We start from the raw sequence: 140,705 nt of genomic DNA, 5'->3' as shown, positions 1-140,705 counted from the left end.
ACACACACACACACACACACACACACACACACACACACTGAAACAAGAGGAGGTGTAAGTGAAATGAAGTGAAATGGAACTGAAATTAAAAAAAAAACCCAAAATACGTCTCATACCTCATTTACCTTCCTGTTTGCTGCTCGACAGATTAAAAGTTGCTGTTTAAGGCACATTGTTGAAGTACTAGTAATAAAGATCCCAGTGTCTCGCTCCATCTTTAAAATCGACACGCTCATCATGGCTGGAAGTGCTCTGAATAGTAATCAATATTTTAAGTATGTCTGTGTGTGCCTTTAAAATGTCTCCTTGTGCTTTTCCACTGCGAGTGTGTGTGCCTCTGTATTATACTCAAATGCACCTGTGTGAGTTTGAGTAAGGCTGTGTGGCCATCTGTAGTGCGGGCATTGTGTGTGTATGTGTGTGTGTGTGTGTGTGTGTGCCTGTCTGTGTGTGTGAATGCTCAGAGGAGGAGGCTGTGCCCTGCACTCCTTGGGAGAGGCGTGGGAACCCCATTCATCTTAGGAGCTAGGGTTCATTGTGGGGTACATAGCATCAAACGTGTCTGGGTTGTTTGCCTGTGTGAGTGTTTGTGATCGTGTGTGCATGCGGTCTGCGTGTCTGGTTCGAGACGTGGTCTGATGCACTTTGTGTTAGCGTTCACATTTCCTTCGGTTTTGCTGTTTTATAACATGCTGTAACACATCATGGGTGTTTTTGGTTTTATAAGCCAGGCTTGTAGATTCAGTGTGGAGGAAAAATGAACACTTCCTACTTCACTTTATTCACTTAAAAAACAACGCAGGACGCCTCCGAGGTCTATCGTTTATAATGTAAAATCTGTGTACTGTAAAAAAAAATCCCACAACAAATTGAAACTTACTGTTTGCCAGGTTTGTGTGAAGAATATGTCATTTTTATGAATTCCGATATCTAACCAGGTTTGTTTTTTCTTGTCTTCTAGTGATGAAATTTTCCTTCTATGATTGCTGATATTTTAAGGAAATTTACTGTACGGCTTCGTTATTTACGATATAAATAGAGCACAGATTTTATATTTTACACTTTGAAACACGTCCATTTCAGAGGGAAAATGCTAAAAAACATTTGATGTTTTTCAAAAGTTAATAAAACAATCGACGGGTTCTTGGTAATGAAACGTGTGTTAATCGCGCTGATCCCGCGAAATGCGTTTGATTTAGAGCAGCACGACTCAAATATTACCTTTTATGTCTTCGATGGGATCAAGTAGAAGTAGAAGGAACGAGAAAAGAAGAGCAGAGAAAAAAATCGAAAAACAATCGCAGCCCTCATTTGACTGCTGCAGGTTTTACTGCTGCACCTTGAGAGCCGATTGGTGTTCAGCGATGACGTGTTCCTTCCCCAAATGCTGACGTATGAACTCTGAGCTGAGGGTCTCAGAGGAGGGGTTCGGACACACCTAATGCGGGAGGCAAAGTTAGGGTTTCCTGCCGGGGTGACAGTGATGGCGGAGCTCGCACCAGCCCGTGTGTAACGTAGGATGTAGGTGGGATGACTAGAGCTATCTGTGATGATTCACACTGCCTCCACTCCTACCTATTGGTCACTGCAGACTCTGATGGGCTGAGGTGTTCAACATGGAGCCATATATGGAAAAAATTTAAGATTTTTCAATTAGCGCTCGTTAAAAAAAAATTATTTATGGGCGAAAATTAAAAGCTGCCATACGAGAAGGAATCGATGGGGGGTGTGGCATATTGAGTTTTTTAATTATGTGGAAAATATGACATTATACAGACAAAATTAGAGTTGATATTCTTCCTCAGGGATGAAGGAGGTGTGTTAATGACAATACAACTTTTATTAATTCTTTATAAAAACATATCGCTGTATTCTGGCTCAAATATATAACCAAATACTGTGTGTTCAGGCTGCAGTGCTTTGAATTTAATTCCTGAAAGCGTATAATCAAACTTAAGAGAGAAATGTCTGCGGCTTAATACCCTGAAGCATTTTTCCCGTTAACGTGTGTAAAGAAAATGTTTTATAAAATGATAACCAAAGCTTTATATTTGAGCAACATTGGTTATAAAGCACAATGAACGATATGTCCAAAAGGCCTATTCGAACTATATCAACGCTACGTGTGGCCACGTGTCAGCAATGACCCATTTTCCAATGTTTAACCTTCTATTACAAACCGAAAACGTTGCAAATATTCACTTTGATGAGGTTTTAATGAGGCTGACTCAAAATGCGAATCGCAGTTAGTAGTTTTCTGATAGATGACCGGGAGAGAAAAGGGGAGAGACACAGAAAGACTGAGACAGACAGAGAGAGAGAGAGAGGGGGAGAGAGAGAGAGAGAGAGAGAGAGAGAGAGGGAGAGGGAGAGGGAGCGTTGTGGTGGGGCTCGGCCTTGTGTAGCAGGCCTTGTCTGGCCCTCGGCCCAACATTACAGCACTAGTCCCTCTCTGCTCCCTCCAAAACCGTCTCTCTTCCACACACACAAAAGGCGACCTGGAGTGCAAAACTACAGGTAGGAACGCACCAGAGGAGAGATTAGCTCGGTTTCGTCTGAAATTCAAAGCCCATGCCACGTTTCCCTCCCGGTTTGCCTATATTCAGTTAAGCCTCCTCTCTCTGGATAGTCATGTCGCCCTGAAGGAAACAACACCCAGACTGAACGTTTAAACACACGAACATGGAGATCGGGCCTAACGAAGCCGCACTGAGGCGTTTGTTTCATATCTGTGTATCGTTTCTTCAAAAGGAAACCACTGCATGTGCTCATGCTTCACACACACATACACAGGCATACATGCACACACACACACACACACACACTTACCTCCACACCCACACCCTCTATGACTTACCCACTGAGACTTTGAGGCAACTGGCACACACACCACAGTCATCAGCTATCCGGGGTAAAGCGCCGAAATCCCTGCCGCTCATTGTGCTGGATCCCTCCGTAGCTGTGCACAGTATGTCCACATATCCTCTCTGTAGAGAAGGGCAGAGAAGGAGCTCGGATTCAGTCACACAGCTCTGCACTCCCTGCAAGGAGTAGGCGGGCACGCCAACGAGAGACCCATTCAGAGTCCCAGAAAGTGCCAGCCTCCCTGTCTGCCTCAACGCCTTGTCTAAATGTCTGTCTGCCCATCTGTCTGCCCCTCTGTCTGGGTTTTATCCTGTCAATCTGGCCACCTTACCCCAAACCCGTCTCTAAGCCTCGGGTAACCTGCCTAACCTCAGCTAACTGCTTTCTAATATTTACAAACCGGCTCCCCTCGCTCTCCCCTGTCTGCCACCTCCTAGTCTGAGACTGTCAGGGCCCGCCACAATAAGGAGGCCATGTGGGTTTCCCATGGAGTCGCGTGTTCCTCCCGTCTGGCAGTTAACAAGGCTTTGAATGAGGAATGTTAGCAAACAGAGCCGCTGAATGTCGGGTGAATGCTAAGCCAGGCAGCCAGTCAGATTGCAGCACTGGCCCGGGCATATGAATAATGCAGAAGACTCGACAGGGAGGAGAGGAGGCGAGGCTCCGCCTACCACTGCCCCTTCCCAACTCCACCCGCCCCTCCTTCTTTTCCCCGCTCGAAACTCAAATGCCTTCACGGGAGCAAGAGAGCAGAGAGGGGGGAAGAGATCTCCGCTGCTACTCACTCATGCAATACAAAAAAAAAAGTCCTGCAAGAGGAGAATAGTTACACATGCACACACGTTATTACTACAAATCAGTTCTTGAAACATGCCACTTTTTTCCTGTCGTTGGGAACTATCTCACTCTTTTTTGGCTTTTTGTGTCTTTTGTTTAGAATTGGCACCTGTCCCAGAAAAAGCCCCGTTGCTGCTCCGCCCTCGTGCTCCCCTTTCACTGGAGACTGCCCACGAGAGAGAGAGAGAGCAAAAGAGCGAGAGAGAGAGAGAGAGAGAGAGAGAAAGAAGGAGAGAGAGAGAGAGGGGGAGAGAGCGTGAGGAAGAGAGGGTGGGGCAGAAAACCCAAAAGAGGGAGAGGTTTAGAGATGGAAAGGGTTTAGGAAGGAGGAGGGCAAAGGAGATAAGAGCACAGGAAAATGCATGAGAAATCATCTGTTGAAACCAAGACACATGCAAAAGGTAAAGGGACATCGAGCAGTTGGTCAAACAAAACGCTAAAAACAAACTGTTGTCTTTGTCCTCAGCTTCAGGGAGGACTCACGAGAAAAGGAAGCATGGCGAGCAACCAAGGAGCACGTGCTCGAAAAGCCTTCGCATCACAGTGAGGCACGAACCAAAACCACTGATTCTACCCAGTCCAGTTTAACTCTACTGACAACAACCCAGAAGCAGCAAAAACTGACCAAATGCATGTGAGCAGAGCCCACCAAGTGAAGAAAAGGGGGGGGTCCCAAAAAACGTCTTCGCAAATGGCGCAGCGATGTCGAAGTAGGAGTGAAGCAAAGCCACTTGTTGCATGATATTGAGGAGCAGATCTTGCAGAGAGAAGCGAGAGCAGGCAGAGGGTTAAAATCCTGGGACTGGGAGTAGTAAAAAATCCCTCCCTCTTTTGGCACAGACTAGCTAAAGGGGAGGGCCCGCCTGTAGAAATAGCAGCAGAGCGTTTTTCCCCTCTTTTTTTTTTTCAGAGCTGCAGCGTCCTAGTCTACCCTCTCGCATGTGGCTGGGACCCAGGGAGAGAGGAGGAGGAGAGCGATGGATAGAAAAAGAAGCAAGAGCCGAGAGGGGAGGGGGAGAGAGAGGGAGGGGAGAAGAGCTGTGAGTGGAGGAGAAAGAGCTCAGCTGATGATGAAACAGGGACGTGTGGGAGTGCGTGCACACTACGCGTTTTCATCACCGGCCCGGCGCAACGTGCGCATGCACAAGGTGGGGTGGGGTGGGGTGGGGTGGGGGTTGTTGGGGGTGGGGGGGCACAGTGCACTTCTCCTGAGGAGGAGAGTCACAGCAGTGAACACACATTCACAAATGATTAAAGGATTTGGGGACAAATTGAAACACGTAACTTCATGGTAAAGATTAACGATTTATCTTTTTATTTCAGAGCTGGTGCTGCTTTGAGTTTAATAACTGATGTTTGGCTTTGACCTACATGTCTTTTATCACCAAACTTCCACGGGGCAACAGAGGCAACGGCGTTCCCCCAGATAAAGGCCGAAAAAGAGCGCCTGGCGTGATCACTGGTGAATCTTGTCGTGGTTGCTTCCTTTTCTCCACCACAGACACATTAATGAGTTGAAAAGCTACACTGACGGCTTTGGCACGCAATCAAAGCCAGATAAGCACCTGGGTACGACTGCCCTACCAGGATTGCAACAGTGAACCATGCTGTAAAATCCTGAAATATTTACCGCAGTGCGCCCGCCATGTGCCATTACTAGGCCACCCTCGCCTTGCTGCGATCTGCAGCAGCAGCAGCGGTCCTGCGTGCGAATAAGGAGAGGAGAAATGTCGGGCAGTAACCGAACGATAAAATGGACTCTGCTGATGACTCCACTCGTGTCCTGCACCCTCCTTCCCCCTCCGCCTTCCCTTCAATGTCCAGCCTATTCTGTCTCCCACCCTTTCTTGTCCTTTCAGTAGCACTGTTATAGCCTACAGTATTAAACAGCCCAGCTCTGAACAGCTAATGTTAATTTAAGCCCGCATGAGGAGGACCTTTTTTAGGTTTTTTTTGTGCCAGATACCACCCCTGCTGTCTTTTTCTCCCTCCCTGTCTCATGCACACCTACCAACCTCTGCCTGTTGAAGGTTATTCACACCCGTCCGGTTTCCACCCGACTTCCCTCCCTTCTCTCTGTGGCCAAAGTGCTGTAATGCCCCTTAGCTGTTTGCAACAGATTCCCCCATGGCAAAAAAAAACAACTTCCTCCCTTTCGGACGCCATTCCCCTCCCCTCCAGTCTTCTCTTTCCCAAAAGAAACCCAGAACTCAACACAGGCAAATTTTTTCCCCTCCTCTCTCCCCAAAGTAGCAGCCGCACAAAAGAGAGGGGAAAAAGGGAAAACTGTCCAAAGAAACGACAGATCTCACATCATGGAGCACAGCTAGCTGGTCTTGATTTCAATCTGTCTTTATTGCTCACATACAGTCTAAAGGGGAACTGGAACACTGAAACACATCGAGGTGGGAAAACCTTCCTACAAACACGCAACCGTTTTCTCATGTGTGTTTTTTACTGTGCAGAAACGGACGAAGACCAGAGCGACTATGAGCGATTGAACAGCGAACTAATATGGCCGCTTGGTTAGTTGCAGTCTCTCCTACCTCCTCACTCTCAGTCCTGGAGGCTGAAAGAAAAGGCGTTACACTGCTGTGTGTGTGTGTTTGTACCTCAGAGGACGGACCCAGAGAGAGAGAGAGAGGCAGAGACAGAGAGTGAGTGCACTTGTCTTGCCTAACTCTCCTCAGCTTTCCACAGACTCAAATGAAACTCAGATTCCCTGTGTTCTGCTGCACCATCCGCATATCAAAAACACACAATGTACAAACACGAAAACTTCCAGTTGTGAAAAATGAGCACGAGTGAGACAGAAACCGAGTTCCTACAGGGGTTCAGCATCAGGAATTCAACGATTTGAGTGCTTTTCGTCAAGATATGAATTCACTGGTGTCTTTAGATAAGACAAACGGATCGAGCACAGAACAGTCATCAGACTGAATCCTGTGACGTCACATCTCGCCACGTCTTTGAACCAATTGCAATCGCTCCGAGCATAAAAACGCCACTACAACTGCATGCTGAATATAAATCAAACAATAGTGTAAACAAATGCATGTTTCATCAGCAATCTGAAGAGTCCCTTAGCCCTCCTCATCTGAGACGCTGTTTCTGCTAGTCAGTTGTTTACCATCTAACATGTGGCAGGAATTCAAAAAACTTGGCAGAGCCTGTTGCACCGTACGTCGTGGAGAGTTCACTTGAGGATACGACTCTGGTTTTGGCTCAGCTGCCAACTTCTGACACTGTAGCCCTCTGCGCGGCCTCGCCCCTGCAGGAGCGGCCTGCGTAATGCTGCCATTGATGAAACTCCAATATTAACAACCTCATTTATGACACCTCCAAGAGTCCACAACCACAATTTTTTTTTTTCATCAAGCCCCTTCGTCTCCAGGTTAAACTCAAGCCGTGCTCTGCCTTAGCACACATTTATTGACAGTGTGTGAAAGCATATTTCATTGTTCGTATTTGATAAATACAGCTGTAGGTAAAGAAAGAAGAGATTAGGTTTTACCAAACCATCGCTCACGTCTTCAAAAAGCAAAAAAGATGCAAAGGGGATGCAAATTAAACGCACAACACTTTCAAATAAATGCAATACACGTGTCAGTGATGCACAACTCATGTCGCATAGTGGCAACACGGCAGTGAACGTCTCAAAGTCGAAATGAGTTACAGCTCCTGGGCTGAAACACTGGAGTTGTTGATTCAGTGGTCTTATCAGACCCTCAGCACCGTCACATCCTTATGAATCATCCTGCGAACACACTGCGACAAACACGACCAATCAACAAACACAGACTACATATATAGCGCACACACACACACACACACACACACACACACACACACAGCTTGGTGCTGTGCTGCCCTGGGACAAGCAACACAAGCAGTACTTGAGAATAATGTGAGCCACAATATTTTCAGTGCTCAAGAAACACAGTATAAATATAGACAAATCACAACATGAATTGTACTGAATAATGAATTATTGTTTTTTAATAGAAAGTAAAAAAGATAAGATAAAAGAAATAATAAGATAAGATAACCAACAGCTTTCTCTAAGAGGAAATTCATCATTAGGCACAGCAAAGCAATCCAAAAAATTATAATTTATCATCCATTTCTGCACCAAAAAGGCTTTTTCTTCAGTGAATTGCTTGTAGTTTTGAGTGAGCTGTGAATAAGATGCAGTTAAATCGGTAGAACCACCTGAGAACGTCAGGAAAGAGAAAAGTGACCTTCTCTGAAGTAAACATGACTTCTTGCATTTAAATGCCAAAGTTCAGGACTTATTACAAACTTAAAGCTTGTCCTGAATTGTAATAATTCACACATAAAACTCCTGTTGTATTTTGAATCTTTAACTCACAGCCATCCATACATTCACACTCCGGCGAACGCACACACACACACACTTCCTCCTCTCTTCGGTGACCAGTGCGGCGCGTCGGCTCCCTCTACGAGGTGGTCTGTCGAGGGGCCCCTCAGCAGCACGCGCCTCGACAACTTCTCTATTACAGCCGTGACCCCTGAGGTCAGTCTCTGAAGGGTTCTGAACAAAGGCCACGACCCTGGGGTCAGAAGTGTAACGCCGGGGGCAGGCCGGGGCCCCACGGCAAAGGGAGCGTGCTGTTTGCTTTGAAAGGTAAGGATCACTAACACACAGGCCTAATAAGGATTAAGGGGCCATCCCCTTTGGGATGTCACTCTGGGGCCTCATACATCAGTCTCTATTAACCTCCATGACCCCCGGCGGCCATTATGGAGCTACGGGTCACAGTCGCTCACACTACAGAGCTGTAAAACCTCACATGGAACCTCTGACACGGGTGTTGCTGATCACACAAGCTAATCGTTTTAAGGCAAAAAAGACAGTCCTCCTTTTGAGGACCTGTTCTCACAGCTTTCATCTTCTTGCAGCAGTTGGTAGATTTCAGCTTTTTAGGAGGGTACTTTAAGGGAAAAGCAGAGTCATCAGCTATCGGGTTAGCTGTCTCAATATTAAAACAAAAACCTTTGGATGTTGTAGAGAAAAATTAAATGTAATGCTGTAAAGTCGTTACAATATTTTTTTTCCCACTTTGATGAAGAGCCAGAGAGACTTTGGGAAAACTTCGATAAAAGCAGGTGAGCAAGAGCTGAGACAGAATCACAAAATGGAGGACAGGAGGAGACAACATGGCGGCCCGAGTGACGCAATCACTCAAACACTGCTTATAACTTCCCAAACCGCTATGCGTTGTTCACCGTATGTAAAGCAGAGTTTTCTCTTTAACAAATGACCAGAAGAGAAACCTAGAATGGTCTGACAGTAGGAGACACAGACATGAATTCCTTCAGTCACTTTGGGACCAAACAGAAACAGAGTTTAACCCCCTGCAGTCTGTCAACGACGAGGAACGAAGCCTGCGGACAGACTGTACGCTTTTTCGCTCACTTTCATTTGTTCATATCATATTTCATGATTTCGTCCTACTGCTCAAGAGATGCTTCGGACAAATAAGGTATTTCAGTGTTTTCGAAGTTTAAAATGAGTCTGAAATATAATTATTTCATGCCAGAATGAGAAAAGAAAGAGTCTCGACATATTAGATCATTTCTTTCTTTCTTCACATAATTGACATACACTGAATACAATTATTTGAAGAACAGGAAAAGAGAAACCATATGTGTGTGAGAGAGAGAGTATGTGTGTGTGTGTGTGTGTGTGTGTGTGTGTGTGTGTGACAGAGAGAGAGAGAGAGAGAGAGAGAGAGAGAGAGACAGTGTGTGTGTGTATAAAATTAACAAAAAGTTTTTAAAAAGCCATTTAATGAATAATTGGTAATATAGTGTGAGTATTCTGTTCAGTAAAAAAGAAGGAAAATTCAAATTCATTCAGGGATTAAAAAAAGATTCTTTTTTCCCCAGTTTTTTAAAAAACCCTGAATGAATTCATGAATTCGTTGACAGAATATAGGAGTTTATTTTAAAGACAAAGTTGGAAAATGCAATTAAAAATTTTCATGCAATCTAATATGATCAAAGAAAATGCAGGTTTGATTTTTCCCCCCCAAAAAGGGACCCTTGCAAAACAACAAACTTTTATTCTGAAATAAATCAGCATATTTCAACAACAAAATGAAAATTATTTTGTTTTTCCTGCATTCTGCCAGACAAACTTTCCATGTAAATTTAGCTTTGACTTCTTTTCATTAGCTGAACTCTGGAAAGTAATGTAGCAAAGTGGAAAAACGCAGTGCACTTCTTCTCAATCAAAGCTTTCTCAGGACTAAATGACATTAATAAATATAGAGCCAGAATTATTGTTGAAAAATACAGAGGTGGCATTTTTATAAACTAGACAGGCAGCAGTTTAAGTTGAAATAAGAATAAACAGGAATCTGAATTTTCTCTGTCAGCTTGTGCAATTAAAAGTGTATTGAGAGGGCTGTTATGTGGGGTGTCACAACACATTCTTGTGAAACTTTAGATCTCTTCAGAAAGGCAAGACACTAAAAATACATAGTAATTGTCAGGAAAATAAGCAGCCATCTGTGTGTACAAAATCATTTGAGTTTTAGAACTTTTGAACATTTTGAATGTGTAATTTAAAAAAAATCCTCCTCTTCAAATCTTCAAATGTAGCTATTATTGCAGCGGATTGCTTAGATCCTATGTTTTTATTTATTATTTCACATTTGAACTTGAAGCATTAAATACATGTATGCAGTTTTTTTACTGCATAAAAATGTTTTTTTCCAAACCTGTATATTACAAATGCACAAGAGGACAAAGCACCTGACTGAACTAAATAAACAAAGCAGTATAAGCCTGTGAGGTCATAATAACGCTTCTCGAGTGTTTTCCGAACACAGTTCCCACTTAACATGGGTACTAACTGAGCACTTTGATTGAAATGTATTTCTTTGATAATCATTAAGCCACTCACCTCTGGAAACTGAGCCTCCCTGTGTGGACGGAGCCTATTCGGCAGCAGAGCAGAGCAGAGCAAAGGTTGGAAAAGAGGAGAGACGCAATGAACCTGCGCTCGCTAGAGACAAGTGTCCTAAACAGCTTTTAAAACAGCCAAACAGATAATAAATCCCAAAGAAGCAGCACTTTGACGGCTTCACAGTTCGTCCTTTTTCACAGCTCTTCTCTCATTAAAGTAAGGGCAGTGCTTTGGGAGAATCGTCGTCCTACTTTCAGTTAACCATGAGACTCCCCTCTCTAGGTCATTTTGCAACTGCCAGGTTTATTAGAAAAGTTTGGTTTCTAATTTAGCTAACAGAATACACTGCCCATCTCGAGGACATTAAAAAAAATGTAATTACAGGGAATTATTGTCCAGGGAACAAAGAAACGCCACTCTGATCCTTGGCAAAGAGGGCTTTTTTCTATAATTTGTAATAACTGTCCGGAGCATGGCAAAATTTAATTTACAACAAAAACTGATGCTGCAGTCCTTTCTACCTTGGTCTTATTCAAGCTTGCATTTAATCAATTTTCATTGTGAGGCATCGACGTTTTCTGCAGTGCTAGATGACGTGGGAGAAACGCTCTGAATATGAAGTTAAGGGCTCTCAAAGCTGCGACATTTCGGCTCAAACATTTGTCATTTTTGTACACACTGTTACTCTGGAATTACTCGTTATTAATGATACAAAAAAAAGCAAATTGCAAACAGGCTAAAAAGATAAATATATTTTCAGATGCATTTTTTTTTTTTTTTGTTACATGTGAAACTTACCCCTCTTCTCCCCTCCTCCCAACACAAACACACACGTGTCTCCTGATTCTCAGCTGCATGCTGCCCACATTTCGGGGTCCTCCTACATTAATAAATGATTATTTTTGCAGCTCTTATCAAACACCAGCTTACATGCAGGTCTCTGGCGTTCTCAGGGAGTGGTACCACCTCTTAAAGGGTTCGGACCTGCTGTTGGTTCTAGTTTTATGCCACGTCACAGAGCCACTGCAGCCTGGATGGGCCTGTGTGACCTAACTCGGCCCAGATAGGAGCCCTTCGCACCCCAGCCCCCATCAGGACCCACACTTCATACAAGGACGGTGCTGGTGGAGGGGGGGGGTTAGTGGTGATGTGAAGCCTTGTTTTAGTTTAACTGCAACCTCTCAGGAAGGAAGGATCCTGTCATTTCAACTTTGTTCTCTTCTTGTTTCCTGAATCTAGGCACTGATTTGACTGAGTGACACGTTCATTTCAGTCGCCTATATCGGATTCAGCTGAGTAAGGGTTCAGGAACGCTCCGGAGAGAGTGTTTGTTTGATTTCATATCGAGCACAAGTCTGCACACACATACTTCAGACTTCACACACGCGCGCACACACGTCTGGAGCTGTCTGGGTGTCACAGGGTAACATGAGGCACGCAAGTACGTCTACATGAAGCCAACAGTATCTATTTCTGTGAGCAGGAAATTCATAAGAAAGAGTTCTGAATTTGAATGATAATTTGTATAATTTTTTTATTTCTGGTTTACCTTGGTGTAATAAGAAAAATATACCCAGACAGTGTGTGTGTGTGTGTGTGTGTGTGTGTGTGTGTGTGTGAGACTTAATGATCCACTCAAGGACGTCCACGTAGTACGCTAAAATTGAAAAATGAAGAGTGCTAATAGGTCAGAGCATCTCCTAACTGCCGCAGCCATTGAGTCTTGATACTAGTGATTTATCTTTAATTGGATTTTACAGGGGGGGTCTCCCAGCGGGAGTTGGCGGTCTCATTTCTGAACTGTCTCCACAAGTTTATGCAAAATGTACAGACAAATAAGCAAAGTTAGCCTGACACTAAAGAGAAAATGCAATTAAAGCTGAAATGTGAAAATAAAATGCTACATCTGACCTGCATAATTATTGTTTTGTAAATCTATACAGCAGCACAGAAAATATTCATCTGCATATTTTTACATATATTTCATGTGAAAACTCTGAACACTTTTTTTTTGTTTTGTTTTGTTCTGTTCTCTTTCACTATTCATGGCTGACCCCGATATTAACCCCAAATCATTGTTAAAAATGAAGCCCTGATCCAATTCTTCAAACAATGTATAGCATTCATTTTGCTTTAACAAAGTTTTGCCTGAACATTAACAGATATGTAAGAGCATTTAAAGTAGAAGTCTACACACATTACACTAAAACTATACTCTCATATTTATTATATTTCACTTTTCTTTTTAGATACGTATTTTGGGAGTTGGAGTTTTTACAGAGCAAAATGTGGACAGAAATACCAAACACATAAATCACTAATAAGCCACTGGCTCTTACTTTAAATCAAGAGTTGTTTTTTCCTTCAAGTATTAACTCACTGTGGTCTCTACTGCAGTGTGCAGTCTAGTGAGAGGGGAAAAGAGACGCTGGCTCTCAGGGGTTAAGATGCTAGCAGTCATGTGCCTGTCGGCTGCAACAAAAGCCTGCCTATGTAGGGTGCATACAGATGGAGCAAGCTCCTTTGTGTGCAGCGTTTCACACGTCGCAGCCTCGGAGCTGCCAGGTCTGGCTCTCTGGGCCTGGCTACAGGCCTAGCTAGCAGCTTGTAGCACCTGACGGTGGGCTCTCACTTTGCTTTTCTTTGCTTGAGACCCAAGTGCTGCAAGTTTTGAGAGATAATGGAACAGGAGTCCAAATAGTGGGTCACACAGCTCAACACAAACAATCGCAACAAAATGCAGCACAGCAGAGCACGGCGCTGTAGCCAGGCGGGCTCAGATCAGCATGACAGGAGCAATTGTAAGCATGCCTCCCACTCAGGTCTGCCACAAAATATTTGATTTTTCCCTCCTCTGCTGTCTGTCCAATACTCCTGTAAAATACTCTTTAGGACTACTTGTAATGTGCTGGTATAAATACAACCAGCGCATGTTCTAATCCTGTGTACAGTTGTGCATGATGTGTACATAGTTTTGTATCCTACTATATACACTGTGTCTACGTGTGTCTGTATATTCTGCTATATTTATGCTACGTGCGCCAAGTCTCTAAGGCTCGTTCCTTATAGTGCACGTGTTAGTGTACACAGTGATTAAACTTGCTAACGTCTAGAACAAGCTTTAACATGGGAGTGCAGACATTCGCAAGGAAGAACGTCCTGGGTTTGAAAAAGTGTTTTCTCTACAAAAATCACTTGTCTGTCTGCCTCAATGCTGAAAGGAAAAATCTATGATATCTAAAATATATTTGGCAGGCAGAGGATTCACATAGCATGCACTCCCTACCTGCTTCAGACACATACTTTCGCCAAACACATTCTTATACACAGTGAAAACTTTCTTCCCACACCTACCTGCTCAACTTAACACTTTCAATCACAAATAATGCAAGTGGCATCGTGGAGGATAACACAAATGGGGATTCTGTTACTGATGCAAACAAATCCAGAAGAATGAAGCTCAAATGATGTGTTGAAAAAGGCTACGCCTACGTATTTAAACCGTACAGTTACAACCATAAAGTTCCTTTCTGCACTATACAGTACAGTACATACAAAAACATCCTTCAGGACATTGTCACTGTGGTAAATACCAAATGTGTGTCGCGCTGCTTGCTGAAATGTAGAACATTTTGATGTGACTGCACTGTAGATAGAAAAAGTGATTAAAGAGGCTGAGCGTGATCCTCACAACTATAAAAACAGACATATTCAACAGGCAGCTGTCAGCGATGCGTTGAGTTCGTTTTAACAGTATATTCGCTCATGAGGTACTCAGGTGCTCACTCTTACCCAGAGTGAGTGAGCAGGTGGGGGGTTCGCTGTCCTGCCTGAGGACCCTTCAGCAGCCCACCTGGCTGCTGTGAGGATGCAGCCTTTGACATTTTAAATGCAGGACAATCTCTTTGAGCACGAGGACACCCTGCTGCCTTGAATGGACTTAAAACCCACATAAAGAGGATGGAAATTCAGTGGTGGACCAGTATTATTCTATTATTTGAAGTGCACAGCCCAATATTTGCACTGACTTCAAAATCATTATTAATACTGTATATAAGCATTTAGTAGATCCAAAAATTCTTGTTCACTATGCTGTTGGTTTTGGATTGTGAAAGCCCCAAGACAGCCACATGAGCGACAGAGGCTACACTCAGAGGAAAATAGAACCATAAAAAGTGAAGTCTGCTACTTCCAAAAATCACAATAAATCTTTAATGAGACAATACTCGGTTATTGCTAGATATTCTCCTCAAACAGGCCTGGTGGCACAAAAAACAACTGTTTTACAATGTTAGGGTGTGTGATGGTCTCACTAAAAGCACTTCCGCACAAATTAGTAAGCTACTATATACGAAACTATTTTAACACGACCCATTAGAAGCTTTTATGTGGCTAATAATATATATTAGAAACAGAATCAAAGATTTGTCTGCGTTGGCAGAAGGTGCATTGTATAACTGCATGTTAGCACTCCTTTTAAAAGATGTGAGCACGATTAACCCTAAGCTAGGTGGATATCTTTAAGTCAACAGTCTCTTTTCAAAATGAATGCTAACAATGCTACAAAGTTTTTTCTTTGCTTCTATATGAAACAGGAGACTTTGTGTAAAGTTTCCAGAGAAGAAAAGTAACAAATGAAAATCCCCTCGAGCAAAGTGTTACTTTATCTCTTTATAAATGGCACAATGGTCATTTATCCTGCCATCACACTTGTGGTGAGGCTGGGGAGGTGCAATTAGCTCCCACATATCGTCACGTATTGTTCCACACCGTGTTACAAATTTTATTAAGAGTGTAAATACTCCAGGATCAGGAAATGAAACTCTGTAGGCCTGCAGCCACAAATGTGCTGGTGTTTATGTGTAAAAGAAAGTCTCTGCTCTCTCTTTCTCTCTCACACACACACACATGCGCACACACACACACTAACAATCCCTCTCTGTCACTCAAACAAGTTGCTCCTATAAGTTGTATGTTAATTAAACCTTTGTCAGTACAGGCTGGAGAGTAATAGTTCTTATTTTCAGACCCTGCACCCTGCTGTCACCAATCATGTCCTAAAACACATACCCACACGTATGCACACATACACACACCACATGTTTGAGTTACATACTACCAGGACAAACCGGCTGGGTGCCTGACAACCACAGCGATGGAGCAGACGTGAGGGAGGGAGAAAAAAAAAAAAAAAAGGTACCCTAGCGTGTTAGTTTTCTGCCAGGGAGTCCCTATTGACCTGTTAAACCTTTGTGACTGGAACAAATGCAAATGGCGCTGACTTGTTCACACAAAATACTAAAGACCCATTCAAATGAGGCCCCGGGCCACAATGCAGCAGTGGCCGAGCGCTCTGTGGAGGCAGGGCAGCCCCCAGTCTGAGAGAGAGAGGGACAGAGATTCTTTGAGCCATTGCACAGTTCATTCTGGTTGTCTGGAGGAGAGCAACCATTCACTCTCATTACTTCTCCTTCATGAACACAGACACACACACAAACACACACACAAGATAAAGTTACCTTACACCTCTGTAGTAATTCTGCTCTTACTAAACCGCAAACACTGTTTCACTGCCATGAACTTTACCCCACAATTAACTTGTATGTAATACTTTGTAACTGGACGCCGGCGGACCTGAACTGTTCATGTTATCAAGCATGACACCAGGGATGCCATCAAGCATGCTGCTTAATCCACCTTGGCTTTTTCCCTGTGGCCAATATCATTTCCAACGTTTTACTTCTGTCCAGGGGTATAACATATGAAACGAAGGGAGAGACAAAGTACAAAACAGAGAGAAGAGGAGGAGGAAATAGCAGTGAAATACATAGATAGGATCTCAAATGGAGGAATTAATAACAAATGATTAACGATATGAAAGAGCAGCTTCCTTCTTGGAAAAATCATTCAAATAAGTCTAGTCAAGAGGAAACAAATATTCCCAAGAATAACGTTAAGTGTAGTAGTATGATTTTAGTACATGTCAAATGACTAAAATGTGTTTAAGGTGTTTACAAGCCACAGAAATGGAAGAAAGCCAGACAACCTAACAGAGGTTTTCCATAATCAGAGCATGAGTTGTTCATACTGAGATATGAGATGCGTATGAGTCAAGCCACAACTGGGTTAACTGGGTTACAAAAACAAAATTCTTCGGCATGTAAATGTAGTGACTGATGCTAAAAATGAATGCAGTCAAGGCACCGAGGGACGTTTTGAAAATATCACCTTTAAATGGAATGTGACATTATACGTGTCGGACAGAGACTCTAAACGTGACACGAGGATGCAGCTTTCGTAAAAGACTTAATCTGATACTAAACGAACAAGCTTTTTTTCAGCAGTTTACAGCACCTTAGGCCCCTGGAAGTCATGGAAGGCTTTCTTGTTCCACCTCTTCCCTCCAAATAAGAGATTAGTAGGAGCCTGAGGATGGCTGTCACCAGCACATCTGGACAACACCTGATCTGAGGCATGCTGCCCACTGGACCTCCACTAAACTGCTTCTATCAAATGAAGGGTTTTATTCCAAAAGTAGGGATGAGGTGGGAGGTAAAGAAACCGCTTTATCCATCTTCTCAATCCATTACACTGTAAGAGCGTAGAAACTACGTTCATGGCATTCATTTGATGTACAAAATATGACATTATATGACATCATATAACTGATAATGAGCTGCAGCCCCCTTGCATAATTAACACCTCAGCTGTTTCATGCTTTATCAATATTCTTCTCACTCTAAATTGTTTCCTTTGTATTAGGCATAATTCAATAATTTTAATAATTTTGTCTGGATTCATCTAAATAGTAAATTTGATGAAAAAGAAAGCAACTTTCATGTTCTGGGCAATTAATTTGATATTGTAGATATACTGTATGAAACTGTCAAAAGCACTAACCTTCATGTGTCACAATGTCAGCCAATTCCTAGTCTCACATTTTCCTTGCCTGCTTTTTTCCCCTGCCATGTGCCGACTCTCCTGTCGTTCCAAATCCTACCATTCCCACCAGCCCTGCAGTAACCCGTGTTCCCACCATACCCCATAACCTCACCTCACCTCACCTCACCTCACCTCCCCCGCCCACCTGCACACCTGTTCCCACGTCGATTCATTCCCAGCCAGACAGTCTATCATGCGTCTGTGTTAGCGTTGCAGCCATTTTCTCTGCCTGTCTGGGTTTGCCTGTTATGACCCCCTGCCTGCTGGACTCCTGCTCTCTATCCTGATCCTCTATTTCCGTACAATCGTCATCTCTGCTAACTGTCTGTTTCTGACTTTGGCCTGTTTTTGAGCGCAAGTAAACTTGAACTTTTTATTCTACTAGCCGAGTTATGCTTTGGATTCACACCTTTTTTTTTTTTTTACTGAGCTTTTACAGTATGATCTGGCTCATTTGAACCCAGCCAACTCTGATTCTGTGCATGAAGAACTGGCAGCACAGGCCAGTGCCATTCATGGCCATGATATATGATGTGTGGAGGCCTCCTGGAGATCTCTGTCTGCCTTGAGCATATACTAGAATCCATCTGTGAAGAGAGCCAGCAGTTTTCCTGACTAAGCCCAGCCTCCTTCTCCGGTAAACCTCGTCCAACGTCCCTACTCACCCCGGCTTTTCCTCACTCAGTGCTCCCTAATTGTCTAAAATTACCCCTCCTCCTTTCCTTCTGAGCAATCCTGTGTGCCTCACATCATTTCCCATCTCACAAGCAGAGCCAGAGACTGGGCTCCCGGAAAGTGGGAGAATCAGTGGGCGAAATGCTCGTATGAAAATGGTCACCACCAGGCTCGAGAAGGTTCTGACCACCGGGGAGAAAGGCAGCTCAGGGCCTGTTAAATGTAAGCTAAGGAGGAAGGTGGGTGGCTAGTAAGTAAAGTGAGTGGATTGTTCGCTTTCTCTGAAAGATGCTTATTATAACGGACTTTCTGATCTCATTTAAGACGATCTTGCCACCAGGGACCTTCCTCTAGACTCACATCAGCTCTCGTCTCAGGGAGTGGGGGGAGGGATTGAGTCCTAGCCACCGGCCCTCGAGACTAACTACTACTACCCCTGAGCCGATGTCACCTGGCTCTCCAGGGAGGAGGGACAGTGCCACTAGTACCTAGTACCTTACTACTAGTACCCTTGATGAACAGCTCCTCTGCTCAATAACTCATAGAACTGTTCCTGTCTGCATGGGCATGTCAGGTAATCATCATGAAACACTCTTCATGTCCTTCACCTCATCCTTCACTCTGGGGTTTCCACGGTTCATCAGACATAATCCACAAGACTACTGGACAACCAGCTGTTTCTGAAGGCAGACAAGTGTGAGCTCCAGGTCTCCAAGGTGTTGTTCCTGGGGTTCAGTATCACTGCAGGCACCATCCACATGGACCCCACCAAGATCAAGGCAGTCACAGACTTCCTCTTTGCAAGCAGCTGCAGTTCTTACAGAGGTTCACAAATTTCTACCAGCGCTTCCTCCGGAGCTACAGTTCTGTGGCAGCCCCCCTAAATGCCTTCACCTCCCACAATATGTCTTTAGGGTGGTCCCAGCCTGCTGAGAGGTCCTCAGGGACCACAGGTCCTGTCCTCACCATTACAGACTCCTCATAGTAGTTTGTCGTGAACCTTGGACACTTGGATGCCGTTTGTGGTCTGGACCAACCATCAGAACCTAGAATTCGTCTGCACAGCATCTGAATTCCCACCAGGGCAGGTGGGCTCTGTCTTTTAGTCGATTCAACTTTGAACTTTCCTGACATCCAGGATCCATGAATGGGAAAACTACATTTCTGTCAGTCCCTGATGGACCAGAAGACCTGGGATTTTAATGCTGCCTGAACGACACAAGACTCTCTGCCTCCATCTGATAGCAACACAGTCATTCTTAAGACTTGTAGATCATTTTCCCAAAACTGCTAATTTCCTTTCTCGGCTGGTCATGCATCGCTGCATGGATTTTGCCTATTATGACCCAGTGCCTGCCTCTAGCCTGAGGCAGCCAGGATTTGATTTCTGCTTGTTTTCAACCAAGTCTTTTTTTTTTTTTCACTGACTTGGTCTTAGAGTGGTGCTTTCATGTTTTTTTTTTATACCATGCTGGCTAAAGTTACCTGGCATAAATTATCCTATAAACACTATGATGTTACAGAACCGTAGTAAAACTATATCAAGAGCTGTTTTTCTTGTTTTGTCGAGTAAAAACTTTTAAATCAAAATATCTGGCAGCTTATTCTGACATGTAAATATTAAGCTGTGATAAATTAGTAGAGCATTTTATTTTTAATTTCAGTGGTACACATTGTAAAAGAAATAAAATGATCCCACATCCTGCAGTGGGTCTGTCATTTTGCATGTGGTGTGACACCTGCAGAGGTCACAAATGAGCTAAAACTCTGCAGGGAGAGAGAAAGTGCAGATCGAAGAGAAAGACCAGACAGGTCAAAGAGTTTTTTATGGACTGTTAAAGTTTGTTTAGCAGGCGTGAGCAGCTTCCTATATAGAACAATACAATAAGTGCAGCAGGTTTAGATGAGTACAAGAAGAATTCTTAATTTTTTTACTTATACACTGAAATAACTTTTTTAATTTCTTCTTTATTTGCCAATAAGCAGTAGCTAGAGACATGCACAAACTGGAAGAACATTTAGTTTTTCTGTACTTTTACTGAATTTATTTACATTTTGTAAGACTTCATACTAAAATACTTGTTTTGTGCTTTTCACCACTCTACATTTATCTGTCTGCCAAAGGTACTTGTTCATTTGGCACTTGAGGGCAAATCATATTGCTTATATAATGCAGGTGGATAAATTATTAAAGCTTCAACTATCAAAACCCTTAAGTCATTCGATCAGAGGTTATTAGAGCACCACCTCAATTACCTACAATATTATAACTTTGCCTTAATCAATAATTTACATATGCATTATTGACTGAAGGGAACTATTATTACTTGTATTCAATACAATGCTAATTCACTTTTACTCAGAAACATTTTGCATGCAGGATTTGAACAGATACATTTTCTAATTTTGGTGGTACTCTCTGCAAAGGTTCTGAATACCTTTTAACACCTTTCCCGCTGACATAAAAGAGGTGCAATGACGGACCACAGTCAAATCTCAACCCCCGATCATCACAGGAAAATGACACATGTTTAAGCTGGCTGAGCCACAACAACAACAATAAAGACCCAAAAAAAAACCTTCTGGTCCACTCCATCAGTCAAAAGTTTATCCTGCTGGCAAACACAGTTGAAACCCACAGAACTTTCCAAATATACTAAATATGTCATGCTGAATTATGGGGAACCGGTATGAATCAATGTGAGAGACATGTAAGTCCTTTCAACTTTATGTAATGGCGGCGTAATAAAAACGTAGCATCTTGAGGCTGAATATTTCACTCAATATAAATGTTAAATACTGTGAAGTCTTCCATACAGAATGCAGTATGTATTCAGGAATCGTGCATTTGAAGCACAAATAGTATTCGAAAGTCAGTGTGAATTATTCGAAGCCTAAGAAACAAAAAAAAACGGAGATTGTGTCTTTTACAGAGACCTGGCTTCACGACAACGCCGTGGATCAAGCCACTGCTCCTAACGGGCGTATATTCTTTTAAATAAGATGACAATGGTTTTTTTTTCTTTTCTTTTTTTTATAATTTAATGACTATTTGAATATTCAAAAATCATGATCCATCCCTAATACATACTGTATTCTGTACACATATGTGAGACACTTAAGAAGAACATTAAGTTTCGAGCAGTTTAAGCTAAATGAGCCTTGTAGTCACTAAAGGGTTTAAACTGCATCAGTAAACTCCTCCCATTTGGGATTCAATGCAAAAAAACAAAGTGGGACAGGTATACAAGTCATTTTGTCAACACTCATTCAGTCAGACTGTGTACAACACTTAAACATTGTCACTAATTTCAGTCTAAGCAACAAGTCATAAATCGTTCCTGTAATTTTCCTATCGGCATTTTCGACCCTGAACCGAAACTGTCCTTATTGAGTAAAAAGTTTCTCATTCACTGAACAACTCACTTAAAACCACATTTTCAAACGGGATCAATTGCATGACTACAGCATAATGTTCTGATTTATGAGGAGTGAAACATGTCATCTTGTTAGGATTAACTTCTTGGAAGAAAATAAAAGTCATAAATTGCCACACAACTATTTTATCTCTCCAAGTATTCTCCTTCCATAAGCTCTCCTACATAATTATGCCACTCCAAAACTAAAGACAGGCATCTTTCTCCAATATGGACTATCTTATTATGGACTATCAAAAATATACTCTGCTATAGTGAAACATTAGACACAGCCTGTCAGTTAATCATCTTATTTTCTGTCTTGTTCTCATTCTCAGTTTCACCAGAGCTGAGGAAGGTGTGCATTAGATTTTGAGAGCTTTCTGCTTCAAAACTCAAGAGATATCACAGATATCAAAAATTCTGGCTATAAAACCTTTTTATAGCCACGTTACTCCATTTTATAAGAGATAAGAGAGGAGCATGAACCCAAATGGGTTTAACCGATGACATAGGATTTCCATTAAACAAAAAAATAAATTATATGTGCAACTTTGCAACATTTTGGCAGCTTAAGCATGAATAATGAAGTAGCTCTGACCCTTTTGCCTTTCAGGCATGAATCCCAAAATTCACGTTATTCTTCCCAGTAAGAGTGTAACCATAATAACTTCAAAGTTCAAACTGTAAGCAACATAGCATTTTTGCATTTGCCTGCCGGTTTGTTGTGGCGCGCAGGCCGACTGGACGTTTGTGTGTGTTTGCATGACCACGTGCTCACCTGCACTGCAGTGGCTGGAGCCTCATGGTTCCACGTCCGCTTGTGTCCTCATGTGCCCTGCACCAGAAACACAGAACGCAGAGAAAAAAAAGACTCAAATCACAAATAAAAAGTGTGGAACGTCGCGGCAGAGTTGTTTCGACCTGCAATGTGAAAAATGATCGAGATTGGTGATTGATTAAGACGTGTGGTGTGCTGTTTTGTTGCGTGCTGTTCTCCCACAGTGTGCCAGTACAAGCAGAGCACAGGACATTCTTACTGGAACATTTCTGCCGTTACACGTCAGTGCTCTTTTGGCAGAGCACCAGATGTTTTTCAAGTTATGTCTGTAATTACATAATTATTTCATTAATCCCATTTAAATCATATTTGCATAGTCATTTATCATCTTTCTTCCATGCAAACTATCAAATACACTCATTATTATTGGACACTGACAAGCTAAATCAAGGTAAAAGCTAATAATATTCTATGCTTTCCTCCATTGAATAGGAAACAACCACAATAGAGGAGATGAATGTAAAAGGAAGCAGGCGTTTTTTTTTTTTTTTTGCTTTGAGAAAACTGAAAACCGAATTGTGCCACGAGGAGCAGCCATTCAGCATTAAAAATGAGTCCGTTCAGCCTGGAAAATCATAAGACACTTAATTGATGAATTTTCTGCTGTTTCTGTGGCTCCAAGCACAAAGTCAGTGTGGATGTCTGCGTCAAGGCTCAAGGGCACCATGGCGAGGAGGAGGCGGACATGTTCTCCGAGCAAATTATGCTACACCGATACAAAACTCTATACACACACAATGAGTAAACGCAAAGAAAAGGCCACTGCATTATTCCATGAACAGTACAGTACACTAAAAGCCAGTGTGTATCTCCGATGTTCTTTTCCGAATGTGCATACATGAATATTTCTGTGGTGCTGCAGCAGCAGTGTGTCCAACACTTTCTGCTTCGATCTTGCAGACATACAAATCAAACAGTTAAAGATTTTGCAAACGCATGAACGAGGCTGAGTAGGTGGTTTCACTTGGAATATCTGGTCTTCTTTAATTCCTAAAAATCCGCTTTTGCTGCAATATTTACACGAAACCTGAAAATGAGATTATGCACAATTAGGGTTTAAGTCACGCTGTTTCCACACTTCTAACATTTCCCTCGGCCTGCATTTGATTCTTGGAACAAGTGTCATCCGACGTGAACAAATTCAAACTCAGTGACCTTCAAGCTGTATAATCTCGAGTGTACGACAAAAAAAAAAAAAAAAAAAGTGATTACAGTTTGGGATGTCAGTAAGATGATATATCTACGACCAGCTCTCAATCATCCCTGTTCCTCGGTATTGTGGCTGCGACAGAAAACCTACTTAAATATTTTAGCCATTTATCTCCCATCCAGAAGTTTATATCAGTTATTTTCATCTTTTGTTCTTTCCATACAATCATAGCTTTAAGGAATACAAAGGGGCTCAAAGTCCCTCATGGCGCCTCAACACTGGGCTCAGTAAAGCCAGTGGTACAGTTTGTGTAGGTGTTTTATGGGGTTTTTTGCCTCCAAAGTACATATCGCGGGCAGCCTCTTTTTACTGTGGGTATGTTAAAACTGAACCGGAAGAACCTGCACTGCTCCCCACAGAGCTCTGCTTCATTTGCTTTTCGTCTCTCCTTTCCTCCCCCCCCCTCCTTCCCATCTTCTCACAGGACTCATGAACTCTCCATAAACCCGCGATTCCCTCCAGAACGCTGCTGTCTATCCGACATCGGTACGACTACAAATAAAACAAAAGAGTGAGAAAAAAAAAAAAAAAAAAGCTGAAATAGACAATAAGGTATGGAGAATGAAGAGAGGGAGAGTGAGGGAACAGGAGAGAGCGAGAGAAGCAGGCCAGATTGCAGAGGGTTGAATCAATGCAGCGGCCTGGTCTCTTTTTTTTCTCCCCTCTCTTTTTTTCATTTTTTTTCTCTCTCTCTCTCTCTCTCTCTCTCAAATGATTCACAGTGGAAAGAAAAGGCCTTTTCCTTGTCCTCAGTTGAACTCCACATCAGCTTCCTGTTAGAAAGGCAAGGAGGAAACACCCAGAGCAACACGCGCGTGCGCACATGCACACACTCTCAAATACACACAGAGGAAGGCCTTCACTAGTGGATTCTTCGCTGCCAGAGAAATTAGGTCAAGCACTTAAATGCCCTGCACTGAGATGCGCAGAGATTTAAAACATGAAGTGTTTGGTGGGGACAGCAAAGGAATACCAGAGCAACAAACATGCACGCACACAAACGCTTGTTGCACTTTGAAATACACACTAGCTACACACTATACTGTCAGCTCATGGCTCGCCACATTAATAATACCAAAAAAACTGAAATAATCGGTGACAGACGCCCACAGCTCCTACTGTTAAAACACCATCCATCTGTGCAGATTGGAACATGACAAGGTGGCTCAGACACACACAATAAAATAAATCATGCTAAGAAAACACCTTTTCAATCCCATCACAGGCAGGAAGTGAAGCAATACGTGTGCGCATTCTCAAAATGCCAGATGACCTGATTAGGGAGTGACAGGAGTCTCTGTGTGTCTCTACAACACAGCTCAGGACAGGATGGGACAGCACAACACGCCACACTGCAGTATCAGCCGTGCACACCGAAAAATCCCCCCCCGCCCGCCCGCTGCACCAACCCCACCGCCTCCCGCCCTCTGACCTGAAATGGCCTTAAAGAAACAACACACCACATCACCATCACATCCAATCAACTATTCATAGAAAGGCTGGATTGCGCACGGCCTGATCTTGCCGTTTAGGGTTTCAATCAATTGCGTGAGATATGAGAGAGAGAGAGAGAGGGAGGGAGAGTGGGAGGGAGGATGAAGCTGTTCTGAAAGCAAATGAGAGAAAATTTGGGTGAATCCAAGCCTCTTCTCCTCTCCATATTGGCCACTGCCAGTATGGCCCACAACAGGGCTCTGAGCTACGGGGTGGCAGGGTAAACCAGATGATAATCACGCCAATTTTCACTCTGCAGCCATGTGCTTTCTCCTGTCCCACTGACTCACAGCGGAGAAATGAGCCCCTGTCCATTGTCTGAGGGCCACCTGTGTTTCTGCTGCTTTTTCTCGAAGGCACAATGGCATTTTCCTGTTTATAGCAGCGACTGCGCTTTATAAACATGCAATATCGGGGTATTAATACATCTCACGAGAGAGAGAGCGTTTGGGACTGAGGGCTGCGGCCAAAAGGTCAGTCTGATCCTGTTCATATTTTGGCTTCGGACAGCTTTGCTCCTCTTTCCAGTGAAAGAGCGAGGAAAAGGAGACATGGAGGGGGAGAGGCTGTGGACGAGCACAACACCATGTCTCTGTCAGCCAACACAGATCTTTTCGTGGGAAACGCTGCTACGTTGCAATTTCAACTGACACTCCACTAAGAGCAGAACCTTCCACGGCCGGTCGGCTGGCCTGCAGACGAAGCTTTAAGAGCGGGCGCACACACACACACACACACACATAAAGCTAAATACATGGGCAGATATGCACGATGCCAGAGATGATCTGAAAGGACAAACAAACCCTTAAGATAAACTGATAACGTGTGGCGAGCATATGCCACCTTAAGGTGTCGATGTGTGCTGCAGTGCTGTGGGTAAAAGTTATCTTCGGTATGAAGGATATCTCTGGCATGATCTGAGATGACTAAACTGAAAAGAGACCATGTCTGAATCTCTCATACAACACGGTGACATGTTGAAATGTGCTGTAAAGAGGGTCACTCCCTATTCAAATCCCGCATTTTTACGTCATGTAAAAAAATATATACCTGATTCTATTGCAAAGCAGTAATGTGCCTATGATTTCACTGCACTGATGCATTTGTGCTTTAGTTGCACAAACAACAACGACGGTGCAAACTGATGAAAAAGTGCAATTTTATCAATGAATAATGCAAGGCCATAAGAGGGAAAGATTTAGGATATAAAATGAACTCCATATGAACCTAAAAGCTTCTTATTTGATCTGTTCTCTGATGCCGAAACCTGCGCCTCCAACCTGATGAATGTGCCCCTCCTGTTCTGACTGTCCAAACACACTCACACACACAACAAAGAACAAGTTATGACCGCATACATCTCCACTTTAATGCCAAGGAATTTAAGTTGAGTTGGACATATTTTAGCCTTTTAAAAAAGAAGCTCACTGTACACCTGAGGAGCAGACAGGAAGCCCACGCAGGCCTTTTAACCATTAAAAATACATTCAGCTACTGCTGAGTTAGCTCCTCTCGGATTTCAATGAATTAATTTCATCAAAAACTTCTCTGAGGGAAACCACAGTGACACATCAGGGGAAACCGCACAGCTCCACCATATGTTCTCATGTCTAACATACACTGATTATCTCAGGGCGAGCAGCTCTGGAGACGCCGCTTTTGTAATTAATTGCACATTTTGCCGAAATCCTATAAATTGCTCACTTGGAGAGCGCTGATGTTTTCCGCTGGATTGACGTGATCTACCGGCTGCCTATCTTTGTCTGCGTCGCTGACAACAAAGGGAAAGATTATGGCTCTCTGCGAGGGGAAACTAGGGCACGAAAAGGCGACCTCTTTTCTTGTATTGCGAGGGAGAATTTACAGTCTGGCGACCATTTGATCTTCGCGTAAAGACTGGAGGATGAGGGGGGACTTGTTCTTAAATTTACAGACGATTGTGTGAAGCTGTGGAGGTGTTATTCCGAAAGCGCTTGTTTTCTGCACCCTGGACACTTCCCCCCCCACCACCACCCCAAGGACTGTGGATCGGTTCAGTCATAACAGTGTCAATATCCACTGACCCAGTCTGGGGGAAATATATCGCTACATGCTTGCGCTTTTTTAAAAACAAGGACGCTTAAAAATGACAAGGAAGGCCGCGTCGTTGTCATTTTTACGCATTTTACGCAAACCTGTAAAATAATCAACTCACAAATAGGAAAGATTAAAGTCTACGCACCGACAGGTCTCAAGTTGAAGTTGGATGGTCTCTTCCTCCGAGGTGTCCAACTCCCAAGTCCGCGGGCTTTAGATTTTCTAGACGGTGGCTCCTCTATTATGCGTCTGGACCCAAAAGGAGCCGAAAATAACCCGCACAAGGTGACAGTGTTTGGAGAAAAAGTCGTCATGTCGGCTGTGTAGGAAGACGGGCTCCGTGTGCGGCTGCCGGGGCCGCGAAAGCGTCGTGTCCCCCCCCCTCCGCCCCCCACCAGTCTCCGCGTCTCTGTCCGCGACCATCCAGCTCGGTTCAGTGGGGACATGCAGGCTGCAGACTGCGCCGCGCGTCCTGCGCCGCCGATGAACCAGATGCGTCAAGTTCAGCTGAGGTGAAGCCCCGTTATACAACCAGCCTGGGTGTGCGGCAGCCCGCACTATCGCGCAGCTCATTTAATGTGTCCTAAAGGAGAGAAAAAAAGAGAAAAGGCACATCACATTGAAATATCTACAAAACTAGGCTGCGTTGAGATGATTATTAAGGGCTGCCTCACTCCCCCTCTCCTGCCCCCTCCGCGGGTCTAAACAGCACTATTTGCTTTTGTGAACTTACCTGATGTCAGCCTTAAGGAAGAAGGCACCTTCCTTCTGTCACTCGCTTCACTTTGAGGAGCAAATATCCAAAATTACCGCCGCGAAATTATAACCCGAAGTTCATAATCGCGCACGACTATTAAAGGAATAATCCACCGCTGTTTTCAGAGATGTAGAAACACAGGAGAGGAAGACACGGTTGCTTTGAAGTCACAGTTTTAGCGCGTACGCAGACTTCAGCTCCATTTTGAATAACTTTAATATTAATAAAATGACTTTTTTTCGTTGCACTTGCGTGTTTAACAGCAAACTGTCCACATGGTTTACCCATAAAGTCTTATTCATATTAAAATATGGGTTTAAAACATGCAGGAAGTGTCGTGTTAAAGGAAATTCACACTAAAAAAGTCGAATTTAATAGCCTAAATGTGGCTGTATCCGTGCATAACCAATAATGCGAAAAGACACACATTAAAAAAAAAAGCCCTCCAGCTGATTATTTTCCTTTTATGCTTGCTAATAAAACTCAGGTGTGATTTAAAGCTGCGTTTCTCACACCTGCCTGCCCGTGTTAATGAGCCTGACTCAGTGTTGTCTCCTCTGTCAGGTGATGAAGGTCTAGTTATCCGGTTAAGACGCCACAGGTGACTTGAGGACGAGCCCAGACATGTTGACTTACCTCACAGGCACTTTATTGATTAATCAGCTGTGGAGAGGAGGCAGTTAAAGGAGCAATCTGTCATCCAAAAAGTTAATAGAGAAAAAAAAAAGAAGAAAGAAATGATCCCTCACTTCAAACCCAGGCAGCATGGGATCATTTAGAGCTACATGTAGTCTGGATTTAACAATACACCATGTTTAATGCAACAATTTGGACTTGAAGTTGACTGTATTTTATTTGCTCGGGAACAGTGGAGAAAAACCGGCTAATTTTGACTTTGTAAAGGATTGAGAATATTAGTGGAACAGATTGGAGCAGATTATTCTCCATCTGCATGTTCTTGCCATTCTAAGTTTTGTGTGTGTTGTCTCTCTAAAAATGCCTTTGCTTAAAAAAAAAAAAAAAAAAAACCCACATTGCAGACAGACAGATATTATCCACCTTGTAAAATCAGTTTTACAGCAGGAAAAAAAAAGACATCAAACAATAAATGAGAATATGTGGAGAGGAAATGTGATGTTATACTCCATGTGAAGGGTGGACCCCTGCAGAGTCACTGTGTGACTATGTTAAATAAAGTGCTTCAGTTTTCAGATTTAGCCTCATAGTGGAGATAATACTTTTAAAAGTAGGGATAAAAAATTATCTACTAATATGGACTCTCTGTCATATGTGTAAAAATGTCTACAGCCTTTCACTAATGCAATGTGAATTAGTAAGTAAGTAAGTAAAAGTCAATTATTAAATTAAAAAAATCTCCATATGGTGGATTTTAGTTGAAACTATTAAAAACTTAATTGTCACTTAAAATAAAACTAGTTTGCATAAAAAGTTTTACATCAAATAAAAACATTATCTGATTGTGATTAGTGATCAGAATCTGTGAAAGACACTTTACTCAAAATTAATAATGTAATAAAAAACAAAACTTTGCTTCTCAGTTGAACACGGGCTTGTTTATGCCGTTGTTCATGCTCAAGTGACTGTTTGTGTGTCGATTGGCTTTTTTTGGCTCTGTGCACACAAGGCGAAGCACCAGTCCCCACTGTGGAGCTGCACAGCAGAGGAGAGTGTACTGAATGGTGCTAAATCTGTATTGACAGGTGATATTACAGTTGCATTCAGTGACCGTGCTCTGTGTACAGCACGCCTATAGCCATCAGCACTGAAAGGTACTATAGGATTAAGTGTGTGTGTGTGTGTGTGTGTGTGTGTGTGTGTGTGTGTGAGTGTGAGTGTGTGTGAGTGTGTGAGCATGTAGGCTATAGCTTACAGGGATTAAAAGGTGGCACAAGTTCATTTTGATGATTAAATTCACCTGATGTGACTCCGGAGACACAAAGACACACATGTTATTTTTCCAAATATTCTCACAGTGTTCCAAAGTAAAATAAAGCTCTTACAGTAAAAAAGTTCAAAGTAAAATAAAGCCGAGTGTTAAGGAGTATTAAGAACCGGTCGGTCCACTGGTTAGAACGGCTGCTTTATGAATTAAATGAAAGCTGTGAGTACACTTTTATTATCACTCACTTCTTATTAATTTCAGCTGATTTACACAGATGCTTCCAATTAAGTGGCTAGTATTATTAGTTTGTTATTAATTATGGTACTGTTTGTCAAAACTTTTTCATGAGAAATAAAAAGGTATTTAAAACACCACCCAGATTTTTTTCCTAACATCGATTTCTATCAGTAAATAGTTATATTATGCAAGTATTATTTTATGCAGCCTTGTAGACACACACAAGCCCACAATGAGAGGCTGCTAATGATCCACATGTTATTATCATATTTATATATATATATGATTTGTTACACATTATGGAACATACAATTGTATGCTTAAAATATATATATTTGATGTATAAATATATAACATAATACACATTTGTTATTAACAAAGCTTTGTTGATAAAGCTATTTCTTATACAGGCTTAACCGATTTTCTTCAACTGCCACTGTTTCTTCTGCTTTGAAGATATTTATTGTTTTTTAATGTGTAAATTAATATGCTGAAGCCATAACAGAACTATAATAGGAAAAGTGATACTAAAATTTTGTTTGCTCTTTGTTACTTTATTTGGGGAAGAAATAATGTTGCATGGTTCTGGTTACTTAAGTGGGAGAAACATTCCTGAGCAGCAACTTTAACAGAAACACAGTGGAAAATCAACATATTGCAATTAAGTGAAATATTGATTCAAGTATGATATTAAGAGATGTTAATCCCACTAATGGATATACTGTAGATATGATATTAAGCACTTATCATCCAGAATTGTAGACCTAAATGGACTTAAGCACTCAATACTCATCAATCTTTCATTTTATACAATTTGTACACTCAATCAACGACTCAGATCAATTAAGAAAAAAGTGTTGACAAAGTATTGGCTCAACTATTAAACTTCTTCGACTAGATTTTTTCCACAATTTGAGTCCGTCATGTCAATCTGCACCGTGTCTGAGGAGGGGAGAGGAGAAGAGGTGGCAAATCTTGAGGAGGTGGCCAGAGCGCTGCGTTTGGCACTGCTAATTTGCAGTCAGACACTCTCTTTAAGCTCATTCCCTCCTGTGTCTCCAGACAGTGTGGATGGCAGTTGAGACAAAGCTGGCATTCTCGGGCGCCCAAGGCCCCTCTTAGTTTTATTTCAGGCCACTGCTCGCAGACACAGACCATTCTGCATGGAGCTCCCAAAGACTAGAGAGAGGACAGGAGGAAGGAGCAAGTTCGGAGGAGGAAGACAGGCGAGGGGAGGTGTGGAAAAAGTGGGAGGTGGCTCTGCTGAGGGCCAAACTGCTGTGTCTCTCCCCCCGCCGCCCTCACCGCCTACCCTCCCCTCGCTGCTCTTTCCTCTCCTTGGATGGTACCCCAGCCTGTTCCCCTTCAACGTGCTGCAGTGCAGTGCCACGCCCCACCTAACACCACAAAACAGACACGAGACTTGATCGATCGCGCTGCTTACACCAGGAGGGCCGATCGTGACCTTTTTCACCTTCACCATCTTCAGTTACTTAGTAACTCAGAGCAAAACCTCACTCTGGATAAGTATTCCAAGTGTGTGAAGTTCAATAAACTCTTGAGCAGTTCAATTAGGCTACTGCACCAGATACAGAATATATATTTAGGAGGGCCTGCGTCGTTTTGGGCCGCACGCTGGATCAGTATCACACTCGATCGTGACTTTATCAATTTCAACAGTTTTAATGCGGCAGAAATCTGATCCTCATAACTGCACATAGAAGTAAGAGCACTGGTGTCAGATTGGTGCACAGCAGATGCCTTAAGTTGGAGTGTCAAAACAAGTTACATGCACTCAATATTTTTCATTAAAGTTCTGTTTATACAGTGTAGGTTGGCTGAGCATGCATGTTTATACAGCAACGCCCTGTTTGGGGATATAATGAAAATGACTAAAGGATAATAGCTTTTCCTGGGGCTTATGGAGAAGAGCACATGTCACTAATGGATCAGTGAAACTTATATGTAATTCAATCTTTCAGAAAGTGTGAGCACACATGCACGCACAACTGTCTGCGTCCGTGCACCTGTGTTATCACTTTATTATCAGCAGCCCAGTGGTTGTACAGTATGTTGTGGCTTGGTTGCCACAGGTAACAGGTCAATGATTACCCAGAGAGCCTAGGGTGTCCTCAGGCTCAGGTCAGAACCACTTCCCCATGAGAGAGAGGGACAACAGTGGGCTGCAGCTGCCATCTGTAACTCTAGGCCTGTGCAGTTATCAGTGTCTTATCTGCTTGAAAAGCTGCATTGTGTTCACATTGTGAGTGCAGGCTGTGTTATGGGCAGGGCCACACTTCAGGAGTTTATGCTGTGTTTTATGAAGTGATGACATGATCCTTGTTTTTTTGCTAGCTGTCATTTGAAACAAGGAGGTGCTACATTTTTCACGTTTACCTCCTTTCGGGCTGCTTTAAATGCAGAGCTGCCACGTGTTGGGCCATGATTGAATCAATGAATCAATGGCTGGACCGCTGGCCTTCATTACACATCAATAACGTTTAAAAGCAGGCCCAAAAAAGTAAAGCTAACAGAAAAACAGAGGGGGAAAAAACTGCCTCAGTCCTCTTTTGGTTTGGGCTGATTCCCACAGGTTGTCTCACTTATTAGCTGCTTTCCTGCGCTGGACCGAAGAGCACAATCCCTCTCAGTCTCACTCAAACACATAACAATGCCAGGAATGGCTGCATTTGTGCAGTACCACCATTAGGCAACATCCGACTGCCTAATTCATTCAATTTCTCCCTCTGCCATGCCAGCACAATTGGCCTGAAAGGGCGCAGGTGGGGGGCAGAGTCGGCTGGAAAGCTTGTTGCTGAAATGCAAGCAAGCTAAAGTTGGTCACACAGTTGTAACTGCGAGAGGGGTGGATGGGTTAAAGCACAGGACACGGGGCAGACTGTTGGGAAAATGGTGTCCTCGAGGCGATCCGACAGGGCTTGGCGGTCACCCTGACCCCCCACTCTGCGCTTGACCCTGACTATATCTTTAGCAGTGAACGGTACAAATTACTGGATCGTATGGCTCTACTTTCTCCCCTCTTCAGTCCCTTTCTCTTTCTCACTTTCTTTTTCTCTGGATGACCACAAACAGCCATTGTCACTGCAGACCACGAGAACAATTGGGTTCTTATGCTGTGGCCGGTCAGGGGATGGGAGGGTAAACTTCAGCAATGACTGCACTAAGTAAATTATAGCTGCAATGGCCTGTGCGGTTTGGAGAGACTGCACATTGTGAGAGGTCCTGCAACTAAAACCACCAGTTCAGCACATTTGTTGCCTCTGCAGAGCAAAATGACGGCAAACGCAGACGTTTTTTTTCCTCAGTAGGTACGGTTCACACTCACGCAAACACTTTCAGCTCACTGCGAGGGCCATTAAAAAGCACAAGTAGCTCTTTTTGGAGAGCTCTAACACTTCCTAAACTATACTGAGTCACATCTTATGAAAACTGAATAATTGCGTGACTGCAGGGCAATGAAGGATTGCCACAGTCCTGCTCCCTCTCTCCCTCCCGTCCTCTCTCCCCCTTCCCTCTCTCAGATCGAGGCTCCGCCTGTGCACTGTCCTCCCGCGCTCCGATCGCTCCACCCTCCCGCCCTATCCCCTTTCTACATGACATCATCTGCACATCTGTCGTCCCAACAGGGTGCTGGTGACACAGACAGGCCACAAAATTAGTAGAGCTCTCTCCCTCTGCCTTTGTCACCATCTCTTTCTTTCCTTCTGGCTCTCAGTTTCTTGCTGCTGATCTTTCTCCTCCTATTCCTCTGTCCTCCTTCTTCTTTCTTCTTCTTCTTCTATAGGTGCCTTTCTTTCTTTCTCTCTCTTTCTTTCTTTCTTTCTCTTCACACCTTTTTTCTACCCCTTTCCCCTCACTGCATGATGTCCTGTAATAGTATGGCTGCATCTCGCCGTTTCCTACAATGTGGCACGTACATTTGAGCAGGCAGGAAACAGCCATTAAACTAAATGATCCATGGGCCTGACCCCAGCCTTGACCCGTGTGATTGTGAGCAAACTCAATCAGCAAGGTCAGCAGTAACGTGATGTGACTCTTACAAAACTTTTTTTTTTTTTTTTTCTACTTGAGTTTGTCTGATTTGAGCTATTAGAGCCTGCTAAAACCGGTTAAGAGCTTGTGGTTATATCAATTTGTGTGTTTGTGTGAGTGAGTGTGAGAGGAGGAGAGAGGGAGCGTTTTTTAGTGTGTTTCGACAGTAAGGCCCAACCCATTAGGGGCCAAGTATTCTCAGGGGAACAGAAACTTACAGAAGTGTAACACATGTTTGATTCCCAAAGCCACAGAGCAATAATTCTTCACATATGAATTACTAACAGATCAAATCTAGTCGTACTGGATCAAACCAGCTCTAGTGGAATAACAGTCTTTGGTGATGTCAATGAGCAAATACAATTAATTCTAATAATAAAGTTACCTTACATTTTTTTTCTTATACATCTTCTCTTTGAAAGAATGGTTAAAAAGGGGTGAGGTAGCTCGAACACATTTTACTTCTTCTTTTTTTCCTCCTTGAAATAATTCATGATGGCAATTTTTTTTTTTTTTTAAAGTATGATTACAAGAACCACAGCTAAGAAAATTAAAAATCATCTGCTGCCAGTTGACCTAAATCAGGAGGACGTGGAGGGGCTTCATTTTTGTTTTGGGGTCCTGATCCGAGCCAGATAGCAGCACAGAGTGCAGCAGATGGGATGTGAAGCCAGGATTACACAGGGGGATCATCGGCCTGATGAACACTACACACTCCTCAACCAAAACACTAAATTATCTAAAATCAGAATTTAGTTTTGCTTGCATACCTTTAGATTATTACTTGAGTAAATCTTACTAATAGATGTTCTTGTTGAAAATGACACTAATGTAACAAAAAGCGTATTATGTTCATTTGATGTGATATTATAGCTGCTGTGGACACTTGAACAGATCTGATGGCTTTTCAAATACTACTGTGTGGCTCAGACACTGTAGATGAAAACTCTGTCCGTGGGGAAGTATGCACTTTGCCCTTCTCACAGGTGATGCCGTGCTTTTACTCAGAGAGCGCAAACAATTTCCTGGCAGCTTAAGTTGATGGTGGAATAAAGCGTAGAAGTTTCCTTTTAATTTCTGTGGTTTGAAGCCTTTGTGCTGTCTAAAAATCCCAGGATCTCAGTTTCATGGAGAGAAACAATGAACACAATTATATTTTGATTTTAGGTTCACTAAAAGCGTATGGATTCTCACCGAAGAAATGTCGTGTGTCCCGTGTTTACATGAACAAACGTGACGGTAAATCTTGAAATTTCGACGGTAGGAACCAAGATGGTGGAACTACTGAGGGGTGGTGGGAACTACGGGCTGCTGTACAGCTTTGCCTCCTGTACTTTGAAACATGGGAGTGAAGAGCCCCCTTGAGGATCAAAAAATTACTCACTTTACTCACTTGTGCTTCTGAAATGCTTGGGCGCAATAATGTCAAACTGTAAATATCTCAGACACTAAATATTTGTCCATAATCTGAAATAAGTGGGACTGAGACGAAGAAAAAACCCTCATGTCTCACTGAATCTGCATTATTCATTCAACACTAAATAATAATAATACAAGGTGATGATGAAACCTGTATTAGCGTTGATGCAATACTAGTGTCTGTGGTGATATAGGGCACAATAGCTGCTGTTCTCAAGCCATGAAAGACAAAATGCTGGTGGGAAAGGGACTCGCTTGTTCAAACCAGAGGAGTCGGAGCAAAACTCAGAGCTTCTCTGGTGCTTTGTCTCCCTCTGCAGTTACAGCTGAGTAACGACTGAAGCTGCAGGCGCTCGGCTCAGACAACAAATACTGACAGAGAGAGCCGCAAAAGGCTGAACGTCCACCAACAAGTGGAAAGATAAATTCCTGCTGGTGATCATTTCATTTGTTAGGAGCTTGTTCTGCAAAATGATTGTACATGTTTGGAAAAAGCGAGTCCAGGACAAGTTATAACTCCATTTAGGTAAAAGATTTGGAACTTAAACTCATAAATACATGACACACTGATGAGCAGCAGTTTCAACCAGCTTGTCTGGAGGTGCTGTGAACGCCCCGTGTTTCCTCGTTGGTAGCACTCATGGTGCCGAATTCAAAACTGTCTCTACTGATGCCGTGTCTCCATTTTCTCAACATCTGCAACATGTTTACAGCTCCAAATCTGTATTACTACACCAAAAGCATAAATCCTTTTTACATGAAAGGAATAATTTCTGAAGACATTTATGTGCCTCGTGGCATTGTTGAAAATATGGCCCTCTCTTCATCTGCTCTCAAAAAGGTTCAAGATGCTTCAAAGACAATAATTGCTCAAAAGTGGAATTGTTGTTCCTCAGCATGGAAACGATTTCCCCCTGTCAGCTTTGTCGGGTTTCATGGATGTTCTAAACTGTGTAAATTAGATTTGATTACAAAGTAGTTTCTTTTAGTTGTGTCATAAATACTCTCTTGCATGTTCACCCGCGGGGTCGTTTTGTTTTTTATCTGTAACACTCCCTAATTCCTTCACAGTGTGGGGGGCAATAGTCATTTTCCTCAACCACACTCCGATTTCTTTTGCATTCCAGCGTGCGTTTTAGCCCATTACACATACAAGCACCATGTGTTTGTCTTGCCATATTACAGTCCAAACAATGCCTCTGACATTGTGGTAAAGCTTGAAAGCCACTTGGGTTGCATGAAGCTGTGTGCCAAAATTGCCCATATGCACTTGTCTGACCTAAACAAATTAAAGCCATCAGGGTGTCTTAGTGGATCAGAGACACACACGATATACAGGACCAAGGCCTTTGATGCACGTCTCTCCCCATCTAATTAAAAATCTCATGTCAAGGCTGCTGTTACTGTATTTTTCTTACAGTCAACAAATCCTGTGAAAAGACCAAAACAACAATTTGTTAGTGCCTCACTATTATGTGTAGCCCGTCACTTTCAGAGTGCATCTTTGAAAATGGGCCATTCTTAATAAATACTGCTTCTGTTGGGCTCTACTTTCTGCTGTGGATTAACATGTGCTGGTGAGTGTTAACAGCACCAGGGTGGTGTACATGGGACTGCAAACGGTACCCACATTCACCATAATGAGAGGTCATAATGATAATGAAGTCCATGTCGCCCACAAGCTCACTTATGTGATTTCTGATCTTTTTTTGGACGACAATGGAGCCCCATAGAGCTTAAAAATAGGTTAAGGTTGCACACACAGTAGGAACACGAATTACCAGAGGCCTAAAACAAAAGTTCATCACAGTATTTTAGATACTTTGTACAACTTCATCACTTAAATGTTCATTGACTTTGATATGTTAAAACACAAGCAACGGACTGTTTTACTTAAGGAAACTAAGATTTTTTTTATTGTTGACTCTGTTCAGTGTTTAAAACTCCTCTTTTATAGTCAGTTGTAACATTCACCACGCTCTCTTGGTTTGCTATTGCCAACTATTGCCTTTTTAATGTGGTGTGATTTTGCATGTCACATGTAGTGGCTGTCAACAGCGGCAGGCCCCGGGGTGTTTTTCTCAGACTTTGTCATAGTCAGAGTGATGACGACTATTTAGTTCTTTGTCTTTCTTTTATTTATATTCTTTGTGCTATCCATTCTTGACTACTGTCTGAAGACCAGGAGCTTGTGACGTGCTGAGTAGTATTACAATATATCATTTGATTTATTGCATTTTTGAAGTACTGATTGTGTCCCTAAGATATTTTCTTAAAAGGAGTTCTAGCTTCTCCCTAGTTAAGAGGAAAATTTCAAATAAAACAGCATCACCACCTTCAAAAAGGACATTCGTGTTTCATATTGACTAACTGTGTGTGGACAAGTGAACCGCCACAGTTTAGCCAGACGCACTCACAGTGGAGCATTCATTTATTAATCAGTTAGATTTGGCGGGTAAGGCTCTGCCCTTAACAACCACACACATGACTATTAAATCTTAGTTCAATTCAATAGTACCAACATCTTAAGGAGGAGGTAAGCATGAGCTAATCAGCAGAGTAATAGTGGGAAGTGTCAGGTGATTATGGCCGTGCTGTATAAGTGGATGTTATTAGTCAAAGCAGCTGTGAATGAGCAGAATGAATAATGCAGTTGATGCCAATCGGCTCATATAAGCCTGACCTCAGCGCTGCGCCTGGACTGACGCTCCAACAGCGAGCTGTTGATGGATCTGCATGTAGTAACTTCCCTTTTCACGTTCACCTATGAGCCTTGCTATTCTTTAGAAAAAATGTCACTTGTGATTAATTATCAGATGTTTACTATTATGATCAACAACACCGTTTCCTCGGCAACCACTCGGGGACCCAGCCTGGGATTCTGGGCTCAAGGACAAGACAGGCCCAAAAGCACAAGGAGCCACAAGACACCACTATTAATCTGGACTTTTTAGGCCTGCTTCCAGCCGGAGGCCCCACTGTGTCACTGCTCCAGTTTCTCCCTGCCCTGTCACTCATGATCCACATGGAGAAGATGCTCTTAAGCCTCCTCTGTCAAAACTCTAACAGCCGTCCCGACAGATGAAAACAAAACAAAAAAAAAGAAGAAAAAAAAAGCTCTGCCGCTGTCGACACTGATCCGACATCCTGTTCAGCAGTAAAGAGAATTCCAACGTAGCCCCAAACGTCCCAAGTCCACGTTCGCCACGTCTTCTCACAAAAATATGAAAAGAAACAGATATCACTGTGCGAGCGCCAGGACAGTGAGTGCACGCTGCTTAAGTGCTATCTTGGCTTTGGAAATTGTGGTTTAGGAGGATTATTTGGACAGAAAGACAGCGGGAGAGGGAGCAGGAAAGAGACCGAGAGTAGGAGGCATGCAGAACACACACACACATGTGTATATACGAAGGGTTCTGCCTCTGCTGACCACGAGCCAGAAACATTATCTGTGAGTCGTCCTCTGAAATAGCTGCAGATTGAGTTCCTGTGACGAGGTTTCAGCAGCCTGATTCCTCTCAGTACTGAGCACACATGACTGCAGCTATAGCTACACGCAGCCTGAGTGGGCATGATGATCAGGCCAATCAGCCAAAGAATGAAAGGTATTTTACTCTTTTATTCTCCAAATCGCTGCTATCTCTCAAACTGCTTTATTGGCAGCTAGAGGGAATTTAAATGAAAAGGTTCATTTCCACAAAACTACCCTCTTAGAGAGGGACTCACTTTTGTTCAGATGACTGATATCTTATTTTGGAACAAGTCTTATTATTATTATCTGCTTGTGGTTATTTGTTCAGCACAAGCAAAGCGCAGAATGTCTCAATTTTTGGTCTCCAAAATGTCAACAAGAAGGGTAGAAAATATGTACTTTGTCCTCCGTCCACTCTGTGAAGTAGACCTATAAAACCCCTCCTGTGGAATTGAACAGGATGGTTCCCTCCCATTGTACTTGTTTCACCACCTTTAAAGTTCCACGACAAACAGGGCGCTGTTTGCAGGGAACATCTTTAAGAGGAGGAAACAGTGTAAAATCCTTTTGTGTCGCTCTTGTTGGCTTTTCCATGTCATTACACCTCGGCATTTCAAAGGCTTTTAACGGAGTTTAACAAGAATATAAACCATGCAGAAAAGTCTTACATCTATTGTAACATAGTCATTGATCAAAAAAATGTTTCCTGCTTTTCTAAGAGGGAAAGAAATTTAAAGACAAACATCAGAAAGCAGAACCTGATAAATTGTTGCTTGCACATCCGGCATCACCTGCTGTGCTCTCTAGCATCAATGTATAGCCGGATGTTTTGGGTTGATGATACTAACTTCATGCTACCACATGAGGGCGTATTGTTGGTGATGCATTTGAGACCAATGAGTCTCCTCAACTGGCTCTCAGTGCATTTCAGTGAGCATCTGCCCTGCTGAAGAGCCAATCGCAGAAAAACACAAACTCCCTGAACAAGGAATGCATCACGTGGGACATATCAAAGAAGTTTTTCCTTCCATACTTTAGTTTTAGTCTTTTGTTGTCTTGTTTAGCTGCAACTAGTGATTATAATGGTTATGAATATTTTCTCAATTCATTGTTTTGTTCCTAAAATGTCTGAAAGAGTTAAAAATGCTTCTCATAATTTCCCAGAGCTCAATGTGACTTATTCAACAGTTCAAAACTCAAATATATTCAGTTTACTATCATATAAGACAAAAAAAAAACTTAGATGATCAGATTTCAGGAATTGGAACAGACTCATTTGTGCCATTTTTACTTGAAAACTGGTCAAAAAGGAGGAAGCAACATTACAAATAACTGTAAAATAGTTTTCTATTGACTGACCAATGGATCAATCGACTGGGTACCATCTTGGCAAACTACGTTTTCTAACCCTTTTTGGCTGACATCCACTGTAATCAACAACTTATTTGGTAATTTCCAAAGACATCACCCAAGAAAAACAGGATTTCATGTTACTTTAGTTCTAAATAAAAACCTCCACCAGGAGCTGTGCATGACCTGACAGAGTAAGTGTAGATATTTGGTTAAGTGCCAATGACATTCTCTTATTCAGAGACAAGAAGGAAGATGTGAATTTATGACGGTTAACAATATCAGGGACAAAAGTTGGCAATTTCTATAGATGTGTGAAGGTAATTCTGCATGTGAAATGTATTAAAGTTGTGTTTTGGGTGGCATAGTTTTACCTTGATGGTCACAGTTTGCATCCCACAGCAGGCAGTGTATCAGTCAAAGCTGAAAATGCAAATATTAGATTAGATGTAAAGATTTACCTTTAGTGATCAACTTCACAAAACTGAGAGAGAGACAGAGAGAGAGAGAGAGAGAGAGAGTTGCATGGGTGGGTGGGGTACTGTGGGATGCAGGGTGCAGACTCACCCCAGGGGGGTGTTGCACCGGGAGAGGCCACTGTCTCCCACCCTTCCAATGCCACAACAGTCTCACTTTTGGAGACTTATCATACATCCAGAACCTCATCTGCCCCCACCCTCCCTCTCCCTCTCCCTCTCTCTCCCACTCTCTCTCTCCCTCCCTCCCAGTCCTCTATCAGTCCAGGTGGCAGAGCGCACTTCGGCCGTGGGATGCAGCCTCTCATCTCCAACACATGGGCAGCGGAGCTTGGAGCTGCCGCAGCGCGCCACGGCTCCAACTAGCTGAAGACGCCGCCTCTCAACTAGCAGCAGAAGGAAGCGACGACACCCCAGCGTTCAACTCTCGGATTTGAGATAAAAGGATATACTTGTTCCCACCTCACCCTCTTTTTTTATCCCCACTTCTTATCTTTTCTAACCGCAAGAGAGCAGAACTGCAGAACCAGTTGTGTTCAATGCGCAACCATGCTCATCATCTCGTCTCGCAGTGCGCTGCTGTCCGTCTACTACCCGCAGATCTTCCTCATCCTCACCAGCGGTAGCTACCTGTAGGTTTCTTATCAATGCACTTGCTTAATTCGAACACGAGTTGGTTTGATTTGCTGGCAAGTAGTTGTGCCTTGCGCGCAATTACGCACCGGGAAATTTGACAGTTAGATGCATTAGCTGGTTGTTGCAGGTGTTTTATTATAAAGAGGAAACACGATTTTTCCATTAAAAACTCAGTTTTGTTAAATAAAGTAAGCGGCCATACTTTAAATCGTTCTTGTGGCTGTATTTCATTCTGGTGTGGCAGATTACTTTGGAAATGGGGGAAAAAATGTAACCTGGAAAATCGAGTCAACCAAAATTTAGGAAACATGGGTAAGAGACGCTTGGCTTGTGCCGTTTAACCGTTTTCATTTTATTCCACAATGGAATCACAGACTACCACAGGAAAAGAGCTGCGGATTTTATTCCCGGAATATGAGAAGTTGTGTCATTTTCATTCAAAGATTAAGTCATAAATCGACCAGTTATAAAGAGTCGATGGAGACCTGAGCGAAGACTTAGCCAATATTTAATCTGCATGATTTTTACATGTTCCAATATGTGCGCAGCTGATGAGATAACCTGCTCCTACGGATTTACACATTACACCAGAACCACTTTGTCATAGGAGCACCTCGTCAGACAAGGGCCATAATTGGAAAGCAGCATATGGAAAAGAGTCATACTGGACTACTTAATGCTCTGCCCTTAGCAGCCCAATGTAATGAGCTCTTTTTCTTATGGCACTAAAAGACCCAGGCCCTCACCAAGAGAATGATTGCTGCACCATACATGCCTCTCATACATAACAAGGGCAGGTCCTGAGACTTAAAATAGCTGTGGTGGTTCATGTTTTCTGTAATACAGAGAGGAAGAGAGGAGACAGAAATGAGCTGGATCTGGACCCATTGCTATAAGTAACGATTGTTCTGTTTCACGTCTCTATGAAGGTCCATTAGATTACACATGATGTGATGTGGGGTAAGGATGAATGCTGGAGAGTGTGCTCGTATCGTGTCTGTCTTTATAATCTATTGACTGGCAACTGTAATGAAAACTTTATCAAAAATGTTATTGCTCATTGATAACAAATCTTAATACTTAATACTTCAGAAACTGTAGCCAGGTAATGTTCAACCACGGCACAGAGTTCAATCCAAACTACATGTTGACTTTCTTTCTCTTATCTGTTCACTTTTTCCTTGTAAAAACAGCAGCTGTCTCGCTCTGTCTTTAAAGTCCCTCTAATCAATGCCTGTGTTTTTCTGCCCAGGGCGCTGTCCTCTGTGGTAGCTCTGGGTGCTAACATCATCTGCAACAAGATACCGGGACTGGCCCCCCGTCAGAGAGCCCTCTGTCAGAGTCGCCCTGACGCCATCATCGTCATTGGCGAGGGCGCCCAGCTGGGCATCAATGAGTGTCAGTACCAGTTCCGCTACGGCCGGTGGAACTGCTCAGCCCTGGGCGAGAGGACCGTCTTTGGACAAGAGCTGAGAGTAGGTCAGTCTGTTTGAAACTTCTTTAGTTTTCCTCAAGGAGTTTTAAAATATAATTATGTCAGTATAGACAAAGTAACAGCAAAGTAGGCCGAGCAAGTGGAGGGAAGTTGCTCAGAGGACAGAAGACATTGTAACAAACATCTTAAATAAGGTTTTTACGGTTTTGGTTTGGCATTTTTATGCTTTTATTTGAGATTTTAATAGGAAATGAGGAGAGAAATGGAAAATGACATGCAACAGAGATCCTTGTCTGGACTCAAACTGGGAACATGGTAGTTCATGGTCGGCCCCTGGGGTCAAACTGGTTTTTGCCTTTTTTTAAACACTAGCTTAAGTAAATCTCTGGACTGTAAATGCCCACATTTTCACAATAGTCACTTGGATCAAACATAATTTAGGAGCAAAAAGTAGAAATCTTAGCCTTGAGGCATGAGTGTGGACTGGCGTGTAATCAGGTCGACACATCCCCAATGTTGGTGTTGCTTTAATCGTTCCAAAGGTGTGTCAGCAGGTCTTAAATGGCCTAATCTAACCAAACTGGGCCAAACTGAGATTTTCCAATTACTGAAGTTGAAAGAAGATTTTTCCTTCATTGTCCTCATACTTCCTGTAACAGCGTGAGAAAAAGCTGCAGCATTGCTCGCCTAAGTGGCACAAAACAGACTTAGATGGGTGGCAGAAAGCATTCTTGGAATACCAAGAACCACAATGAATTTTCTGCATCTCTTAGACACTAACACCAAAAAGTGCAACTTAAAGGCCTTGTTAATGTCCCCAGAGAAGCTTCAATGTGTAGCTGATATGTGCTTCTGTGACTTCACTGTGCCTCCAACACACACTGTCACAGCAGCCATAAACGGAGTGTGAAGACTTCCTTATAAGTGAGAGTCTAATGCCTATCTGGGTGTGCCATCTTCTGAGAGCATTTATATCAAACCTACACGATCTGTAAACACGTAAACTAACACGTCTCCCTGGTTTTAGTCCACATTCTTCCCAGTTTTATTTCTCACAGGAGCCTGTTTGCTCCTAATGTGAACCTCTTATATAAATTGTACTTCAGTCCGAAATGTTTTGTTGCGGTCTTGCTGTGGGTTTGGATCCATGTTTAATCTAGCAGCTCTGGGAGCAATCACTTTCTTCTACACGGGAGACAAGCAGACAGACGTCTGGATCCCTTTATTTCTTTTGTCAGAGGAAATGTCTCTTTTCTTTTGTGGTGTGTAAGTGAGAGACACTTTGGACCCAGTTTTGATCCTCATGTCTTCACTGCGTAGACAGTTTTACCAAATAAGAACTTCCTGGAAGATTGAATTTTATTCGATCTGTAGAAAACTAATTATACTGTTAATATGAAAACACAAATACAGAGATCGTCATATTTCTTTTCATCTTCATTACGTCTCGTTTGGCCATCGTGTCCATTTTTCTATTTTTAAAAATGCAAACGTGAGCCAGGGCCATACCCCCTCTTGCGCCGCTAACGTAGCATCCACCACTTCCTTTGATTGACCTGCCGGGCCCGTGAACTCATTAAGCATTGAGAAAGACCAGAGAGATTCATGCTAACCACTAATTGAAGTCAGCTCCAGCAGCTGGATGGCAACAATGGAGCCCTGCATGCACTGCTGTACAATCAAAACAAATCACGGTGCGAGGAGATGGCTGTTTGGCTATTGCATCCGCCTGATGCCTTGAGAAATGCTCACCATACAATATATCTGAATGGGTCGTGGATTTAGCCTGATGAGAGAAGACTTCAGAGTTTGTTATGAGTTATGGACCGGGGGAACCGCAGGCCCGATGGTTTCTGCGAGTGAGTCTGTCAGGTTGGAAGGGAGCCATTAGAATCGCCTCTACCCGAGACGCCATGCATTAATACTCTGGGCTGTTGAGAAGAACGAAGGCCCAGCATTATCCTGATTGGAGGGGGAGGATATCCTATTACCAATTGTAGTGCCAATAAATTCATTTCCCCCTCCACGCCATAAATATAAATGTGTTTATTCTCAAGTTCAAATGGTGACATACAAAAGCTTGGAAATGGGAGCATCTCAGTCAAATCTGGCCACAGATTATTTCAACATTCAACGCAGCGGTATTATTTGCTATAATAATGCGGACCGCCTAAGAAAGACACAGAATGACACTTAAGCTGCGTGAGAACTTTCATTGATGAAAAACATTAAGACACAGCTCCTCCAGTCAGCCAGTAGATGTCACTTGTGTTTTCTTTCCTTAACTGATGACAGTTCTAACAGTGACTGACTGCTGATGCAGATCAGAGAAATAAAACAAGGCGCTAAATGAAATCATCAAGTTATTACAAGATTATATAGATGGTCTGTAATATGCTCCTCAAAGTCAGCTTACATGTAGCTACTTGATCAGCCGCATACAGTATTAAAAGTCAATTAGGCCTGAAAAGAGTATGGCCGTCTCCTGCTGCTGACAGTGCACATTAATGAAGACAGACTGAGTAAAATTACATCAGGCACTTAGTCAAACAGTCGTATATATCATACGACGGCCACTGTGACATCCAACATTAATATACTCAACAAACCAAATCAGTGACGCACTCCAAAGTGATGGTAATCTTTCCTTAAGGGAGCACCCAATTAAGATTATTTAACATTATTCTTTGGCATTTCATATGTATTGTAAAACTTGAGGCAGACAGGAGATGAGGGAGGAAAGAGAGACAGATGAAATATAGCAAATGCCTCATCTGGAATCGGACCATGTGGTTATGAGGTACAGTCAGCGCCTTAACCATTTGGCTGCTGTGGCGCCACAGACAGTCAGTGTTTCTACTTATTTTGCCTGAATCAGACCTCTTCTTGTCTGACAGACAGAATCTCTATACGTCGTGTTAGTTTTATGTCAGAAATTACACTTCCCTAATTTTTATTGGTAAGTTTGGTGACCTCATGCGTTTCCAGCATCGTTCTGCCCAAACTCTACCTGAAAACAATCTGTGTGGGTGTGCAGGGCCTCGACCATCAGCTGTAAATATCGATTCAGCAAAAGACTGAGGTTTAGTCTGTAGTGTGGGCCAAGCTCCACAAACAGTGGATCCTACATTTCCCTATAATGCAACTCAGTAGCGGACTTCATTGGACCCTCTGGCCTCCTAAATGCCTACCTCTTTCAAACCACTCACTCACAGTTTGTAATACAGGTTTTCTTGTTAAAATCTGAATCTCAAAATCTAAACTGCACCTCATGGACAATTGGTGCAGTGTTCCTTTGATAAGAAAGTGTTTCTATATATTCTTTTAAATGGAAAAACTAGTGTTTGTATAGAAAAAAGTGAGTCGATTGAAACAATGATAGCACTTGTATTATGTTACTTTCTGCTATTTTCCTCTCCAACTGGAATTTATTCTGATTCTGCTCTTTTCTTATTAGGCAGCAGGGAGGCAGCATTCACTTACGCCATCACCGCAGCCGGAGTTGCTCACGCAGTGACCACAGCTTGCAGCCAAGGCAACCTCAGCCAGTGCGGCTGTGACCGCGAGAAGCAGGGCTACCACGACCAGGAGGAGGGCTGGAAGTGGGGGGGCTGCTCAGCCGATGTTAAATACGGCGTGGAGTTCTCGCGACGCTTTGTAGACGCCCGTGAGATCAAGAAAAACGCCCGGCGGCTTATGAACCTGCACAACAATGAGGCAGGGCGAAAGGTAACGCAAACCAAAGCAATTTGAGGTCCAACTGTGTAAAACTACATCAACACCATACTTCATTATAAATAAGATTATGCAGGAAGAGGAAATGGCTAAATTGACATAGATTGTTCAGGATTTTAAAAATTATTTTCTGGGTATTTGCATTAGTTACTATAAATGTATGAGCCCTAGACTGTACAAGTGCAGAAATGATTAAACAAAGCTCCTGTATACTAGAGTGCAAGTGTGAGTGAGTATGTGTGACAGAAATGCAAAACTTGGCAGATACAGCTGCCAAAATGGAAATGTGCCACAGCCCTTCAGTCCATTCATTGAATTACTCCGCATTAAGTGAGGATAGAGGATATTATTGCAAGTCTCTCTCTCTTCCTTTCTCAGTAGCAGCACCAAAGACCATGCTTCTGCACCACCGCACACACTGAACCAACCTCAGTCAAGAGCAAACTCCCCCACCATGTGATAGCCATGCAGGGGAAGACAGAGTCAATGATTAGCTAGTGCTCTGGACAAACAAGATACAAGATGCTCTAATTAGGACTTTAGTCAATCAGAAAACTTGAAAAATGTCCTCTAATAAAAATGAAAGTCATTTTTTTCACGTCAGCATTAACATCTGCCACAAGGCCAAACAGTCACCTGTCAATTTTGTCATTTGAGAATGTTTGTATGGCATTATAATATAAATCGGACTCAAACCACCATGTAATTCTATACGCGCATGGTTGCACAACAGCTCTGGTCAGTTTTCTCGGCCTGTCACGCCATTATGTGGTCTGACGAAAGGTAAAGTTAATTAGAGACTACAGTCTTGGGGTATGAGTTATTTTCCCCAGGTTTTGACATAAAGTTGGCATCCTGGTTGGCGTGCTTAAAGTTGAAGTGTCTGCAGAAAGCCCAGCTTACCAGAGCAGGCAGATTTGAAGTCTAAGCGATTCCTATTAACTGTTTCAAATTCAAGCCATGGGCGTGTGAATTTAAAATGCCCACTTGTGTATTAATCACAATTTGTTTTCAGCTCTTAACTATCTCTGTTAATTCATATGGACCTAATTTCTGCTCTCTGTGCGATCAGATCCTAGAGGAGAGGATGAAGCTGGAGTGTAAGTGTCACGGCGTGTCTGGTTCCTGCACCACTAAGACCTGCTGGATCACCCTCCCAAAGTTCAGAGAGATTGGTTACCTGCTGAAGGAACGTTACAGTGACGCCGTTCAAGTAGAGCCGGTCCGGGCCTCGAGGCTCCGCCAACCCTCCTTCCTAAGACTCAAGGAGGCCCGGGGCTACCAGAAGCCCACGGACACAGACCTGGTGTACCTGGAGCGTTCGCCCAACTACTGCGAAGAGGACACAGCCACAGGGAGCACAGGAACACGGGGCAGACTGTGCAACGGCACCTCGACCCACACGGACAGCTGTAACGTGATGTGCTGCGGCCGGGGTTACAACACGCACCACTACACGCGCATCTGGCAGTGCAACTGCAAGTTCCACTGGTGCTGTTTCGTCAAGTGCAACACCTGCAGTGAGAAATCAGAGGTTTTCACCTGCAAGTAAAGAAAGAGAAAGTGGGGCACTGGGGCCAGCGGAGAGGCTGGGGAAAACGGACAAGGGTTGAAGGTAAGAGGGTTAAGACAAAGTGGAATTTGAAGTGAAGGACTTGGAAGTATTTATTCAACAATTTGCACATTTTTACATCCAATTTTGGAATTCTTTAACGAAAGGAAAACAGACATGAGGTTTGGGGTACTGAAAAAAAAGAGACACGAGAGGTTAAAAAAGAAACACATTCTTCACGCGCTGGTACTAAGTTGTGACATGATGCAAACGTGTTGCAGGTGAAAGGATTTGATGTTCTCTTTTTGCCTCCAGCAAAGACAATATCTTGCAAAGATGTCACCCACAGATGTCACGCACAAGAGGAAAAGCAACAAAGACTATTGTTGGAGCTAACACGCTAACTGGAATTGCTACACCAGCAAAGCGCTTCAGACTGCCACGAACGACATCAGGCTCCTGATGAAGATGGAAAGACGGCAGTGGAATATTTTTAACTGTACACTCACACTGTATTCTGTTTGAACACTGAAAATAAAACAAATTATTTATGTAAAAACATCTTTCAAAGCTAAAGTCTTATAGGATGGATAGCAAACTCAGTTGCTCTCCAACATTTCCCCTGTCTTTTATGATCTTCACTTGCTACTGATACATTTCAAGCTGGTAGTGAGAGATTTTTGGTCACATTTACAGCCACCAAACAGCCAAATCCTCTGTTATCTGATGTTTATCCACTACCAGCCGTCAGTGGCGTATTTCAAGACTAAAGAGTTATTTTTCTTTTGCACTCACACAGTCACATTTCTTTCTCTTTTTCACGGGACATCAGTAAGTCAGGGGGGTTGTGCTATTGAGTGCTGTGCTGACATCTCTCTCATGGACATTATCCCCCCCCCCAAGCCCAGACCCTTTTGTTACACGAAGAGCCAGAGAGGCAGAAAATACTCCCATACTATTTTAAGCATCCAGCTTGTCAGTTTGAACAGCACTTTCCATCCCGACCATGTTCATTGTTTTGTTTTCGGAGGGCTCTTGACTTCTGAGAAAAGCATGTAAGCCTCGTTGGAACTCCATAGAGGTGCAATCAGGTTCAGATACATCCAACATTCCCATGAACGGCAGAGACGTGGAATTCCACACGATGGCCTCTGCTTACACAAGGCCTTCCAGCGCGGTTTAGGCCTGCCTGGGTGGATGGCATGTGCCCCAACCACACAGAAGGGGGTATGAGAGGATCAAAGGCCTCAAAGCTATTTTTGGACAGCACCCTTAATGTATTCAGAAATGTTTATTTAGGCTTTATATAACTTACAAAACAATTTGAAGAGTTTATTTTTATATGAAGAACATGGCACTTTATGTCATTTATAGATGGAAAAGAAAGTCACTATTTACAAGTGTTTTCTAATGTCATTGTTTTCAGATTTGAGAGCTATAAATTATTTGGAATTTATGTCTTTGATCAGAGTTCTTAAATTGTAAATACTCCACGTGTTTTTAACAAAGTAGCCCAGATTGTCCATCTCGATGCGATCCTTCACAGTTCAACGTAGCTCATAAAAGCTGAGTGATTCATCAAGTGTCTTTCTGTGGAAACCACTGTTCAGTATTTGAGTAAATGAATGGAACTGGGAGTAGAAAATTGGAAGCTTTATCAACAAGTACTTGTGCAGCTTTTGATTGAGGCTATTTTTGTGTTTCCAGTTGTTTTTATAGCCTTTTCAGTAACTAGGAACAGCTCACAGCTCCCTAAAAGCAGAGATTTCATTTCAAACACAGTTTTAAGTTTCCTTATTTGTTCCGTGGCAAAATCAAAGTCTGCATCACTTACAAACATTGACAGTTGTGTTTTTTCTTTTTTACCAATAAAATTTGAGCATCGTTTTTTAACGCCTCTTGAGTTTTATGTCACACGTGGCCATTATTGGCCTTATTAAATCATTACAAAAAGCTGGTTGTCATACACAATACTTTATTAAGCATTATATCAACATATTATTTAACCCAAACATGAAGCATATACTTTACACCCTGACACCCTTTCTGCTGAAGGCGAATATTAAACCAGAAGGCACAAATACAACATAGTAGAGGCCTGTGGTATAAAACGCTGATATGGGAAACACAAGAACTTCTGGCCTTGACTGATGTGGTACTAATGTGTTAGGAGGTGAACAGACGGCCGCGGCCATGCCACCTCATTCAGCCCGGCTGACTCGCACAGCCTCTTTCCTGTGGGGCTGAAAAGCATTGCAGCCAGCCAGTCGAGCGCAAGTAACAGCTGTTTTGTTAGCTGTCTGAAATCCTGGGGACCGGAACCGCATAAGCTCCCTTCACTATGCAGGCGGATTGAGGGGAGAGTCCAGCCGATTGTTTCAATACATTTTGTCATTAAAAATCAGAGGCAGAGCAAACAGGGTGGAGCAGGGTGTGGGCCGGCCTGTAAAGCGCTGCATTGTTGAGGTGTCAGGACCGTTCAGCTTATCCAGCAACAGGAGGAGCAGGGAGGGATGTCATTCTGCAAACTAATGCTTCTGGTCTGATTCACTCACTCATTCATTCATTCATTCATTCATTCACTCCCTCTCTTCGGACATACACATGCAGCTGCTCTCATCCATCACCTACTGATACAGAGTCACTACCTCTGATCAAAAGACGCACAGCCACGCAAACACAGCTACAGCTAAACAGAAAGTACAGCATTTACTAAATCTCTCAAAGTCTATGCAGTCTGGTAAAACTCTAATGTATAATGTAAAATCTATAGCTTAGGAATGAAGAAGAGAAGCGGTCAGAGGTGTAAAACACAAACTCATGTTGTGAGTTTAAAGATGGTTAATGATCAATGATGCATGCTATAAGCCTGCATGCCTTATCTAGCTTTAGTACAATGCAATAGGATGGAAAGAGAAGGTTGAGAATAAGATGAGGAAGATGAAATTCACTATGTTGAGCGTTAAACTCACTACAGTTATAACCATAATATAAGAGGGATTGCAAAAGCACACAGAGACACAGCGACAAGCTCATACCGTGTACTGAGAATTGTTGTTAGATTACAAAACATGCATGGTGCAAGTTATCAGCTTTAGTATTGCACTTATATTATACCTGTTTAGATAAGGAGTTCTTTTAAGCGGTTGAATGGGGGGAAAAAGTCTTTGTCCCTCTGGCAAAGCTACCACCATCTAAGTAAGTAAGGCGGTGAGGGGGTTGATTACATCATGTTTTGGTCATTCTCTGTTTCGCGGTTACTGCAGAAGTCACTATGGGCCTGGGATTAAACCCCAACCCCTGCTGGTAACATCAGTGTCTGTGAAAAGTGAAAAGCCCAGACACTGTGGTGCTCTTTGTCTTTGGATTAAACCACAAAGGATCAGCCTTGCCAAAAGGTACCAGCATGTGCTCGCCTCTCCCAAACTCTTCATTTCCCAGACTCGGGTCAAGACAAAACAAGAGCTCCTGCTTATACACCAGAGGGACCCCATGGGCCTTTTGTGCATCAAGAAAACCTTAAGCCCCATTTGGGCATGAGCGCAAGCATTACTGAGGTAGAAAAGTAAGTTATGCATACTTCTCTGATAGAAATATCTAATTCAAAAGCACTTTCCTGTTTAATCCATTGATAATGTGGCTGTCAAATATTCTAGACAGGCACAAAACCTGTTGTGTTTGAGAGTGGACAGGTAATTCATCTGAAGCTTAAGTATTATGTAACATTAATGAGGCTTTTAGTACAACAAGAGTACATGTTCACACAAGCTTATACGTGTGTACATGTACTTTATTCCTTCCTAAATAAATGCATCACATGAAAACCTGCTTGCGGGTTGAGGGGCTCCTCTCTCCATGCTGCTCCTCTAAGGTTTTCAAGAGTCTCTCCTCACAGGTTTGAGCAGCAGGCTTCCATCTCGCTCCACCACCTGCAGACCAAGCTCCTTGAGTGCGGAGTAGTCAGCGGTGCCACGGCGTTCCAGGGCAGCAACCAGCTCCTGGTTCTGCGTGTTGTGTTCAAGGAGGTTCCGGATGGCAAAGATGGCCCACTGGCTGATAACTAGAAGCATTCGGTTAAGGACGGCAACATCAGGATTTCACTATCAGAGAATGAAACGAGATGTAGTTATTTTCTGGTATTTTTAAGCATGTTTTCCAACACTAGTTTCTCAAATGAAGACAAAATCAGCAGGGAACATAAACATAAACAGACTAACAAAGCTAGACAGATAAATGGTAGACTGGCATAGAGGTTAACAGTGGTACGTTCAACACAGGGCCAACCTTTTCAATGTCCAACTCGGGAAGTCAAACTCATGACTGCCTGGTATTTGCCTTAGGCATGAGTACACCAAGAGCCCAAAAAACAAATGGGTTTTGCAGGCAGGTTATGTTTTGTGATACAAAACATTCTCAGCTCACCCCTCTCAAGTTTCCCGCATAAATCCATAAACATTTTTTTCTTTGACAATCTTTCTCTGAGCAGAAACAAATGCTGACACCTACATGGAAAGGCGGGCAGATGTGTAGGGTGTACATATAACATTTAACTACAAAAGGAACAAAAAAATGCATGAACTTATCTTATATGTCAGAAGAGAGACCTGACTGGAACTCTGATAACAGAAAGTTTTAAAATAAAGAACATAAAAAGCCAAAGTGTGTGTGAATGTATGGGAAAGGTGCATGGCATGACAAAGGCTCAGCTCAGACTATTGACCTGATTAAAAAACAATTTGGCATGGTGCCCTGACTTTAGCAGGCTAATACCAACTGGTAGCGGGATGCCCAGCAGGGGCTGGTGATGAGAACTCAGGGGCTGCAGCGCAGTGACCAGCTGTACGCTCCAAATTTAACAGAAAGCCTCAAAATGTTGTCAAAACGGGCACTAACAGCATATCATATGTAAAGTACCTCAAGTTCAAGGTCTGTTGGCACACAAAAGCTGATTTTAGCAGGTTGCACTAGAAGCAGACAACAATAAAGTTCAGATTTATCTCAGCATTAGACAAACTAATACAGCAGCACTCAATAACTACAATCTTTATGAAGATGGCACTATTCTGTTTTTGATAACAATGTGCCAGAGAGATGTTCATTCATGTGGGTAATTTCTGAGGCTGAAGTTAGTGATATTGGACTGCATCACATTTAGAGGTGTTTGTAATATTCTGCCCTCCTTGTGTATGTCAGTGGGGGCTGACAAGACATAAGAAACGCACATCAAAATGCAATTGAATACAAAAGCACCACCATGGTCTAAATAATTAGCGTAGAGCTGACTTAATTCTCTGATGCAGTAAAAGTAGCATTTACAAGCAGCCCTTAAGACGTCAATAATGAATGCAGCCAGTCAGCTGACGCCGTCGACCAGCTGCAGGCAGAGATGTATTGAGAGGGGTTGAACCCTGTGTGAAAATTTCAACAAGTTTGGTTGGCCAGCTGGCACACACTGCAGCAATCAAAGCTTGATGCAACACTTAACTTTGGTTGAAATCCCACCAGCAAACATGGCAAACTCAATACGATACACAATGAACAACAAGACTTCTGAGCAAAAAATGGACAATGATGATTTAGATGAACTTGAAATATATGTACATAAACACAGATGTGTTTGTATTTCCAGACCATGAACTTCTGTTAACAAAAGGATACATGGGTTGTTGCTGTCTATGCTGCAGTTGTCTAAGATGAGGGGGATGCCTTCCAGTTCTCTCACCTGAGGAAACAAATTCAATAAGAGATCAACTAATGAACTGGACTGATAAAAAGATCTGCTTTCATTTTCCATCTGTGGTGTCACTGAAAATGTTCAATAGTTATGACACTTTTATACTAGTTCTGGAGATAAATGTCTGACTTTGATTTGAGATTGTATGACACCATGAATTGTGTGTGTGTCTTGTTAAAACATCCTTGGGACAACGTGAAACCTGAAATTAAATCTGAAAAACCACATGTTGAATTTTGACAGGAGAGTTAAGAACAAATGGCAGCAAAAGTTTTTGCGGCACAATTTTCATGTCCACACTTTCTATAGAGTGAAGAAAATTGAAAAGTGGACTGTAGGATTTGGTAAAGCAGTGCAATCTAGCCAGTAATCACATTTTAAGGAGAAATTAAAGTACAAATTTCATGCTAAGGCAAGAAACATATTCAGACTAAGTGTCCTTAGCAGAGCTTCGCATCGCATTTAAAACAGCAGTGTGGTTGTGGGCTAGTTTAAGACTGTCACAACAGGGTGATCTGCTCTGTATCAAGTGTCTGATTCTATAGGCTTATTGCTTACTGTGCCCTCCTCTTGCCGTTGCGGTTACCCTCCAAACATATTTGTAGGAGCTTCAGAACAAGATAAAGTGCTGAGTTTCAGAAAATGGAAATGTCGTTTAAACTGTCAAAGAAACAAAGTCGCTGACTAGCACAAGCACCCAGGTCTGCATTTTCCACTTTCCAAAAGATTGTCTGAAGTCGCTTACATTATGTCCAAACCCATAAAGAGATGAATAACAAGCGACTGGACCCTGACTTCAGGCCGGTACACGCAGTTCAGCGCTTTGCATGCACATCTGAAATTACAATCTGTCCCAAAGGTGAACAGAATGACATTTGGTTTACTGGAAGAGATCTTAGTGAAAACAGATATGGGGTGATTTCTGACCACTGACAGACCACAGATCACCATCCATAAATATTATAGAGAGGCCAACAGAGGGTGGCCATCCCACAAGCATTCCACAAATCTGTTTCTATTAAGTAGGACTGAGTCTATAATGTGCCACAGATAGACGCCATCTCCTCCCCATCCGCTTTATTATCTATCAACGCTTTATCTTAATAGTGAGATGCTGACAGACGCAGATGGAGGGAAATTGATAAAAAAAAAAAAAAAAAAATCACTCAAGCGAGGGAGCGAATGCTTCACATTTCAACATGAAACCAAGTTGTTGTGTTGAAAGACCTCGTGAGCTTGCAGTCACAGGGACACACAGCCTCATGCTTCATTAGAGGTTACACTCGTTTGCAGCCTTCAGTTCTATCAAACCACACGATCTCCTGGGGACTGAGGACAACAGCCCATTACTAGAACCTGCACTCTGGACATGCTAATTTAGTGTAGAGATGTGTCTGTGAAAGCCCACAGCTCTCACTCACGTCTTGACCTATGACCCTATGACCCCACTCTGCTCTTGGGTACTGAGTAAATCTTCCCAGATCCCATTAGAGGAGGGATCCCAATGGATTAGGAAAAGAAAAAAAACGGGCAAATAAGGGTACATACACAATATAATCTCATTTTAGGTATTCTATGCGTGCTTTTCTAGAGTCCTTACTTTCAATTTGGTTAAATATCACTCTGGTATTTTGGAGAAGCTTATTTTCATCACATTTTTCCTCATTACAACAAATGAAATGGCAGTGGGCTTACATCTGCAGAAAAACTGATTTTTGATCATGTTGTTTACCAAAGAGCAACTAAATATTAGACAAAAACTATTTTTCCTTGTTCATGACGTGCAGAGGAAACCTGCCTTCGACACAGTTTAAACTAATTTGTGCTTTATGGAGTCCAGTGTGTTTAATATTACACATATTCATTTACAAATATCCAGTCCCTCTTTTCAGCCTATCTGCAGGCTGTTAAGCTGTAGCATCAGCATAATTACAAGGTAGGTCTGTTTGGTTTTGTTTAAACAAACTCTGTTTACAGCCCTTGGTTTGTTTGTAATAAGTCAGTGTGAACCAGAGCCAAAAGTCTTCATTTTTTCCCCTTGTTACAGATCAACTCAACCAAACTGGTGTGAAAGCACCCTTTTACTGTTACATCCATCCATCCATCCATCCATCCATCACCTTGTTCTGGTTGTCGGTATTGCTGTGACAGAGGTTTCCTATCAGCCTAATGAGGTGGGCCTTGAAGCTGATGACAGGAGAGGAGTCTCCTTCTCCACTGAAGGACGAGAAGCTTTGAGACGCACTGAAAATGTTCTTGCTGGCCTTTCCTATAGCATGCACCTGCTCCAGAAGCTCTGCAGAGAAAATGTAAAGGGTGAAAAGGCAAAAGAGCGCATGAAGCAGGAAGAAAAAGAGAAAAACACCCTGAGTTTGAGCCATTAAAGATAATTGTGAACTTGGAATTTGAGATCTAGATAAATTTACTTAAGACATGCTTGGATATATAATCCTCATTTGCTTTCTGTGGGTGATTTAATGGGGATCTGGATCTTTTACAGTACCATTTCAAGGAGAGTCCATGGTGCACAGATGACATATTTACCATAAGACGGCCAAATCAGACCCACAAACTCCAGTGGTGGACCCAATCAGAGAGGTTGTGTGCCTGTGCGTGTGTGTTTTCATTTACCAACAGTGGTCACTAGAAGGTCTGGATGGTTCTGTAGGAACATGAACTGCCTGAGGTCTGAGGTCATCTCACACAGCACGTCCAGCAGACTTATCACTGTCAGCGCCTCCTGCAGGACCTGCAGGGGATTGCACCCAAAAGGTGGGGGTCACGTGGAGAAAGGATGGTGCATGAGATGATGTTAGGGAGGGGCAATGGAAAATAAAACTGAAATAAGCTCTCCAAATGTTACAGTTTACTCACTTGATGAGGAAAATAACATCATACCAACACCACATCCACAGGCCTTCTAAATACACCTCTGTTTTTTTGAGGCCTGTTTTTTTGAAGATACATCTGTCGGTTTATTTTCTATACCTCATCACTGGAAGTGGAGCCACAGGCGAGAGTCAGAACAGCTCCACAACCTTTCTGGAAGGAACTAGCAAGGAAACGAGCCACGCTGGGAGGGACACCACACTCGTCTGTGTCCTCCTCTCTGAGCTGGGCAAAGAGCAGCTCCAGTAGAGTAACTCTGAAAAACACACACACATCTATGACCCATCTATATGAGACTATGTTTACGGTCTGTAACTGTATTTAATGTAAAATACCTTTCCTGATGAGACATCCCAGAGTACATACTCTCCACCAGAGCTGAGGACTTTAGGAAATGCTGGGCAGCAATTAGAACCCTGTGAAATAATGAACACCAAATAGAAACTGTACCAACAAGTAGAAGAAAATCGCTGGTAATTCCTTGAATTGATACACAGACACACACTCTTACGTCCAGTCCAGGTCTGGTTGGATCCTACAGAGCTCCATCACCCTGAGTGCCAGCTGGATGTTCTGCGGCTCAGCAAGTTCTTCCACCTTGGCTTCATCCAGACATGTGTGGAGAACCATAGAGGCGTAGTTCACTGCCTTCTCATCGTCAACACTGAGCAGCTGCCTGTTCACACATGTTTGGGTTGACCAATGTGAGAACAAATGCCTGGCTAGATGGGTCTGTGATAGAGCTTTCACAAACAAAAATACTGATATGGAATGTGTTTTATTGTAAAAAACAAAGGGCAAACTTCATAATCAATAAAAATAATACTCACAGCAGAACATTTGGGAAGCTCAGCAGCCAAATATCATCTTTACACTCTTGGTTTCCAACCGCTAAGTTACCGAGGAACTGGATCCCACAACGAAGAGCTGAGCCAGAGGATGATAAAAAAAAAAAAACAGATCAGACTCAAAAAGATCACCTAAAAAAATCTAAAAAATTTATAAAAAGGAGAAATTATCCAATTTTTGACTTACGTTCAAATATGTCGTCTCTGTTCTCCACATTTGTGGTCTGAAGTAAGCTCAAGAGTTTAAGGGACACATCAATGAAACCAAGCTCTCTAGAGGGAAAACAGAATTATATTCTTAGAAGATGCTCTTGCTGTACATTTAGTTCCTTCATGTTTTTTTCATGTATCCACAAGGGCGGACACAATAGCATGACCACATAGTAATAGTGCCTATAATTTTCAAAATGCAAAGTTGAATTCTTGTTTAGACTGAATCAAAATGGCGTTCATTACGTGAAACTACGGTTTGTGATGTTCATACATCTTTCTCATATTCTCTACTAATCCCAGACCCTTTGTAGCTGAATAACACCCCTATATTGTCTTAATCTTTCCCACTATCTCAGGAACACTGCACAGTATCTGGAGTCACCTGAGCAGACTCTGGTTGCGGGTGCTTTGGACACATGCGTTCCTCTGAGCCCTGAAGCACTCAGCGACCAACTGCAGCTGCAGGGGGACGGACTGCAGGTCCTTGTCCTCGCTGCTGGCGGCCTGGAGCTCATCACACAGTCCAGACAAGGCCTTTAAAAGCCTGGAGAACGCCTCCCTGTCCACAGCATCTCTGGGAGAGGAAGGAAGGAAGGAAGGAAGGCATGGTTACTTTAGTGCAGTGTTGCCCAAACCTGGGGGGAATGCGGAGTCAAACTGGAATAGCCCTTTAGATAACACAGATTTAATAATATTACCATCACTGCTTTGCACTGATGTGACTGCCAGCACTGAACCCAATTCATGGTATTAGTTACACCTGCGCTTTTTCGGCCATTACAAGTAAAATAGTCTGATTCCAGACAGCTTGGACAGTCTTCTTTGTAAGTAACAGCTTTGTAAGACAGCCATAAAGTCAACGTCTCATATATGAGTTATATTGTTAACAATGAACCCGTAATGTTACACAGGACGTTATATTTGACAGTACGTAGATGACCGTTGTGTATCAAGCTAGCTTAGCCGATAAGCTAACACCTTCAGTTTCCATCTAAAAGAGAGGTAAATGACTGTAACCACACCTGTATTCCTTGTCCCGTAACGCAGCCGTGAATGTTTTTAAAACCTGCAGGTGTTCAGGGCAGCGTTTTTCATTTAAAATGCCAGCGACAGACGCTGAGGCATCTAGGTTGTCGTTTCTGAAAGCTGCCATGTTTGATGCTTCATGCGACTGGGCGGGACATCCGGGGTACTTTTCTATCACGCTATTGGAGGAGGTCCCGGAAGAGGGCGGGGCCAGAGCATGTGCTGCTGTTTTCATATGGTTGTCAAGTCACTCTGTGGTCTGTCAGTGCCAAAAACACAAGGAGAGACACAGTTAGGGATGGACTTCTAGTGATTTATTAAGAGAAACTGGGCTCATAATTAAGGCTTTTGCTTGCTTCCTCTATGCATTTCCACTTTTTCAGGTATTGCTATTAATTCATGAAACTTTGTAACCTACAAACTAACTAAGAAATTCCATTTGCTTTGTGGTGTTACTGTCAACTGCAAAAGAAAATTGTTTTTTCAATCGGGCAAAAGATGAAACAGTAACAGTACCTAATAAGACACCATTTCTAAAGGGTTCATAGTCTGTTCAGACTGATCTTGGCCTGTTATCCTTGTTGTCTTGTGAAATTCTTTGCACTGAGTATGTTTTACAATATTTTATAACTTCATTTGCTCAAGCTACAGATTATATACATCATGAGTCTAAGATGAGGTGTTTTGAGTGTGTTATTCATGCAAGCGGGCAGCTCCCATCACAAATACCTACCTATAGTTTGACAGATCCACAATATTGCACCCAATAATTTCCGAGAAAGCCGTTCCGTGCAGGCTGCAAGCTGCAGCTGCAGTCACATCTGAAATCTGTTCACTTAAAACCACGTTAAAAGTCTGAAGATCAATTCACAGAACCCGGAGATGTTGCGGGGCAATTGTTGCAGCTGCAACAACACAGCTCACAGGACAGGCCTTTGGGAGTACCAAGTAGAGTGGCAAATTTTAGATTACAGGATTTCCCTCCGCATGGTTGTCCCCTGTGTTTTCACTGGCCAGGCACAGCACGGCAGTGGTGAAAGGCAGATCAATGTGGAAGAGAGTTGATTATGGATGGTAAGAAGCATCCACCTCAAGCAATTTGTCAGGTTTAAGATGAGGTATTTGAAGATCCAAACATTCCCAGTATAGGCATCCTATTATTCATTCTTTGAGTGGAGTAACTGGAAATATCCTCACAAAGTGGAAGTGGTATGGTATAATGGGGAATCTGAAGAGTTGAGTTACAGGAAAAACAGGCCATCCTATCAGATTTTAGTTACTTTGGAAACCTCAGTTATTCTAACTAGACGGCCGCTGGTTTAGTCTGCAGTGGTAGAGGATATTGCTCTCTTCACTAAAAAACATGAACACAATTAACCACATGTTTATTATTCACAGATGGCCGTACAATCTGGTACAAAACACAATCACTGTAGAAAGAAAGTCCTTACATGAAGCATTTTATAATCAAATGAAGCGTGATGCATCTGGTCTGTCAAAACAGATGAAAGAGAGCAAATATCAAAAAGTTCGAAAAACATTGTATCGTGACAGTCATATAACAACAAAGCCTGAATTAAAGTTAAACACACTAGACTAGACAGTGGTTAAGGCAATGACAGCACCCTCTGAATCTATTACAGTATTTTACTCCAACGTTCAGCACATCTGGCGTAGAGGTGCCAAGGAAGGACACTTTCACTCAGCTCACTTTCGTTCAGCGTGGAATATCCCGACAACAATCAGGTTCAGACATTCATGGTTTTCATGCATCACAATAACCTCACCGGAGACCCTCTGACGTCTCCTCCAAAGTCATGACATTGGCATTTATGGTGTTGAGTTAAATGTCATAAAAGTTGATATACACATTCATGACTCTCAGGATGAATTTTGATAACTTTACCACCATCAGATCCAATTACTTTGATTTATGACTCAATACTGATAAAATGATGTTTCGTGCTATTTAGCAAATGTTAGCATGCTAACAAACTAAACTGATATGGTTAACGTGGTATTTTATGGTAAACATTAGCATGTTAGCAGGCTTGTTAGCATGATGGCATTAGCATTTAGCTCAAGTTCAGCCTCTCAGAGCTGCTAGCGTGATTGTAGCCTCATGGTCCAGTATCTTAAATAATGAGTTCTTGTTTTATCAGTATATACTGTGTTGAAATGACAAAAGAAATAGTCGTAAACTAACACCAGAATGGATCGCAAACTGCTTCTATAACTATCTCAGTACATGTAAAACACTTGGTAATTAACCAAGTGCAATGATCTATTTCATCTTTCACACAACAGCAATAGTATTTTAGGTGTTTTTGAAATGTTCACTAACATAAGTGAAGCACCTACAGGAAGTCATTAACATGTAATCTCTATACTGGATATATATTGTAGTCAAAAACAACATCACAGGTAGATATGTCAGTTTTCCTTGTCAGAATTGTCCTGCAAATATCCAGAATGTTCATTCTAGATATCAAAAATGGCGTCAAATAGATGTCTGAAACTGAAAGGCCAGTACACATGAATGGCAAAAGTGAAGAAGAATGACATTGTGGATATCTGAAATGTGTTTTTCCACCAGGAAGAATTGTATTACAGATATCTGCAATATATATCCAGTCTAGCTTTTATATTGTAAAATAGCCACTTACACCATGTAATGATTTAGAGATGTCTTAGGCTTAAATTTAGCTTTGACTAGTTGTTCTTGAAATACAGTTAGTACTAGTAAAAATGTTACTGTGGACATCTTGTCCGCTTGCAGTAGGTGCTTCCAGATATTAAAAACTATATTAAAATATGTCCCCAGTTACGTGTTGTATTGCTAGTCCAGTATTTTCATTCACTACTTAGAACCAGAACTCAGAGATGAAGACGTGGATGACAACAACGTTACGATGGCTAATGATCCCTGACTTGACATAGTTCATAGCCACCTCCAACACAAGGTCCCTGGGGCCGATGATAGGCTTCACCTGCCGAACCACACCTGAGAAATGACGCAGATTGGGATTAGTGATTTTGTGAGAGATATAAGTAAATGTAATATGTGCAAAGAAAAGAGATTGACTGTCTGGTTCTCAGTGATACTCTCTCCTCTTACCCATAATCATGCCCTGACTGGAGAGCTTCTGCACATCAAACGAGAACTGGTCATCTGCAGTCAGGATGTCAAAGAAAACATCGGTGGCAGTGGGAGAAGGAGCAGGGTTAGCCACCGCAACTGTCCTCAGGAAAACTATTTCTGTTGGAAGAATTGTTCAACATTAGTTTTAGTCTGATAGAAGCAAACCACACAGGGCATCTCAGTCTTTGAATCAGATATTCATGACATGATTAAACAATTGTTCTGTGGGTCGAAATAAGTAACTGATTCTCATGCACTGTGGCAGGTTGGTGGGTGGAAAGTTTCATCACAACCAGGCTGCAAGTAATTTGAAAGTTTGCCATTTCAAGGTACTGAGTTAACCCATTCAGCGCCAGACCCAAAACCTGTATCTGTCTAAACTGTTGTATTTAACAGCCTCTCAAAATCTCTTATCAGCCTCAGATATGAAGGTATTGCACATTTTCTAATATTATAATTATTTGAAAATGAAGAATGATAGCTGATAACAGTATAGTGATTCAACCAACCAGTGCAATCAGTGGGGTTTCTGATGTAACTGATGGCAGCTTTGGCCTTAATTGATTAAGTCCAACAACAAGCATTTACTGAAGGTAACTTTTACTCATGTTTTACTTAATTGTAACCATGTTGCTTTCTGACTTTCTGCCTCAGTGCCTAAAGTGTATCATAGTTGACTGAAGCATTCAAACTAGTAAAACACTTTTTACACATTAATGACTATGGGAAACAACCAAACTCCACTGGGACTAATGTGGTTAAATAATATGATGCAGATGACTACAACATATTCACAGCATCACAGAAACACACACACACACTCTGTGGGGCAAATTTAGATCCAACTGTTGAACAAGCTTATCAAAGCTGCGCACATAGTACACCTCTAAAAGCTGCTTCTTAGAACTTGGTGTACATTCACTTAGTCTTACCCTCTGGGTCACTGAAGTCCCTGAAGGTTGGCAGGGAGAGGACGGTGTGGGTGATGAGGTGGACGGGATCGAGATTGCAGCCGATGTCGTTAACTTGGCAGGCTTTGATACAACGCACATTGATTGAACCTTCGTGTCTGGATCTGAAAAGGACAAACAGTGGTGATACAAAGGAGGCAAGACGGAAAAGGACCAAAGGAAATGGAGAAAAGAGGGAGATTTATGACCAAGTAGGAAGGGGAATGCAAACAATCTGAAGGAAAAGTGTGAATTTCCCGCACTTTTAACCTATACAGTATGCAACAGTATTCATAAGAAAAGGTTTGACCAAGGCTGCTCAGTTGAGTTCAGCATGAAGGACCTGGCAGCACCTGAATAGCCCCATAGACCTCTATGGTTAACCAAAGAACTGGCGGCTTAAAAAGAGGCCAAAACCTGATTCCACAACTTAAAATCATGTTTTTTGGGGTTCCCCAACGTGAAGACAGTAGCGCTTTCAAACATAACCTCAAAAACTGCAGCCATGTAATTAGCAGCAAGCAGGTGAATCCAAGTTGTTCGCTGAGCACGAAGCCAAAGCCACAGAGATGACTGTGTAGTATTCCACAGCAGCGAAATGCCACCAAGGAAAACCACACAAGGATATACAAGAAATAATGTCATTTGATGTGATCGATTTGATGTGACATCATATTCACATGGAAAAATAATGAAAAAGGTCACAATTTTGACAGAATCAGCAAAAGAATCAGCACACATACAGATACTATGATTATCATACAGAATTTCACTATTTTTACTCTTTAAAATAATTAACTTGGTATTCTGGAAAGTAAGTGGTTATATCATCCAAAGATTTAAGAGAATAATTTCCTCATATATTTCATATCTTAGCATTTTCAATCAGCTCTATATGCATTAAACCCCCAAAACCACCCGGAGGAAAGTGCAACAGTGGAAAATTTGTCTGGCTGCATTTATCCGGCTGACCAACACAGCTACTGTGCTTTTGGTATCAATTACAGCAAATTAACTGATAACCACCCAATACCAACACTAAAAGCACCATCCATCATAGGAGCTGTAATGCCGCTCCACCACTAATTGAGCCCCCATGCTGGCCAAGCCTCAGGTGCCCATAAATAAGTGCCACGCTTATTTTTCTAGCTATCCTCTAAGGCGAGGCCTCTTTGATCCTATGGTGAGGCTGCTTGGAACACATCGTAGGAAAATTTGGTTTCAACATCAGAAATGACCACAGCAGAGGAAGCGCGAGAGTAGTAACAGAAACCATTGCCGGTCTGCGTGTTTGTTCTTCTTAGAAAGAGTAAAAAGCCATTTTTATCTGTCACTTTTTAATTCCAAACACATAGAATGTACACATTAAGGGAGTGAGCTGCCATCAATGCAAATTAATGCACATGAATAATCCTGCCATAGTGTTGTAGAGATCCTCAACAGCTAATGGGCACCATCTAGTGGCACAATGTCCTATTGTACTTAATATCTACATCTACATCATATATAAAAAAAAAATAATGAAAATAAAACATCGATTGTTGTTATACCACCTAAAAGACCACATTACATATACAAATGTAATTAAATCGGCATTGGCAGATGTGTGTGTTTCCCAAAATGTTGAACTATTCCTACTATTAAACTAAATTAAACTATTAAAGGAATAATTCAGATTTTTCTCACCACACGTATCATAGTGTGTATTATCACAATATCCCATTATTTTCTTCAAATGAAACTTTCAGCTCTGGCTTTCCATCTAGAAATCATCCCTGCTTAATTGCAAAAGCAATTTAACTGATAACCACCCAATAATTGCAAAAGCAATTAAACAGGGACAACCTTAAATCCCTATATATTGTAAAAGAAAACAGTATGTATCCAGAAAAAGCTATTGGATGTATTTTGAGCGATGCACTGAGCTGGAATATAAAAAAGAGGAAACAACTCAAATTCACCTTAATAGACTCCAGTAACGTCAGTTTTGCTTTGGGTATGTGTTTTTCCACTCAACACAGATGACAGATTTATTAACTTTCCATCTGCCCTTGTACTGGAGGGCAGATGGAAAGCTGGAGCTGTGACTTCAAAATAAAGAAAAGATTGGATGAAAATGAAAACCACCAATACAGTACACGGGTGGTGAGGAGAAAATAGGGATAGACTTCAAAAACTCCAAACTATCCCTTTAAATTTCACAGACTTCTAATAAGGAAAGGTTCTTGAGGGCCGGATGGACAGCTCATGTGTGACAAACACAGCGATCTTGGCCTTGTACAGATGTGCCGTCCCGTAGCGAATGAGCCTCATCTCCACAGTCAGAAAGAAGTCCCGGGGCTCAGATAGAGGACGGTGCAGCGAGATCTCTCCTCCATGAGCCTGCTGCTGCACGACGAAGTATCCCTCCTCGTTTCCAGAGATTACATGGAGCAGCATTTTGTCTCCCGGCACTGAATTAGAAGGCCCCATCCGGAAAACATTTGTAGGGACGGGAGTGTTGGTGGGGAAGCTGATGTTGTAGAAGGAGATTCTCAGCGGGAGCGAGAAACACGACGCAGGATCCCGCGTGAACTCGCAAGTTACGCGTTCGCAACGGCTGGAAGGGAAAAAATGAAAAGCTCATTGGATGGAGGGCAGAAATGGCTGCGTGCGTGGGGAAACAAAGGGACAGGACAGAGAGGGAAACTGGAGAGTAAGAGAGGAGTTTGTGACCGAAAACCGCGTAAAATTTCACAGGAAGTCAAATAAAAAAAAGACTGAGGCAGAAAAGAGGATGGAGCCTCAAATCTAAACTACAGGTGTGTGAGGTGCTTCATGCTCAGCTGGTGACAAGCAACCCTTTCCTTTGAACAGCTCATCATAACCAAGTAGCCATTAGCTCTCACCCCCATGTAGCTTGCCGGAAGTTTGGAGGACATGTGAAGGACAGACAGCGATATCCTCCCTGGACATTGAAGCAGCTTTCAGAGACAGAACAGGTGTGGCTCCCCGCCGCACACTCATCGATGTCTGCAAACACAGAGGGAAGCAAAAGGTTAGACATTTTAATAAAAAGTAACGCGTCAGGCATTTATAACTCACTTTCTGAAGGTGTTGTGAGGCAGCAAAGGTTTGTCTACTGACCTTGGCATGTGCGTCCATTGGGGGTGATGGTGTAACCCGTGGGTGGGCAGGTACAGTAAAAACTTCCAGGGGCGTTGGCGCAGCGGTAGGAGCACACGTGACCTCCGGTAGGCAGAGCGCACTCGTCGATATCTGCGGGCGGCGGAGTGAAAGTCAGCGATGTCAGTTTATGGTGAGTTATATTTTTTTAAATGTGTGACTTCACGGTACCTTCGCATGTTATCCCATCGATGTCGCTCAGCTGGTAACCACGGCGACAGTAGCACTGGTAGGAGCCGTAGACATTGGCGCACTCCTGGCTGCAAGGGTTGGCGTCACACTCATTGACATCTGTCAGCAAACAGGTGCAGATACAACATATTCAGATACGTTTTCTTCTATTATTATGTCTCTAACGTTTGTCTGAATGGATTCATGAACTGAAAGTTAATTTTACCTTCACAGTTTCTGCCGTCGTGGGACAGTTTAAAGCCAGTGGTGCAGCTGCACTGATAGGACCCCTCTGTGTTGTCACACTTGTGGGCGCAGAGCCGTCCGGGATAGTGCCTGCACTCGTTGATATCTAAAGAACACAGAGGACTCACGATGAATCTGAGAGTCAAAATGTACCCATTATGATCCCATTACTGTTCAGATTTAAACTGAGAGGCGTGAAAACATGCCAGAACGTGAAAAACTTTGTTTTGTGCGCAAAATCCAACAGAAAAAGATGATAAATTTATACTGAACCTTCACACAGCTTGGTGATACTGTTGAAGATGAAGCCAATTCTGCATTCACAGCGGTACGAGCCCACCAGGTTGACACAACCGTGGTCACCACAAACATTGCCTGTACGACACTCATCTACATCTGTAACACAGAGGGAAGAAATTACATCTTTAGCTCAAAAAAGGGGGAAACTAAGGTGAGATACAACGATTTCTTGCAAAAACACACAATATTGGAGAGTCAACAAACAGAAAACCTGTTTATTGTGACAGCATCTACCTTCACATCGTGTGCCATCCTCTATTAGATGGTAGCCCCGTCCGCAGGTGACTGTGTTCTTGCGACAAGTGTACGAGCCCATGGTGTTGATACAAATCTGGCCGGGCTGGCACGGAGTGGTCTGAGCCACACACTCATTTATATCTAATGAGAAAACACACAAAGCAAGTCAGCTGTCTTTCCACCCGGTGAACGCTTCTACTTGACTGGGACACTAAACTCACCGATACAGTTGCCAACGGCGTCCTGAATGAAGCCGCTTGTGCACGTTTCCTTTGGGTGGCAGCGGAACGAGCCGGCTGTGTTGGTGCACAAAAAGTCTGGTCCACAGTTATGGGTCCCCAGAGTACATTCATCTATGTCTGGAACAGGCAAGGAGGAAACGCTTTTTTATATGAAGTATTGAAAACTGTGGGTCATATTTTGCTTACTTTATATCAAGGAACTAACACTGCAGGCAGTTCCAGCCACCTTTACAGTGATTTGGATATCTTTTTGTAACTTCTACAATGACTTGTTACCTTGGCAATTGTTGTCGTCCATGAGTTCATACCCGGTGCCACAGCTGGTTTCCCTCTGACAGCGAAAGGAGCCCTCAGTGTTAATGCAGACTTGGCCAAAGACGCAGTTGTGACTCCCAATCAGACACTCATTAACATCTGAGGGGAGAGAGATACTTCAGTGAGGGCTGAAGAGGTGGATCAACCAACGGACTGCTCAATAGAGCCAGGGCCACTTTGAACTGCAAACTGCAGGACGTAGGTGACTTCAATTAGATCACTTACCCTCACAACTCACTCCATCCTTATGCAGCTGATAACCATCGTGACATGCACAGGTACCGTTGCCTACACACAGCTGGGAGCAAATGGAGTCTGAAAACAGCAGAAGAAGTAAACATCACAGTGCACAGTGTGTCCTAGATCACAGGAATCATGTCTCTGGCTGATGGGAGACAGAGCCAATAAGAGGCTGCGGCTTAAGAGGCTTAAGCTCTTATTACAACGAATGACATTAAGAAATTAAGATGCCAAACCTTTACAGTCTGTTCCCTCTGGAGGCTTGGCAGTAACGTTGACTTCATGCTTTTCTGTCACTGGTTTGATAAAAGAAAAAGCCTCATTAAAACCAAATATGACTCTTTTTTTTTTTTTTACAGTAGACCAAATTCCCAGAATAACTAAAGAGCACAGGGGTTAGACACTTCAGCACCTTGTCACACAGTATGACTCCACACATTTCTTTTCAACTGGTATCACTCTGGCCTTTGCTCTATCAGTGACTTGCTGTTACAGAGCAAAGGCCACGAAGAGCTCAAAGTTGAGTGCTTTTGCAGCTCTGTCCTCCTCACGTTTGTGTTTTTTTCACCTGAGGCCTGCTAGGCGACAAAAGCTACAAGGCACAACACCAGTTGGCCCGGAGTTACCATTTGGCAAGGCGTTTGGCAGATTAGCCTAGTGAATACCCTGGTGACCTAGTCTCTCTGTCTGTCTCTCTGTCTGTCTGGCAGCAATCTGCTCTACAGCTATCACACCAAGGCCATTCATCCGGCCCTTCACGGAAACACCGCTGCTCTCAGTGCTCCTAGTAACGCTGCCTGTTTTGATGCAGTGCACTCTTTTGAAAACTGTCTCTTTCAGCCCAAACAAATCTCAGAGAGCGTCAAGGTATTGCTCCCAGCACTAATAAATTCCCTAGGTTGGCTAATAAATAGTTCACTGATCACTTTTTATAGGTCAGTTATAAGCTGTTGACGGAAAATCCAGCAACTTTGCACATCAAAGTCCATTTCCAGGTCTCAGGGAATACTACTGCATGTGTGGAAAAAGGGAGCTGTGCAAAACTGTTTCCACTGGTGTCGCTTGAGTTGAGTTGGGTGTGAAGACTACAAGTCTGAAAATGGGCTACAAGGCTACATTAGCAGCGAACACACCCAAATCTCTGACTGAACCAGCAGTGGCTGATTATGGGTAATGTAGGCACTAGGTTCTGACAGAGGGGAAAAAAAGGCATGGAATAAAAAACTACTGGTTTGGTTGATTTTGGTTCTGCAGCTCCTGTCTAACAATAAAAGGTCGAACACATTTCTTTCAACCTCACAACCCAAAACTGATCAACAAGTACATTTTAGTGGCTTATAATTTATCTATATCACTTCCAGCCATCACTTAATACCATACACCCTTTATAAAGGCCTCATTAGACCATGATGCCAAATCATACTGTGTATAAGTATATCGATTGTTCTGAGTCTCGTAGACAGCCAGTAGCCATTCTTTCACGATAAGGCAGAGTGGAGTTATTCATAGAAGACTGAAAGCACAAGCTGGTTGAGCTCTTTTACCTTCATCAGTTGGTTTTATTTCCTCTGTTGTGTTTTTGCCACAGCAGGTTTTAGCTGTATGTGCACACTGAGCCCCCAGCAGCAACCCATGGAGCTCGCAGGTCGAACCCCGGCTCGCTGTCATCAGGCCGAACGCACAGCAGTCACAGCATTTCTAAACAGGAGACAGAGAGGACGAAAGGGAAAGAAAGGCAGTTGGAAAAATGTAATATTCTCTAAAAACAGAAAAACCCATTAGGTATTTCTTTATGAAGTGCTAAGCGTATTATCTGTGTGTGTAAGAATGCGGAGACGTGTAAAGGTTGAAGATATTGACATTAGGAAGGACAACCTTGGAGATTTTGGTTTCCCAGGACTCTCCTTTGAAGAAGGGCCTCTCGCAGGCCCCTTGTCCCTGCGCCATCTTGATGCCATTGTCACACAGTTGACTCTCTACTGCTGCTGCACAGCACTGCTCCTGGACAATCCTGCGAATAAACAGCAGAAATTTCGCATGAAACCTCATTCAGAACATTCACTGCACTCTTTGCTGTGTGGGGAAAGAGTCGGATAAGAAGCATGTGAGGAAATGCTCACTATTTGCATTAGATAGATCAATCAGCTGACTGCAAGTGGCTTTATGCTGCACATTTACTTGCAACAAAAAGTAAGCTAACTCAGTTTACAAGACATTGTAATTGTAATGTTTCATTTCTCTATGGACGAAAACTCTGTTCCTGCTCCCTCCCTCCCTCCCTCCCTGCCTTTCCCTAGTAAACGCTCCCTCCGCTGACCTCCATGTGCTGACCAGGTGTTACCTTACTTCATCAATCACCACCTCTATGTTCTTACAGTAAAACAGGGCCCTTTAGTGTTAAAAATGCTCCAGGGGGCCACTTAACGCCTGCACTTACCATGTAGTTACTATGTGGCAATCCTCCCCTGTAGCGCCATGGATGTTTGAGGGCTGTGGAGATGATTTGGGGCTTGCAACCCCGGGGGTATTTCCTGCTTTTAAAAATACCATAGCATACGCCGCTCCACAGGATACCACATTTGCCCGTGCAAGACCCCACACTTTTATTTGAAGAATCTTCTGTGTCCAATGTGATAGATTTGGCCCCCCACTGAACCGCGGCACCCTAACCTACCATTCAAACCAATAAATAATGTCCCACAGTGGATAAATTCAACAAACTTCATGCATCCCCTCTCTGGACCCCCTGTGGTGACCTTTCTTTGGTCCCTGGGCCCCACTTTGAGACCCTCCAGAGGTCCAAGCTGGTTTGAGAAACCAGGTGTTGCTCACCTGCAGGTGTGGGAAGAGGAGATGAGGGGGAGGATTGTACAGTCTTGTCCACTCTGGGCCCGATCCCTCCCATCATGACAGCACTCTTGTACATCGGGGGACTGAATCTCTGCAGTGTTGGGATGATGGCATGAGGAACACAAATAGACAGACGAGGCATGTGGCAAAGTAGATTGAAAAACTGGCAAGGCAGCACCAAAGTGCCAGATACTGACTCAGATTTCATTAAAATGGGCTCACACTCTCTGATTCACTCTCACTTCAGTAAACAGTCTGAACATCCACAGCAACCTCACATAAGGCTGTAATATCCCCTAAAATAAATAAGTGCTATTCAAACCATTAACCAGTCTCAAAATGTTTCCAAATTCTGCACCTCAGTGGCGAACAGCTGCGTTCTTACCTTGTCCGTGCAGAACTCCGTATAAAGAAAACAAAAGTAAAGTCCATTTCGCCATCGGAGCCAGTTTGAAGAGTTTTCCTCCTCCGATCGACTAAATGTTGCTGTTAAAGTCACTTTGGCGATGATCGGCGGCTGAAAGGCAGCAACAGACGCGGACTCTCCTGTGAAAAGCGTCCCGTGAAGGAGGAGAACATCTCAGTCAGAGCGACACAAGTCTCGCCTGCTGGGGTTAGAGATTTGGGGGCGGCGCGGGCGGGGTGGAGGGAGCTGCGTTTAACTGCTTGGGCCACTGAATAATTAAAACACGGCCGATAATTGGATTTGATTATTCACACTAAGTCGATCCAAAGTAGATGCTGCTTTGGTAGAAGATAAATAACACAAAGAGAGTTTAAGAAAAGGCAGTAAAAAAAAAAAAATGAAATAAGGTTTTTGATTTTATTCTATATTGCTTTAATCTTTTTTTTCCAGAAGAGGTTTCTAGACATAAAATCATCAAGTAATTCATAATGAAAAAAGCAAAAGTTAAAGGGAAGTATGAAAAATTAGTATGACCACTCCTCTTGGCTATAAACCCATTTTGTTTCTTCATAGTGCAATTTACTACATTATTTAAAAAACAAACAAACAATGAGAGCAAAGCTGAATTCAGATCTGCATGTAACCTGTTTATTACAAATATTGTAAATGCAGGTATTTTTTTAAATGCTAAACATTGTTTGTGGAGTTCATTTATAGGTCCTGTGTCACCTCAATAAATAATGAACATGACGACACTGGACAACATAATCTCTGCGCCTCAAGAGAGTAGACAGGGTAGTTACCTGAAGCTCCAGTCAAAAAAAAAAAAAAACACCCTTTTCCTTAAACGCCATTGACTAACTTCGCATAAGTGCACGCTGTGTTCATTCATTTCAGTCGGAGAAACAGACTAAACCCATGAAGCCGGGAACTAATCTCATGTGCTGCAGGAGGGCAAGGACACAGTTTGGAAAACACACTGTCGTCAGAGGCTGATGGGAAAGTGATGAGCAAGCCTCTTATCTATCGCTCATAACAGTGAAGTCAACAAAGCCTGCAGAACTGTTCTCCTGATTAAAACCATAGACTGTGTGTGTGTGTGTGTTATGTGTGTATATGTACATACACGAAAATGACACCACCAAGTGCCAAACAACGAAGCAGCAAAAGTTTTTCAATAGTTTTTTTTTTTTTTTTTTTTTTAAATCAATGTAACACCATTCGATGCGGTGCTTCCTCCTGTACAGAAACTCAAGTTCATATAGCGCCCCTATTTGTTACATACATAGCATTAATACAATACTATTAAAAAATAATAATTATAATATTGCAATAAAACAATTTGTTTATGAGCCACAAGGCTAGCACAAGTCAGCTCAGGTCTATACACACAGAAATGGAGAAACTGTTATTAATAAAGCTATTTTACGTGCAGTTTTTTTCCTATTTTGATCGCAACATCCGTGCCTTCAGTTCATGGCATTGTTATGTACAAGTGATGACATAAGGTAGCTGATGACGACTTATACACGATCCTGTGAACAGAAATGTCTGTTGTGCTTTTCAGTATCCTCATTCCAGAAAATATCAGTCTGTGTTACAGTAAAATTGTAACCTCTGTCCAGCAAAAACACAAAAAGGAGCTCAGTTGCTCCTTTCAATGTGCATCTACGGCATGACTGCTACCAAATAAGTCTATTTAGTGTAGCAGTACCCTTTTTTCCATTGCAAACATATTTAAAAATTGTCTGATTGCAGCAAATGTAGGTCCCCATTGGGGCCACTTCTGTGGAAGACTGAAATCATCCAGCTTTTCTACTTTAATCCATCTATCCCTCCTCTTTTGCTGCCTTTGTGTCTGCAGGGGCTGACTCCTCATTGGTGTCAGGTGGATCTGCAGTCTTGTCTTTGTCTTCAAGGTTCTCCACTTTTGGGGAGCTGGGAGCTTCTTCATCTTTTGTTTCACTAACGTCTTTTGTCTTTTGTTTCTCCTCCTGCACAGGGGTTTTCTCTTTCTCGTCCTGCTCTCCGTCCTCTGCACGAGGCATGTCCTCCTCCACGGCTGCTACCTTTTTGTCCGTCCCCTCTTTGCTTGAATCGATCACCGTCTCCTCCGCTGCTGGCTTTTCGTCCGTGGCTGTTGCTTCTTCCAGAGGAGCCAAGTCCTCTTCTACAGGGGGGATTCCTTTTTCTGCAGGACTTTGTGGTTTGTCCTCTTCGACTGGAGCCATGCCTTCCTCCATCATCTCCTCCTCTTCATCTATCTCATCCTCTAATGGAGGGATCATCTGTTCTTCCCTCCCTCCAGGGAACACCCTATCTGGGTAGACTTGTCTCAACTGATCTTCAAAGTAGTCCTCCAAGTACAAGCCTGCACTCCCCACTTCTGAAGTCATCTGTACAGCAATGCACACAAAAACCAGACAAAATGACATTAAAATGATTGATCTATTTATCTTTGATGTAACTCAATTTTATATTATAGAAAGCAAATGCAAATGATAAGTGGTATTTATTAGTATGCAGAAAAATGTCACTAGGTAATTCACATTTTGATGAGACATTATTATTTTTCAATCAGGCTGTTTTTACAGATAAATGGTTAATTTCTCAAAAGAGACGTTTTATAGAAACTGATAATTACCTTGTAGTACTTTGCACAGTTGAAAAATATGAGCCTGACGTCCGCGACAAACCCCTCTGGACTACTAAAACATTCACCTTCGCTGGACTTTAACTCCAGCTTCCTCCTCACCATTGACAAATCCATGGGGGTCTTGATCAGGTCTTTGTACCTCCTTGTCTCCTGCATTAGAAAACCAGACAAAGTTGAGCCCCTAAAACAGCTGACAGGAGAATATGATTTGTCAAACAAGGTCTAATTCTCACTTTCTGAGAACTTTTCATTCATTTTGCCTTTTCTTGAGATCAGTTTTTACTGAAGCAACGTTGAAATCAATTACAGTACAAATTCCCTCACATTATGATTCAAATTCTATAACTTCTCCCCTGGAAACAATACAGTAGTCATAAAAATGACACTCATGTTTTCCTTTCAAAAAATAGAACAACTTCAACTACATTTTATCTTTACTCATCTACTTAAACTATTAATTAAAACTCTTTATACCCACAGTGACTGGTTCAGTTTATATTCCATAGTGAAAACTAAACACAGTAACTTACTGATAGAGGAGCAGGCTGCTGAAAGTCAGTGCTGAAGTCATTGCAGAACAGACGTAGTAGCAGCCTCTCACACTTCTGCATATTACAAAAATGAGGAAACGTGAGATTAAACCGATCAGGTTATGGAGAGAAAATGGTCTCAAACACAAGAATGATCACAGAAGCTGCCAGGCTTGAGTGCAGAAGAAGATCATGCACAGAAAGGTAAATGACAGCTGAGCGAGCGTACCCTTCTATCATCTGGTGATAATTCCTCAGACGCAGGTTCATCCTTGTTGTTGCAGTCGTACTCCATCTCAGGAGAGACGAGGTCTCGGCAGAAGGAACAGAACCACTCGCCACTGTGGAAAAACATTGGGACATGGGAAGCGGTTACTATTACCACTGAATATAATAAAATATGATAAAAGCTGGCACAGCCCGCTTACAGAGCTGTCTGCACAGCTTGTACTGTAAATACAGGGAGAATGATAATGACAGAAGTAATGATAGACTATTAAAACTTAAAAGCTGTATTAGATGAGTACATATTGTACATATTGTCCAACACTCACGCACCACATTTTATAGCCTGCTGTTGTACTGTTTGAGTTTGACCACGAGGAATGCAAGAACTTCAGTACAACATCAGCGCATGAAATTCCCTATTAGCTTTTTTTGGTTAAATATTTTGTTACCAAGTGTTTTAGATGCATCAACAACTCAGAATAAAACAACGTAAACCTTTCAGTATCACAAACTTTCATTGCACCTGCAATAAAAAATTATTTTGGGACTAATCTGTGTACTAAATTATACAATAAATATCTCTATAATTACTTTGTACAAGAAATCTTAATACATTTTAGATCCTTAAATTTAAGTAAAATCTCATTTCTCAGATCAGGTAAATTAATACTACCCAAACATTTCTGGTTAGAATGCCTTAACTTAAAGAAAATATTAAAGATGATCATGTGCTAATGATGATATATGACAACAGACTGTAAGGTCTAAGGAATAAAAGGTATAATTCAGTCATTCCATCATGCTTTCTTCAGACAATCTGCAGCAAGACTCATAGAATTCAATAGAAGAGGTCACATAAAGCCAATTTTAGCATCTCTACATTAGTTGCCTGAACATTTTAGAATCGATTTCTAATTCTAATGATTATCTTCTGACCCCTGATTAGATCACTTAGGAACCCCTTACGAGCCTGAATGCAGCCAGAGATCCTCTGGCAGACGTCTGTTAGTAATTCTTGGGGCAATGCTAAAAAAGCCACAGATCAGGCAGATCAGCTCTGATTTTAACTGAACTTTTTCTGAATTGCTTTGTTTTGAATCAGCTTTTCCTTCTCTTTTCACATTACTTGTTCCTACTGTGTTTTAGTAATTCATACCTTGTGTCATTATTCTATTCTACTTTTGTTGTTATAAAAAAATACTTCTCAAAGATAAAATGTATACGTAGTCTTCAGAGCAACAACGATGGCTTCAAATGTTTTCATGTGTCTAACAGCCTTTTGATCGTCCTTTAATTGTGCAACCACAGCACTGAGAAGCAGGCCGTCTCTCACCTGGGGGACTCCTTCAGAGCAGGAATGTGACAGGCCAGATGAAAAACTTTGGGACACTTGTCACAACAGAGCAGCTCCCCTCCGTTCTGACAGACGGCGCACCAGTCCTCATTTGGGTCTTCCTCCGGCTCCGCTCTCTTTTCAGACTCTGCGGACTCAGGATGCTGCTCTTTGCCGGCTTTGGACTCTGATCCAGCGACCGGGACTGGGGCAGTGACCTTTTGCTGTTGCCGAGGCTTTGACTGCCCACTGGTGCTGCTGTCCGGCAGGCTGGAGCCTCCACTGGATTGCACCTGTAGGCAAAGAAAATACCATTATAATGTTACGCCATTTAACTTAGTAACCAGGAAATAAGGTGCCATTTTGAGGTTGAAGTACAACAAAAATAATCACTAAATATTACACTACTATGTGTTATCACCAACACAATGCAGCCTCTAGGGGGGCACAAGCCAGTGTCTTCCTTGCGCCGGTTCCAAGCCCGGAAAAATGCAGACGGTTGTGTCAGGAGGGGCATCCGGCGTAAAAACTGTGCCAAAGTTAATATGCAAATCAATTCTATGACTCCCATACTGGATCGGTCGAGGCCCGGGTTAACAACGACCGCCATCAGTGCTGTTAACCTACAGGGCGCTGGTGGATATTGGGCTACTGTGGGTCGAAGAAGGAGAGGAGGAAGGTGTGTCCGTAGGCAGAGAGAGACATACAATGAAGTTATGGGAAAGAGTAGTGGAAGCTAGACTATGGGCAGAAGTGAGCATTTGTGAGCAGCAGTATGGTTTCATGCCTAGAAAGAGTACTACAGATGCAGTATTTGCTTAGAGGTTGCTGATAGAGAAATACAAAGAAGGTCAGAGGGAGCTGCATTGTGTCTTTGTAGATCTAGCGAAAGCATATGAGGGTGCTGAGAGAGGAACTGTGGTATTGTATGAGGAAGTCTGGACTGGCAGAGAAGTATGTTAGAGTGGTACAGGGCATGTATGAGAGCTGTAAGACAGTGAGACAGTGGTGAGGTGTGCTGTAGGTGACAGAGGAGTTGAAGGTGGAGGTGGGACTGCATCAAGGATCAGCTCTGAGCCCGTTCTTGTTCACTATGGTGATGGACAGGCTGACAGATGAGGTTAGACAGGAATCTCCATGGACTATGATGTTTGCAGATGACACTGTGATCTGTAGTGAGAGTAGGGAGCAGGTGGAGGGAAATCTAGAGAGGTGGAGGTATGCCCTGGAAAGGAGAGGAATGAAGATTAGCCGAAGCAAGCCAGAATACATGTGTGTGAATGAGAGGGATCCAAGTGGAACGGTGAGGTTACAGGGAGTAGAGATAAAGAAGGTGGAGGATTTAGTGGAGTACTTAGGGTCAACAGTTCAGAGTAACGGAGAGTGTGGAAAAGAGGTGAAGAAGCGTGTGCAAGCAGGTTGGAACGGGTGGAGAAAAGTCTCAGGTGTGGTGTGTGAGTATCAGCAAGAATGAAAGGAAAGGTGTACCAGCGATGTTGTATGGTTCAGAGACAGTGGCACTGAGGAAAAGATAGGAGGCAGAGCTGGAGGTCGCAGAGATGAAAATGCTGAGGTTCTCTTTGGGAGTGACGCGGTTGGATAGGATCAGGAATGAGTACATCAGAGGGACAGCGCATGTTAGATGTTTTGGAGATAAAACCAGAGAGGCCAGACTGAGATGGTTTGGACATGTACAGAGGAGGGATAGTGAACATATCGGTAGAGGGATGCTGAGGTTGGAACTGCCAGGCAGGAGGCCCAGAGGAAGACCAAAGAGGAGATTTATGGATGTAGTGAAAGAGGACATGAAGTTAGTTGGTGTGAGAGAAGAGGATGCTGAAGACAGGATCAGATGGAAGCAGATGATTCGCTGCGGCGACCCCTGAGGGGAACAGCCGAAAGGAGAAGAAGAAGTAATATCACCAACACCTTATCAACCAGATGCTGAATTTGAAAAGAATGCTACATTTCTGAGACATTCTGAACTTATCTAACTCAAGTAATTCTCTTACAAAATGAACTTCATCTTCGTCCTCTGGTTCGTCCTTGATGACGATAATGGGCCCGGGGGACGACCTCCTTCGCCGCTTGGCTGACGGGACAGATGGAGGCTCAAAAGTCTGGTTCCAGGAAGTCGTCCTTCAATGCAGAGATTGCAGAGACAGCAGGAGGGAAGAATGATGATGATGCGGTTATAAAAAGACACACTGGCCTTGCTTACATGAATTGTTTGGAGGTTTGTTTGGCCTTTGAGTCACTTGAATGTCACGTGTTTGATGTTACAATTAAAAAACTAAATATCTAATATATTATAATATCTAAATATCTAATATAACTATATATAGACTCAAATATTTGGGGGAAGCAGTCATCCTGTAGGTGAGGGAGTGGAGTATTAGACTGAAGGCTGATTACAAACAGAGTTATTACATTGTCAGTCTGAAGAAGACAACTGCTGTCAAAACACGGCACATTTTGAAATGATTTCAATGTCGTTTGTCAAAAAGGCATCTATCAAATGTCAAATGCAGCAAGAAGCATTTCCCACGCATGTATTTATTTGACAAGCTCAAATTCAGCAGCGAAACGACATAAAAGGAGGCTAAATACTTAAACATAAAACCATAAAAATGAACCATGGGAGGACGTGCAGAACAGATTTTAGGACTTTTTCTTACCCTGTGCTTCTGTCTGAAGAAGACGGCTTGGCCATCGGGGAGTTCTGCCTTGTTTGAGCTTGAGTAATGAAGAGAGAGAACAACTTCTAAGGTCTGGAGGTCATGATGAAAGGCTTACTTTAACATTAATTTTCACATAGGATTTGCTTTTTAGGGTTGTTTTTATATCAGAGCAGTGATAATGACCTGCTGTGTGATTAAGCGTGATTGTTTTGTCTGCAGTTGCTGAAGCGAGACTAGAAGAGAAGCTGGGTTTGGGAATAGAGATGGTGATGGAGGGGACAGATGCACCTGGCTCACTCCTCTTCAAGAACGAGGATTCTGTTAGGCCCCGCTTCAGGAAACAAAAACAGGACGTAATTAATACTTCATGAGAGCAAAACAAAAGAGCACTTCTCTATATCTGTAATCAGGCTCATGTGAGACTGAAAAGCTTGCAGGTCCCTCTCCATTCTCCTCTACTAACTACTAACCTGATGTAGGGACGTCTGTGTAGCTGATCCGGTGGGCAGAGGCTGTGGGTAGCGAGATGTACCCTGCAACACTTCCATGGATTTAGAAGGGAAGCTGGAGCTATGGATCAGATCTCTCAGAGACTAGATGTAGAAAAAACATCAAATTGAAAGAATAGTTTTAAAAAAAAGACAGATTACATCAACTATGAATGCAACTGAATGCAATTTCGGCTTTTACTTTGCAGAAATGCATCAAGAAGCTGCAAGGATACAATATAATCTTGTACATAAACCAACTTCAAAGGTTTATCAAAACTGTTCTCATGTGATTAAAAAAAGAAGTGAAGGCACCGTCAGAGACGGGAACTTGATGTCTTTGTTCCACATGAAAGAAGTCTCTTGGGTATTTCACTCTTTGATAAGTGCAATCTGCAAAAACTTTTCACGTGACAAGCAGCATGTTTGGCATACAGAACATATAGTATGTTCCTCATACACAGATGCATCTGAATCTTTCTACCTGCTCTAACTTACCTGAGCAGGTGGGAATCCTGTGCTGTGAAGCATGGACGACGTGGGGCTTCTAGGTTTAGGGTGGGAGCTTCCATATCTGCGTCCCAGCTGTCCCAAGCTGGGGGGGCCTTGGGAAGGGGAGGACCCACCATGGATGGGTCGGGTTGGGGGTGGAGGGCCTGGGGGTCCTGGGGGTCCTGGGGGTCCTGGAGGTCCTGGGAGCCTAACGTTTTGGTACCAGGACCAGTGGTTAGGAGGGGGCTGTCTGTGGGGCTGCTGGGAGAGCTTGTCCACCTTGGACAGAGGAAAAAGTCAAAATAGTTTGGCTTTGTTTTTTTATTCTTCTCTCTTTTTTAACACACCTGTCATGGTGCCAAAACTATGGACTGTAATGGAAATCCTACCTGCATCTGGAGCTGAGCCAGCGTGCTCTGTCGCTGCTGAGCTGCTGAGACTGAGAGGCCTCCAGTGGGTGCGTCTACTCTGGGACCTGCCTGGTGGTTACTGTTGGGCTGCCGGGCCGGGAACATTTCTACTACCAGAGAACCTGGAGAAAATGAACAAACATTTCAAAAATAAATCATGAAAGTATCCCTGTCCTGTAGTTGAGGACCTCGCCTATGACACTATGACACATGGTAGAGAGTGCCCTTATTGGAAAGCCACATGTTGAGGTATTCTTGGGGAAGATACTGAACCACAAATTGTGAATGGTTACGATGAGCAGAGCACCTTGCATGGTAGCCCCTGCCATCAGAGCATAAAAAGACAAATGTAGTGAATGTGGTGACCTGACAACAGACTTTGATATGGATCCTTTAATGACAAAACCACTTTTTCTGCTTATCACTTGGAGACAGATAATCAAACGTACTTGATAGCCACATAGTAGCATGCATAGACTGTGTAGTCTCCCAACAATCATTATATATGTATTTATCTTAATCTAGATGTTCATAACGTTTTCTGCTCTATTACATTCATGAATGACAACATAACTACATGTTCCTCTGTCTTTTGAACAAAGGGCTCCCTCTCTGAACTCAGTTTCCCAGATTCCTTAAGTTTTCACACATAGATGCTAAATGCACCCCTCGATCCAGTGATGTTGATTTTTTTTCAATTGGTTAAAACATGGTTTTTTGCTGAGCCCATCTGAAGCAGTACATTGCTTAGTGTCTGACCTGGGACTCCTCACTAGGGGCATACTGAACACAATCTACTGCAAGTAATGCACCGACTATGGAGGAGTACCTCAGACAACCCCACTGCAAAAAATCTGAGCTATCCCTTTAAGAATTCATGCAGGCGTTTTCAGCGTCTGATATTCCTGTCTATGACTACTGCCAACAAAAAAAGAACACACACGCTCTAAAACAACGAGATAACAGATAGCAGATGATGTAAACTGAAAGATTAAGAAAATGTTATTTAGGCCAGATGAGATTAATAGAGATTGTTGTTTACTAGATTCAAAAGCATTTTGGCAAATACAATTCAAGTATAAGATGACGTTGCAGATAAAGTTCCAATAGTGGCCTATAACTGTGAATGATCTTTTCCTCCTCTTCGCTTTTCTTGAATCTCTGCAGATTTTCTCATTTAAAGATCAGAAATAATTTTGCATTGTTCTTTTTCACGGTGAGCATCAGCGGCAATGATAAAACATACAAAGACAATTGTGTAGTTTCCAGTTATTCCTGCCGATGATGGGTTTTAAAGACACACTAAGTTTTCTACAAGTCCGTCCAAAGCATTTGTTATCCTACAATTAACTTCCCTTGCTGCTCGTAAGTTTAAGGTGACGCCAGTCTTACCGAGGTCTACATTCGTGGCCCAGAAACCAGAGCGGCACTGAAAGCGAACAGAGCTCTGAGGGACGATGGAGGGATTACAGCTCGCTCTCATCAGGTAATGGATCTGGAAAAGGATCTAGAAGACAAAAACACAGAGGCATTTCAAAGGAGTCACTGAGATTATAAAATCATTGTAGCATAACATTAAGTACATGCAACAGTTCCACAGTGTAGCAATTCAAATTGCCGTTTGTTGTTAAAGTCGCTTACCAGTCTCTTGCAGTACAGGAGGGCAGTTCCACTATGGCTGGCTGTAGCCCATTTGGTAAAGCTGATGACATGGTCTAGATGCCTGCTCAAAGAGTTGACGTCCTCTTGCTGCTTTTTCAAACCTAACTCATGTTCCTTAGTCAGAGCCTAGGAGTAAATTTGTGCATTAACTGTCAGAAAAAACAACTCTAAATGACAAAATTACCTTTGAGGGGTCATTTAACTACTTCGGTTAAACATACCTGAAGCTGGTTGACCAGAATATTTCCCTTCCTGTTGATCTCCATGATCAAATTACAGATGGACTTCTTTATTTCATTGGTTACACCTTTCCGATTTTCTTCAACTTGCTGGAGTCTGTGAGAATTAATGCCAGAAAATAAGAATGAATTTTAATATCATACCTCACAATAACATAGCATCAGTATCAACATGCAGATGATTTGGAATGTAATAGAATTTGCTGAAAATATTGTATTTCAGGGGAAGTAATAAGTCTGAATAATACTGCAAAAAACAAATATGCTTATATCTGAAAAAACAGAAAATGTGATGAAGTTCCAGCTGTAGAAAATGACTTCACCCATTGCTGATACAGCTGGACATGTCCTCGATGGCCTTTCTTTTCTCTTGCAACTGCTGCGTCATGTTCTCCAGATACTGCCTGTGGTTCCTGTATGCATCCTCCAAAAACTGGTAGCTGGACACAGGAAATATGTGCAATAATTATTCTGTTTATCTTCCATGAATAGAACAATACACTATGTTTATTGTAGGAAAAAAATCTGCCTACTTGTGATCCTTGTGCTTTAGCAGCTGACAGTCTCGACAGGTGAGCCGGTCACACGTCTCACAAAAAAGCTTGAGTGGCTCCTGCTTGTGGATGTCACAAAACACAGGCTTCTGTGTGGAAATACCTAATGCTTCTGGGAAACAGCCAAGGGGGTCAAGTCAGAATACATCTATACCATCTTTATCATGGTTAACATCTTGCTAGAGTAGTGACTACATTAATCGCGACTCTGGTACAAAACTGTCCATAACATGTAATGGCTGTCAGCATCTTTTCTGCACAGCTGCCTACAGTGATCCTGCCTCTCTCATCACTTGCTGAAGAACCTGACTGCTAACTGTAGGTGTAGGTGCAAAGGCCTTAGGTTGTTTACATATTTGCCTTATTTCAATATTTCACAGTGTTTACACTATCACTTAAGGACAGTATGTAGCAGGCATAATTGCTACAGTACAGCTTACAACACTGAAGTTGTTACTTTAAGGCTAAACGGGTACAGAAGAACTGCTGTTTCACTGCGGCGTACGACACACACTACCTGGAGACATTTCCTCCTTCTGGCGTATGGTGTGATCTCTGGTGAACTTGACCCTTTGGTGCGCCTCAATACACGTCACACACAGAAACTCTGCACACTCCACGCAGTAACCTGTTGCCTCTGTGTTGTCATCGCAGCTCATGCACACCTATGAACGGCAAAAATAACGAACAAATTAAAGGAAGACTGAGCAGATAATTTTCTTAATATAGAGTATAATAATAATAGAAATAGGAAAAGCGACAACCAACCTGGCCAGTTTTCTCCACGGTGCTGCTCGGCACCTCAGCAGAGTCCTTGACAAAGAAATTCTCCAACACGTCCATCTCCCAGCATTCTTGTCTGCATACTGGACATCGAATGGCACCGGCTGCAGCGAGAGACCAGATCAACTATTGAAGGTGTCAAGTCACAACTATTTACATGACACACAAATCTGATTGATTCTTAGCTTGCTACAGTGACATGAGACTAGAAATCCTCTAGCATTTTAACATGATGAATATACACGCAGACATGGGCGATTGGAGTTTCTTTTTTTCTGAATTTCTGTCAAATGACACATTAAATGTTTATTGTATCCACAATACTGTTCTACATATATTCTGACAGCAATGTATGTCTTTGCCAGACATTGTAGCACATTTAGTGAAAACAACCAGAGATTATAGACTGTCCACATCATCCAGCCCCACATGTAGGCTACACAGTCCAAACTAATCAAATAACTTGCATATCTGCTTGCAAGCCAAACCTGCTTCAGTCACTTGGTATAAAGGGATTTATTACCACAATCTCACACAGTGACATCAAGCACAACTCTATCAGAGTTAAAACAAGACCTCACTCTCACATGGTTTGTTGCTGTCGGCTTGTGCTTGCGGGTCACGCCTCGGGTCAGCACTCCGGAAGGGGGCAGGGAGACACCTCTTGCAGAAAGAGTGAAGACACGGCAGGAGTTTGGGCTCTCTGTTGTGGAAGCTCAACTTGCAGACAGGACATGTGTCCATCAGCCCGAAGGTGCCCTGCTGCTTCACCCTCTCCTCCTCGGCTGGCAAACTTTCTGCCTCGTTTTCCACGATAATGACAATGTCGTCGTTATCGACATTTTCGGCACTTACATCCATCCCCCCCCCTTCTCTGCTTTTTCCCGATCTTTCCAGTCAACCAATCAATGTAGCGTTGCGATTGGAAACAAAGGATAGCCTATAATTTTCCTGACTTAACAAGCCAGAAGGGAAATATAAATGTTATCATTACGCATTACCACATTAAGGACACAGTCCTTTAATCTGACAAGATGCTTTCCTGTGCGAGAACAGCTTTGAGTTAAAGTGTAACGCTAATTCTTCCCCGCTTTGGAAGCTATGTTAGCTACGTAAGTTAGCATCTTTTAGGTGAATTGCACACATGCTAAAGACAATAAATAATAAACCCCGCTGTTTGTGGCGGTTCTTATTCAAGCAGGCTAAAAGCTAACAGCGCACACTCACTTGTGAGTTAACACAACGCTACATACATGGTGTTGTGAAGCTCATATGTCCACAGGAAAGGCGACCATCTGTGATTTTTTTTTAGCTGAAAACACCATACCACATATCACCCAGACTGCACTGCGGTAATTTAAAGCTACAGTGCCTGTAGAGGGCAACAATGGGTGTGACACATAAAACCAGTATGATGACCCTAAAGCTTATTTCTTTAATTACTACAAATTAACAAATATCTGTATTCAATCTTCGTGTTTTCATAGTGTTGTTTTCACGAGTCTTATTATTTACCAGTTTATGTAGGAGGCTGCTCTTTCCACCTGGGAGGAGTCTGTGCTGTGGTTAAAGAGCAACAGGGGAAGGCTGGCTTGTAATTGCGTCACCTTGTGCCAAACGGTATTAATAAGCCTTGGTTTTTGTTTAAGGACACAAGCTGAGAAAGTTAAAGCCATGGCCTCTCACACTTTCACGAGCAAGGACTTGACAGCCCGGAGTCACTCCATTCCTCTGAGTGATGGAAACGCCATACCTTTGATAGGACTGGGAACTTATGGGGACCCCCGCCAGGTAAGACACATTATTTAGCCAGATTGCAATTTGCATACACTAATAATTGTACTAATAATTAATAATACTAATAACTAAATAAACTAATAATTTTTTTTAAAATATATTATTCACTCATAAGATGCGTTTTTATTATAGACCCCTAAAGGAACTGCATATGAGTCAGTCAAAGTGGCTATTGAAACAGGGTACAGACACTTTGATGGGGCTTTGGTCTATTTCAACGAACACGAGGTGGGAGAAGCTATAAGGGAGAAGATTGCAGATGGAACAGTGAAGAGAGAGGACGTGTTCTACTGTGGAAAGGTTTGCAAAGTTAGTGAGTGGGTGAAGTTGTCTCACAGTTGACAGGTGAACCTTTCCCCACAAAAACAAACTAACAAACAAAAAACTTCATCGCTGCAAAATAACGGAAACTTTTGCGACTACTAATATGTATATATTTCTCTGTCTGCACTGATTATGCAGTTGTGGAACACATTTCATCCCCCAGAGTTGGTGCGACCAGTTTTAGAGCAAACCTTGCAGAAACTGCAGCTGGATTATGTTGACCTCTACATTGTGGAGATGCCCACTGCCTTCAGGGTATACATATATTTAATATCAGTCTAAAAATGTACTTGCTGAAATGGTCAAAACTGCATTACATTGTGTTTTTCTTTATTCAGTTCGATCAGTACTCATGCCTGTGAATTACTGACCAAATTGTTTGACCGCACTGAATATTATCATTCAGCCAGGAGATACGTTTTATCCCAAAGATGAGAATGGGAAGTACATTTATCACAAGACGGATCTCTGCGCTACATGGGAGGTGAGAATTGTTGTTTTTCATTTTACTGTCCAATTAGGAATAGAAAGTTTTATTATTGCTGAAAATCAACCGTCCCTTTTCTCTCCACTGAACTCTGCATAGCTTTAAATTCACAACCGTACTAGTTACAGATTGAACTCATCACTGTTACTTTGAGAAGGACAGGCTGACATGTGTAGCCATATCCATGTCAGTACCTTGTGCTCTTGCATTATTTGCTCAACTGCCATTATGTTCTAAAGTTCAAAGTCTTACTTGCCACCTCTTTTGACACATTGGACAGGCTATGGAGGCTTGCAAAGATGCTGGGCTTGTAAAGTCTCTCGGAGTGTCCAACTTCAACAAACGCCAACTGGAGTTAATCTTAAACAAGCCTGGGCTGAAACACAAGCCCGTGTCCAACCAGGTACAGATATGGAAACACAGTGTTCTGGAGATAAAACTAATTAACTGAAAATGTTTATATTTGTATCATGGAGAGAAAAGAAAATACTCCAAGTCAGTGACTTAGTATTAACTCAAGATCCACAAGGAAGCATTCAGTCAGCAGTTTAAACTATTTGTGCTTTTTTTTTTATCACAGGTTGAATGCCATCCTTATTTCACTCAGCCAAAATTGCTTGAGTACTGCCGACAGAACGATATTGTTGTTGTGGGATACAGCCCCTTGGGGACATCTAGAGATGCTTCCTGGTATGGCAGAGAAATGCTGCACTCATTCAGTTAAAAAACAACTAACAAAACACACTGTTCATGGTTATGACTGAGTGACCTGCATGCTCAAGACATTTCAGTTATAAAGTTGTTATTTAGTTATTTTGCAATCACTCCGACAGGGTGAACGTCACGTGCCCTCCGTTGCTGGAAGATGAGCTGCTGGTATCAGTTGCTAAAAAGTATAACAAGAGCCCAGCCCAGGTGGCCTTGAGGTTCAATGTGCAGAGAGGAGTGGTGGTCATCCCAAAGAGCTTCAGCCCGGTTCGCATAAAGGAGAACTTCCAGGTTTGTTCATAGGCAGCAACTGACCATGCTGGGTAGAGAATGCAAAACAGGAAATGTGTCACAAAATGTGTTGCAATGATGTGGTCTTGACCTGCAGATATTCGACTTCTGTCTCTCTGAGGCTGAGATGGAGGCAATTGAGGGGCTGAACAAGAATATTCGTTTTGTGGAGCTTCTCATGTGAGTACAGTGCATCGCTGATGTGGGCGACGTTCCATTTCTCTACTAAATAAATAATAACCATTTCTATTTACTGACTCAACAGGTGGGCTGATCATCCAGAGTATCCATTTCATGACGACTACTAGACACCACAGATGTCAAGACCTCTCTGAAGTTTCACCAAATAATTTGGCTCGTTCCCTTTAATGCTTTTATAACGTGCTTTTACATTTGTGCGTCAAATTGTAAACCTTGATAACACTGTGTACTGCAGTTTACATTTCATGCAATATTTCATATACACTACTCACAAAAAGTTAGGGATATTCGACTTTCAGGTGAAATATATGTAAAATGTAAAAAGTTAATGCTACAGTGATATTATATCATGAAAGTAGGGCATTTAAGTAGAAGCATGCAATGGTAATTTCTTCATCTTAAACAATTTATTTGAAGAAAATCTAACAACAGTGGTAGGTATACCACAACAAAAAAATTTCGGTGTCTCAATAAATTGGGATGTGGTCAAAGGACGTCCACTTCCCTCCTTTCTGTGACTCTTCCAGTCTCTGTATCACTGTTACAACCTCCTGATGACACTCTGTGACCCTCTAAGCTCAGTGAACACTTCCGTCTGAGGACTTCCTGTTTGAAGCCACACAACGGCGAGGTGCTGCTGATCAACTGTTAGGTGTCGTCTTGGTCTCATGATGTCAGAATGTGAACAGCATGATGAGGAGGACTGTTTAAATACTAATTCTAACTGAAGCAGGAAATGTATTGGTCGATTCATGGATCAAACCTGTTGTGAATTTTGCTGTTAAGCTTCTTGTTAGAGAACAGCAACTTGTGCAAAAAGTACTGAGACACTGAACAGTTGGACATGTGCATTCAAAGGTTTAGAGAAGGTCACATTAAGTTCACCTGGAAAGGTTAGAATGCATTTTAGGTTCATCCTGAAATTTCACCTGAAAGCTGAATATCCCTAAGTTTTTGTGAGTAGTGCATATATATATATAAAATTCAAAATAATTAACTGTATTCCAAAAGAAATGGAGAAAAAAAAAAAAATCATCTTGTTGAATTGCACAAACAGTTTCAGATATATAACCAGTGTGTTCACCTTTCTGTTAACATGGAACCAGTATATATATACAGTTGCAAGAAAAAGTATGTGAACCCTTTGGGATTACTTAAATAAATTCTTCATAAAATATGTTCTGATCTTCATCTAAGTCACATCACTAGACAAACACATTCTGCTTAAACTAATACCACACAAAAAATGATAAGTTTTCATGTTTTTATTGAACACAACATGTAAACATTCACAGTGCAGGGTGGAAAAAGTATCACATACTTTACCCCTAGGCTTATGACTTCTCCAAGAGCTAATTGGAGCCAGGAGTCAGCCAACCTGGAGTCCAATCAATGTGATGAGATTGGATGTGTTGGTTAAAGCTGCCCTGCCCTATAAAAAACACACACCAGTTTTGAGTTTGCTGTTCTCAAGAGGCATTGCCTGATGTGAACCATGCCTCGCACAAAAGAGCTCTCAGAAGATCTACGATCAAGAATTGTTGACTTGCATGAAGCTGGAAAGGGTTACAAAAGTATCTCTAAAAGCCTTGACGTCCATGTGTCCACAGTAAGACAGACTGTCTACAAATGGAGAAAGTTCAGCACTGTTGCTACTCTCCCTAGGTGTGGTCGTCCTGTAAAGATGACTGTGAGAGCACAGCGCAGAATGCTCAATGAGGTGAAGAATCCTAGAGTGTCAGCTAAAGACTTACAGAAATCTCTGGCACATGCTAACATTATTATTGACAAATCTACAATAAGTAAAACATTAAACAAGAATGGAGTTCATGGGAGGACACCACGGAGGAAGCCATTGCTGTCCAAAAAAGACATTGCTGCACGTTTGAAGTTTGCAAAAGAGCACCTGGATGTTCCACAGCACTACTGGCAAAATATTCTGTGGACAGATGAAACCAAAATTGAGTTGTTTGGAAGGAACACACAACGCTATGTGTGGAGAAAAAAATGCACAGCACACCAACATCAAAACCTCATCCCAACTGTGAAATATGGTGGAGGGGGCATCATGGTTTGGGGCTGCTTTGCTGCCTCAGGGCCTGGACGGATTGCTGTCATCGACGGAAAAATGAATTCCCAAGTTTATCAAGACATTTTGCAGGAAAACGTAAGACCATCTGTCTGCCAACTGAAGCTCAACAGAGGATGGGTGATGCAACAGGACAACGAGCCAAAGCATAGAAGTGAATCAACAACAGAATGGCTTCAACAGAAGAAAATACGCCTTCTGGAGTGGCCCAGTCAGAGTCCTGACCTCAACCCGATTGAGATGCTGTGGCATGACCTCAAGAGAGCGATTCACACCAGACATCCCAAGAATATTGCTGAACTGAAACAGTTTTGTACAGAGGAATGGCCCAAAATTCCTCCTGACCGTTGTGCAGGTCTGATCTGCAACTACAGGAAACGTTTGGTTGAGGTTATTGCTGCCAAAGGAGGGTCAACCAGTTCTTCAATCCAAAGGTTCACATACTTTTTCCACCCTGCACTGTGAATGTTTACATGTTGTGTTCAATAAAAACATGAAAACTTATCATTTTTTGTGTGGTATTAATTTAAGCAGACTGTGTTTGTCTAGTGATGTGACTTAGATGAAGATCAGAACATATTTTATGAATAATTTATGCAGAAATCCATGTAATCCCAAAGGGTTCACATACTTTTTCTTACAACTGTGTGTGTGTGTGTGTGTGTGTGTGTGTGTATATATGTGTATACACACACACACACATATATACATACATGTACATTTAGATAGATTTGCATTTGAAAATGTACCCTGGTTATTCCAAATGTATTTGTGAGAGGAAAATTGTTTATATACCATATAAGACCAGCATAGGAGCACTTTTTCAGGAAGCTCTTCTATGTTGTAATTACATCTTAATAAAAAAAAAAAAAGCTGAAATAAAGTCCTATAACGACTTTGGATTTGTTAAGTACCTTTATTTCAAAAGTGGAATTAATTGTGTGAAGAATGAATCCACCAGTACTACGCTTGTTAATCATTACATGTTTTCGAATGAGATGGGATTTCCTTTTGCTGGTGATAACAGTCAGGTGAAATCAGGTTAAAGGACATTTCGACTTATTTTTATTTTTGCAGCGAACCTTTGTACATTGTGCTGCCTTAAGGTGCTGTAGGAAATATGTCGATTGCTGAAAATTGCCGTCAAAGGGGCACATAAAACTGCCGAAGTGTTTTTTTTCTCACTCTTTCACATTGTTTTCCAATGTGGCGTCAAGTCTCATAGCTGTGAAGAGTTATTAAAAGAAATGCAACCACACATAATCATTTGGTTGCTAAATGTGTCCTTAATTGCTACCAGGATGCCAATGTCTCCCTTTCATTTTACGGATACATCGCATAGTAGCAGCCATAAACTATTTTTTTCGTGTACAACCATACAGTGTGTGGATGCAACTGGTTGGATGTGGCTATTTACAGGCAAAATACTGCCTCGGAAGTAGTTCAAAGTTTCCGAGTATTCCTGAAGGCACCATAACAGCTCTCCCAACCTTGCTAGTTGTGGCTAGCACGTTAGCTAATGCGGATATAATACCTGCAGACGATGTTAAATTTTACGGAAAGTGGCACCTGATAAGACAAAGGAATGGGATTCTCGCATTTTTACATGTTATTCTGGCTAACCAGCTCAAGCCATAGCGGACTGTCCCACTCAGCCGACTTTCTCGGCTAACGACAACATCAATGTTAGCTGCGCAACGTTAGCTAAACCGATTTTAGCCGAACCAAATTAGCTGCATGCTAGTTTCCGCCGCCTTAAATGCTTCAATGAATGGAGGTTGTTTCACGGGCTGAAGACACCAGCGAACGATGTAGGCTTGCTGCTACTAGCATCCTCCTTGTTGTGGTGGAGGAGCTCGGCTGCTACTTAGCTCTCAGGTGGCCGCAGAAGTGGACGTGAAGACGAGAGTTTATCTGGAGGAGCCCGACGAGCGAGCGTGATTACGTTAACGTTAGCTGATGAACATTACCAGCTAGCCACAGGACTAAGCCAGTCGTGGATAACTTTGTTAGAAATGCATCATCACGAAGAAATCATGCACTACCCAGGTACATAGACGCGGCGATAGCAATGTTAGCTTGCGTAACATAATACCGCAGCCAACATTGTAAATCCGGAGTGTTTTTGTTTTGTGTTTACAAACTTCTTTTCGATTTCCTCGATCGTCCCTGGCCCGAGTCTGCACTGCAGAGTTGATTTTTGTGAAGTTGTCGTCTGTGAGAAGGAATGATGGCGTTTCGGACTGACCCTGCCCTCCGTCCCAGGTAGGGGAGTGGTGGTGAAGACTCTCCGGCCTGGCCTGGCCTGGCCTGGCCCGGCCCAGCCCGATGTTCACGGATGATGGGAAAACATTGATCATTAGCATCTCGATTGTTGTATTTGTGCATTCACTTTCAGACCAGATTATGATTCGCCATCGCGACTTGGCTGCCCTGCCAGTGAAGTGCTTTGTTATTTAAAATATTTAAAGGATCATGATGGACACGGAGGAAGTTCCCCAAGAGGAAAATTATTGGAAGTGATCATGGACTGTTGAGCTCAACTCGGTGCATTTTTAGCAAATATTATTTTTAGAGACTGCTTTCACAGGCACCACACCAACATGTCTGCATTTGCTGAGTTCGTCCCCCCTCCTGAATGCCCGGTTTTTGAGCCGAGTTGGGAGGATTTCTCGGATCCTTTAGGATTTATCAACAAGATCCGACCCATCGCAGAGAAAACTGGCATCTGCAAAATCCGACCCCCCGAGGTAACCACATATAATCTAAAATATTGGGGAAAACATTGGATTAAAGTCTGCGATGATTTACTTGTGCTCCCACGTAGTTTACCAGGGCCTACGTGAATTTTGCGGTATGCAGCGACATTACTAGTTGCCATTAACTCTAATAGAGGTCAAATGAGGCTTAATTTCTTTGCACTCAACTATACACGCTTTATACGTGTGTGACACTGGATCTCCTTTATTGTTCAGAAAAGTTTTGAAAAGGCGAGGTTAATTCAACAGTTCGGCTTTCAGTGCCTTTGTGTTTGTTTTCTTGACGGCTAGCTGAGTTACACCACAGTGACTGTACCATGTTAGCTGCGAAGATGCGACATTGGGCCACATACAGGCCTGTCGCTCCTGTCAGACAGTAAATCCATGTTTATGCTGTGTTATCTAGGCATAGGAGCAACCATTAGATTGATTACATTTTAGTTTTCTAGTGTCTAAGTGACCAGCAAAGCATTATCATCCCTGCAGAATTGACAGAATTACATGTTGAGAACAGTGGCTTCAAATAGGCAGTATTTATGCACAGTTGGCCCTGTACAAAAATAGACTCAACTGCACCATCAAACTGTAGGAGTAGTGATATTGTGTTGTTATTAATAGTTATAACCTCATTCAATAAGCTCTGCTCATATTCTTTTTTATCCTGAGAAACTCAGATTTCTCCCAAGCTGCTGTGTTGCTGCTGTCACCTCCTCATTGTTGATGTTGCTATGGGAGGAGATGATGTTTGTGTTTTCTTGTGTATTAGGACTGGCAACCTCCGTTTGCCTGCGATGTTCGCAACTTCCGCTTCACTCCTCGAGTGCAGAGGCTGAATGAACTTGAGGTGAGTTTGCCAAGAAGATGCATCATGCCATCACAACGATGATACTGAGTGATGGCCTGTCTCAGACGTTGCTTATGAAGAAAATGAAATGTAACAGTGAGAATGACAACACGCATTTTGGGAACGGCATACAATTTGATCAACACATCTGGGAGAAACAAACTGTGCACTGCTGTAAATGAACATTAAGGGCACATCCACCGTAGGTAACAGCAGAGTATGTAGACTGTGATTGCTCACCTGTTGAGATTTGGTTGTGTGTGTTTTTTTTTTTCCTTCAAGCTTTCAATTATATATTTAATCTAAAGCAAGAGCAGTAGGACAACTTCACTGTTGGAGTTATAAGGTTTCCACATAACCAGGGAAAAAGTGGTTGTGTATCAGAGTGCAGCCATTCAAACATAATTTTGCCTGAGGTGTCCAGTGTGTTTACACTCTGTCCTCTCTCTCCCCTCTCTCTCCTGCCTGTCCAGGCCCTCACTCGGGTTAAGCTCAACTTTCTGGATCAAATTGCAAAGTTCTGGGAGCTGCAGGGATCCAAAATTCGATTCCCTCACGTGGAGAGAAAGGTTTTGGACCTCTATCAGCTCAGCAAGGTAAAACTAGATACATTTGGATGGAATTTTAGGAGCTTTGGTTTTTGACTAATTATGTAGAAGAATTGTTGCCAATGAGCCGTTTCTTAAACTTTGTTCTGCACTGAGCTGTTAAGTGTTGATTTAGTCCTTCATGGTCAATTGAACGCCTGTGTTTCAGATTGTGTCAGCAGAGGGCGGCTTTGAGATGGTTTGTAAAGAGAAGAGGTGGTCTAAGGTGGCCAGCCGAATGGGCTTCCCACCTGGGAAAGGCACCGGCTCACTGCTGCGCTCCCACTACGAGAGGATCCTTTATCCATATGAACTCTTCCAGTCTGGGGCCACGCTGACTGTGAGTGGTGCACATTTAGAATAAACACTCTACCATAGCTTGACTATGTGTCACACAGATGCACAATAGCAGTCTGGGGTTGATTTTCTGACCAAACCAGCACCATTATGGAACCTCTGACACCGCTGCATACTGTTCCAGACATTCATCCATTTTGTGGCATTGCTCATGAGCTATGCAAAGTACTTTGTTTTTAAATGTATTGTATGGCAACTTTCAAAAGTGTGAGTAAGTCAACATTTTGTGAGTGGGTGTTTTTATTTGGTTACTTTGCTTTTTATTCCCCGGTTGAACAAAACTTCTTTTGGCTGTTCCCAGCATCCCTCTTGAATTTCAGGCTTGGATGGCTTTATACTACATCAAACCAACCAAACTTGGCCTGACTAATTCAAACATGTAGCAAACAGCTTTTTTTGGCCAAATGTCACATTAATAATATCCCTGTTCCTCCAAAGCCTCGAATGGATACGTTTTGAAAGGTTCCCAAAACCTTATTTTTTTTTTTTACTCCACTCCTTTTCTCCTACCAGGGCATCCAACGGTTATATGAGGAAGGAGACGATGGGGAAGAACTGGATGAGGGAGTTGGTGAGGAGGCAGTGGAGGAAGAGGAGCAAGATGAGGAGGAGGAGGACAGGGATAAGGAGAAAGATGGGGAGGGTAATGGAATGCAAACCAAAGAGCGGCTTCTGCCTGAGAGACGCTCCAGGCGCCTTAAATCTGAGGTAAATGAAAAAGAACACTTGTAGTTGGGTGGACAATGAGGTTGGGTCTAACTACAGAAAGTTTAATCTTTTTGCCAAGCTTAAAAGTTAGTGGTTCTTTAGTTTTACTCAATAATGTATTTTGTTAAATGTAATTTATGGTAACATCACTGTTGTGCCACAGATGCATCCTTTTTATACTCAGTTTTCAAGTCTAAGCATTTGCAAACTGTGTTTTTTTTTTTTTTAATCAGAGCAGTTATTTCACATTCCACAGTTTTTATTTGTTTAGCATTCACTCTTTTGCTTTAGGCTCCTTCTCCCGTCCCTTTCTAGATTTCCAGCTGTGGCAGGCATGCTCCCCAGAGGCCATCTAACATTTGGCCTTTTAGCAGGGTCGTTCTGTTTCACAGTCTGCTGTTGTTGTTACTGTGTTTCTCTAGAGGGAAAACAAGGAGCCAAAAGGCCTAAAGATCTTTGGTACGAGTCCCAAGATGGTCGGCTTAGAGATCGTGTCAGCCGGTATGGATCATTTTTGGTTGACTTGTATTTTTGTACAAGGCAGCCGCTAATCAACAAATCAGCAGTGTTATTGTGAGTGATTCTATTCTCACCCTTAGTCTCCCACTTTTACTTAGATGATGGGTTTAACAAAAAGCAGCGCCACCTCAAAGCCCAGGCTTTTGCCATCAAAATGAGACCACGCAAGGAGACCCTGGAGGTCAACTTTGTGAGTTCCAGTTCATTGTCTTTGGTTTTTCCCCAATGGTTTCCCCAAAGTATATCTCAGGAAAGTCTGGGCATAACCTTCCCTGTATGTTCTGTGGCATTGATCCCCTCCAGATCGACCTCTACCTCTGCCTAGTGTGTGGACGTGGCGATGAGGAGGACCGGCTCCTGTTGTGTGACGGCTGTGACGACAGCTACCACACCTTCTGCCTGATCCCACCTCTACAGGATGTGCCCAAGGGGGACTGGCGCTGCCCTAAGTGTGTCGCAGAAGTAAGGCTTGAACGCTGCCTGGTCAATCGAACCTCTTATAGAAAGATTAAATATATCAATTGATCATTTTCAGATCCTCACATGTAGAAATTCCCTCTGTCTTAACACAGTATACTGAACGTGTTGTCCATCTTCCCTCACAGGAGTGCAGTAAGCCCAGGGAGGCATTTGGCTTCGAGCAGGCAGTGAGGGAGTACTCTCTCCAGAGCTTTGGAGAAATGGCTGACCACTTCAAGTCTGACTACTTCAACATGCCTGTTCATGTATGTAAAATCCACTCAGCTAGAATATTTAAACTGTTGCATGGATATCCTTCCATTATCTGGCTTAGATGTTAACTGTGTTGCTCACCGGCTTTTGTGCTAATTCAGGAGCATTTAATTATTTCTGCCTTGTGCCCCCAGATGGTCCCCACAGAGTTGGTGGAAAAAGAGTTCTGGCGCCTGGTCAGCAGCATCGAGGAGGATGTCATCGTAGAGTACGGAGCTGACATCAGCTCCAAGGACGTGGGCAGTGGATTTCCTGTCAGGGACGGTAAACGGAGGCTAGTCGGAGATGAAGAGGTGAGACGGTTGTTGTGTTGTGTAAACTTTTAAAGTCAGAATATGTGAATAACATATTAAGCTTGATTTTAAGCCCAGTTCGTTATTTTCTTCCATGTCCTGTCAGAAATTTCTAATCAGTGAAGTACTTTTGGTGGGGATTCCCTTGTGTCCCAGAGACAGTACCTCTGTCATTTTATTCATTAGTCTTCCATCTAACAGATCCCCTAAAAGCTTTTTTCCTCTTTTACTTGATGGCGAGGCATTAAGCAAAAACATGACATTTGCCCTGAAGTGAAGGAAGGCACTTTGTTCCCTCTCCTGTTAGGAGTATGCCAACTCAGGCTGGAACCTGAATAACATGCCAGTGCTGGAGCAGTCGGTGCTCACCCACATCAATGTGGACATCTCGGGTATGAAGGTGCCCTGGCTCTATGTGGGCATGTGTTTCTCCTCATTCTGCTGGCACATCGAGGACCACTGGAGTTACTCCATCAACTTCCTGCATTGGTGAGACTGAACAAAGACCAGTTAATTACCATTCTGACATGTCGATGTTGGTGGAAGCTAAATTGTTATTCATAAAACGTACCTTATTCTGTTCCACTTGCATGTTGCTCTGGATAAGAGCTCCCGCTAAGGATATTTAATGTTAATGTACTTCTCTGTTCTCTAGGGGTGAGCCCAAGACTTGGTATGGGGTGCCGGCCTCTGCAGCAGAGCAGCTTGAGGCCGTAATGAAAAAGCTGGCTCCAGAGCTGTTTGATTCCCAGCCTGACCTCCTCCATCAACTGGTCACCATCATGAATCCCAATGTCCTCATGGAGCACGGTGTCCCTGTATGTAGTCTGAGCCTTGATGTTCCGTGGGGTTGATATTGGATCTGATTAGTTATTGGTCATGTGGTCCATGTTGATTGTTAGTCACACGTGTTCATATTCCCCTCTCTCAGGTGTACAGGACCAATCAGTGTGCAGGGGAGTTTGTAGTGACCTTCCCCAGGGCCTACCACAGCGGCTTCAATCAGGGCTACAACTTTGCAGAAGCCGTTAACTTCTGCACCGCTGACTGGGTGAGGGAAAAGCAGGTTCTTCTTCTTTCATTTAAAACAAGATGTTTTTGTTTTTTTTTCCTTCAAACGTGGATGTTCATGTTTCACTCATGTCTTCCCTAGTTACCTATGGGTCGTCAGTGTGTGGCCCATTACAGACGCCTCCACCGCTACTGCGTCTTCTCCCACGAGGAGCTGCTGTGCAAGATGGCTGCCGATCCAGAGAGTCTTGATGTGGAACTGGCTGCTGCTGTTTTCAAGGAAATGGGAGATATGGTGGAGGAGGAAACTAAACTCAGACAGGCTGTCCAAGAAATAGTAGGTGTCTTTTTTTTTTTTTTGCTCAATTCATGCAGAAGGTGACTGAACCAATGCTGTTTCTGCATTATAATTTTACAGTATGTTCAGACATGGGATCATCAGTTTTCTATCCTCCTTAATTTACAGGGGGTGCTGTCCTCAGAGCAGGAGGTTTTTGAACTCTTACCTGATGATGAGCGCCAGTGTCACAAGTGTAAGACCACCTGTTTCCTGTCTGCACTGACCTGTTCCTGCAGCCCTGAACGGCTGGTCTGTCTCCACCATGCAGCAGATCTCTGTGATTGTCCACTCGGCAACAAGTGTCTCCGGTGAGAGAGCTGAATATGTTATGACATAAGTTTGATATGAAACCTGATAGTTTGTCTGGGTCTTTCAGGCACCATATTCTCATTTAGACATCTACGTGTTATATTTCAGATATCGCTATGATCTGGAGGAGTTTCCATCCATGCTGTATGGAGTCAAGACACGGGCTCAGTCTTATGACACCTGGTCAAAGAGGGTCACCGAGGCCTTGGCTGCTGACCAGAAAAACAAGAAAGGTTTTATACTTACTATTTGCAAACTACTACAAAATATGTACATGTTGCACAAAAATCGTCTGTGTTTTGCGGGGATGTCTCTTTGTGTCATTGCATTATTGTTTTGTTTTGTGTGTCGCATAGATCTTATTGAGCTCAAGGTTTTGCTGGAGGATGCAGAGGACAGGAAGTATCCAGAGAAAGCTTTGTTCCGTCGCCTGAGGGAGATGGTCAAAGAGGCGGAGACATGCTCCTCTGTTGCTCAGCTGCTGCTCAGCCGCAAACAGAGGCACAGGTCAGTTGGCATGGACACACTTGATGTTGTCAAATTGAACAACAATTCACTGCTTACCAATATTGTATTTCCTAACTAAACCGCCAGTGTTCTTTCTATGTGTGTCTGCAGCAGCCGTCTGCGTTCTGAGAGCAGTCGTAACCGTACCAAACTGACAGTAGATGAGCTCAAGGCTTTTGTAGATCAGCTCTACAGGCTCCCCTGCATCATCAGCCAGGCCAGACAAGTGAAAGTGAGTCCTGTATACCTTTGTGCTTATTCAGGCACCAAATTACAATTGAAATGTTGTTTCTCATTCCTACTATTTTTTACTACTCCCTTGTGCCATCAATACGATTGAATTACTCCTAAAATGTCTACCTGAGACTTCTGTCTTTCCCTTTGTCTTCAGGAGTTGCTGGAGAATGTGGAGGACTTCCACGAGCGAGCCCAAGTGGCACTATCAGACGAGATGCCTGATTCATCCAAGCTGCAGGCACTACTGGACCTGGGTAGTGGTCTGGATGTAGAGCTACCCGAGCTGCCCCGACTGAAACAGGAGCTCCAGCAGGCCCGCTGGCTCGATGAGGTGGGCTCTTGCAACGTCCACAACCTGTTTGTGTGGTCTGATGGACTCCGGCTGTAATTCCAGTCTCATGTAACACATGCTCTCCTCATCATATTCCAGGTGCGCATCACCCTGGCTGAGCCTCACCGCGTCACCCTGGAGCTGATGAAGAGGCTGATAGACTCTGGGGTGGGCCTGGCTCCCCACCATGCTGTGGAGAAAGCCATGGCTGAGCTGCAAGAGATCCTCACTGTCTCAGAGAGATGGGAGGATAAGGCCCGCGCCTGCCTGCAGGCCAGGTAAGCTTACTTACAGGCAGACACATTTACAAAGACTTCATTAAGATGTTTTCACCTTCCTACAGTGCAGTGCATCATTTAACACAACATAAACCACAACTGGAGCTACTTACAAAAACGTCTAATGTTTTTGGTCATCTCATGCTTGTCTGTTCTCCTACAACCCCAGGCCTCGACACAGCATGGTGACCTTGGAGAGCATTGTGCTGGAAGCTAGGAACATTCCAGCATACCTACCTAACATTTTGGCCCTCCGAGAGGCCCTACAAAAGGCCAAGGAGTGGACGGCTAAGGTGGAAGCTATCCAGGTACTGTCTATGTGTACACTACATAATTAAGAAGCCCCTCTATAACATATCTAAACCCATATGTCCTCTTGAGGATATTTGATACTTAACCTGAAGCTCATGCTCTGAATAAGGACATCAGCTAAACTGTACCCTTCTGTGTACCCACCTCACGCAGAGTGGCAGTAGCTACGCTTACTTGGAGCAGCTGGAGAGCCTGCTGGCCAGGGGTCGCTCCATCCCTGTCAGGCTCGATCCTCTGGCCCAGGTGGAGTCTCAGGTGGCTGCAGCCCGAGCCTGGAGGGAGAGGACAGCTCGCACCTTCCTCAAGAAGAACTCCACGTATACGCTGCTCCAGGTGGGCCATCAAGAAAAAAGATGATTTGATGCTTTCCTCTCAGATTTGTAAATCTTGAAATTCTACTTGAAGCTGCATATATTATGCTGTGTTTGAGCACTTAAAGGGAAATTAATACAATAAAACTCCAAAAGTGGATTAATAAATACTGTAAGCGCTGAATTTTCATACTCTTTTTTTTTTTTTTTTTTTTCTTGCTATCACGTGTGCTTCTTCTCATAGGTCCTCAGTCCTCGCGTGGACATCGGGATCTACGGCAACAGCAAGAGCAAGAGGAAACGTGTCAAGGAGCTCATGGAGAAGGAGAGGGGAGGCTTTGACCCAGACACCCTGAGCGACCTGGAGGAAAGCCTCGAGGAGGTGCGAGACCCTTCCACTGTCGTTGCAGCCTTCAAAGCCAAAGAGCAGAAAGAAGTGGAGTCCATCCATTCACTCCGTGCTGCCAATTTAGCCAAGATGGCCATGGCCGACCGCATCGAGGAGGTCAAGTTCTGCCTGTGTCGAAAGACGGCCAGCGGCTTCATGTTGCAGTGCGAGCTTTGTAAGGACTGGTTCCACGGCGCTTGCGTGCCTCTGCCCAAGACAGGATCTCAGAAGAAGATGGGTGTGGGTTGGCAGAGCAATAGCAAAGACTCCAAATTCCTGTGTCCACTATGTCAGCGGTCGAGGAGGCCGAGGTTAGAGACCATCCTGTCGCTGTTGGTGTCGCTGCAGAAGCTGCCGGTGCGCCTGCCTGAAGGAGAAGCCCTCCAGTGTTTGACAGAGCGGGCAATGAGCTGGCAGGTATACATAGCTCCTCAGTTTACCCATGCTTGATTTTGAAACTGAATTTCCATGGTTTGCTTTTGAACGCTGTTAAATACTCATCCTTACACCGCTCCAACTGTCATACAAGGACCGAGCGCGACAATCTCTGGCCACGGACGAGCTCTCTTCAGCCCTGGCTAAATTGTCTGTGCTGAGCCAGCGCATGGTGGAGCAGGCTGCCAGGGAGAAAACTGAGAAGATCATCAATGCCGAGCTGCAGAAAGCTGCTGCCAACCCTGACCTGCAGGTACTTTAGACTTTCATCAATTTTACATTGTTCTCCTTTCTGTTCTGATGCAGTACAACATCAGTGAGGCTCTAGGATTCGTGTTTTCAGGTGCAAATTGTAATGCTTGTGACTCTTACTGGGGTTTTGGGTGTAAGTATGGAATGCACCAGAAGAGGGCAGTAATGTGATATAGGCCACAAGACTGTCTAAATGTGAAGAGGTGCAGGGAATTATAGGCAACAGATGGTAGTCTGATGTCAAAAAGATGTAATAACACCACAGATGTTTTTTTACATTGTATTGAAAAAAGTCAACGAAGTTATGATATCATTCAATCAAGCTTCTTTATTACAACTAATGAAGGTGTCAGGCAAGGCATTTGGCTTTTTTATTCAGCGTCATGCTGTTTTAAATGATATCGCATGTATGCTTTTTTGATATTGTCCTGTTGTGCCATGATGCTGGATATCCATATGATTTGTGGCGAAGTATTTCATTAAATATAAGAAACATGTGAGACATTGAATAAGTGTGTATGTCTGTCTTTCCCCAGGGCCACATCCAGACTTTTCAGCAGTCAGGTTTCAGCAGAGCCACATCACCTCGCCAGTCCGTGGACTACGACGATGAGGAGACGGACTCAGATGAGGACATCAGGGAGACTTATGGTTATGACATGAAGGTGCGTGAGGCAGCAGTAAGTAATGATATTTAAGATGCTCATGAGTGGCAGGATTTTTATTCTAATACTGTCTGTTTGGTTGCAGGACCCAGGCGAGGTGAAGCCCTACCTGTTCTGCGATGAGGAGATTCCTGTCAAGTCTGAGGAGGTGGTCAGCCACATGTGGCCGGCTGCCACGCCCTCCTTCTGTGCCGAACATGCCTACTCCTCAGCCTCCAAGTCCTGTGTGCAAAGTGAGGCCACATTCACTTACTAAGATTACTTCTGTTGCTTCTTCTTCTGCCTTTCCATCTTTCCCTGTGGTTTTCCTGTACAGATGATTAAAAGACAGCTATCACTTTGAGCTCTTGTTTTTGTTATACACATTTTAATTACAGTCTTTTGAGAGAGTCTGGTTCCGCTGAAATAAGTGTCCTCATCATCTCATGGTTAATATTTAATGTTTACATTTCAGACCTGGGCACGCCCAGAAAGCAGCCCAGGAAGACCCCTCTGGTACCTCGCAGTCTGGAGCCGCCAGTACTCGAGCTGTCCCCGCAGGCTAAGGCCCAGCTGGAGGAGCTGATGATGCTGGGAGACCTGCTGGAGGTGTCCCTGGATGAGACCCAGCACATCTGGAGGATCCTCCAGGCCACACACCCCCCCTCTGAGGAGAGATTCCTGCAGGTCATGGAGGTAGGGAGGCCATCCATTATGCAACCTAACTGCGCAGCTGGACCCCATGGCAAATGGTGGATACTGACTAAACATTGGATTTTGGTTTGAATCAATCATTCTGGTTGGTTCGGATTAAGAGTTAATAGATGCAAGGATACAGGTCACATTAGTGGTTAAACATGCCTGCAATAAGTATAGAATAAGAAATGAAAATAGTAATTTCATCTTTCCTTTCCTTTCTACAGCCCGACGACTCTCTGATGGAGAAGCCCTTGAAGATCAAGCTTAAAGATTCAGAGAAGAAGAGGAAACGGAAATTGGAAAGAGCCGAGCACCACCACATGCTGATGGCTGCCGCCGCAGCCAGTGGGACTTCAGCAATGGGCGACATGCGACCAGCCAAGTCCAAAGAGCTGAAACGAGTAGGACTGGAACTTGGTCTTGGGGGCAAACCCAAGAAGAAGAAGCTCAAGCTTAATCTGGACAAGAACCGTGAGATGAAGCAGCTGGCCAAACGGTTGGCCAAGGAGGAGAAGGAGAGGAAAAGAAAAGAGAAAGCAGCAGCCAAGGCAGAGGCCATCAGGGAGGGGCTGGAGAAGAGGAAGGAAAAGAAGATTCTCGACATTCCCTCCAAGTACGACTGGTCCGGAGCGGAGGACTCCAACGATGAGAACGCTGTGTGTGCAGCCAAGAACTGCCAGAGACCCTGTAAAGATAAGGTGAGGACTCTGTCATGTCATCTACAGTATTTGAGAAAAACGTCTTTCCTGAATATAATGATTTGGTAATGAAACATCTTTTCCCAGAAACATAAATCAGAGTTTCAGTACTTTAAATTAAGATTGCGTTGTCAAGAGGTTGTGTTACAGTAAAAGAGGCAGAGGGGGTTAATCATAGATGATTGATAAACACAGCCACAGTTTAGCAATTGACAGAGGTTAAAGGCGACCATGTGACTGTGTGCACCTTTTTGAAACTCAAAGGTCTGAATGTTTTAGATATTTCTTAAAATAATAATAATCTAAAGCCCTAAATGTACTAGAAATATGGACACAATTCATGTGATCATTATCTTATATTGGCATACTGACTTTTTTACTGAGTTAATCAAAATTACACGATAAAATGTTTTACTCACTTATGTCCCATTAAGTCAAGTACTGCTAATTACTTATTTTCAAATAATATGCCAGTTATTTTCTTGATAAATCCTTTGGTTATAGAATATCAGAAGAGAGTGAAAGTCACAGTTTTCTAAAGCTGAAGGTGATATCTACAAACACACCATTATGTTCAAAGACACTGAGCTTAGAAACATATGAAACAGAGAAAACTACTACTAACTTACATTGGAGAAGCTGGAATCAGGGGATTTTTGACTTTTTTGCTGGAAAAAATTGCATAAACAATTAATCAGTTATCAGAATAGTTGCCAATTTAATTTTCTATCAAACAACAAGCTGAGCTTTGTCATTTTTCTTTTACATTAAAAGCTTTTATTGAAGATTTCAAAAGAAACTCTGAATATATGCTGTCACATTTTCTGACATCAGTTAACATCCTCAGTTAAGTTAAAATGCTTATAAACTGGTGATTTCTTCAACACCTCTGTACAGTCATGGTTGGTATGAAAGTGGTGACGTCTTGATGCAGCACTGTGCGAATATGGATACGTGATCTTTTTTTGTGTAATACCACCATATTCAGGACTGCCCATTGTTCTGACGGCCCATTATTCCGAAACCCCACTAGTCTGCAAAATGTCCCATTAGTTCTTTCTCCTGCGTTTCCTCCCTGGCCGACCACTTGTTAGCGCGACAGACTTTCAGTGATCTGCAACTGTGCAGAAATCCGCCACACATCATTGGTTTCAACAGAATTAATGGAAGTTATGAAATAAAAGGCTGTGGTGTGCAGCAATCGAAGCTTAATTCAGAATCCGAATGCCAGCGTTACAAACGTAGCTTCAAACTAGTCGGTACAGTTCTGGCTTTAATTTGCAAGATAGAACTCTCAATAATTTGTGTTATGAAAATCCATATAAAATACTAGAATAAAAATCTAACTTTATAAAAGTGTTACTAAAGCCATGTGAGATGCCACACTGATACAGTTTAGGTTAGTTACTCTTGCAGTCGTTCACATTTAGACCAGAAAATTGTGAACTGCAGACTTGTTAGAATACCGTTATTTGGAGAGATGATACAGAGACACCCACACACGGACACTGGACTGCAATATTGAATACTAAACGATGTCGAAAAGCAATGACATACACGTTCAGAGGCCTAATAGTGCTCCTTACTGCTGTGATTAAAGGTGAATAGATTTTAACATCTTCTATTTTCTGCATCTGTTCTGTAAAGATAAAAGTTTCTGTAAAGTTGTCAGTAGTTCTATGTACAATTTCTGCATTGTGAAATCCCCCTAAGTGCTGATGGTGATGATCCCTTGTCTTCAGCTGAATGACACAGGTGTTTTTTTGTTTGCTGAGTTAATAACAAACACTTTCCAAAATGAACTTTATTGAATGTCGACAACTGATGACAGCACTGGAACACCATAAAGAGAGTTACACATAACATATTAACAGGACGCTCCAACACGGTCCTTTCTGGAGACGGCACTGCAGACCGCCAAGTTAACCAGTGGCCAGTCTCCTTCCCCTGTGGGTCCACAGAGCAGCCAATCAGAGCAGAGGAACTGGTAGGCCTGCAGCTCTGTGGGTGGAGAAGAGATGATGAAATTCTGATAGGGCTTCTCTAAGCTTGGCTGACACCTGATAGTTGAACAGTTGAGGTGTTCTTGAGATTTCCTCAGCAGTTTCTTTCTCACAATGAGTGATGGTGATTTTGCATCACCAATAATGTGTTTTGTCTTGGGCTGGAAATGTTCAGACCAGAGAAAATGTCTAATGTATTAAATGCATTGTGGTTTAGGTAGCAGCATTTCCTAACTGCGTTGATAATTTAAATTTTTTTTACTTGCTAAAGCTGACGGTTGCTCAGTGTGTTTTGCTCACTGCCTCTACGGAACAAGTGGTAATCTTTTATGATGAATGAAGTGAACTTCTTTTGTAGTCCCATAGTTTAGCTTTACTGAATGTAATGTCGGAGGAGGAGATGCAGAGCAGGTGGAGAGGGACTATTAAGATGTGCACAAGTGGCCCAATGTTTCTCACTCTACAGTAAAATAGTTGAAAGTCCTTAGTGGTGCATAAAACATATCCAAGATCATCCACAGTCCATCAGTGTCTGACCCATCTTTCTTGAGTACATTAGATCAATCTGATCTAATGACTCACTTGCACCTTTAACATGCTGTTAAAAATTACACACGAATGATGTTTTTGCTGGAATTTTGTGTTTTGCTTGACAAACCACCGCCACATGTTTTTTTTCAATAATTGCCATAATGTTTCTTCCTTGTTGGCTCTCTTAATCCCCACTCACATGCCTGCGCTTGTCTGCCCTTGTTTATTTCCAGGTGGACTGGGTGCAGTGCGATGGCGGCTGCGACGAGTGGTTCCACCAGGTGTGTGTTGGCGTGACGTGCGAAATGGCCGAGAACGAGGACTACATCTGCGTGGACTGCTCCCGGAAGGTGGCCGGGGGAGGCGGAGGGATGACCGTGGAGGAGGTGGCGGAGGAGAGCGTCGTGGTGCTGGCGACGTCGATGTGCAGTGGCGGCGTGCAGAGTCTGCCGCCGGCGTCCGTGGTGGCCTCGTGGTCCCACGCGTCCTCTGCATCTCATCTAAACCCAGCAACGTCACATCAGCAGCAGCAGCAGCAGCAGCAGCAGCAGCAGCAGCAAGAGCCTCAGCAGGGCAGTTAGCGCTTAAAAAACAGCCATGGACTGAGTTTGAATACTGTACCTCACACAATGAGTGTAACACAAAAACTAGCAACCAGACTAGCATTTCAACCTCTCAACCTGTAAGACTGTACAGCATCTGATGGACAGAATAACCCTTTACAAATGAGATTTGGAGAAAACAGACAAACTGGAGGCTCGTCTGTTACTATCTGGATTAAAGAGCACAAGAAAAAAAGATGAGTCGCATCTGGAAGACAGAAGAGTCCTACTGTCACCGTGTGGCCTCAGCAGTGAGATGTTCTCTCTCCTAGAGAGCTATGTTGAAAAAGGTTGCAAGTACACTGACAAAATTTAGTCCTCCTACTGCAGCTTTAGTTGTAGAGACATCTACCAGCTACTTCCAAGTCCCCCCCCGAACAATAACAAGTCATGTACTTACACTCCAGCAAACACCCACTTACTCCAGCTGTTGTATTCAGTGCAAACAGGCAAATAAACAGATTTGTCCCCAGTCGTTCTTTACCAGACTTCCTGAACCGCTCCCCTCTGCCTGGCTCCTCAGACAGTAACATCTCAATATGTAGGACTCCCGACTAGGAAACACAAATGGTTGTAATGTAGTGGAATTATTTATAATGTACATACTTTTAAGCAATTAAACAAACAGATTGTGGCTTTTTTGTGTTCTGTTTTCTCACCTTTAATAAACTATTCCTAGTCAAATGATCAATAACTGATGTTTTTTTCCTTTGTGTTGATTTCTGTTTCTTTTTGTGTTATGTAGGAATTAAAAATGTTTTTATTTTGGAGAAAATGTGGAGAGAACAACAAAAATGTGCAAACAAATTTTGAAAGTACAAATTTAAAACAGCATTTCGCTGCATATTTTACTTTTTTTTTTTTTATTGCTTTTGTGTCTTGGGCTGAAATGTCAGAAATCAAGCCACCAATGGCCCTCGGTGCCTAATACCGAGTCACGGCCACGTCACAGAGAGGTTGATTGATTTCAGGTGGCAGGTTAAGCTTCACATTTCCTGTGTTACTCATTAAGCTCAATTAGAGGAGAGATGTGGAAGCATGTTGTGGAGCTCCGGTCTGAGGAGCTGCTTGCAGTAGTGTGTGTCTCCTTGTTTTAGACATGAATGTATAAATGCCAGTTACCTGTTTTTTAAAAAAAAAAAAAAAGAATCGTATACTTTTCAGAGTTTGCACTTTGAGATCTTTGAAAAAAACAGTTGTGTAGGATTTACACATGAATATCTGAATTTGCACAGACATGACTGTGTGAAGGGGAGGGCAGGATCATGGTTGGGGGCAGGGGAGGGGAGAGGTGTGTGTGGGGGGAGTGGGGGGGTGCTGATGTCAACTCTAACTCAGCCAAGTCAAATCCGGTGTGAACTGACCTCAGCTGCTTTCTTGACTCACCTCTGTCACTGCGGGACTTCGAAAATATGCGATCACAAGGGGCTGGGAGACATCAACAAAATGAACTGTAATGGTACATAATCAATTACATAACGTCTGCTCTGTCGTCTCATTACAGTTTCATCACCTGCTGCTCGTGGTGTCGACTGAGTGGAGTTTATGCGTGAATCTGTAGTTTTTTGGTGTCTTAATGGTCACAAGAGCCCCTCATAATCATCAGTGTACAGCAGACTCTAACACTGCTTAGAAATTCTGTGAATTTCTTTTGATTTGGCAGCAGAAGACACACACACACACACACACACACTGTTTCTGGCTTCCTCTCTTCCTCCATCCATCAGCTCGATAGCAATACTGCTGTGTTAAATCTACAATAAATAATTGAGGTGCGTTTCTTTGCCAGACAGTTTATCTTTCCACTTGATGGAGAAACCGTCAGTGTTTATACAGTCTATTCTGATTTTCGCAAGTTCCCTGTGATTATTCATGCATCACGTGTAGATTTGCTTCTTCCTTTTAAAAGCCTGAGTTACCATTTCAGTTTCTGATTGATTTCTAGTAGGAGCCAACTCTCAGACATGAAATTTGGCTGTACTTCAATGCAGAAAGGAGCCTAGAATCCAAACCTTATTATTAGGGTACTTCTCTTTGATAAAAATGTATATCTGCTCATGCTCAATGCTGCTGCATCACAGCGGGAGACAATATTGCCCAATTTAATGATATGATTTCTAATATATGTTCCACTGCAGCAGAAACTGACACAGCACTGATCATACTATCATCCTATTGGATGTTCTGTTTTACCTTATTTTAACCACGGACTCGTGGCAGGTGATGTACTTTGCTCTGAATGGGGCGAGCAGCAAGGAGAGAATGTGGAGGCTGGCCTAAGTCTAGCATTACAAACCCCCGCCCCTCAATCTGGGGCACGTTAAATACTAAAACATAGAGCATCTACAGATAAATCTCCAGAGACTGCCTCAGCCTCGAGACGAGAGTTACGCACGGGAGAGCAAGTGACACTGCAATGAAAGGTAAGCTACATTTTCAAGATTTTTAGTTTAGTTTAGATTGATCTAAGTTCATTCAAGTCATTTGGTTACTGCATTTTTTTAGTTTGAGGTAAGGATGTGGATTGCATTGCAATTAAATCAAATGGATACAATTCGTAATGCATACAACATGTTCTAAGGTAAATCTGTTGTTTTTAAGATAAAAAGGACTGAGCATGCCTGCTTATTTTCTATCAATGTACTTTTACACATCACATTTTACAGGTGCATAGTAAAACTTCACTGTTAAGGGTATCTTGACTGTCAAAAAACCCACCTCCAGCCCTTGTAACTTGCTGCAAACCTCATCCTCTCCCTCTGTTTAATAGGAGAGGCTGCCAAAGCAGGCCTCCCCAATGGCACCAGCCCAGCCAAAGACCTGCTGCCCCCCTCAGAGGAGAAGATGGAGGAGCGGGGCCAGTGGAGCAACAAGATAGAGTTTATCTTGTCGGTCGCCGGCTCCATCATCGGCCTGGGCAACATGTGGCGCTTCCCTTACCTCTGCTACAAGAACGGAGGAGGTGAGTGGAAGATGGTCGAGGACGGGTTTAACCTGTGTTCCTCTCCACTGCAGGTTTTTATGAATTCATACATGAATGTCAGCAGTGACAGAAAGAACACTATAAACCTAAAGCACCAAGTTTGCATGTGGAGTATGGATAGTTTGCTGGTGCTCGTGCACTCTTAACATCAACCATGCAGTACTTTTACATGCACTAAATGAGTGATTAATGATTTATGATTGGAATTGTTGACTTAAATCAGAGCAGATATATGCAAAAATCCACACCAAGGGCATTACAGAACACCTGAGTACCTGTTTCAGGGGCAACATTAAACACAAGAATTACTTGAGTACAGGTGACAGAAATAAAAAACATACTCAAGGGCTCACAATTAACCAGAATCAGACCACAGAGGGTTTTACCCCATTTGCGTTTGGGCATGCTTTTGTAGCTGCTAAATTGAACATCCCTCATTCTTCCTCCATGGGGGGGACAGGGTCAGGGTTCAGGACTGATTGGGGTCGCCCAGCTGTTGTTGCTCCTTGCTCACAGCAGCTGTCCCTGCAGAGAGGCGGAAATCTGAGCGCGCCAAACATCCTCGGCCTCCCGACGAGACGTCAACACAAAAGCAGAAAGAGAGTGGCGCTGGCTCAGGTCAAAATGTAACTTCATCCGAAGAGAAGAGCATTAAAGACACTTTATTCACTTTTCTTGTGTCCTCTTGCACTACGTCATGCCTTTTTAACGCTTGCGCTCAGTAAGAGTTATAGCACAACTTCACTTATATTTCAGGCTTTTTTTTCAGCCAATTTGGTGCAAACGGAAGCAAAATGTGTAGTTAAAGATGGAAAAACAAGCATGTAATAGGTAATACATAATAATTAATAGGTGATCCAAGAAAGGAAGAGAGGAGGAGAGAAAGAGACAGAGAAGGTTTACACCAGATCTACTTTGCACATGAATAATTATTAGCTAATAAATGTATTTTTTTGTCTCCTAACAATGACTTTGAACACGGGATTGACATCTTTCCCATTACCCTAAAGTCCAAAGACATGTCTGCCAGGTTTAATGGAGAATGAATATTAATATATTGAAATATATTGAAGACATCTTTCTTTGTTTACCACCATAACCTTGAACAGGAAGAATAAACACACTGCTCTATATGGAGAGTGTCTTGAGGTAACACTTGTTATGAATTGGCAATATAAATAAAGGCTGATTGATTGATTTCTCTGCAGTATAAGTAAGCTCTAACATTGAATCCTGTTCTTGGTCTCAGGTGCTTTCCTCATCCCCTACCTGATCTTCCTGTTCACCTGCGGCGTTCCTGTCTTCTTCCTGGAGACGGCTCTGGGCCAGTACACCAGCGAGGGAGGCATTACCTGCTGGAGAAAAATCAGTCCCTTGTTTGAGGGTAAGCAGGTTAAGGGCAAAGCCACTAACAAGATGTTAGGATGATACCTAATACGTTTTCAGTGTCTGTGAAAAATATACATCCCCAAAAAAGCCTATAGATTACTGACTACATTTTATGTCTACTGATTATTAGTGGTATGTCATGAGATGCCATGCACTGAAATGTCTCTTCTGCAGGTCTTGGCTATGGCACTCAGGTGATCGTGGCTCTGTTGAACCTGTACTACATCATTGTTCTGGCCTGGGGGATTTTCTACCTGTCTTTCTCCTTCTCCTGGGACCTGGCCTGGTCGTCCTGCAACAACACATGGAACACAGGTAACAAATGTGCTTCAAAACACATCAGATGCTCTTCCAGTGATTTTGATGAATTTAAGAGTCTCTACATTTAGCTGTTTTTTTTGTCTCCCCCCAGAAAACTGTGTGGAGTTTCAGAGGAGAAACAACAGTGAAGCAGTCGACCTAAACACCACCTCTCCTGTCATGGAGTTCTGGGAGTGAGTTCACTCAGACCACCTAACCTCCTCTTCACTATTATGAAAACGACAGTCGCGTCTCATCTCTGTGTTTCTTTCCCGTCTCCACAGGAGAAGGGTGCTGAGGATTTCCCCAGGCCTTGACCACATGGGCTCTCTGAACTGGGATCTGGCTTTGTGTCTGCTCATCGCCTGGATCATGTGCTACTTCTGCATCTGGAAGGGGGTTAAATCCACAGGAAAGGTGGGTGACCTCTGTGACCCCCAGGGCACATTAAGGATGACATCTGGTATTTATTTCTTTATTCTTGTGTCATATTTAACACCCCTGTATACGTGTGTCTACTAAGGTGGTCTACTTCACGGCGACCTTCCCCTATTTGATGCTGATTGTGCTGCTGATCAGAGGGCTCACCCTGCCTGGCGCTGGGATCGGCATCCAGTTCTACCTTTATCCAGACCTGGGGCGGCTGGCTGACCCGCAGGTACCAGGATATCACACAAACCCTTCATGAACCTATCGTGTTTCTGTGATTACCTCCAAGCATTTCAAAAGAAAACCTCCATCACCGTCACACAAATTCCCAATGAGGGCGATTTAGTGATCCCCGTGGATGAGGGCGCACCAGGTGCTGGTATCCCATGGTTCTCTGCTGGGGATCCTTGTTTCTGCTGGGTCCATCTGCTCTCCATGAAAGAGACAGGGGCCGCAGGGATCAAATGCAGGGTCAGGACACCACAGGGACTCTGAACATGAGCTCTACCAGGACCGATCTGCAGACATTCGGCTAATCAGGCCGTCCTTTTCCAGGCTTTTCTGCCTGACAAGAGAGTTTTAACTGGCTCTGCTTGACTGATCCAATCAGAAGAACTCTGCTCTGAGTCCCTTTGGCTCCCTCAAAACATTTGATGTATCTCTCTTGTTGTTATGGAAGCTTAGTTTGTTAATCAGTGTTGAGACAAACAAGCCATGACAGACTCTTAACAGTTTAGTATTGTGCAACAACATCAGTCAATGATTAGGCATGCTAACACCCAGCACGTGAATTCCTCTGAGTTATCTAAACACTGCACGGCATGTTTATGCATATACATCTATGCATAAGTTATTTACTTTCACTTTAGCTTATTATTTTTTTCTTTTGTTTAAGGTTTGGATGGATGCTGGCACCCAGATCTTCTTCTCCTACGCCATCTGTTTAGGTTCGCTGACTGCTCTGGGAAGCTACAACAAATACAACAATAACTGCTACAGGTGTGTATACTTGATTACATGCTCAAAGAAACAGGAGTTCATTTCCAGAGGAGTACATGTTGACATGGTTTAATATGGAAAAAGTCTCATTTTGAAACTAATTGGTTTGATTAAAGGCAGCCATCATCTTTATTGTTATGAACATCAGCCTCATCATCAGGCGTGACGTCCGAGGACACTGATGTCACTCTCCTGCAGTCCCACTCTTCTGTCTCCATGAATAATCTGCTGTCTCTTGCAGAGATTGCCTGGCTCTGTGCTTTCTGAACAGCGGCACCAGTTTTGTGGCAGGCTTTGCAATCTTCTCCATCCTGGGTTTCATGTCTTTTGAGCAGAACGTTCCCATCTCAGAAGTGGCAGAATCTGGTGAGGATCGCATGAGCTACATTCAAGGCCTAAAACAGAGAAAGAGAATCTGTTCATAAAACCTCTGGCCGGTACGTATCTGATGAATTGACATAGTTTTACTTGTCTCTGTAGGTCCTGGCTTGGCCTTCATAGCTTACCCTCGTGCTGTGACCATGATGCCTTTCTCTCCCCTTTGGGCCGCCCTCTTCTTCATCATGATTGTTTTTCTGGGGCTTGACAGTCAGGTAGAGTCCCTCACACACACTGCTCTCCACATTGACAGTAATTACTGAATGAATGCGGTGTGATCTGAATGAATCTAGAGAAAAAATAGACATTTTAGAATAATTTAAAACTCCCTTATGAAGACAAACAAAAAGAGTTTCATTCATTTATCCGTGCTTACCCCACCGCCCCCTTTTCCCTCACATCTCTGCTCCCTCCCATCAGTTTGTGTGCGTGGAGAGCCTTGTGACGGCGATAGTCGACATGTACCCCGCTGTGTTCAGACGTAAAAACCGGAGGGAGCTCTTCCTGTTGGGTGTGGCCTTGTGCTCCTTCTTGATGGGGCTCATCATGCTGATGGAGGTAGGGGTCACACTCCAGGACCACACACTGACACGAAAACTACACACACACACACACAGATCTGCAAACATAAACGCGGGTTTCACTGCAGTGTTTTTAAGATCACAATATTTTGCACAGTTAGTGTCCTAAAATCTTATCACTTAAGCTGTTTTCCCTCATTGTATTTTTCCTAACAGGGTCATTAACTATATCCACCGAAACTAATGAAATGAGCTCCGTACACACACATACACTCAAATCAGGCTTTTTCTGGGGTGGGGGTTTGCACCTGGTGGTTTTGATGCTTTATTCTGCTGAAATAAACTATTAGAGTCCAACATAGTTGACATGGTTTCACCTCTGCACAGCTGGAAACATGAATGCTCTGCAGAGGTGTCAACAAGTGATCATTTTGTAAGTACAAGCAAGTCAAAGGTTTTATGCAGCATGTCTCAGGTAAGTCTCAAGTGTTGTTATGCATCGGCTCACGCCTGAAGTCACTAGCTCTGTGTCTCCAGTTAGACTGTGGCAACAATATATGAAAAATATAGACACCTAAGACATTTCAATTTACACTGGATATATCACATTGAATTGTTTTTTTCAAGCCTGCCAAGTCAAACTACTACAAGTTAGACCGTGACTACATTTCAGTTAAATTCATTAGTTTATTGAAGTAACTGTCTATGTGTGTGAGAACTAATAGATTAAATGTAGCAGATTAATTATCGGAGTATAATTATGACTCCGTGCTTTATTTCTCTCTCTTTGTAGGGGGGCATGTATGTCTTCCAGCTGTTTGATTACTATGCAGCCAGTGGCATGTGTCTTCTCTTCATGTCCATCTTTGAGACGGTGTGCATTGCGTGGGTCTATGGTAAGAGTGTTTGTCCTAATCACTGGCAGACATTCCTGCTCAGCTACAATTTTCAGTGCCTTAAATGGGGAGAAATGCCTTTATTGTGTTTTTCCAGGTGCGGATCGCTTTTATGATAACATTGAGGACATGATTGGCTACCGCCCAGGACCTTACATCAAGTACTGTTGGTTGTTCTTCACCCCCGCCACATGCATCGTGAGTATCGAAAAACAAATCAATTAATATCAAGGCTTTCCAAAAATGACAATGGCTGACAGCAATGTTGTTTAACCTTCAAAAGAAATTCATTCTTCACCAACTGTTTCTCTTGTCTCCTTGCCTCTTCAGGGTACTTTTGCCTTCTCCCTCATCAAATACACTCCTCTAAAGTACAACAATGAGTATGTGTACCCATGGTGGGGCTATGCCATTGGCTGGCTGCTCGCTCTCTCCTCCATGGTCTGCATCCCGCTTTGGATGGTGTACAAGATCAGCACCACCCAGGGGACATTCAAAGAGGTAAGTATTTAGGAGAATAGCAGAAGCTGAAGTGAAACTTAAAGGATTCGTATGCAAGTTTTGGTCTTAAATCAGACTTCCTGTTGACTTTGTCCACACCCACTCTGAACGTGGTCTTGACTTATCTCATTGTGGAACTCTTTCATTTCCAATTTACACCGGTTTATCTTTCTACAGCGCATCCAGCTGCTCATCACACCATCTGACAGCTTACCCAAAACCAAGAGAGAGCAGGAGAGGTTACTGGCCATCTTTGCCCCTGAGGGAGATGCCGCCCCGACTAGAAACGGTTACTATCCTGTCTCAGAGAGAGACTCAAACTTATGAGCCTCTGTGGTGATGTGTGTGGGAAAGACATTAAGGTTTTGGTTCCATCCTTGACTTGCTTCACCAATGCCTCCATCCCAAAGATCACAGCAGGGGTACAATAAAGTGTCACGTCATCACAACAGACATGGTAGACTCAGGAGATAATAGGCCTACAGTGTTTTGGGTTTGGCAGCGCCTGTACATTTCAGGGATGGCATAATGTGATAAAAGACAGACAAAGAAAAAGAAATTTCGAAGTCATTTATTAGATTACTTAGTTTTAGAGGGGAGAGGGGCATCTTTTCAGGGACAAAAGTCATTTACTCAAACTGAAATCTTAAATACATTGGCACATATTGCCGGCATTGCATTTCCCAGACCATGTAAATGAACTAATTGAAGGTCAGCTGAAATTTATGAGCCCTGTCCTGTGAAAATGTTTCATCATACAGGTTAATGGCAGTTTCACCTCATTCAAAGGTGGTAATTGTAGAGAAGACAGACGCTCCACCACAGGTTTAATGATGTCGTTTTCATAGTAAGGGTGAATTTTGGGCAAATGTAACAATAAGACAGCAAAGTCAAGGTTAACTATTTGCCACCATTAAAAAGTGGTCTACATGTAAGTTAGGAGAAGACTCCTTGTGTATCTGACATCACTTCATGGCTACTTAGCTATATTTGTATCATACATTGTGTTATCATAACTGATTGGGGACATTTTCCTCGTTGTATTTACAAGAATGAAAATGAATGTTATGTTTCACATAAATGGACTGTGTAATGAAAGGATATAATGTCAGTGAAAATTAAAATACTGTAACACTGCAGTAGCTGTAGGACTAACATGACATATAAAATGTAATTTCATGTTTTGTACTGTAACATAATATGATTGTACAAAGAAATGTGAATCTTGAAAGTATGTTTTTAAATAAACATGCAAATTTCTATCTTGTCTTGAAACATTTTATCTCTCTGGAGGCAGCTTCCCATTGTCTAATAAAAAAGACACGAGTGAGTAACAATATGACCATATTATGCAGTAAAAGCATGGATATCTCTACCTTCGCTGCTTAAATTTTAGCCATTATCTATTTAATGTATCTCTTGCAAGTCCCTGTGCATTACTAAATTGCTGTAGTACACCTTTAATTTACTGATCAAGCAGAAACTACTGAATGAGCAGGAAAATTGCAGTAAGAGATAATGAATAACCTCTGATCAGGAAAATCAGGTTCTTGGGAGAATTAAGGTGAAACTACTCACACTGACAAAACTAAATGAGACAGCTTGGAGGTATTTTTGTCCCTATATTACTCACTGATCTCATACAGTATGTTAAAAATGTCAAACATCCAAAGCCCCTGGCTGTTGTTGAGGTCACAAATATCAAGAAATTTGTGCTGCCACAATGATGGAGCATTTTTGAGCTATTTTCTAGAACAATTTTGCCACTGGGTGTCATGCTTCGCCTGCGCTGCCGGGAAGCTCCTGATTGGCTGAGACAGCAGCGTCACGCTCTACGTGCCTCGGTGACGCCCCACACTTTCCCACCATGCAGCGGGTGATGTCTGAGGAAAGATGGCGGAAGGAGGAGCGGCTGATCTGGATACCCAGAGAGGAGAGGTCGCGGCACTGTTGAAAACACAGCTAAGAAAGGGAGACACTTGGTAAGAGTTGAGCTGAAATCTTTTTAAAGTCGCTGCGTGCCCGCCGGCCGGCTCTGCCGAGGCTGTCAAGGCCACGAAGTATTAGAAAGCCGAGGTGACGGGCCGTGTTGACAGTTAGCTCCGAGCTAGCTAACGGGAGCCTGTCAGCTTCATGTGTGTTAGCTTGGCAGGCTAGCGGTGCTTGAGCTAACGCTAGCTATTAAACTGTCAATGAAGAACGGTAGAGCCTACATAGCTTTAACATTAAATGCTGTATTCTGGTGATTATGTGCGCTCCTTCCAAATTACTATTCCGCGTTGTATCTGATGACACAATCTCAGTGAGGCTACACTTCGGTTGTCTGCTCTAGTTAGCAGGCTAATAGCTAATTGGCTAGCCCACCGAAGCTCCAAGTGGTTTGCCAGTCAGAGGGTTCATCCGTCGACTTCGGTAGGGCGGAGTCGGAAAAGAAGCACCTGTCAAAATCACAGAGCCAGCTGGCCAGGCATGCAAGCAACCTGAACTCAAGTCGGCGTCAACACTGCTGCTGTTACAACTATCAATCGGTGTTATATTTGCCTCTTAAAGTTAGATGTGTGCGTGGTGGTGACAGCAAGGTAGACTTCACCTGCCCAAGTGTGTCTGTTGTCACTTTTAAACGTCAAACAAGAAACACAAAAGTTCTGCTTTACACTTTTACAGCTGGTTGCATGACTCTTAGACTGATTAGCACAGTCCCATTGTGTCCCCAAGAGCTGAAATAATACTGCCTACCTTCCCTGTAGGTACCTTGTGGACAGTCACTGGTTCAAACAGTGGAAGAAGTATGTGGGATTTGACAGTTGGGACAAATACCAGATGGGTGACCAGAATGTCTACCCAGGACCAGTTGATAATGCTGGTCTTCTCAGAGGTAAGACAGATGATGTACCACCTTCTTAGACCTTGAATCACCATTAAAATTGCATTGTAAATATGACATAATGCCGCTGACCCCTGGTTAGTATATCGTTCTGGAAGTAGTAACAAAGAGTTCAGAGGAAAAGAGAACAAAAACAACATTGTTGACCGACTCCATAGAGTAGCCATTTTTTGAGGGGGGTTCATAGAAAGCTCTCCAGCATACAGTAGCCTTTTTTTGTGTGTTTTGTGTTGTGTGAGACAGTCAGTGTGGGGTCACTGGTGTAAGTGTTGTCCCACAATGTGCTTTCTCTCTTTCTGTCTGCCTGCCTTTTTCTAACTGTTTCTCCAACCCTGTCCCCACCTCTAGATGGGGACGTGCTGGCCATCAAGGAGCACCTCATCGATGAGCTTGACTACATCCTGGTCCCGACAGAGGGCTGGAATAAGCTTGTCAGCTGGTATGGATTGACAGAGGGTCAGGAGCCAATTGCACGCAAGGTAAGGCTCCAGTCATGAGCATGAGACTATGAATGGATTTGGAGGGAGAGTGTTCAGCTCATTGCATTATATAACACTAGAAGAGGGGTTTTCTCTGATCCAATGTAATGGTTGTGGTATGTAGTAGGGCCTGTGAAGGGTTGAGAGGGAGAAATGTCCTCATAATGGCCATTGCAGATCGGGAAATCAGGAGTGGAGCACAATTGTAATAGAAACTTGACATGTGGAACAGTGTTATTCACCATTAAGTAGTAAAAGTCAAATGATATTGGAGAACTGTGGCGCTGGAATATTGATTTGACTCCACTGTTGTTCATTTTACATTTTCAATAAGAAGAATAACGAAAGATATTAAGGCACAACATTTACTTTGAGAGTGGATACTGTAGGCTTGTGTGTAACTAAGAAATGACTTGATTGGCTTGTGATATATACAAAGATACACTGTGCCCATGAGCAGGAAACAAAGATAGCACTGATGTGTTGGATATTTACCTTGCATGAAAAGAAAGAAACAATGGTGGTTTTCTTCATTCATTTCCTTCAGCTTTTTCATTCATTTCTGTCATGAACTGAAATGACTTATTTTAGCTTAGTAAGTTCTTTCACACACTTTTTGGTAGCTTGAAAGCTGCTGAATGGCTGCACAGTTGATAAGTCAGTGGAATTCATGATGGCGGCTACAACTTAGCAGTACCCACAGTATCAAATCCCTGCTTCAAATCTAGCTAGTCATGGCATCATGGCTGCTAGAAGAGGTTCCTCTATCATTCTCTCTCTCAGTCTTTCTCCCCTCCTTCCATTGACCCTCCCTTTTTGCCATGTATGTCATGGGACATATCGGGTGGCCGCGGGGTTTCTATTTTCAGGCAACGTTCTGGATGACTGAAAAGCTACATGGAGCGATCTGCGAGACACAACATGCAGGAGGTTCATTATAAGTTTTCCTCTTTTTTCTTTTAAACCCTTTGTTTCTTCTGTGGGGTTGTCGTCCCGAGTTGCCGGGGGGGAACACAAGCGTTAAAAAGGACTTAGGAGGATTGTAGTCACAAGTTTGGCGCTATATTTCCTTCCGTTGTCCTCTTCTGCCAACACCGGTGGAGTGTTCCTGCGTGTCCTTGTTTTTTGAAGTGGAGGAATGCCAGCTGGGGTCACACTGAGAGAGGCAGCCTGAAAGCTTCTAAGATGAGTGCGAGAGGCATAACCAGTATGAGAGGAGAGGGGTGGGAGGGGTAAATGGTTTTGGCTCGGCTCTGATTTGAGAAATTCTGAGTTAGACAATGAGTTGGGCTTTAGCTCAGAGTTTACAAACACATGGGTGTTGTGCTGAGGGGTAGGGTGGGCCCAAGGGGCATCGGTGCATGGGTAGGGGAGGGGTGGTGGAGAATCTGAGCTGAGTGTGTGTGTGTGTGTGTGACTGTTGCAGGTTTGTGAAGTTGGTAATGTGTGTATATATGTGTGTGTGTGTGTTGGAGGGGCTCAGCGGTGAAATAAATAGGCTGGGACCCCTCAGCTGTTTCCACGAGGTGCTGCTAATTTAGGCACTCCACTCTGACTCTGCTCCTATCAGCGCACCAGATGAGTGGCAACCAGGCCAGCAGACTGTACTTTGTTCTGTTCTCCATGAGAAACAGAAGCTAGTACAACCCCAGATTTACCAGACACTTTAAAGCCTTTAAGACAGCAAATCATTAATTATAACTAGGTAATGTAAGAGGTGTACCATTTGGGCTGGTACGATAGCAAGCGTACTAGTTCCTATTTGAAGAATAACTAGCTGATGGCTATGCTCCATGTTTGGCTGACTTATGCTACTAGCTGCAAAAGCTGAGGGCTCCATTTTTGTACCGTCATAGTGAGCAGGCTGTTTTTCCTTTTGATATGGTGACAGCAGAAATTTGTCTTTAGTTTGGACCACATTGGGTCTGGTGTTTTGGCTTAACATATACCTGTTTCTGCATCATGTTTTCAATTTCTATGTGGTGCAGTCAGCTAAGGTAGTCCAGCTATGATACAGAGTAAATAAACAGTTGAAAATATTTGGAATAATCCTGCCTGTCGATTTCTCACTAGAGACACTTGTGCACAGTAAGACTTAAACGTCTTTATTTGGTTTCTGCTACTACTTTAAGTACATGTAGTATTTAACAGTTACATCCTCAAATATGGCTCTGTGACTGACTGGCGACCAGTCCAGGGTGTACCCTGCCTCTCGCTCAGTGACAGCTGGGATTGGCTCTAGCCCCCCTGCGACCGTTAAGGATAAGCGCATCCTCAAATATGAACTATATGTGTATTTGGTTAATCGCAGATTCATTATTCGATAATGTGGACTGTTAATCATTTCCCTGTGTCTTTTTTTCCAGGTGGTGGAACAGGGTATGTTTGTGAAGCATTGCAAGGTGGAGGTGTACCTGACGGAGCTGAAGCTCTGTGAAGACAGCAACATGGACAATGTGATCACCAGACGCTTCAGTAAAGCTGACACAATAGGTAGGCCTGAGTGCAATTTCCTACAAACTTGCCATTTCTTCAGAGCCTGAAACCACATTTCATTATCCTGTATTAGTGCCTGTCTACCATGACCGTGCTATCATGCCCCAAAATGCAGCTTGCACACACAAGGATAGATTAATTAATGGATTAGCTCCTCCTTTGAGGTTGAACAATTGTTGTTTTTAAATACATAATGTGAATCATAGTATTTTTTTTTTTCTTTTTTGATAATATTCACGCTTTGCTGCAGACCTGATAGAGAAGGATATGAGGAAGCTGTTCAGCATCCCTGATGAGAAGGAGACCAGGCTGTGGAACAGGTACATGAGCAACACCTTTGAACCTCTCAACAAACCTGACAGCACCATTCAGGATGCCGGCCTCTACCAAGGACAGGTAGGGAGTTTTGCCTTTTTCCTCGAGTTGAAAGTATCACAAAGGGGAACATGGTTTGAATACCAGAACCAGGGCTCTTTCCCTGGAGTCAATGAAAAAAATGACAAAATCAACATAGAGCTGTCCAAATATGGTTTGCAGTGTAGACCGATATTATTCCTGAGCTCAGTGAAATTTGCTCTAGTTTCAATGATCCTTATGAGGTAGATTTTCCTTATTTGTGCTCTCTGCCAGTTGGCCCATTAAGTCACAGTGGAGTGGAACTTCAGAAAACCTTAATTTTTCTGCTTTGTTTGAATCAGTATCCATCTGTTTATCATGACCTGTGGGGGGCAGTCTAACTAATAACAGTGCCATGTACTAGCAGCCACAAAACTGATCACAAAATCAGTTCAGTAACTTAGTTTTTTGTGCTCAAGTTCAACAAAGCAAATGCAACAAAAGTCACAGCTTCGAAACCCACAACATCTGTGTGTCAGCTGCCATGCCAGGCACTTAACTTCTCCTTCTAAGCTGCTTAAACCACACACACACACATGTCCTGGCACCCACCTGACAGTGGACGACAGTGGACAACAGTGGACACAGTCTCTATACAAGCCAAGTTTAATTTAGACACCTGGCCACAATGAGCCGGCAGGCTTCAGATAGCAGGACTGTCCCGCTCACCAGCAGCTGTTCCAGAGGATTGTTGAGCCTCGGACAAATCCTCACTAAGTGAAACATCGGATAAGATCATCTGGCTCCCTGTCTCACCCCATTAGAAACACAGTAACAACAGTACAGTAACACCTGAGTGTTTATGAATTAAAACTGTGTCCTGATCACATCCCAAAATATTACGGTTTTGCCCTTATTTTGAAAAAGGCAGTAATTCTACTGAACTTTTTACATGGCTGATGAAAATGAATATTCCACTAATATTCCCATTTCCATGCAGCCATGTGTACGCTGGCTCTTGAAAGTGTTTGACAGGGATTGATGACCTAAACTGTCATTTATCACATCAAAATGTGGAAAAGCGAAATGTCTGGAGAAGTTTGTGCCACTTTTTTGCTTCTTTGCGTTTTCCACTAGTGGCAGAGGTTTTCTGGAAAGTGCCACCGTTATGCACAATATTTATGCATAACTAAAATCAGCTGATCAAGACCAAGTCTTTCTAAATGTTCAAAAGTAGGTGCGTCTCTTCTTCCAACCAGAAATGTGGGTTTTTCTTTTGGGCATGCATCTCTACTCCAGCTTTGCTAACTTTAGGTTAGTTGGGTCAGAGAGCTGACCATAAACAGGCGAGAGGCTGTGTGTTGCAAATTGTGGCAAAAACCCTAATTAAGGTGCATATTTTGAATGACGCTGTATGCCTAAAGAATGAAACACGAATACTATCAGCATATCTCACTCGTCTTAATCAGAAAACCCCACATGTAGAAAAAGGCCTAATTTGGAATAGAAAATGCTGCGTACATGACTTGCATCAAATTCACAAAAATATCATATTTGGAATAATAAGTGGAACACTAGTGTGCATGTAAATATAGTCAGTGTTGAGTATAATCTAATATTTTGGTCAAATCTGAATAATCCTTTATTTGTAGTTTAAAAAAATGTCATTCATCCAACTTTGCTTTAGAAAAAAAAAAACCTGAAGATGAATACAACTAAACACAGATGTTTTTGCTTAGAGTGCAGACGACACCTTCAATTTCAGTCTACCACAGTATAAGATGCAAATACTTAAACATTTATGCTAGCAGAAGCAGATGGAGCCCTCTTTTCTCTCTGCCGTCTCCCACAGGTTCTTGTTATAGAGCAGAAGAATGAGGATGGCTCATGGCCCCGAGGCTCCACGGCACCCAAGTGAGTGAACAGCACATCACCTGGCTTGTGTTTCTTTGTTGTCTAAAGGAAAAAGTTACCTCAGAAATAGAATGCAATTTCCACACTGTATCTAGACAGCCCTGTTGATTTACCAAAAGATGACACATAGACAGAGTATTATTGACTTGCTTAGAATTTTTTTTTGAACTCAAGTTGAAGTGAAGAAAGTAATATGATGTGACACAGCACTTGAATTCCTTGAATTACCTCCACTTTGGAAATGGTAGACTTTAAGTGTGTAACCCTTTTAAAGATATTCTTGCTATGTCACTACCGCACCTCATCATCTTCAAAAAAAAAAATCCTCTCTGTGACTTTGCCTCAGACTGCCTCTTTTGCTTGACCTTTTGTTGCTGACATATCCCTCTATTTACTTTAATTCATCTCAGTTTTATTTAATTGACCCTCGCACACCTTTCTGGAACAGCTGCTTTTTTTTTTTTTTTTTTCTCTACTCTAACTCATGATCTATTCTTTATCTTTTGAAGGTCATCTGGCGCTTCCAATCTCTCTGCTTTGCCAAAGATCTCGCCTTCATCTCTCACAAACAATCATAACAGCAGCTTCAACAGCAGGAAGTAAGGCTTAGTAGTTGGTTGAATAGCTGAAGTGTGGGTTTGGATGCCAACAGCCAGTGATGGAGTCTGGACTATTGCTCAGCACAAACCTTCACATGTCAGAACAAATTGGCTTATAAAGTGGTAGCGGGCTAAAGAAAGTCTGCACTTTTCAACTTTTTCCTCCGCTTTTCTGCTCAAATTACACACATTCTTAAAATGGTCAGACTAAATGAAGCAGCTACAAGGATCCCAATATGAAATTTGACAAACCTTGTTTTGTACAGGTCTATCTCTGGCTGTGGTTCGGGGCTTAACGGTATCTCATGATGAAGCAGTTTCAGCCGTAAGAGCTGATCGCAGGAGGGAGGGAAGGGGCTTACAAGGGATTGATCTCTTTGGAAATTTCTCCAGCGACAGCAGTGCTCTCTAAAAATGGCCCCGCTGGTGCCTCTGGGTACCTTACTCAGCATTAGTTAATATTTTGCATCTGATTTTCTACTTTACTGGCTCTGGCAAAGGCTGCATGATTAATGGTTAATGTGATGCTTATTTCGCCAGATAACGTGAGCTACAAAGCTTCAATTTCACCATTACTGTCCTGTACAAAAAGAGTACTTGGCACAGATTATTTATGATTAAACCCCAGGGTATATCCAAATAACTGTATCTGCTCCCATTACATTAAAATTTAGAGGAATTTTTTAAGTTAGATTGATTTTTCTTCTTTGTGTATTGCTATATTTGAAAAAAAAAGACTTAAGTGTTAGATTTCTCCTCTGTAGGCTATGTTCAGACCGAAGTTAGACCAAATTTAGTCCAGTGATACAGTGGGGGTGCCAATGCGGAGGGCTCTGAATAAAGAAATGCAGCGTTGTCCAGTAAAATACTTAAACCGTATTTAACTCAACATCCTCTGACATGGTGCTGTGATGGCAGATCAAATGTGTGCAAGGCACAGGTTCCTATTAGATTACTATGTAACTTGAATGCCTACCTCACACCCACTCCAATGGAAGAAAACTAATTGTTATTGGAAAATTCTGATTCATACAACAGTTTTAGGGTTAGGGTTAGTAAGCCTTAAGCCTCACTTCTCTCTTACTCAAACTGGACCTCCTGGATCCTGTTTCATGTCTCACCAGTACCTGAAGCAGAGCGTCCTCACCACCGTGGCCCCTTTCATCATTTTAACACAGCGCCGTTGTCGGTCTGAATGAGGCCTTACTCTTAATGCGGATGTATTTCAGCTGTGGTCAAATCGCAGAAACATCTCAAATATCAAATGAATGAATAAGAGCTCAGTTTCTTTGTAACTTTCAGTTTCATTTCCCAGGAAATCTGACTGTAGCCCACATGTATGTTTGTTTGGTAAAGCGATGGGACCCAGCGGCTCTGACAGCCCTCTGCTAGAGAGCACTGCTCGACTGTGGGTGGAGCTTTCGCCTCTGCTGTCCAGTAAACTTTACTGTCCCCTCCTTCCACCTTATGTGTGCGATTTACTGCATGCTGGAGTGTGTGTGTGTGTGTGTGTGTGCGTGCGTGCGTGTGTGTTCCAGATATATACACTCTGCACTGCATTTTTTAAATACCATTGGAATGCAGAAATAATAGCCACAAGCTTGGCCACCCTGAAAAATCAATATTGACTAAGAAGGAAGGTGTTGAAGTGAGCTGAGCCTATCCTTCCCACACTCACTAGCTGAAAAGAAAATCTCTCCAATTATTTTTCAGTACACCATATACTACTGCATTGTACTGTACTAACAATTGTACAGTTGGGGGTATAGCTACACATTGTCATTTCACAGCTCTGCCTCATATTGTTTGATAGCAGTGGCACCTTTTTTTCTGCACAGTGTTGGTGGATTGTGGAATGCACAGAGTGGGTGACTTGGGGAAATTGGATCTTCATTCCCAGCAGCTATCCTGTCCCTGATTCACTGTAGTGCCAGCGCTGTCGTTTTCTCTGAATTATGCATGGGGCTTCTTTTTTTTTTTCATATGAAGTGTTCCCGCATTACATAACACTTGTCTTTTTGATTTTGCGGTTTTTGGCCTGGTTGGTTTAGCCTCAGTAGCGACGCTCTGTAACAGCAGTAACTGTCACTGTCGTACTAGGCAGTGTCCCCTGACTCTGGCAGGCAGTTTCCTCTCTCTCCCCCTCTCTCTCTCTCTCCCCTCTCTGTTTCTTTACCTCTCCCATCCCCTGAGCTCATTGCGATGCACACGTTCTGCAGTCTAAGTGACCTTCAGAATACATTTTATCTGCTCCTGCTCTCATCGCCTGCTTCCACACACACATGCTGGCCGCGGTGATGAAACCAGCTATTTCTCCAGGTTATTTATTTAGACCCTCTCCCTTAAAAGCGTGCGCACAGACAGCCATGGCATATTAAAGTGGATGAAAGAGGGAGTGTCAAAGTGTGTGTTTCACGTCAGAGGGGTGCTAATAGAGTCATAGGGTGCAGTGTAACAGGGAGAAGGGAGGAAATGGATCGAGAACTTGTGTGTCAGTGTGTCGGGAGCAGAGAGAACACAGTATAATGTGTGCAGAAGTATTAGAAAAGGGGATTAATGGTGTGTCGGCACGAGTGAATGTGTTTAAGTGTGTGTATATCTGTGTTGGAGAGAGAGAGAGAGAGGGGTAGAGAGATATCAAGCAAAAGTCAGGCCTGTGAATACTGCAGCCTCAGCTGGATGCAGTAGATCAGCTGCTCCCTCCATCCCCATCTCATTTCTCTTCTGTCAGCCCCCCTACTTCCCCCTTGTACTGTCCGCCCCTCCCCCCTATTCTCTCTGCCTCTCTCTCTCTCCCTCTCCCTCTCCCTCTCTCTCTCGGTGCACCTCTAGCTTCAGTAGCAGTAGTCTTGAGCATCCTTGCTGCTGCTGATGCTGCTATAAATATCTGCTGGTAGCCGTAGAGCGGCAGAGAGCAGCAGGCAGGCCAGAGGGAGGAGCAGAAGACCAGAGGACAGTATAGGACAGGACAGGGCAGGACAGGGGGAAGGGATCTGAGGCAGAGAGGATAACAAGATGACAGGCGGTCGAGCTCGAAAAAGAAGAAGGGGGGAGAAGAGAAAAGGGGAGCAGCTTAGTTAGCTCTAAGAAAGAAGCAGAGTGTGTTTTTGTGTGTTTTTGCGTTCTGTGGTTTGGTCATTGGCCTGTGCTGGACTCGGAAGTCAGATTTAGGCCTAAACTTATTCCGGACTATATCCAGACTGCTTCTGGAGCTGCTCTGGGTTGAGCTGAGTTAACATTTGGACTCAACAGTGGAGACTGGAGCTGGACTTTCCTTCCCAGCCTCTACAATCCAGGCTTTGCATGCCTGGACCCGAACCGAACCCCATCCAGGCTGCTGGCAGCTGGGTTTCATGAGGACATGCGGGCCGGCATGGGCCGGGGCGGGGCTGAGATGTCATGCTCCTGTGTTGCTGGTGGTGCCTGAGGCCTGAGGCGGTGGAGCTGGACAGCAGGAGGGTGGACCACCGTGTGCTGAACTGCGAGGCCACTGCATCCACCGCCATCACAGCTGTTTCCCTTGACCAGTGGGAGCCAGAAACGACCAACTCTGCCTTGCAGCCCTCCCAGAGGTCTGCATATTGCTGCAGTTGGTCTAGCTTTAAGCTCCCTCTGATTGTCTAGGAAGACTGAGAGAGTCTTTTTTGGGGGTTCATAGTTTTGGATTGTAGTTTTTTTTCTTGTTGAAGTGGAAACTGAAGCTTCATGTTTGCCTCGTGGTATTTTGATGTTTTGTTGAGTGTATTAACAACTTTATCTCTTAAAACAGTATTTACCTGGTTAACTGAACATAGATGTACAATAGGATGTTCGTAACCTTTTTCTTAGCTTGTAGCAGTTTGACAAACCCTATCCACTCCTGTATAACCTGTTTGTGCTTTTGTATGTTTATTGCACAGTGTGAAGAATTCGAGCTATAGTTTGCCGTCCTACCACCCCTACAGCAACAGCTATGACTACTCAGACCAGAGCAGGCAGAGTGAGCGCTCAGGCCTGTGTGGACTCTCCAACCTAGGCAACACCTGCTTCATGAACTCTGCAGTGCAGGTAACGGCATTTTCAGGGAGATCCACACAGTGTAGGAAAGTATAGAAGGTTACTCTTGCCAAATCTTGTCAGGTTTTTCATAGAATCCAGAGAAATTCGGAATAGTACTGCCGAAACGAGAACTGCACTTTGTACAGGTGTTTAAAATCCACCCTCTGCTGATTATTGTCCTCTCCTGCTTTCACACCCCCACAGTGTTTAAGCAATATCCCTCCACTGACGGAGTACTTCCTCAAAGACAAGTACACAGACGAGCTGAACGAGGACAACCCGCTTGGCATGAAGGGGGAGATTGCCAGAGCCTACGCTGAGCTTATCAAGCAGCTGTGGTCAGGCAAATACAGCTACGTCACCCCAAGGCCTTTCAAGGTGACTACCTGGAAAAACTTTAGTCTAGTAAATTAAAGTAGTAGTAAATTTGTTTCTGTTTCTATATATTCGGAAGGGAGGATCTATACAGGCGTTATCATTGTGTCACCCACAGTAGCCGCTATCTTTTAAAGGCAGAAGCAGAAACAGACATGTTTCAGTACAATATAAACCATACTATCATTACTATGAAAGATACAAGCGCACAAGTAGAGAAGGAAAGTCTACAAAAACCCAAGAAAACACCTGAGTTTGTTACATTTTCGTGAGAATGTACTCTTAAGTACAAGTACAAGCTTTTCCCCCATGTCACCTTTTTCTCATCCCCCCCCAGACTCAGGTCGGCCGCTTTGCACCACAGTTCTCGGGCTACCAACAGCAGGACTCCCATGAGCTGCTGGCCTTTCTCCTGGACGGCCTTCACGAGGACTTGAACCGCATCAGGAAGAAGCCCTACATCCAGCTCAAGGACGCTAACGGCAGGCCTGATAAGGTGAGATCATAGGAGAAAACACTCAAATGTGTTAAATTGTCTTATTATGATAGAAATGTGTTGCTCAGTCCCTCTAAAATATGACTAAATACAGTATATGCCTTTTTACGCTTTATGTGAGTCATGCACTGTGTATACCTTTTTATAAATACTTTGTTCAAACATTCTGTGCTCAAGAATCTCCTTCTCAGTAACAACTGTGCCATTTTCAAAAGTTTTATCTAGATTTGTGCTTTGCTGTTTATTTCAGGTGGTGGCGGAGGAGGCGTGGGAGAACCACATCAAGAGGAACGACTCCATCATCGTGGACATCTTCCACGGCCTTTTCAAGTCCACCCTGGTGTGTCCTGTGTGCTCCAAGGTCTCGGTTACCTTTGATCCCTTCTGCTACTTGACCCTGCCCCTGCCCATGAAGAAGGAGCGGACACTGGAGGTCTATCTGGTCAGACTGGACCCTCTGGCCAAACCCACGCAGGTAACACACACTGAGTGCACCAAGTGTTGTATGCTGACATTGTGGTTTCACGTAAAGGTGGTAGTTAATAGAGAGTTTCTGTTTCAGTACAAGCTGACTGTGCCGAAGGTGGGCTACATCTCTGACCTGTGTACCTCCCTCTCCAGCCTGTCTGGTGTGCCTGCTGAGAAGGTATAAACATCACAGTCAGCTCTGCTCCGGGCACTAACCCTGCTCTCACATTAGCTGTCCCACTATAACGCTGACATCTCACACAGCACATACCAAAATAATGTATTCTCTTTTCACCTCTCCCTGACCAGCTAGTGGGGAAAAATGCTGCATGTGTTTCTTTTAGAACACGGCATCAAAATGTAAAAGTAAAATAAGTACAGAAGGTGCAAATGAAACAACAGGCTTTGGTAACATATATTAATGTAATCAGCCAACGTGTCCACGAGTCCTCTGACTGCTTTTCTCTTGACTTTCTTCTTATTACCCAGATGATTGTAACTGACATCTACAACCACCGTTTCCACCGTATCTTCGCCACCAACGAAAACCTCAGCAGCATCATGGAGAGAGATGATATCTATGTGTGAGTGTCGAGCTCTGTCATCTAGTGTCAAACAGCATTATCTTAATTCTGGTTTCTCACCTTTGTTGACCACAGAAATAGATTTAAGGCTAATGCACGGTGTAATTCAGGAATTAGTGTTAAGTTTAATATCTGACTGGCAGGCTTCTTTAATAAATCAGTTGATTGTTTTGACTTAATTGCTGCCAGTATTTGTCACTTGAGAGATTTAAAGCACAGGGTAGTTGGCTGTCCACCAATTTAAATCTTCTCATTTATTCTGCCAGGATTCTCTCAGACTCTTGCTGCTATCCAGCATGACTTAAAAACTGACCACCCGTCTTTCTGCAGATTCGAGTTGGCGGTGAACAGGGTGGAGGACACAGATCATGTAGTGATCCCAGTGCACCTGAGGGAGAAGTACAAACAGTCGGGTTACAACCACACCAGCACGCCGCTGTTTGGACAGCCCTTCCTCATCGCTGTCCCCAGAACCCTCAGTGAAGACAAACTATACAACATGCTACTCCTGCGCCTCTGGTCAGTTCATTTCTCTGTGTTTGATCATGTAGTCATTGTTGGATATTGTCGCAAGCTTAATACTTGTCAACTCTGATGACAGCTGATAAATTTCCTAATCTTCAGGCCACTTTGATTGGAAATCAAGAAGCAATTAGAAGAGATATATAGAAAGCCACTAGCTTGTTTAACTTAAAAATAGAAACAGACTAGTCATTTTTAGAGATCGTTCGTGCAAAAACATTGCTGGAAATAAAAATTGTTTTCGATTTTGCAGCCGGTTTGTGCGATCTTCAGTAGAGGAGGATGAAGAAGATTGTGAAGAGACACAGCCACCCAAACAACACACTGTCAATGGAAATGCCACTAATGGACTGCTGGAGGAAGGGTCGCCGAGTGAGTGCACAAATGCCCACGCGCACAATCATGTCACAATCAAATGCTTTCCCTATAACAGTGCTGAGCTTTTTGGTTTGTTAGTAAAAGTCATTATTCCTCAGAAGCAGCCCACATGCTTTAAAATCTTTCTTGTCCTCTCCCAGGCGAGATGGAGACCGATGAGCAGGATGACGAGTCCAGTCAGGATCAGGAGCTGCCCTCCGAGAACGACAACAGCCAGTCGGAGGACTCTGTGGGCGGGGACAACGAACTGGAGAACGGTGTGGTTGGTCCACAAAACTCCACCAAAGGCCAGCAAACGGCCGGGCACAACAGAAAGAGACTTTTTACATTCCAGTTCAATAACATGGGAAAAACGGACTTCTCCCTCATTAAGGAGGACAGCAGGCAGATCCGCTTTGACGAGGGACACCTCCGACTCAGCGGTAGGAAGCAGAGGGGATCATATTCAGACTCATCACCTGCCATCTAATCATTTGAATTGTTGTGTTTGATTTTTTTATTCTGGTATTATTGGAACTGGTTAGTCACATTGGATATCTTATGTTGCATGGATAATGAATTAATGTATAATTCACAACACAAAAAGTGAAGGAATCATTCTGTAAACACCAGAATAAATGACCTTGTAGATACGCAGATTAAATAACTGTGATGATGATGATAGTAAAAATAAAGATGAGTCATCTGATTTCACACATCTACATTCTGACCACCTGTTTACAGACCGCTCATATCTCTCCTTGGACTGGGAACCGGAGATCAAGAAGAAGTACTTTGATGAGACCGTTGTCGAGGTAAAGCCAACATCAGAATCTGACGACGTTCTCTGATACAGATTTACACCTTCACAATATTAATGCAAGAGAGCAGCTGCTTAATCAGACTACTACTTCATAGTAAAGTATTCTCAGCTCTGTTCTACTTTGGGACAGGGATGTACGCCATGTCCAGTGAGAGACAACAGTGTTAAGAGAAGTGTTTTCTTACAGCTGTGTGTGTGTGTGTGTGTGTCTGAGAGCAGGACTTTGACAAGCACGAGAGCATGGAGTACAAGCCCCAGAAGAAGGCTTTCTTCAAGCTGAAAGACTGCATCGAACTGTTTACCACAAAGGAAAAACTGGGAGCAGAGGACCCATGGTGAGAAACACTCGCCGCACAGACAATCACCAGCTATTAAACTCTGCAACTCGAGGCATCGACTGCATTTGCTAACAGGAAATGCGCATTTGTTCTCGTAGGTACTGTCCAAACTGTAAGCAGCACCAACAGGCCACTAAGAAGCTGGATCTGTGGTCTCTGCCGCCTGTGCTAGTCGTCCATCTGAAACGCTTCTCCTACAGTCGTTATATGAGGGATAAACTGGACTCCCTTGTTGATTTTCCACTCAGGTACACACACACAGCCACACACTCATACGCATGATCTGGTCTTTCTGTAGTTGTGGGGACGCTCATAGACATAATGCATTCCCTTGCCTGTTACCCTAATCTTAACCAACCTTAACCTAACCCTTACCTAAACCTAACCTTAAGCTTAAAATGACACTCTGAACTCTCAAACAGCCCTTTGAATTTGTGGTGGCCGGCCAAATTGTCCTCACAGCAATGGTTTAAAAAGGCACACACACACACACACACACACAGAAATAGGCAATAAATCACAGCAGCAGAACACTGCATTTTCAGCCATGTGTCCATTGTCTCTGTTTTGCCATAGCTGCTTTCCTTTATCCACATACAATATATGCAGACCTGCAGTATGCACGTATAGATGAAGACACATTAAGGGCATCTTATAATTTCCTTCAGTAAAATAAGCTCCTTTTTTGAAAGTTTTCAAACCCGATGATATTTTCTGCCTCCATAGTGTATTTTGTCATTGTTCATTATACAGTTTGCAGGACAATGTGAATCATTTTATGCAATGTTTGAAACATAATGTATGTATTTAAATTTAACACAAGGTCAACTGTTTCCTTTTAAGGGTTTTCTCCTTTATTTCCTTAAGTTGGTGAAATTTGCACATTATGGGAAACGTGTTGGCTATGACATACCCTTACCGAATGTGAAAATATCATTTTAGTCTATTTTTATTATCAATAATTACAGACCAAACATCTGTTAAATGAACTGTAGTATTTTAAACTGAATCCAAACATAGTAAGATAATGTGAAAGTTTTGCTGAAATCCCTCAGAAAGTTGCTCTCTGTATGGAAACACAGAGCTGATGACTTGCACTATACTGTATTATGTGTTTTCCTTCAGAGACCTGGACATGTCTGAGTTCCTGATCAACCCCAACGCTGGTCCCTGTCGCTACGACCTCATCGCTGTGTCCAACCACTATGGCGGGATGGGTGGAGGCCACTGTAAGATTTACCAAACATACCGCTGAGCTATTTAAAAGCCTTTTCTATTGCTTTACTGCTGTCGTCAGTGTTATGTTGGCATAATACCGATTTGATTTTTTTGACTGTTATTCAATGTAAGCAGCAGACAGATTACAGGTGAATGATAATTCTTTTCACTGTCGTTATCGGGGACAGAGGTGTGTACGTATCGGGTAGATCTGTTATCTCCGTAACGATGCACAGCACTGCTGTAATGTGGCTGACAGTGATGCGCAGGTGCATCACCAGTAGTTAAATGTAAGAATATGATAGAGACAGCACTTCTCCAACGTGTTTCATGATAGAAACAGTACAGTACAGAATGGCCCACCTCTAAAAAGAGAAGCCTGTATAATACTATATTTTTTTTAATCCCGCTCAGATACCGCTTACGCCAAGAACAAAGACGACGGAAAGTGGTACAACTTTGATGACAGCAGCGTGTCGCCTGCCAGCGAGGATCAAATAGTGGTGAGTGTCCTTATTTGCAAAAGCCAAACACCAGTCCCGCTGTATACTCATCAAAGGCAGTTTTGCTGGACACGAACTAGAATGTTCAAAGTAATGGACTTCTAATGCTGTCATGAACTGGGATTAATTATTACATCTCATTGCCTGATTTCTCAAAGACATCCATCTGTGCTGGTCCTCCCTAAAAAGCACTTACAGAAATACAGATGACTGTCCTCTCTGGGCTTGTGGTTGTATTTTGATGCTGTTACCGTTTTTTGACAGTTCTTGATAAGCAGTAATTGGCACATATAAGCAATTCAAGTTAGTGATTGAAGCCAGAGAGCCATGTGGAGTCTCATTAAAATGTGCTGACAGCAGGAGGGATTGAGAAAGTTTGTAAAGACTCCTACATTTCATTACCCTCTGATGATTCCACTAGACGCACAGCTCCTGAGTAAATTAATGTGCTAGTAGGTAATGGACACCTTCTGCTGTTTGGAAGATGTGTTCATTCAGTCATTGATGATGTAAAGTGCAGAAGCATAGCTGATGCTCACATTCATGTAACTGTTGAATTGTGTACTTCTGAAAGTTAAAGTGCCAATAAGATAGTTGAGAGTAATTTAAAGAATAAGACAGACGATATTATTATTTTCTTATTTTAAACAAATCCCATAAAAAGACCAAAACTATAAAAACAATACTTTCCGACCTCCCCCAGCCGTCTGTGGCAGTTTGTTCACATTCGTTCCAACTGAAGGCGTAACTCTGAACTGAAACAGCTGGGCATTGTAGTTTTAAGGAAGTGTTCCTTGAACAGGTGTGAATAGTGCATTTGTTGGACTGTTTTCAGCTGCAGAATGATACACATGTGGTGCAGTCATGAATATTTATAGCAGTAGGGCTGCCTGTGTGTGTGTGTGTGTGTGCAAATAAACTACGATAATGAAGGAACATGTCACCCAGTGCTTCAGTGCAGGTCATTTTAGTAGACTGGAGCTTTATGGCACTGAAGAATAAACTATATCTGACTATATCTTTTCATGGGAATTATTAACAAAATACATTTAGATTTTCACCAGGCTTATCTGGTCCTGGACCGACATATCAGAGAATAATCATCCTTTGTGTTGACTGTTAAAATTTAGGAGATTTGTCTTGGGTAAAAACATCCGGAAACATGAATTCTTTTGGGTCAGCTGTAATTATTGCAGTCAGCAGCATCCTGTTGAGCTGTTACTAAAGGATTTCAGTAACTGCATCAGCATATAATAACAGCTTAAGGTGCTTTAAAAGTGTCGAGCCAAATTTAAAAGGGAATCCTGCATGAAAACAAAGACGCAGCAGTTATTTCTGTCGCTGAGTAACTGTATTCATCGTTGTCTTGCTGTCAGTCCAAAGCAGGCTACGTGCTGTTCTACCAGCGCCAGGACACTGTGAAGGGCACCGGCTACTTCGCTCTCGACCGCGAGGAGGAGGAGGAGGAGGACGAGGAGGAGGAGGAAGAGGAGGAGGGAGAGGAGGAGGGGAACGATGTCGAGGAGAGGCAGGAGAGAAAGGCCGCCTCTTCCACTCAGAGCGCCTCGTCAGCGGCCGGCGCTGCCGCCGCCCAGAGTGACGAGGAGGACCTGAACGAGAACCGGCGCAGGAAGAACGACAATGAGCAGGAAGGCGAAGAGGATGAGGAGGAAGAAGAAGAAGAGGAGGAGGAGGAGGAAGAGGAGGAGGAGGAGCAGGCGCCCAATCGAGACGTCGCCATGAAAACCAACTGAGGCAAATGCGGACAGGAATAAATGGAGAGAGAGACGAGAATCTTTCCATCCAAAGCCATATGGACACACAGCATGGCAGCGGGCACCAGCGGTCCCACCCAGCGGCTCAGACTCGGCTGCCCGACAGGCCGAGCCACCGCGGGGCCGACGGCTGTTAGGTCAGGGAGCTGCCGGGGTACGCAGCTCTGAGAAATCAGGGCCCTCCTCTGCGGTTGGATCACTGTGTGTGTGTGTGTGTGTTTGTGTGTGTTAAGTGTGTGTGAGTGTGTCGCCATGTCCATTCGTTTAGGATTTGCTCACCTGCTCTCTGAAAAAGACTCACTGAACGACACTGAGGTTTGATTTTTGAGGCTTCACAGTACTTTGGTGCAGCGTTCAGAATCGCCCTCAGCTTTTTGTTTTCCTTTGTTTTTTTTTATATTTTCGAGAGCAATGCATCGTTGGCATATCATTTTATCATCATTTAGACCTTGTAAATATTTTAAACACTGATTTATATCGGGTTTTCATGATGCGCTGAAACATTTTGAACTTGCACAATCACCAACCATCCACCTTTTTTATGTATCGTTGCCAGACATACTGCAGTTGTTTAACAACGACTTTGTCTCTCGGAGGGTTTTCTCACATTAAAAGCTTAGGAAGCTGCCTTTAGTAAGCCAGTGGTGAGACGTCTCTGCAGTCTAGACTCATCGTTGAGAAAAACTCAGAGCTGTGTGGTTTTATAGTGTCGAACAGCCAAACTGTCCTAGCTTTGTGCTGCTGCTGCTGCTGCTGCTGCTGCTGCTGTGATCTCGCATTTTTAGGCAGATTATTAGTGTAATGGCATGAACCTTAGTGATATAAGGTCCTTGCTTTTGCTGTTTCCCTCTGGTCTCCTCTGTTGATCATTTATATTTCTTAAAACCCAAAACAAAGCAGGGTCGAGGAGTTGCCCAGCTAACTTTGCAAAAAACGGATTCTGACTTTGCTTATTTTATCTGCAAAAAAAAAAACGAATAAGCAAAAGGAGTTTTCCGAAGTTCCTAGTGTTCATATCTGGAAGCACTCCGTCTTAACGAAGTTGAAATAGCATGCAGGGATGGCAGCAGATATCTGTTTAAAAGTTAGCTGGCAGGCTCATAGATCCTACGCCACAGATCTCCTCAACTCGCCCTCTTAAGTCACTCGTAGGAGGTGTTTAAAGCTTTACCGCGGCGCTGCCCTCTCTCTCCTCTCCATATCAGAGGCACTGTGAGATTAAAAACATCGGTGATTTCGCTGACATCAGATGGGTCATCTCTTGTTTGGATCACCTCGGCCTTAACTCTTAATCTCAGACCGGTCGCCTTTTCTTTGCACGTCGCTATCACGCTGTCTTTCTTGCGTGGCCCCTTCACGCACCAACACTTGCGTATGAATGTCCATATTATCTGTCCACCTGTTTTATCAGAGCCACATCATCTCAAACAGTGTTTTTTTTTTTTGTTTTGTTCTTTGTTTTACCCACAAGAGGGCCAGAATGTATGCTGAATGGAATGAACACTGACCAGATGTATGTGGTTGATGCCTTTTGATTCTTTACAGGGCCAGATTAGTTTTTTTTCCTCCTTTTTTTATTTTTATAATGGCTCCCTTTCTTGGTTTGGTGGAATGTGATGGTGATGGGTTCTTCACCTTTGATATTAGCTGTATGAGTTCATCGGTACTGCTGAATGCGTCCCTTTTCCAGAGGGGGAAAAAATGCGTTTTCGTGGTCCTGAGCTTTGAGGATGGGAGGGGAGGGAGACAAAACTAAAAACTATGGGGTGAGTCTGCCTAAAAGGCCTTTCAGCTTTTGGGATCATGATACAGTGAAAATATTTTGTGGCAGGTTGTTGCAGGATATTCCTCCATTGACGTAACTCATGATAAAACTCTATTCTCCATGGTGGAGTGTTATGCTTTCTTTTTCTACCTGTTCTCTCCATTGTAAACAGCATTAGCGCACCTGTTTTCGCCGCAGAATATTAGATGTGTACCATGCCTTTATGAGCATCTCTGTGCTTTGACTCCAGTGGTCTTCATTGCCTCGGTGCTGCCTTGCTTTTTGGGCGACTCACCCCATCCCGACTGAGTGAGATGTGATTGCTACTATAGGCTTATACAATACTGTACATAAGAGTTCACTCTGTGAGTGCACATTTGATAAAGTTTATTTATTTATATGTAAGCATTTAATAATAAACAGACAATATATTTAAAACCCTGGCAAGACCTGAAATGTCGGGGAGGGAAGGGGTGGGGGGGGACGTGGCTCTGAGTCCACACATTCACACTAGTTTGCAAAGTCTTGCCTGTGCTCTTGTCAGGGAGGGAATATTTTTAAAAAAAAGGATGCTTCTGTTGTTTTGGGACTTTTTTTGTAAAGATAATCCAGACATCCTTGCATGACGACATAACGGGGGTTTCCAGGTTTGGCTGCACTTGAGTTCACTTGGGTTTACATTTGAAATGTGCATGTGTATTTATACACAATCTTCAATAAAGTTGTGTAAAGCTTCCTGTGGGTCCTGCTCTGCTTTCCTGCACTGTGCACTGCAGTGCCTTTGTCTGTACTCTGAGTGTGTGTGTGTGTGTGTGTGTGTGTGTGTGAGCCAGACTCCCATCACTGTTGCACCTTGTGGTTTTCAAAAATAATCAAAGGCACACTTGTTAGTTGTCTCCTTATCTGGAGGATGGACTGAGGCTGTTCCTGATCAGTGTCTGAGCTGAAGGGAAAGACTAAAGGATGAATAGTTTGACCAGGTATTGACTGAATTGTTGATATTACAAATCTAATGTGGTGTAAAAGCCTAACCAGGTGTCCACTTCAGCTCTGTCTCCATCAGGTCTTGGCCACAGCATTAAGGGATTCTCAGCCCTCTTAATTCTCATCTAAGTTGCTGATTTTCTTCCTTTTTTTTTTTTTTTTTTTGTGGGAATTTAAATGAAGCTTCCAGCTTGCCCTCCATTTTCCTTCCCTCTCCCCTCCAGCCGGGGGTGCGCAGCGGCTGCAGGCTGATCTGTGAGGAGGAACACGGTGTTCTCTCCGGGTTCTGAAGGGTTCTCTGCCCGCTCACAGCTGGGAGGGTTCCCCACAGCAGCAGCCCGTCCTCCTGGCCAATAGGAGGGAGGAGGCGGAGATGGACGGCTGTGCGCAGAACAGCGGATCACTCGCTGGGAGAAAACCGAAGCCTAAATCTTGATGCGGAGCAGGAAAAATACAGGAGATTTAAAAAAGGAAAACACAAATTAAACATAACATTTCAACAGTAAGACGAACACACAGACACTAAAGCTGTACAGATTTGTGGATGTTAATATGTCTGGGTGTCTGATAAGAATTACAGGTGCTCTTTTGAGTGCGGCCAGCTGGTGGCGCACTCTGACAGCCTCCCTCCTCCGCCTGTGTTTGGAAAAACCCATCAGAGTGGGACCTCTGTGTTTTCTCTGATCTCTGGCCGTGCCTACACCCGTCCTGACGTTCCCCGCGAATTTTATCCACGCCGCTCCGCCAAATCCACTCATTTTCCACACCTACCTGACATGCGGCATTTGAGGGGAGAAAGGGCAAAGAAAAGCCGCACATCGCCGCGCTGTGGATTCGCTCACATTTTTTATTACTATTATTATTTTTATTTTTTTGGTGTGTTTTGAGTGGAGTGGGTTTGATACCGGGACAACTTTCCCCTCACGACGCAGAGACAGAGACAGACAACAATAGATTATAAAACAGTCTGCTGCAGTTTTGCTGCAAGGTGAAGGACTGTATGTGGAGTCGATGTGGATGTTCTTCTTCTATTTTTGCTTTTTCTCAAATCCAACAAGATCCCGGTAATATTTATAGAATTACAGCTTTGAGTTTATTGCGACTTTTTTTTTGCACGGTTGTCTGCTGATAATCTCATGTGCTTCATTACGCAAACAAAAGGCTGTAATTACCATTGTTTTTACTACAATCCGTAGAAAATGTGCATTTCATTTGGTGTTAGTTTAAACTGGCGAATATTCTGATGCATCTGTGGGGATTTTCCACGCGTAATTTCATGTTTCGATGTCCGGATCATTGCTGATAGCCGAATTGTGCAGATTAGAAATTGTTTTATTCGTTATTCATGTCATGCGGACTAAATTTTAATGTCGTTATTTAAAAAAAAATATAAAACCATAATCCCTTTTGGTGGTCTGACGTGGTGATGAATGTCGCCTGTGCCACACGGTGGGTTTGACGGAGAGCCCCGCCGCTCTTACCTGCCATATGTCATTCTCACTGAGGTCACATGAGGAGAGCAGCGGGTGCAGGAAACATGGCAAAGGTACAGGAGGTGTTTTTTTTTCTCCGTCTTTTCTTTGGGTGGGGTTTTTGTCTCGCTTTATTGCGGCCACGTTTAGCGCGCACGCCATTTTTTCGTGCGCTTTTACGCACAGCGACACAAGACTGGAGGGAGATCCAGGCTGAAAGTGGGATGAAGAGACCGTGAAGAGGACAAAAGAAAAGGCAAAGAGCCCCGGGGGCCCAGTGCTGGTTGAGGTAGTAGTTTGTGCTGTTGGTCGGGTTGTCGTATTACCCCTCGTGGAGATGACTGCGCAATCTACTGCCTTGCCGGCGCTGGTGACTTGCGACAGAGGAATCAGACCGGATCGTCGCGAATGACTGAGCTCACCGTGTTGTTTGTAAACAAATTAAAGTAAATTTAGCGGAGACGCATCTTCCTTCGAAACTGTTGTGCCTAAATTATCATATATTGAAATAAACACCTGTAAATATTTGACCTGTAAATGACATTTTCAAATAAAGTGATTTTAATGGTATCACGTCGGTCTGTGCGTCTTCTTTCTCTTGTTTTAATTTATTTTCAATCCTGATTAGCATTATCCAACGAAAGTCATGATGTGTATCCAGAACTCAAACAAGTCCAGATGGTCTTTTTTTTTTTTTTTTTTAATTTAGAGAATTAACTTCGTATGCAAATGCTATTTGTTGCACTGGAGTCCACCAATTTATAATTTTCCATCAGTTGGGACAAGTTTAGGGAGTGTACGAAAATTATTAGTGGGGAGGGGAGCTGTATTTTTTCTTTTTTTCTGAGGGAGTGTGATCTGACTGTTTTAGGGGAGTGAGGAGGCTCTTTGAAAGTTACCTGTCTACAACAGCTCCCACCTTCACTATGTCATGCATCTGAATGTATATTATAGTATCTAACATTTATTGTATAATAATGTCTATAATGGTAGCTCCATCGTATAACGGGTCAGAATTTTGTCAACTGCTAATCCTGCACTGCTATTGTGCAATTTGGTGGCCATCTTAAGCTGTGGGTGCACCTTTAGTTAAAAAAAGCAAACTGTGAGATAATGTGTGGAATATTTTCCCAAAGAAAATTTTAGAAGTTTTTTTTGTACAGTCCCTTAAAAGGGTTTTGTGGTTTTGGATAAAGGCATCAAACAGCTGGCCTTATAGTAAATAAACATAATGATAAATGATTTAAATTGTGTATCAGCTAATATCACTAGTGCCATACAAAATAATGGGGGCATTCATCTGTCTCTCATTGCATTTCCTCTGTGATTAATGTAGACACAAAACAGGAAATCAATCTAGGATAATGGCTTTTACCTGGGTTAACCTCAACATCATTAAGAAGTGTGTCTGTGTTATTGTGCGCAGTCAGTGAGTCCAAAGTATACAGTATGAATCGACCGTGTTCTGTCAGCAGGAGTCCAGTAAAGAGTTTGAGATTCAGTGACGACTCTGTAGTTGCACTAATAAATCCCTCTGCTGTCTGCTCTCAGAGTCTAACTAGTCTTTTGGAGGCCAGTTGACTCTGTTTGCTAGTTTTTGCTTCACCACGAAGAGACCCCGGAGAGAAGAAACAGCAACTATATTGATTAACTCTTCTTCACTTCCCCTCTTTTGTTTCCTTGTTCCATCAAATTGATTCGGTCTCCTCAGTGATTTAGATTGCAAGCAGAAAGGTTTGGGGATCTATTTGGATGCTTGCATATTGAGCTTACAGGAAGCCTACTTCACGTTTAATTCTTCCTTCTTTGAAGTCACAAACTACATCATTTTGCATTGATTTTTTAACATTTATTTCATTTTTTTTCATTTCTGGAAAAGAAACACTGAAGGTAAACATTTCTCCCCCCACCAAAAAAGTCAGAGTTGCACAAGGAAACATTAAAAATATTT

The 140,705-nt window shown here is 43.0% G+C and overlaps 8 protein-coding genes and 1 long non-coding RNA gene across 14 annotated transcripts in view; 5 read left to right on the top strand and 4 right to left on the bottom strand.

Moving 5' to 3' along the window:
* LOC139222217 (uncharacterized) overlaps positions 1–22,511 on the bottom strand; it is a 26,130-nt gene extending 3,619 nt beyond the window's left edge. Inside the window, exons 1-2 of the long non-coding RNA XR_011585915.1 lie at positions 22,454–22,511; positions 2,858–2,987 (exon numbers count right to left, since the gene is read on the bottom strand). This is a non-coding gene — a long non-coding RNA (uncharacterized lncRNA). The remainder of the gene's footprint in view (positions 1–2,857; positions 2,988–22,453) is intronic.
* Positions 22,512–38,356: 15,845 nt separating this feature from the next.
* wnt7ba (wingless-type MMTV integration site family, member 7Ba) lies at positions 38,357–48,514 on the top strand. Of its 3 annotated transcripts, none has more exons than XM_070853514.1 (5): positions 38,357–38,403; positions 41,213–41,592; positions 42,849–43,075; positions 46,489–46,760; positions 47,839–48,514. In XM_070853514.1, the coding sequence occupies exons 2-5, from the start codon at positions 41,510–41,512 to the stop codon at positions 48,316–48,318; spliced, it is 1,062 nt and encodes a 353-aa protein (XP_070709615.1). In that variant the 5' UTR covers positions 38,357–38,403; positions 41,213–41,509; the 3' UTR covers positions 48,319–48,514. The 3 variants fall into 3 exon arrangements, with proteins under 3 accessions (XP_070709615.1, XP_070709616.1, XP_070709614.1); XM_070853515.1 differs by lacking the exon at positions 38,357–38,403 and adding an exon at positions 38,927–39,267 and having other exon boundaries at positions 41,213–41,582; XM_070853513.1 differs by lacking the exon at positions 38,357–38,403 and adding an exon at positions 38,927–39,267.
* Positions 48,515–50,276: 1,762 nt separating this feature from the next.
* atxn10 (ataxin 10) lies at positions 50,277–59,155 on the bottom strand. Its single transcript, XM_070853697.1, has 11 exons — positions 59,025–59,155; positions 58,385–58,576; positions 57,977–58,062; positions 57,772–57,868; positions 57,453–57,617; positions 57,277–57,357; positions 57,041–57,197; positions 56,684–56,801; positions 56,173–56,348; positions 53,977–54,040; positions 50,277–52,378 (listed from the first exon to the last, which is right to left on the bottom strand). Exons 1-11 carry the CDS (start codon positions 59,153–59,155, stop codon positions 52,194–52,196), a joined length of 1,452 nt encoding a protein of 483 aa, XP_070709798.1. The 3' UTR covers positions 50,277–52,193.
* Positions 59,156–61,867: 2,712 nt separating this feature from the next.
* On the bottom strand, positions 61,868–71,427 carry LOC139221910 (fibulin-1-like). Its single transcript, XM_070853860.1, has 17 exons — positions 71,272–71,427; positions 70,869–70,977; positions 69,912–70,047; positions 69,581–69,734; positions 68,273–68,332; positions 68,022–68,111; positions 67,758–67,895; positions 67,461–67,598; positions 67,237–67,380; positions 66,976–67,098; positions 66,683–66,808; positions 66,457–66,576; positions 66,247–66,378; positions 66,009–66,132; positions 63,103–63,239; positions 62,147–62,287; positions 61,868–62,032 (listed from the first exon to the last, which is right to left on the bottom strand). The coding sequence occupies exons 1-17, from the start codon at positions 71,324–71,326 to the stop codon at positions 61,893–61,895; spliced, it is 2,067 nt and encodes a 688-aa protein (XP_070709961.1). The 5' UTR covers positions 71,327–71,427; the 3' UTR covers positions 61,868–61,892.
* A 330-nt stretch (positions 71,428–71,757) lies between these two features.
* On the bottom strand, positions 71,758–84,628 carry trim24 (tripartite motif containing 24). 2 transcript variants are annotated; one of them, XM_070853958.1, is made up of 19 exons: positions 83,936–84,628; positions 83,334–83,452; positions 83,083–83,230; positions 82,545–82,677; positions 82,335–82,451; positions 81,994–82,108; positions 81,752–81,898; positions 81,503–81,617; positions 80,090–80,232; positions 79,707–79,979; positions 79,191–79,313; positions 78,904–79,051; positions 78,718–78,775; positions 78,052–78,178; positions 76,040–76,332; positions 74,708–74,819; positions 74,479–74,553; positions 73,937–74,098; positions 71,758–73,688 (listed from the first exon to the last, which is right to left on the bottom strand). In XM_070853958.1, exons 1-19 carry the CDS (start codon positions 84,207–84,209, stop codon positions 73,122–73,124), a joined length of 3,249 nt encoding a protein of 1,082 aa, XP_070710059.1. In that variant the 5' UTR covers positions 84,210–84,628; the 3' UTR covers positions 71,758–73,121. The 2 variants fall into 2 exon arrangements, with proteins under 2 accessions (XP_070710059.1, XP_070710060.1); XM_070853959.1 differs by having other exon boundaries at positions 82,545–82,674.
* Positions 84,629–85,010: 382 nt separating this feature from the next.
* LOC139221640 (aldo-keto reductase family 1 member D1-like) lies at positions 85,011–87,415 on the top strand. Its single transcript, XM_070853561.1, has 9 exons — positions 85,011–85,139; positions 85,278–85,445; positions 85,608–85,724; positions 85,876–85,953; positions 86,237–86,359; positions 86,537–86,646; positions 86,790–86,955; positions 87,053–87,135; positions 87,221–87,415. The coding sequence occupies exons 1-9, from the start codon at positions 85,023–85,025 to the stop codon at positions 87,261–87,263; spliced, it is 1,005 nt and encodes a 334-aa protein (XP_070709662.1). The 5' UTR covers positions 85,011–85,022; the 3' UTR covers positions 87,264–87,415.
* A 3,654-nt stretch (positions 87,416–91,069) lies between these two features.
* kdm5a (lysine demethylase 5A) lies at positions 91,070–106,619 on the top strand. Its single transcript, XM_070853614.1, has 29 exons — positions 91,070–91,995; positions 92,771–92,848; positions 93,322–93,444; positions 93,605–93,775; positions 94,306–94,500; positions 94,923–95,001; positions 95,118–95,209; positions 95,323–95,481; positions 95,625–95,744; positions 95,886–96,044; positions 96,352–96,533; positions 96,700–96,862; positions 96,976–97,095; positions 97,198–97,392; positions 97,522–97,703; positions 97,813–97,937; positions 98,061–98,211; positions 98,323–98,443; positions 98,603–98,779; positions 98,879–99,057; positions 99,227–99,365; positions 99,523–99,702; positions 99,925–100,485; positions 100,598–100,756; positions 101,292–101,420; positions 101,506–101,653; positions 101,875–102,095; positions 102,323–102,796; positions 105,564–106,619. The coding sequence occupies exons 1-29, from the start codon at positions 91,849–91,851 to the stop codon at positions 105,909–105,911; spliced, it is 5,277 nt and encodes a 1,758-aa protein (XP_070709715.1). The 5' UTR covers positions 91,070–91,848; the 3' UTR covers positions 105,912–106,619.
* Positions 106,620–108,776: 2,157 nt separating this feature from the next.
* On the top strand, positions 108,777–115,531 carry LOC139221695 (sodium- and chloride-dependent GABA transporter 2-like). The gene is made up of 14 exons (XM_070853615.1): positions 108,777–108,894; positions 110,165–110,299; positions 110,479–110,619; positions 110,717–110,798; positions 110,889–111,021; positions 111,128–111,262; positions 111,929–112,032; positions 112,274–112,398; positions 112,513–112,625; positions 112,831–112,968; positions 113,725–113,827; positions 113,925–114,025; positions 114,158–114,328; positions 114,506–115,531. Exons 1-14 carry the CDS (start codon positions 108,777–108,779, stop codon positions 114,653–114,655), a joined length of 1,749 nt encoding a protein of 582 aa, XP_070709716.1. The 3' UTR covers positions 114,656–115,531.
* A 678-nt stretch (positions 115,532–116,209) lies between these two features.
* LOC139221616 (ubiquitin carboxyl-terminal hydrolase 15-like) lies at positions 116,210–137,033 on the top strand. Of its 3 annotated transcripts, XM_070853535.1 has the most exons (22): positions 116,210–116,310; positions 117,076–117,203; positions 117,561–117,691; positions 120,058–120,184; positions 120,438–120,583; positions 122,376–122,437; positions 122,947–123,036; positions 126,936–127,083; positions 127,279–127,452; positions 127,787–127,945; positions 128,196–128,420; positions 128,508–128,591; positions 128,903–128,997; positions 129,328–129,516; positions 129,773–129,891; positions 130,038–130,319; positions 130,621–130,691; positions 130,919–131,034; positions 131,136–131,285; positions 132,163–132,266; positions 132,670–132,758; positions 134,135–137,033. In XM_070853535.1, the coding sequence occupies exons 1-22, from the start codon at positions 116,222–116,224 to the stop codon at positions 134,510–134,512; spliced, it is 3,156 nt and encodes a 1,051-aa protein (XP_070709636.1). In that variant the 5' UTR covers positions 116,210–116,221; the 3' UTR covers positions 134,513–137,033. The 3 variants fall into 3 exon arrangements, with proteins under 3 accessions (XP_070709636.1, XP_070709634.1, XP_070709635.1); XM_070853533.1 differs by lacking the exon at positions 122,947–123,036 and having other exon boundaries at positions 116,222–116,310; XM_070853534.1 differs by lacking the exons at positions 116,210–116,310; positions 117,076–117,203; positions 117,561–117,691 and adding an exon at positions 118,577–118,621.
* Positions 137,034–140,705: the final 3,672 nt, after the last annotated feature.

Source organism: Pempheris klunzingeri, chromosome 22, assembly GCF_042242105.1.
Source record: "Pempheris klunzingeri isolate RE-2024b chromosome 22, fPemKlu1.hap1, whole genome shotgun sequence".
Classification (NCBI taxonomy): domain Eukaryota; kingdom Metazoa; phylum Chordata; class Actinopteri; order Acropomatiformes; family Pempheridae; genus Pempheris; species Pempheris klunzingeri.
Note: the sequence above shows the minus strand (reverse complement) of the source record. Positions and strands in the feature narration are given on the sequence as shown.

Excerpts from the sequence above, each read along its gene's own strand:
- LOC139221910 (XM_070853860.1), bottom strand. The coding sequence starts at position 71,326 with ATGGCGAAATGGACTTTACTTTTGTTTTCTTTATACGGAGTTCTGCAC. Across the intron at positions 66,133-66,246 it reads CAATGGACGCACATGCCAAG|ACATCGATGAGTGTGCGGCG; the intron begins GTCAGTAGACAA and ends CTGTGTTTGCAG. Across the intron at positions 62,288-63,102 it reads GGACTTCAGTGACCCAGAGG|AAATAGTTTTCCTGAGGACA; the intron begins GTAAGACTAAGT and ends TTCTTCCAACAG.
- LOC139221640 (XM_070853561.1), top strand. The coding sequence starts at position 85,023 with ATGGCCTCTCACACTTTCACGAGCAAGGACTTGACAGCCCGGAGTCAC. Across the intron at positions 85,725-85,875 it reads AGATGCCCACTGCCTTCAGG|CCAGGAGATACGTTTTATCC; the intron begins GTATACATATAT and ends ATTATCATTCAG. Across the intron at positions 86,956-87,052 it reads GCATAAAGGAGAACTTCCAG|ATATTCGACTTCTGTCTCTC; the intron begins GTTTGTTCATAG and ends CTTGACCTGCAG.
- LOC139221616 (XM_070853535.1), top strand. The coding sequence starts at position 116,222 with ATGGCGGAAGGAGGAGCGGCTGATCTGGATACCCAGAGAGGAGAGGTC. Across the intron at positions 128,421-128,507 it reads CTCTGGCCAAACCCACGCAG|TACAAGCTGACTGTGCCGAA; the intron begins GTAACACACACT and ends TTTCTGTTTCAG. Across the intron at positions 131,286-132,162 it reads CTTGTTGATTTTCCACTCAG|AGACCTGGACATGTCTGAGT; the intron begins GTACACACACAC and ends GTTTTCCTTCAG.
- kdm5a (XM_070853614.1), top strand. The coding sequence starts at position 91,849 with ATGTCTGCATTTGCTGAGTTCGTCCCCCCTCCTGAATGCCCGGTTTTT. Across the intron at positions 96,534-96,699 it reads TCCATCAACTTCCTGCATTG|GGGTGAGCCCAAGACTTGGT; the intron begins GTGAGACTGAAC and ends TCTGTTCTCTAG. Across the intron at positions 97,938-98,060 it reads TGACCAGAAAAACAAGAAAG|ATCTTATTGAGCTCAAGGTT; the intron begins GTTTTATACTTA and ends TGTGTCGCATAG.
- LOC139221695 (XM_070853615.1), top strand. The coding sequence starts at position 108,777 with ATGGAGGAGCGGGGCCAGTGGAGCAACAAGATAGAGTTTATCTTGTCG. Across the intron at positions 110,300-110,478 it reads AATCAGTCCCTTGTTTGAGG|GTCTTGGCTATGGCACTCAG; the intron begins GTAAGCAGGTTA and ends TCTCTTCTGCAG. Across the intron at positions 110,620-110,716 it reads CAACAACACATGGAACACAG|AAAACTGTGTGGAGTTTCAG; the intron begins GTAACAAATGTG and ends GTCTCCCCCCAG.
- trim24 (XM_070853958.1), bottom strand. The coding sequence starts at position 84,209 with ATGGATGTAAGTGCCGAAAATGTCGATAACGACGACATTGTCATTATC. Across the intron at positions 83,231-83,333 it reads CCGTGGAGAAAACTGGCCAG|GTGTGCATGAGCTGCGATGA; the intron begins GTTGGTTGTCGC and ends TGCCGTTCATAG. Across the intron at positions 82,452-82,544 it reads CTAAAGCACAAGGATCACAA|CTACCAGTTTTTGGAGGATG; the intron begins GTAGGCAGATTT and ends TCCTGTGTCCAG.
- atxn10 (XM_070853697.1), bottom strand. The coding sequence starts at position 59,155 with ATGGCAGCTTTCAGAAACGACAACCTAGATGCCTCAGCGTCTGTCGCT. Across the intron at positions 58,577-59,024 it reads TTACGGGACAAGGAATACAG|AGATGCTGTGGACAGGGAGG; the intron begins GTGTGGTTACAG and ends TTCCTCTCCCAG. Across the intron at positions 56,802-57,040 it reads GCTCCACTTCCAGTGATGAG|GTCCTGCAGGAGGCGCTGAC; the intron begins GTATAGAAAATA and ends AATCCCCTGCAG.
- wnt7ba (XM_070853514.1), top strand. The coding sequence starts at position 41,510 with ATGCTCATCATCTCGTCTCGCAGTGCGCTGCTGTCCGTCTACTACCCG. Across the intron at positions 43,076-46,488 it reads TGGACAAGAGCTGAGAGTAG|GCAGCAGGGAGGCAGCATTC; the intron begins GTCAGTCTGTTT and ends TTTTCTTATTAG. Across the intron at positions 46,761-47,838 it reads ACAATGAGGCAGGGCGAAAG|ATCCTAGAGGAGAGGATGAA; the intron begins GTAACGCAAACC and ends CTGTGCGATCAG.